Below are 134994 nucleotides of genomic sequence, written 5' to 3'. Positions count from 1 at the left end.
ACAACCCGTCATTAATGTTTTATAAAGAAAAGAGGCCGGCTATAAGAATCAGCCCAGCGGCGATAACATCAGCGGAGGGAGAAGGACGCGGGGTATGGACGCGAGGATGCATCACAAAACCGGACCCATCAAGAATCTTTTTTTTTTTTTTTGTGTGTGATTGGATGCCAGGGTGGAACGTGAAGGCTGACGCAGTGAAGATGTTTGATTTTCTTTGAGGTTGATGTAGAGCCAGGATGGAGGAATCTGGAGACACCGTTGCCGTGGTGGGCATCGGATGCAACTTCCCGGGTGGTAAGTTTTTGTTTTTTTTTTAATCAGAACATTAGCTTCAATGTCTATATTTATATATATATATCCATTCCTTTAAAAAGCTTAAATTTTGTTCATTAATTATTAGCTGTAAATTTATATAAGTCCAGTTGCACTGGCTACCAGCAGCTGCCAGGATCAAGCACAAGGCCCTGACCCTGGCATTCAAAACCACCTCAGGAACAGGTCCAGCATATCTGACCGAATTGATAAGTCCTTATGTTCCCGGCAGAGAGCTGCGTTCCTCTAATTCAAACCTATTAGCAGTACCTTTTGGTCGCTCTAAGCGATCTCAGGCAAAACTGTTCTCAATTCTACTACCTCAGTGGTGGAACAAACTCCCAGAAGCAACAAGACTAGCATCATCTATCTCAACCTTCAAGAAACAGGTAACAACGTTTCTCTTTCAGGACTTTTTACTGCGCTGATGCCCCAGATCAGGTTGGCAGCAAGTTAGGCTACGCAGTGTGTGTGTGTGTGTGTGTGTGTGTGTACGTTTGTGTGTCTCTGTCCAAAAAAAAAAACCCTCACTAACCCAAGCTTACTGTTCTGTATATTTCCTGTGCATCGTGTATTTGCAAGTGTATTTGCAGTCCCTATGTCCTCTATTGTAAGTCGCTTTGGATAAAAGCGTCCGCCAAATGCAATGTAATGTAATGTAATGTAATATAAGTCAACATGTAGTTATAAACAATTGTATTTGTTGAATTTTATATTAGATGAGTATATTAACAGGCATACGGTTTAGATTTTAAATTCAGAATTGTGGCTTGAAAACAGGAGAGGGGCTTGAGAACTTCTGGAAGGTTCTAGTGAACGGGAGGAACTGTTCAGTGCCCATCCCTAAAGAGAGGTTTGATGTCGCCAACTGGTACGATCCTGACGACAGCAAGGCGGGCAAATCCCGGACGGCCAGGGCCGCGCTCATCGAAGGGTACATTCAGCTTCTTCGGCACACGTTCCTCACCCAGCCTGAAAATAGTTCTGGACTACATCTTGATCTCGATCTGCTTCCAGCTTCAACATGTTTGATCACAAATTCTTCGGCATCAGTGACAGCGAGGTAGAGCAGATGGATCCGCAGCAGAAGCAGCTGCTGCAGTGCGTCTACAGGGCGCTGGAAGACGCCGGGGTTCCCATGGAAAGGGCCAGCGGGACGAGGACGGGGGTTTTCTTTGGTAAGACGGGAAAGTGATGCAGACCTCCATTTATTCCTGAGCTGATTCCGAACGTATTTTGCAAATTTGCACTCGTTGGGTTTTCTTTGTGACGTTAATGTCAAAGCATCCGTTAAACCCCGCAGGCCTGATGAACAGAGATTACGAGACCAACGCCGCGCACGTGCACCCGAGCGTGATCAACCACTGGACCGGTACCGGGCTCGCCATGAGCATCGCCGCCAACAGAGTCAGCTACGTCTTCAACTTCACCGGGCCCTCGCTGTCCATAGACTCGGCGTGCTCCTCGTCCCTCGTAGCTCTTCACTTGGCCTGCCAGTCCATCAGGCAAGGTCTGTGAATGGTTTCTTTGCGGTCAAATGATATCAGATCATTGATTCCCACTAAAAAGCAAGGTGATATTTTAAGTAAGTATATTCATATGTTGTCTTCATCTCATCAGGAGATTGCGATATGGCTGTATGTGGAGGAGTCAACTGCATCATCGAGCCCAGGGTGTTTGTAGCCCTGAGCAAGGCAAAGATGATCTCTCCCGACGGCACCAGCAAGCCCTTCTCCGGTAGAGCCGACGGCTACGGGAGAGGCGAGGGCTGCGGGGTCGTTCTTCTGAAGCCACTGGCCAAAGTGAGTCACGCAGAATACATGTCTTACATCAACCGAGGAAAGATTTTGATCCAAAATGGTTTGGTCGGTAAACTGCGGGACACGCAAAACGTGACATGCGGACAGATAGCGGTACTACTTTGTATGCTAGTCTGCATCCATTTGCCCTGCAACGTAACCAGAGGGTTCCAGACCACCTGGTCCAGCTCTATCAGGGGATTCCCGAGGAGGTCCCAGGCGAGCCCCGACACAGTGCCTCCAGCACACCCTGGGCGTTCACTGGTGCCTCCAGTGCCTGGAACATCTCACCAGTCTCCGCTTTATCAGATCCATTTTGCCCCATGGAATCTAACATGCATTACAATGTGATTTACTGTCATCTGCTACAAAACAGGCAGTGCAGGACCACGACCACATCTGGGGCGTCATCAGCAAAACAGGCGTGAACCAAGACGGGAACTCGGTCACTCCGATCACCAGGCCCTCCATGAGTCAACAAGAGGAGCTGCTGCGAAGGATGTACTCGGATTGTGACCTCGCAGCTCTGCAGTACATCGAAGCACACGGGACCGGAACCCCGGTCGGAGACCCGACAGAAGCAGCGAGCATCTCCAACGTCATCGCTAAGGCCAGACCTCCAGGGTCGGAGCCGCTCTGGATCGGCTCAGTGAAGAGCAATATCGGGCACACGGAATCGGCAGCGGGAGTGGCCGGACTTATTAAGGTGCTACTTATGATGAAGCACGAGACCATTGTGCCCTCGGTTTTCTTCTCCGAGGAGACGGCCAGCGTAGATACCGGAGCGCTCAACATCAAAGTTCCCAAGGAAGCGGAAAAGTGGGAAACATCTGCTACAAGAATGGCAGGAGTGAATAATTTTGGCTTTGGGGGTACAAATGCCCACGCTATCGTCAAACAGCACAAACAATCGGTCCCTTCACAAAAGAATGGGACAAGGCTGAGAAAGTATTTTGTCCTCTCTGCTAATTCACCAGACTCGCTAACTTGGATGATGGAGGACACTCTTAGACAGCTGGATGAGAAGAAAGTGGATCTAGACTCTCTGTTGTACACGTCAGCATGCAGGAGGAGCCATTTAAAGCACAAATACAGAAGGGCGATCGTTGTCTCGTCCATAGATGATCTCAAAGAGAGTCTACGCGCCGGTATTAGCAAAAGCGTTACCCCGTCCTTATCGGATCTAAGATTAGCGTTTGTCTTTTGTGGCAACGGGGTTGCTTATCGCGGCATGGGAAAACAGCTCCTAAAACACGAGCCTGTATTCAGAGATAAGATAAAAGAGATTACGCAACATTTCCAAAGCCTGTGTGCGCTGGACATCTTGGAGACACTTGAGAGCGAGGTTGAGAGTAGTGACTTATCGAGTCCGGATGTTGTCCAACCTCTCATTTTCGCTGTCCAAGTTGGCGTGACCACCCTTCTCACACGATGGGGCGTCAAACCGGACGCACTGCTAGGACACTCGGTCGGTGAGGTCGCTGCCGCTCACTGCTCCGGTCTTTTGAGTCTTGAGGATGCTGTTAAAGTCATCTATCATCGTAGTCTTCTCCAGAACAGAGTCACAGGAGGGAAGATGCTTGTGATTAGCAATATGTCTGTGACAGAGGTAACTGCGCTTGTCTCTCATTACTCTGGTAGGATTTGCATCGCTGCCTTCAACAGTCCACAGTCGTGCACTCTCTCAGGTGATGCAGATGCCATAAAGAGCTTCCACGCTAAGCTGAGCAGCGCAGCCGACAGTCGGGATTTGTTCATTCGCATACTCGACGTACCCGCCGCGTATCACAGCCATATGATGGATCCGATACTGCCAGAAATCAAGGAGGCGATTGGCTCCTTGCGTGTCAATGACCTCGACAGTGAATTATTCTCAACGGTGACGGGCAAGGAGGTGCAGCGGGGAGATTTCTGCACAGGTGAATATTGGGCTCGAAACATTCGCGAGCCGGTCGCTTTTGAGCAAGCGGTGAGGTCGGCGACCAAAGGAAAGAAGACGGTGTTTGTGGAGATTGGGCCAAGAAGAGCCCTGCAGAGAAATATCTTGGAATCCCTGGGTAATGACACTCCTGTACTTGCTTCCCTGCAGCCAGAGAAAGACTGTGAGACAATCGCGTCGGCTGTTTCCAAGCTGTTCGAACTGGGTGTGCAGGTAGACTGGGGCGCCTTCTACTCGGGCTGCGAGACAGCGCCGCTGCCTTTCCCGAAATACCGCTTCGATTGCACGGACAGGGATGTTATCATTGGAGCGGCGCAGAAAAACGCATCCGGCGCTCACCCCGTCCTGTGTCGGAAAGGATGCGAGAGCTACGTTTTCAACTGTGATCTGAAGTCTGATTCCTCTTTCTACCTCAAACAGCACAAGCATAACGACGTCCCCATCGTCCCCGGGGCCTTCTACGCAGAGCTGGGCCTGGCCGTGGTCATGCTCAGCGCCGAACCCAAAGTTCCCCTCAACACCCTCCGGCTGACTGTCAATTTCCACAGTCCTTTCGTTTTAACAAAGAATTTGCCGGAAATGAAAGTGAAAATGGAGCAAACGGAGAAGGGAAATAGTTTTACGGTGTTCTCCTCATCTGCGACGTATGCTTCGGGCAGTGTGGTTTCAAATAAAGCGAGGTGGGTCGAGGAGCAACACATCTCGCTAACTTCGGTCTCCAAGAGGTGCACATCTGTGGTTACTTATCAGGAATTTTATGGATATCTCTCTCAAGGAGGCTTCCAATATGGAGATGTCTTCCAGAACAAGGGGGATGTGCATTACGGGCAAGATCTAAAAGAAGCTTTTGCGGTTGTCAAAGTTCCACAGGAATTGCGGTCTCAGTTGCACGATTACTACATTCATCCTGTCATGCTGGATTTTCTGATGCAGCTTCTCCCGGTCACAGTGGAGCACATTTTTGCTGGTAGACCAGGATTTCCATCCAAAATTGGAAGTTTGACAGTGGTGGAGCCCTTGCAAGATGAGATGATTGTCTATCTGAGAGCAACTGACGTGGCCACCGATCACTTCGAGGTCTGTGGATGCTTTGCAGATAAGGAAGGCAGAGTGTTGGTTGAGGTTAAGAATGTGGTTATCAAGTATCTTGGCAGTCATTCGCAAGTAGTCGAGGAGTACTTCTACCACAACGCTTTCGATGTCATCCCTGAGGCGATCACACGTGATCCACCTCCGCGGGCTTTGGTCTTCGGTGACCGTATAGGGATCGCAAAGGGCCTGCGACAACACTTGGATGCAAGATCGAGGTACATTTCCTACACACGAGCAAAAGATATCTTGAGTCACGGGTTCCCCTCTCTCTTGGAAAATCTCAAAATCACAGACGTGGAGAAAAACTTTGATGAGATCTTGTTCTTGTGGGGCAAAGAAAACCTCACTTCACTGGCCGCTGATGTCGTGTTACAGAATCTAGCAAACTGCTGCGAGATTTTCCGCCAAATTGTACTGGAGCTCAAGCGAATAAACTTCCCGAACGCCGTCAGAGCGGTAACGTACCGCTCGTCCGACATCACAATAGACCACGTAAATCCAGGTTTTGTTGTCGCAGGCATGACGAGATCGTTCGCCGCAGAGATACCGGATCTTTCCTTTCAGCTGATCGATGTCGGGAGCGTCTCTGCCGAAGACATTGCGGCTCTTACTGAGGTCCTGAGGTCGTATCCCTGCAGCCTCCATCCGGAATTGGTGGTAAAAGACGGACTCATTCGGAAACCGTCCATCGTGCACACCCCACCCGAAGTTTCCTGCGACTCGAAGAGCGGGTTTACCTCCTCCGCGTCGAAACACTGCATCCTTCAAACGGCAGACGCGTACGAGATGATCCATTTGAGCGCCGTTCCGGCTGATGAAGAAGAGGCCCAGCCAATCGGCGACACGTCCGTTGAGATTCAGCCCAATCGGATCTGCGTCCATTCATCCGATTACTTCCCCGTCAGCGCCTCACACATGAAGTTCCATCAGACTCTGTATTGGAACAGACACTCGTCACAGACCCACAGAGTCCTGAGTCTTGATGTCAACGGCACTGTAACGGCCATTGGAAAAGATGTCAAGAAATTTAAAGTGGGAGACCACGTGGCCTCCTGTTACCCCATGGAAGCAGCCAGTAGGATCAGAGTCCCGGAGGACGTGTGTTACAGCACCAAGCGCTTCCCGTTTCTTCAGAAAACACCTTGCGTCTCGTACTTTGCGCTGGCATGGGAGATCCTCTGTCGAATTTTGCCGAGACCCAAACATCACCTCGGGATCGAATCGTCCTCTTCCGAATCTGCTCTGACAAAAGTCTTGGCGCTGACGTCTTGCAAATCGGGCTGGACCGTGACTGTTGGAACACAGCACAGTGGGTCTTTCAGGGATGTCAGTCAATTTGAGGCATTTCTTGTCTTGCCTCCGTTCGATGAGCCCTTGATTTCCAAGATCTGCGACCTTCCTGGGATTCAATATGTTGTCGTCATCTGCGATTCTCATTCGCAGACGTTTCTCTGGGACATGCCCCAAAATATAAAGGAAGGGGTTCATCTGCAGACAGTTAGCCTGCCTGTCATTTTGCAAAAGGGATCACTGCTCGGACAAACCCCACGGATTCATCACTGGCTCAAATCCTTGAAACTCAGCCCGAAATTTACCCTTGAAAGTTTGACCTTTCAGACATCGGAGAAGGATTTCCGTCCAGAGAAATCGGAATCGTACTTCACTTCAAAAAAACTAGCCGTGGTAGTTTTGGAAAAAGGTTTTAGCTCGACATCCTCTGACATTCCACCGCTGACAAGGAAAAGGACGCTTTTCCGCAAGAAGGCTCTGTACATCGTAGCCGGTGGTCTCTCCGGATTGGGCTTTGAAACGGTCAAATTCATCTCACAGAAAGGGGGCGAGTACATCGTCGTACTCTCCAGAAGCAAGCCAACGGCAGAGGTGCAAAGGGACATCCGCAATATAGAGAGACAATGCGGGAACAGCATCGTTACCATGGAGTGTGACGTTTCCGTGTCCGAGCAAGTGCACCGAGTCATCGGCGCGGTGGCTCTGAAATTCCCCGCGTGTCCAATTAGAGGTGTGTTTCACAGTGCGGTTGTCCTGCACGACGGCCTCATCGAAACCCTGGACAGATCTCTCTACGAGAAAGTTCTCAGCCCCAAAGTGAAAGGTGTGCTTAATTTGCACCACGCAACTCAGAGCTGTCCGTTAGATTACTTTGTTTGCTACTCCTCCATCTCAGCCTTCCTAGGAAATGCATCCCAGACAAACTATGCAGCGGCGAACACTTTCCTTGACCTGTTCTGTCAGTACAGGCGCACACTGGGGCTTCCGGGTCAGTCCATTAACTGGGGGGCTCTGAACCTCGGTCTGCTTTTGAACAAAGACCATTTCCAGAGATTTTTGGAGGCCAAAGGAATGATGGTGTTGAATGTTGGCGAAGTTCACAAGAGCCTGGAGCAGTGTTTGCTGCTCAACCGACCCCAGCAGGCTATTTGCAGGTTTCATTTCAGGAACATCAGGCACAACATCCTCTCGCAGAACGCGGCTTTAACCATGCGTTTAACTGCGCTGGTAGAGGAAGCATTCCAGAAGTCCAAAGACACGGATTCTCAAACACAAGAAAATGACAACGTCCCACCAAGAGACTACGTTGTTTCGCTCATTCGTGAAACTATCGGGATCGACAAAGGCGAACTGAAAGACGACTCCCTTCTTTCATCCTTGGGCGTTGACTCCATGCAGGCAATGACCCTGCAAAATGTCATCTTCCAGGAAAGAGGTGTCAATGTGCCTTTGGTGAAACTGTTGGATCCCAACGCCACGCTGAGCACGGTTGTGGCGATCCTGAGCGACGACGGCAGCGGAAACGGGCGTGTTAGCGACGACAAAGAGTCTCCATCGGAATTACAGAGCAGTGATTCAACCAGACTGTAAAAGTAGAAACGTAAATAAAATGGAAAGCTAGTGAGGGCAAGTGCAAGACAACTATTACTTGATTTTTATTGCATATTTTTACAATTTCTCTGTTTCCTTTGTCTTGGATTATTTGTGTATACTGTAATTTTATTGACCGTTACAAATTATTACATTGCAAAGGAATGTTAATTTCTGTATCTTTATTACAGTTTTATGCCTTTTTTTTCCCCCCATTCGCTTGATTAGGACATGGGTGAGCATTGAGAACCCCAACACAACACAGCAATGTGTAAAAAGACGATTTATTTTAAGTTTGATGCATTTTTTTTATTCATGCTAAATAAATTTGTTTATGTTTACGATGTTTTGCCCTTGCCTTATCTCGTGGCACTTTCACATGCATGTCAGTCACCCATATGTCCTGCAGCTCAGGCTTCAGACTCATCGGTACTGCCTCGTTGTCAAATTCACAATTACAACTGAAAGAGGAGGGTGATACCTACATCTCATACATTTTGTTCACCGCAAGAAAAGGCACATAAATTGAAAACTTATCATTGCTGGTATGTCTTCTTCTGCTTTCCCTTTAGGCTGCTCCCATCAGGGGGCGCCACAGCCAATCAGCTGCCTCTATCTAACCCACTCTTCTCACACCATCTACCCTCCTGTCCTCGTCCCCTCCGTCCATAAACCCCTCTGGTCTTCCTCCAGACCTCCTCCCTGGAAGCTCCAATCTCAGCATCCTTCTACCCCGACATTCACCATCCCTCCTCTTCCCACATCCAAACCAATCCCAGCCTGACTCGATCTCCAGAACATCCAGCATGTACCCTTGTGATACCTTGCCTGCACCCGTTTGCCCTCCTCCTTCCCTTGAATGTTCATACCTGCTTCCCATTCAAGAAGTGTATATGCTGTGAAGGCCTTGGCGGGTGTCACTTTGTCCCGGAAGTATCCCTGAGGGTATTCCTGCTCTGCACCCCTGGTTCAAACCCCTCTGGCTCTTGCTATGTTTCTGTCGGGGTCGGGTGTGCAAGGTGTTGATTGCCATTTATTGGGACTTTTTTTTTACGTCTAAAAGCCTTTTCTGTGTTTTTGATTAAATCCCGCTGAGCTCCACAGCAGTCCCTTGTGGTACGTTTGGGTTCAACCCTCATTGTCAAGTTGGCCTTTTGGACAAGCAAGGACAGTCTGGAAGTGAACTGGCTGTTCTGGGATAGCCGTAAGTGCCATCATTGCTAGGTTCAATTATATAATATATCATATATAATATACATTTATGATATAAATGTAAACAATTTTTGAGTAGCTTTGCCTCTTCATGACACAATAAAGCGAGTGTTCTGTTTCTGAACTTTTGAATGGTTTATTTACAAGTGTTATTTTGTATGACAGAATTCTTGTTGATCTGGACATAATTCACTGCAGTAAAAGTTAAATGGGAGTACATGGTATCAGCAACTACACATTACCAGATTGGCTCTATGAATCCATGTGAAAAACAATCCTCTCGTTTTCCCGACGTATCAAGAACAACCAAAAGTTGTCCGATCAACACTGTGGAGGTGAACTTATAAAAGAACTGTCAGGCACAGATTGACTGAAAACCGACGTTTTCACAAAGCACATTTGTTCTCTGTTTTTTTTTTATTTCAATTATTCATTATTTCTTCCAAACGCTGCCAAGGTGCACAGCGTACTGCTGGGGTCTAAGATTCTAACCAAAGGCACATTGACACCCGTCTCTTGGAAAATCCTGTTCTGCAGGGTCATGGCGAGCATGGAGTCTATACCCAGCCCGCTCAGGCTGAAGTCGTCCTCCAACTCGTCGACGCTCACATTGCTCACCTCGCTCACAATTTTTCTCACGCGGTCACCTGCTGGTTCCAAATGTCGATCTTGGGGGTCCATACTTGTATGGTCTTTAAGCTTCGTTTCAACCAAATTTGACAGTCGTTCTCTGAGCGCAGCGTTCTGCGAGAGCACGTGAAAGTTAAGATTCCTGAAGTTGAACTTGCAGACGGCTTGCTGAGGTCTGTTCACGAGAAGGCAACTCATCAGAGCTTCATGAAACTCGCACACGTCCATTATCATCATTCCTTTGGTCTCTAGGAACTTCTGGAAATGTATTTTGTTGAGCAGGAGTCCGAGGTTCAGAGGACCCCAATTGATGGACTGCCCAGCGAGCCCCAGATGTCTCCGGTAGTGACAGAACGCGTCGAGGAAGGAATTGGCTGCCGCGTAGTTACACTGAGATGCGTTGCCAATGAACGAAGAGATGGATGAATAGCACACAAAGAAATCTAGTGTTTTGTTGACTGTTGCATAGTGAAGATTTAGAGCCCCGCCTACTTTGGGCTGCAGAACTTTTCGGAAAAGGGACTCGTCCAGGGTTTCGACCATCGCGTCATGTAGGACCGCAGCGCTATGAAACACCCCTTTAATCGGACAAGAGACAAACGTTTGTTCGGTCTTCGCGATCGCCCGCACGACCTCCTTTGACACGGACACGTCGCACTTGATGTGCATGATAGTGATCCCATACGTCTTCTGGAGGACTTCCATTTCACATCGCGTCTTGTTTGTCAGAGCGCGCCTGGATAGCGTCACGACGTAACCTCCGCCATTATGGCCGATGAATTTAACCGTTTCAAGGCCCAGACCCGAGAGACCTCCGGTCACAATGTAAACACAGTGTTTTCTAAAGAGCTGCCTCTGCGTGGTACGAAGAGGAACATCAGACACTGGACAACTGGATTCTCTGTGTTGTAAAACCACTTGCTCTACTGCCATTGAGCTAAAGTAGGACTCCACAAGCTGACCACTCTGGGTTTCGGCTGAGATTTGAAACGTGTTTTTTTTCAGAGGCAGGGATTCTTTGTCGAAACTTAGAGACGTCAGCCAATCGAAGACGTTTCTGCTTCGGGCCTTGAGGTTGGCTCTTTGCAGCACGGAAGCAACGTCAAGTTTGTGGATATGCACGTGTTCGCTCTCGAACGCGAATATATTTGCAGGGATCGAAGCAGCCATGTGAGAGCTGTACAGAAATATAACGTGAACGTCACGGCCAGGATTGTCATGTATTTTCTGCCAGGTGTGGTCGAATGGGGGCAGGAAAACAAGAGCGTGAGATGGACACCCATTAAGAGGTTCTCTCAAATGAGGTAAACAGGACACATTCCATCCCGACTTGTTTGCCGTCAGAGCCAAAACGTTGATCAGGACAGAGGCCGGGTCTGAGGCGATAATGGTTAACTTCTTCATTTGTTTTTCCACAGACAGCATCCGCTGCAGAATCACCCACGCCAACAGGAAATAAGACACGCACGGGTTTTCCTCCAGGAACGGAAGACGTCCGGTGTTATAGCACACGGCATCAGGTATTATTACCTTCGCTGTGGCAGCTACCGGATAACATGACGCAACATGGTCTCCCGCTTTTAGATTTTTAACACCTTTTCCAACGGCTGTCACCATGCCGCTAAAATCTAAAGCCAGAACCTGGTGTTTTTGTGAGGCGTGCTCATTCCAGTACAACGCTCTGCCGGATTTCAAGTGCGCTAGAGTTACGGGGAAGTAATCAGACGAATGCACGCACACGTTGGTGAGCCGGACTTCAACTGAATTCTCCGGAACAATAGTTTCTCTTTTGTCACTCGGGGCGGCGGACAAGCTTGCGAATCTATATGCATCAGCAGTCTGCAGGACAAAGCCCGTCTGGATCGAGTGAACATCGGCCTTAAGCGAAACTGTAACCGTTCTGGGTGTCTGTGCTATTCTTGTGGTTGATGCCTGCCCGTCGCTAACTGTGACTTCGTGCCGTTTGCAATCGTTTATAACGCGAACCGTAGTCTCGATGTCTTGACTGCTCATAGATTCGACGTCAATCAGCTGAAAGGAAAGTTCCACGATCTCTGCCGCACAAGCCCTGGTCATACCCGACAGCACAAAACCAGGACTGATATAGTCCACGGTGGTTCCGGTCGATTTATAGGTTATGACATGAACGGTACAAGGTATTTTCCTGTCTTTCAGAGCCAAAACGACCTGTCGCAATAGTTCACAGTGAGAGACCAAGCAGTCCAGGACCCTCTCGGAGGATAAGTGACTGAGGTCCTCTACGCCCCAAAGGTAAATTACGTCGCTCAAATTTGTATGGAGTGATTTTCTGACCGCATCTTGAAGTTCGTCTGATTTCCAGTTTCGCTTGTGTGGCATAGTGGTTGACGCCGGGTGCAAGTACGGGCCAAGAGATTCAGCAATGCCGATTTCGTCGGCGAAAACTAAAGCTTTTAATTTCCCGTGAGATCTTTCCATGGCGGTGATCGGGATTCTCTCGTTGTGAAAGAACGTCGAACAAGGAACATTTGAGCTACTGTCCAAAAATTTGATCCTCACCCCCTTCATTTCCACCAACACTTTCCCCTCCGCGGTGCAAAAGCACCCGCAAACATCGAGGAAGTCAAGGGTTTCTTGAGTGGCACGCAAGTACATGACCATTTCCTCTTGGAGGGGTCCTGAAATGGTGACACTGCCTACAGCTGAGGGGAGTCCCTGTTTAACCGATAGGTGTCCAAAACCTACCACTGCAGTCATTTGAAGGAAATAGTCCAGTATTACAGGGTGGATGAAGTAGTCATGACTCGTTTTAATGATTTCTGCGGGTAGACGAATTGAGCTCACAGCTTCTCTCAACTCATCCCCAAAATAAACATCATCAAGATGTCTATAAATTTCCTCGTACTCAAATCCCGCCTGAGAAAGAATGGAATAAATCTTATTCGGGCTCATAACCAGTTTGCACCTTTGGTAGACTGAATGGAGATGAATGGTGGGCTCCTCAAACAGCACCGGACCCTCGATACAGCGGTAAGTGCCAGAAGCATGTGTGGCAACAGAAGAATATATTCTAAATGCGCCTCCGTTTTCTGCGTTCTCCAGGGTCAGTGTCAAACGGTGAGAGTTTGAGTTGAGCGTTAACAGACTCTGAAAAGTGACACTGAGCTGGGGCGAGGGTGCGGCTTTCCTGGACTTCAAATGGGCCGTCACTGAGGCGTACGCGAGCTCCACATAGAACGCACCGGGCACGACGGGAACGCCATTGATTTTATGCTTCCAAAGGTAAGGAACGGACTCCAAGGAGATGTGACATGTGTAGTCTTTGATACTCTGCTCTATTTTAGAGGTGGACAGGCGGGGAAAAAATAATGAATGATCTCCGTTTCTGAGGTTTTCACAAAACAAGGGCTTCTTCGTATTGTCAAAATGATAGACTGGGAATGCCGTCGGACGTGTCTTGAATCCCTCGTAAATGTGGTGCCAGAGCACATCGATGCCTAGTTCGAATAAATTCGCCACCGCAGACAGGATTGTTTTGTGCTCCTCCTCTGGCAGAACAGAGGACAGAGCTATAACTCCGTTCCCCAACGTTTCTAATATATTCCTTCGGAGAGATCTCCGAGGTCCTATCTCCACAAACACCAAGCTTCTCTTCGCTCGGTTGTCTTCGGCAACAGCTCGCAGAGTCTTTTCAAATAAAACCGGTTTTCTGACGTTCATTGACCAGTATCTGCCTGTGGTGAAGTCACCCGTCAAATGCCTGCCTCCGGTTACTGTCGAATATAGGTCACACTTCAAGTCGTGGACGGCTAAACAACCGATGCATCTATCGATTTCATCTATGATAGGATCCATCAAATGGCTATGGTAAGCTGCCGGGACGTCTAAAATATGGAGAAAAACATTTTTATCTGTAAACATCATCTTCAGCGTTTCACGGACAGCATCAATAGCATCTGCGTCCCCTGACAGAGTACATGACAGCGGGCTGTTAAACGCAGCAACACAAACTTTCCCGGAGAAGTTCTGAACAACTGCTAGTATCTTCTCCACAGTCACACCGCCGACCACAAGCATTTTCCCCACCGTGACCTTACTGTGAAGAGAACTACGGAGGTACACAACTTTAACGGCATCCTCCAGAGACAGAAGGCCCGAGCAGTGAGCGGCAGCTACCTCCCCTAGGGAGTGTCCGAGAACAGCTTCTGGTCTGACACCCCAGTGTCTCAGAAGGGTGGCTAGACCCGTCTGGATTGCAAAAAGAAGAGGCTGGACGACATCTGGCCGGTTGAGCTCATCGCTATCAAGGTCGTCGGCAAGCCATTTACAGATGCTGGTGCTTTTGTGATTTTGAAAGGCATTCTCAATTTCTCTTACCTTGTTTCTAAAAATAGGGACCTCTCTGAAGAGCTTCTTGCACATCCCCCTGTACGAGACACCATTCCCACTGAACACAAAAATCACCCTCGTGTTTGGTTTTGTTGCTTCGGGCCTCGTTTTCAACACAGAAGCCAACCGATGCTGTAAATCTGAGATGGATGACGTCAAGACCGCCTTCCGGTATCTGTGTCTATTGTGGCTCCGGCCACAAGCTGAGGTGTATGACAGCGAATGTAAGTCGACGGTTTCATCCCTGCAGAGTCTTTGTTGAGTGTCTCTGATGGAGAGGACCAGTGATTTCTCCGATGCTGCCGAGATCACAAAGAAATTTGGAAAACCTTTTGGGGTACGCGTTGGAAATGCAGTCGGTCTGTACTCTCGTACAATCGCATGCGCGTTCGTGCCTCCGAACCCGAAGTTGTTGATCCCGGCTATCCTGTTTAGCGACCCGTTTGTCCGCCACTTTGCAGCTCTGGTAGGAATAGCTAATCTCAAGGTTTTTAAATCCACACTCGAACTGTCTTGCGAAAAGAAAACCGAAGGAACAAGGGTTTCGTGCTTCATCATTAACAGTACCTTGATGAGTCCCGCAACTCCCGCTGCAGATTCTGTGTGTCCAATGTTGCCCTTCACCGAGCCAATCCAGAGCGCTTCCGACCCTGGCGGTTTGGCTTTGGCGACGACATTTGAGAGGCTCTCTGCTTCCGTCAGGTCACCGACGGGAGTCCCCGTCCCATGTGCCTCGATGTACTGCACACTCGCTATATCCTGCTTAGAGTAGATTCTTCGTAAAAGCTCCTCTTGTTGGACGATTGAGGGCCTGGTGATTGGAGTCACCGAGTGTCCGTCTTGGTTCACAGCTGTTTTGCTGATGACACCCCAGATTTTATTGCAGTCCCGTATGGCCTTGGAAAAGGAATGAACATCATAAGCAAGCCAGCTATATAACCCACAGGACTGTCTCAGAAAATTAGAATATTGTGATAGAATTCTTTTTCTTCTGTAATGCAATTAAAAAAACAAATATTACTTTTTCATGATATTCTAATTTTTTGAAATAGAATTTTTGAGTTTTCTTAAGATGTAAGCCATAATCAGCAATATCAAAATAATAAAAGGCTTGCAATATTTCAGTTGATTTGTAATGAATCCAGAATATATGCCTTTTTTTTTTGGAATTGCATTACAGAAGATAGAAGAACTTAATCCCAAAATTCTAATTTTCTGAGACAGTCCTGTATGTATGTACTCGGTGGCCTACCGGGAATGTAAAAAAAAATAACCATCTCACATTTTTAAGTGGTTTCAGAAGAACGACCCCGCAGCCTTCGCCTCTGCCATAACCATTCGCACTTTTTGCAAAGGGTTTGCTGATCCCGTCGGGCGAAATCATTTTCGCTTTACTGAGAGCAACAAACAGTCTGGGCTCTATGATACTGTTGACTCCTCCACATAGAGCCATCTCACAGTCTCCTAGTGGGGAAACGGGTCACTAAGCGAGGAACAACATGCAATAAAAACCTCAAAGAACCACTTACCTTGCTTTATAGCCTGACAGGCCAAATGTAGAGCCACCAAGGACGAGGAACACGCACTGTCAATAGCCAATGACGGGCCGGTAAAATTGAAGGTGAAGGAAATCCTGTTTGCAGCCATGCTCATGGCCGTCCCGGTGCCGTTGTAGTGCGTTATTGTGGGAGGGTTGTTATTGCGGAGCGTTTCATAATCCCTGTTCATAAGACCTGCAGCAACATGATTGAGGTGGAATAAATTTAAGTTTTAAACAAACAAACCAAAAAATTTGGAAGTACAAACACAAGCTCACCAATGTAAACTCCGGTTCTGCTTCCACTGACTGAATCCATGGCGATGCCGCCATCTTCCAGCGCTCTGTAGGTGCACTGCAGGAGAATCTTCTGTTGAGGATCCATGAAGTCAGCCTCCATTTCAGTAATGCCAAAAAACTTATGATCAAACTCATTGAACCTAGAACACACATATATATAAAGCAGATAATTGTCAATATTCCGGGTCATACATTGTGATGCTAAATTCCTTATACATACACGTCAACGAGGGAAGCTTTGGTTGTCTGCGTCTTCCCGGGTTGGCTTTCATCGGGGTCAAACCAAAACGCGGTGTCAAACCTCTCTCCTGGAATATCCACCGCACAAATTTTCCCCTCTAGCAGAACTTTCCAGAAATGGTCCAACCCTTCGCCTGGAGAAAAAAAAAAAAAAAAATCAACCACAACACTGATCATTTTCCTTTTTATGCAGAAAATAATATTTTCTGCTCAGAAGAACATCCATACAGACCTCCAGGGAAGTTGCATCCAATGCCAACGACAGCGATGCCGTCGTCCACATCCTCCATTGTTCTTTAAGTTATGCTGGCTTTGACTTTAATTCCCAAAAACAAATATAATACATACCATCTCCATTTCTAATTGGAGTCTGGGAGCCAGTCGATGTTCTCACGCTAACTCAACCCCGTCGCTGTAGCTCCACAACCCTTTATAAACCGAGGGAGGCCTCAGGTACAAAAAAAAAAAAAAAAAAAAAAAAGGAAATGAGGATACTACAATGCCCCGGTCTGTCACCGTTCCTCTGCTGAACACAGTAATTACAGGCTTGATAATTAAAATGGATCAGCTGAAGGGCTTTTTGGAGATTGACACTCATCAGAGTTGGAGGTCTTCACAGCAAACTGTGGTCACATTTGTCCTGAGAAGAAATCCTCTTCCTCAATGCAAAGTACAAGACTGCAATAGCTCAGCATTTTATTTTGAAATTATCACATTTAAAATAGCAATTCTGAAACCCCTCCAAACATCTAATAGCTCAAATGTGTCTAGTCTTAATTCTTCCTTCCTAATCTCTAACAACATAAATCACAGTTGAGGTTTGCATGCATGTATGTGTGTGCACAGAATAAGCCGTTGCATTAAGTAGAGTAACACAACTGACTAGGAGTAGCCTTTATTTGAGCTCTTTGAAGGATTTAAAACAAAGGAACAAACAGAAGCTCACAATATGTACAAACTTCCCCCGTCCCAGGTGAGCTGTAAGCAGGGCGTCTCACTGACCGAAGGACAGGAAAACACACCATTGAGCACTCAAATAAATAAGAACCAAATAAAACGGAGAGTGAGAGGTGAACGTGGCTAAAAATAAAGCATTCAGACGACATTTCTAACATGAACGAAGTGGTACATTTTCGATTGAGGTACTTTCAGTTAATACGATGTCCACTGGTAATTTGATGGTCGGTGGATGGCGAAATAAAACCTCCGCTCACCTGGTCTACACTCATCATGATGCAAGCCAAATCTAATCCTATCAAGAACCCTGCTCCGAGACAACGTAAAAAAACCCTAGTTTGTAAAAAGCACCAGGTCCCTCGGCGTCACAGACAGGACCATTTGCCCCGGAACATGACGACGGCGTACAATTCAAACATTCAAGTGCTTGGTGTGAAATCCGAAGGTAGATTTAAAAAGCAAAACGAGTACGAGGGAGAAAAGAATCATTTCATGATCGATGTCACATTGATAAAAGGGATAGAAATGAAATACAAGGCCTGACAAAGGCCAGTGCTTGATTGCACAGCTTAATATATATATACACACATGAAATAAAAGTCTAAAAATGCCCACTGAGGAATCTAGTGGTCCAGCGATTTGCCCTCCAGCACCATTTGGATCTCTCTGGCGTCCAGAGTTTCATAGGTCAGCAGGGCGTCGGCTAACTTCTTGTGCTCCTTGCTGTAGGTCTTCAGGATATTCTTTGCACGGTCATATGAGTCCTGAACAGAGGAGGGGGGAAAAAAAAAAAAAAAGGACTCAGAAAAGACCTAAACAATAAACTGGATCTCCGCGTTGCAGCTTTACCTTCAGTAAAGCTCGGACTTCCTGTTCGATAGCAGCTTGTGTCTCGGGGCTCTGCTTGGTGACGTCTCCGTAGGTCATCACGCCGAGCTGTAACAGAACGGTGGTGTCCTGACATTTCATCCAGTGAACAAAAAAAACAAATAAAATCCTATTCTATCTTCTGGAGAAACCCTCCGAACCACGAACACAGCTACAGTATTGGTGTTCATTAACGTGTTCATAAGAAAAGCTGTACCTTGTTGCTCATCCCAAATCTGGTGACCATCATTTTAGCTATTTTTGTTGCTCCGTCAAAGTCACTGGATGCTCCTGAAACGTTAAACCAAAGCACAATAGCAATAAAGATTTGCAGTTAGAATTGAATATTTTATTTACTCACATACAGCAACGGTTACAGCCTCAAAATGACAATGTGCCCACAAACACAGCAGAATGTTGGACTGCAAATGTTTGCTTAACATGAGGAACTTTTGTATCGATCCCCATAGGGGAAATTCGGTTGCCACAGCAACGCAATAACAACAATAAATATGAATATAAATAAGACGCCGTTGAAAGGACCAAGACAACAACAAAGATAAAAAAAAAAAAAAAGCCATCTTGAAATCACGATCAGACGACTGAGGTCGAATTTGAAAAAGCGCGACGCCAAAACCCCCACCTGTCGTGATGTATTCGTTTCCGAAGATGAGCTCCTCCGCCACCCGCCCCCCCATGCTGACGTCCATCTGTGCCAGCAGCTGCGCTCTGGTCTCGCTCCAGCGGTCGTTCTCGGGAAGCATGGACACCTGGAGGAGTGAGACGGCTTGCGTGTGAGATGCCCGGCGGGCTGGAAAGGGGTCCGGTTTCGCCGCGGGGCCGTGAGCACTCACGTGGCCGAGGGTCGGTCCTCTAGGCATGATGGTGGCCTTATTGATGGGCATGGCGTCTTTGGTGTAGTAGGCGACGATGGCGTGGCCGGATTCGTGATACGCCGTGATGGTCTTGTTCTTCCGGTCGATTTCCACGCTCTTCCGCTCGGGGCCTGACACGACAAGGACGACTCGGGTTAAAATCTTTGCTCTTTCGATGACGCCGTCCCCGCCCCTCCAGGAAGGCTCGCTCACCCATGAGGATCTTGTCCTTGGCGAACTCCAGATCCTTCATTGTGACCATTTCTTTCCCATCCACCGCTGCCTTCAAGGCGGCCTGGTTGACCACATTCTCCAGCTCCGCTCCCGAAAAGCCAACGGTGCCCCGGGCAATGATCTCAGCGTCGACAGCTTAGACAGACAGATAATGGTGAATGCCTTTATTATTTGCAATAAAAGGTGACTAGTGTTGCACAGACAGTGGTGCATTGAGTTCATGAACAAGGCTTGACTTTATCTAACCGCTCCTGACCAGGTGACTGGGTTTTTTCCAACAACATCAAATGAGGTTGTGTTTTCTTGACAATTGGGAAAAAAAAAAAAGAAAACCAGTCTCTTTTCACTTCCTTGCCTGGACTTAAAATGTCCATTTTATTATGTGCACTTTTAGATTAAATAACTTTGTGTATCATCTAGGACAGTGGTCCCCAACCTTTTTATCGTCACGGCCCGGTCAACGCTCGCCAATTTTACCGCGGACTGGGAGGGGGGGAGGGGGGGGTGTACACGTAGATTGTTTATATTGCGACTATAATAATAAACGTGACTGCAACTTTATCAGCAGCTTCCTCGTAACATTGCGCCAACAACATAACATGAGTGTAATGAAGGCTTGGTTGCCTCATTGCCGCATATTATGCAGAGCGCCTTGTTCTGTGGGAATCACCTGTTACGATAAATCCACATTGGTCTTGGTATTGTCTGTTAAAATCTTTCTTTTTCTTGGAAGTTACAGGCTCTTCTTCTGTCTCTTCACTAGACCTTTTCCCCTTGGAAAAGCAACTTTCCGTCTGACGTCTGCTTTTTACTCATTTCTCTAGCTTGTGGGTTACGTTTTTGGGCCTCGAGTGACCGAGATGTAACCGAGATTCCGGCCATTTTTCAAAATAAAGATTGTTCAGACTCAGATAATGAATCCAACGGAATAATTGATTATTTCTTGGGTGGCCCGGCACCAAATGATTCACGAATCGGAACCGGTCCGCGATCCGGGGTTGGGGACCGCTGATCTAGGATATTACTTTTTCTTTCAAACACGTGCAACCATTTTTTCAACATTGTTGTCAAAATTTTTCTTTACATAATCCTGTACAACAAGAATCCCAGTACCATTGGCTATATTAACTTAAATACATTTCTATTACCTCATGTAAAGTCATGTTTTTATACGTGCAACATCACTCTTCACTTTTAAATTTACGAGCCATCTGGCGCAAGAAATTAGATGAATGAAGTTTAATCTTATTATTTCACGCCTGCAGATCCACCCACACCTATGAATGACGCCTTTTCTGGACTCACCAGAATCCACCTTGATCTTGGACAGGTACCAGTTGAGGATTTCGGTGCGTCCCTTCACATCTGGCCGAGGAACCGTGACCTGCATGTCGAACCTCCCTGGTCGAACCAGAGCGCTGAAGAGGGAAGAAGTTAGGAGGTGAGCTTTCCCTCAGAGGAACGGTGTCACACTTTTATCAATAACTGTTATTGCAGTAGATAACAAGCAACATTATGGGAGGAAAATGATCCTGGTTCTGTTGTACAATCACTCCTAGGAGTGATATTCAGATACATCTGACTTTAACAACTCAAGTATGACATTAAATCAGAGCAGACTACTTCAGAGATGCAAATGATCATCTGGCCTAAAACACGGTAGACAATCCAGCTCTTCTATTTTTCCATACAAAGAAGCAGCATTGACATCCTAGTCATTATAAAATAAGACGTACTTGTCTAGCGCCTCAGCAAAGTTTGTAGCGCCAATAACAATGACTCCCTCGTTCGGTTTGAACCTGGAAGAAGACCGAATGGGTTACTGATGGCTCACGGGGGGAAATAAAGTGCTTTTTTAAGTGGTGACTCTAGACACCGACCCGTCCATTTCAGCCAGCAGCTGGTTAATGGTTTGTCTGGAGTAAGGATGCATCGGAGACTCGATTCTCTTCCCGCCGACGCTGTCCAGTTCGTCGATGAAGATGACGCAAGGGGCGTTAGCTTTTGCCTCCTCTGCAGGGCGTAGAAGAGAGCCGGTCAGACTTTACTGAAAAACGCTTTGTGCTCATCGTGTGGCGGATCACTTATTCCTCAACATCCGGCAAACTCACTGAAGAGATTCCTGATGCGACTGGCACCTACGCCGACAAACATCTCATCAAACTCCGATCCGGAGGCGTAGTAGAAAGGCACGTCGGCCTCTCCGGCCACAGCTCGGGCCAGCAAAGTTTTCCCTGTGCCCGGGGGGCCGACCAAGAGGATGCCTGGCGGGATAACACCATTATATCATCAGCACAAATGAGCAGTTAAAGCTGAGAATGTGGAAGAGATTTTTCTAAAAACAAAAAAAAAAAACAACAACCTTTGGGCAACTTTCCGCCGAGCACCGTAAACTTCTGGGGGTTCTTCAGAAATTCAACCACGTCTTGTAATTCACTCTTTGCTTCCTCCACCCCTTTTACGTGGTCAAACGTGACATTCTTCATCTGGATGGGGTCGACGGCCGAGTCCAGGCCCGATGTGGTGCGGAACCTGACTGTGGAATGACAACAACAAGATTTACTTTTAGCACATACGAAGAAATACTTTATACTGTGAGCAAACATCTTGACTAGTTACACATCAGGCACACTTATTAGATGTATTCTAGTTAATGGGAGGCTATGGGTTCATAAGCAATTGTAGGAAAGAGAGAAAACTGAAACAAACCAGCGTCAGAAAAGGAGCCTTTACCCGAGAGAAATGGGGTTCTTGACAAACCATATATGCCAACAAGTAGGAGGATCAGTAAGATCAGCCTGGTTCTCCTCAATGAATCTGTAAATGCCGAGAGATGGAGAAAGTGAGTCAATGACTTTGCCCAACACAACAAGTATAAACATTCACCGGGTGCCTTGAGTAGAATGGTAACGCTGAAGTGGAGGACGCTAGTCACGCTCACCTTGGGTTTTCTGTGTGAAAGCCTGAGACCTCATGAAGCCTTCAGAGAAGCCGGTCTTAAAAGCCTCCTGCTGGTTCTCCGAAAGGTTCCTGTGTTTGACGATTTGGTCCAACGACTGCATCTCTGGTCCTTTTTCTCTCATTAGCAGTCCCTGCAGGGACGGGGGACAGGTTCAGCACCACCGCCTCAGAAACCAGACTCTTTTGACCATCTTTAGAAATCAACTCTGAATTAGACAGAACGTTACTGCTCCAGCTGTGCCGCAGGGGGTGCTGACCTTCATAAATGCTGGTGTGTAGGATTCAGATTCAACTGGTCCATTAGAACTGGACTCCGTCCTTCTAGTCTTCGATTTTAGCGTCTTGAAACCTCGACTCTGAATGCAAACTTAAGGCACAAGCATGGAAATCCTGTTAGCGTTAGAATACGAACCGCTCATTTTTAGCAGATCTGTCACAGACAGAAATTATGGTTGGGAAAACATAATATTATAAGTTTCTTACCAGGCAACAATGGAAGCGTAGAGCTAACCTCTTTTAGAGGGTTGTGGTATTCTCTACGGAAGATGGGCGAGCCAAAAACGCCCAACCTTCTTTGTGAAAAGCCTGTAAGGAGGAAAAAAAAAGACATACATTACATCCTGGCAAGAAAAAGAGGGAAATATTACAAATGTTAAAAATCTCGGAAACTAGTTTTAATAAATTAAGCTAAGACTCTGTCTCTTGACCAAAACAGACTGGATCACCTGTCAGCACTGAGACATTACTCACCATGCTTGTTGTGAAAAAAGCTGTCCGCAGACACGTGACTTGTCCTCCATACTTGAGAAACAGCGGGCGGTTCTTCTTGTCCAACTACGGGCAACAACCTGCTGACCAGCTCATCCAGTTGACTCACCCGGATATCTGACAGACCCAAGTCCCGAAGACTCACGCTGGGCTGAAAACACGTATGAGCAACTTGTCAATTCAACAATATGCCAACATGCCTTCAATAATGGAAGATGGACATACACATGGTTATCCCTTGACATGGGTTGATGGCCAAATTGTTACTTGTGGCCCAAAATTGGTGCATCTACATTTGTGTTGTGCTGTCATTGAGAACACAGTGAGCCACAGAGAGCATTACTCTGCTGTCAGCAGAAATGTCCAGGTCGGTGTTACTTTCCTCTGTTCCAGATGGAGAACAAGGGCTGCGTCCATGCTGTCCACCTCACCTCTTTCAAAAAGGACCGTTGCTCCGGGCTGAAGTCTTTGTGGAGGGTCTGGACTGAAGCCGTAGCCGTGTTCTTCAAGGAGTGCAGGGCGTTCATCAGCTGGCTCAGGGGCACAATCATCTGCGAGGGGAGGAATTGTCAATTAAGACCATAACAGGGTGCAGATTTGTTTTCTCACTCATTTACCACCATCAACTCTCAGGCACAGATTACAATAGCTATTTGCAGCCTGTGAGCGCACACAGGCTGCGCCTCCCTAGGAGGCCAGCTGCAGTTATGTCAGTGTCCGGCTCAATGTCGATCTGTGATGTAGGCTCGGTCCACACTTACGTCACATGTGTGATTTATGTAACCGAAATAAGGGCTTAAAAAAACTGCCATTCGACTTCTATTACACATAATTCACCTGTGAAAAAACATCTGATGTAATCATACAGTACGGAATCGACCGGTTCATTTTAATAGCTGAGTGTAACGTGGCAAAATGTCAAGGCTAACATTAGCCGGACGGGGCTGTGTTTCATGACATGGATAATTCTGACAAGATAACAGATAAAAGAAGATTATTACTGCCGTTAGTTGTAATCACAGTAACCCCAAGATGGGTGGGGGTCGTTGAAAGGGTGAGAAGAACTAATGCTAGCTGAGGTTAGCTTGATTAACGCGATACGGTCAGCTTACCTGTTGTGGTTGAAACGATGTCGATAGTGAAAACATGGTTGAAAAAGGAAGTAAAAATACACTTTGAGGAGTAAATGGGAGAGGACTGATCCTCTACTTCACATAAATGAAGGCGTAGCTCCGGATCGGCGTCCTTTTGTTTACCCTCTTACACAACTTTGAACAGCTTAGCTAACAGCGCTAAATGGATCCTCCGGCATCTAAGGTCAAATGAACTACAAAATGACATCACATCGAATACTACCGGGTACGGTCCTGCTAGAAAAATGAATCTTGCGCGAATTCCTTTATTTTCTTAGTGATTTTTTTCCCCGAAATACCGGCCACGAAAAACGAAAACATTTATGACAGTAACTGATTTCTCCAACTCATTCTCCAACTTATACTCTTGTAGTCTCAGTTAGTTTGGTCCAAAGCATTCATACAGTTTAACGCATGAAAGCAGACAACAGTTATTTTTTATTTATCAAATAGTCTGTTTTCAACTAAATAGTGTATTCCTTGTGTGACGTTCGCGTAGATCGTCTATTTTGCATACTGTTGCTGTATGTCAACATACATTAGGCTACTTTGTGTGGGTTTCTGTCTATCTTAATTCATCATGAAATGTATCGAGTTTTAAAACGATCCTTTATTTTTTGTTTAGGTGTTCTATTAAGAAGATATAAAGAGGTCATATATAATTTGTTTTGGCTTTTGAGTGGTTTCATTTTTTTGTTTTTTGTTTGTTTGTTTGCTTTTTTTGCTTTTGAGTGTTTTTTCTTTTGCTTTTTTGCTTTTCGGTGTTTTTTTTTCTTTTTTTCTTTTCTTTTTGCTTTTGCTTTTGAGTGATTTCAGCTATGGACTGGCCATGAGTGGCTCCTGCTGTGCCTGAATAAAAATCACATAATTATAACAGTAGCTTCACAAATTTTCGTACATTTCAAAGAATATCAAAAAAGTTAAAAAGTAGCATCGACTACAACCTCTTTATCGCGGTTTGAATGGCCTTGGTATTCTTTCTGGAACGGCAATATCTTGGACAGCTAAAATCTGTCACAGGACCCCGGGAAAAGAGAGTGCAATTCAAAATTTCAAAACAAACTCCAGTCAGTTCGTTTCACAATGCTTGTGTTTACTTGAAGCTAGCTGGCTGTTAGCTTTCTTTCCGAAGCGGTTTATAAAATGGACGCTGAAGTAAAGATCAAATCTTGTAAAATCAACAAATCCTCGGACGCCCCAAAAGCGCCTTCCATTGAGGATTTCGTGGTTTTGAAGCCCATCAGCCGTGGTGCTTTTGGCAAAGTTTACCTCGCACGGAAGAAATGCAACGCCAGATTGTATGCTATCAAGGTAAGTCCCAGCGAAGCCTTACAACCGGGGAGGTTGCGAGCTTATCGTCTGTTTATTTTTCTGTCCAGGTCATGAATAAGGCGGACATGGGTGATAAAAACCTGTCGGGGCAAATGAAAGCAGAGAGAGACGCGCTGGCTTTGAGCAAAAGTCCGTTCGTAGTCCACTTGTTTTACTCCCTCCAGTCCGCCACCAAGATCTATCTGGTAACACTGAGACACAGAAACCATTCCGAGCACATCTGCAGCAGCTTCCTCACCCAGCTGTGCTCTGTTGCTTCCAGGTGATGGAGTACCTCATCGGAGGAGATGTGAAGTCTCTACTACACATTTATGGATATTTCGACCAGGACATGTCAGTCAAATACATCTCAGAGGTGGCACTGGCTTTGGATTACCTGCACCGTCATGGGATCATCCATAGGTACTTTTGTTGGAGATGGAACTGCGTGAAATGTGCCACCTTTAGTTTTCCCCCTTCAGGGGTATCCACCATCCTCCATCTAACCCTCTCCTCTCACACCAACTACCTTCCTGTCCTCTTTCCCTCCATCCATAAACCGTCTCTCTGGTCTTCCTTAAGTCGTCCTGTCTGGCAACTCCAACCTCAGCATCCTTTTACCCAGATCTTCACCATCCGTCCATGTTCTAACCGTCTCAGTGCAGCCTCTCAGACTTGGAATGAAATACTTTGATGCAAACAACCTTGAGAAAATAACTTTAATTTGTAATATAGCTATTTCAACCAAATACCCCTCTGTATCATTCATTTGAAAGTCAGTATATTTGAATCATAACCATGTCATATCACAGAAACTATCATGTTCATGATACTTTATGATTTTATGTTTAAAGATAATTCCTGGTGAGTTTTTTTTTCTATTCAACACAGCGCATGAACCTTTATGATTTACCTGACTTTTCTCTTTTAAGGGACCTGAAGCCAGACAATATGCTCATATCAAACGAAGGACACATCAAACTAACAGACTTCGGCCTGTCCAAGGTCAAGCTTGACAGAGGTAACACATTAGCTTTAGGATGAGGATACAGGCACCTCCGGTGGTTTTTAGCATTTTTCTTTATCCCTGTGGTCTCCATCAGAACTGAGTCTTATGGATATCCTCACTACCCCATCACTGGCTAAACCTCAGAAGGATTACTTCCGCACCCCGGGTCAAGTCCTGTCCTTAATCAGCTCAATCGGATTTGTGAGTTACTTTTTAAAAAAAGTTAAGATTATTGTTCAGAACTGTTGGATAAACCCCTGTCCTTCTGGGTTTGCAGAACACACCAGTAGAAGGCAGACGTCACTGCAGCGCCTCCACAGTGTGCAGCCCCATGTCCTGTGGCAAAATCAAACCCAGGAACAACTCTCTCGGCTCTCCCGTGGTAATGAAGAAGGATCAGCTGTGCTCCCCGGCCCCGTGCCCTTGGAAAATGGGTGAGTGTTCGTCTACCTTATTTGTCTTTATTTAAGTAAAGACTTTTTAAATGTCACATTTGTTTTCACTGTAGGACCAAACAGCAGATACTTTAGTCCACATGACTTGGAGAAAAACCTGACTCCCACGCTACTTAAGATCAGGAGAAGGTTCGAGACATTGAGCGCGGGCAGCACCACCGACACCGAGATTGGAATCAGCCCTCTCTGGGAGTGTGACGAGGTCAGTCATCGGACACCTTCAACTGCTAACATTAAATTAAATTCATATTTCGGCATAGTACACATTTGATTTTTAGTTCAGATGTAACTATTACGCATCAATATCATCATAGCTATCAGGAAACCTTTATGGACTCTCGGTTTAACCTTTGTGTCAAAGCCCTCAGCTGTGCGCACTGTATAAAGAAATGTTCCTACCTTATCGGAAAGTTCAACGGCGATTCCCACGTCGTGAAGCCAAGCGATAGTGCATAGACACAATCAAATCACTGATGGCCGCTGCTTTGCTTTGTCGCTGATCTGAAAAGCTTTGGAGCAGGATAGTTGTTAAAAGAAAATAATGGAGAACCCGAGGTCTGACTCAGCGTTCCATCAAGTGTTCAACATATAGGTTTTTGTAAAACAAGAGTTCAGGTTGTCCTTCGCTATCACAACAACTTTCCCTGTTCTCTTCTCTTCAGAAGGAAAATGAACACGCTCATGAACAGCCTGAGAGAAAACCCTCTGAGTCCAGAGACCCCGAGCAGGACCGTGCACCCACAAACCCAAATGCCCCCGGACTCAGTCTGTCCAAACAGTCCGAGAGGAGGCCTCGAACTCAGTCCACCTCAGCCCCAGATCATTTGTGCTTGTCGCTGAGGGATGAGCAAGAGGCGGCGGCGCCCGTGGCTGGGAAAAGAACCTATTCCGATGTAGAGGGAAGTCCCGAGCATTTGGAGAGTCACGCTAAGAAGAACACCTCGCACTACAAACGATGTTTTGCGGTTCCAGATGAGGTCTCCAGGTCTCGCACCGGCCTCACAGGGACATTTTCCTCCATCCAAATAGGGGACCTCGGGGGAGTAGATCAGGGTCGAGCCCGGGGTCCTTCAGGTCCCATCGCTGTGGCTAAAAGCCTCCTCTGTGAACTGGAAGAGCCAGCAGAGGAGGTCTTTAACGCCAAAGCTAAATATTTGTCCCGTACGAGCCTCGGGTCTCCCGCCGCAGGGAGCAGCGACATCTGCAGAAGTTTGAGTTTGGAGTCCGATGGCTCGATCCAGGAAATGTCTCCCAACCGGCAGCCATCTCTGAGGAGGGATTCCGCCTCCTCAGAGGAGCCAGGGGAGAACGAACGCTCCACACTGGCGGAACCGCTGCCTCTGACTCTGGATCGGAGCGGAGCGTCCTCCTTTCTCAATCCGACGCAGTCCCCGTTGCTGCTCAAGCCGAAGAACGTCGTGGTCTTCCGCAGCTACTGCAGCTCCATCGATCGCTCCAGCATGTCGGGGGTGTCTCAGCTCAGCATTGGCTCCGTGGAGGCCATGGACGTGTCCGCGTCGGCCTCCTGTCAGTCCGTGTCCACCGCAGCGACGCCGGTGCAGAAAAGAACCAGCAAATCCAGCTCTGATTTTCAGGTAGACGCATCCCTCCACCTCTCACATCACACAGTTGTACAGAGGACAAAACTCTGCGTGGGGAGGGGGAAATAACACGTCACCACCATCAGATAAAATCTCTGAACCTCTGCTTCTCTGCTCCTGTTTCCGTCAGACCCCTCAGCCCATGTCCACCTCGCACACCCCCTTCAGGACCCCCAAGACTGCCCGGCGAGGGGGGCTTCCCGCCGAATGCGCCCCTATCCTAGGAACACCTGATTATTTGGCTCCGGAGCTCCTACTCGGGAAACCGCACGGTAAGAGGATGCCCGCTCATCGTCACTCTGGAAACATTTGTCTGTGTTTCTCCTGAGAGGGGGGCTTTTGTGACGGACTTTTCTTTAAGTTTCAGGGAGTTCTCATTGCGGTAAGTTCTGTGATGCCATGCTTGCAAAAAAAAAAAAAAAAAAAAGCTTGCATGTTCCTCACACAGCCTGCTAATTTGCTCAGAGAAATTAGCCGACCCCCCTACACTCCCCAACCCCGCTGTGTGTGTTTGCCCTCCTAAATTCTTGGTGACTAAACTGTGGGTTTGATCATCCGCGGGGGGGTGGGGGGTGGCAGTGTGTGTGTGGATAACGCTGTATATTTAAAAAAGTTGGTTTCTGGGCTGGAAGGAAAAAGGGATTCTCTTAGACAAATATGTAAAGGGCATTGTTTTGTTTTTTTTGTCCATTTTACAACTGGCAGCCGCCACCAACCTGGACGTTGACACTGCCGTGTCAGCAGACCAGAGGCAACGTCTTCTGCCGGCTGTAAAGTGCCATGTTTCCATCCATGAACAGCTGATTTTTTTATTTTTTTTTCCATTTAAATTATTTACACCCCTAATTAACCATAAGGAGGTCCCAGCACTTTTGTTCCCTCCTGCAGGGACTCACACTGGTGTCGAGATGACATCTGCATTCAGATCTTATCGATCCAAGAGAGGTTTTCTTGTAAAGTTATCCTAGAAGCCCCCCCTTTTCATGAAAAATGTGATTTACACTCAAAAATAATGATTTCTAAACTTGAATTTCTTACCCATCAGTAATTAATGCTCCCTAGATGCTAATCACTGCTCACTGAGGTCCCTCTGTGGCGTACAAAGCCCTAAAGGCTCCGTCCCGTGCACGGACGCGGCCCCTGCTTTGCCGCCGCAGAACAAGTAGTGCACACTTACAGGAATCTCTGGTGGCGACGGCGGAGGCTGTCCTGCTGTCCTGGCCTCTAACTGTCCTCTGCCTCCTCGTCCAGACTGCATGGTGGACTGGTGGGCGCTGGGCGTTTGTCTCTTCGAGTTCCTTACAGGTGTCCCGCCTTTCAACGACGAGACGCCCCAGCTGGTCTTCCAGAACATTCTCAACCGAGGTGGGTGCCGCTCTCCGCCGCGGTCTGAAATGAAGTACCAGCTAACGTCGGGTTACAAAACAGAACCGCTTGTTCCGTCTCCTCGCCGCCGACACGGCAGACATCCCGTGGCCTGAGGGGGAAGAGGAACTGTCCGAGAATTCCAGGAGCACCATTGAGATCCTCCTGACAATGGACAAAACCAAACGGGCTGGATTCAAGGGTGAGGATTTATTCTTAATAATACATGATATAGAAGTGTACAAGTTCAGTTCAAGACAGTGGTGAGACCAGCGATGATGTATGGACTAGAAACTGTTACAATGACCAAAAGACAGCAGGCAGAACGAGAGGTTGCAGAGATGAAGATGTTGAGGTTCTCTTTGGGAGTGACCAGGATGGATAGGATCAGGAATGAGTCTTATCAGAGGAACAGCACATGTTAGATGTTTTGGAGAGAAGGTCAGAGAAGCCAGACTGAGATGGTTCGGTCATGTACAGAGGAGGGATAGAGAATATATTGGTAGACGGATGCTGGAATTGGAGCTGCCAGGCAAGAGGTCTCGAGGAAGACCAAAGAGAAGGTTTATGGACGTAGTGAGAGAGGATATGAAGGTAGTTAGTGTGAGAGAGGAGGATACAGAGAATAGGGTTAGATGGAGAAAGTTGACTCGCTGTGGCGACCCCTCATGGGAAAAGCCGAAAGGAGAAGAAGAAGATAGAGGTAGTTCAGTTTGATGTTCTGGAGATGACGGTCAGAGTGAGATGGTTCGGACATGGACAGAGGAGGGCTGGTGAAGATCTTGGGAGAAGGATGCTGAGGTGGGAGGAGGTCTAGAGGAAGACCAGAGAGGTTTTTAGACGGAGGGAAAGACAGGAAGAGGGCTAGATAGAGGCAGACGACAGGCTGTATGTCGCTATGGAGATGCAATCCATAGAGCAGCGTGATCTGACGGATATCAGGGTGAACCCGGCCTCTCGTCCAATCACAGCTGGGATAGGCTCCAGCCCGACTGTAAAAAACGGTGTAAAAAACGACTGAAACATTTAAACCAAATTTAAAAAAAATAACAAAAAACAAATGGGTTACAAAAGAATTCACCAAATTGATTTTTTTTTTCATCATGGAAACACCTGTGGTTCTGCAATGGAATCATTAATAAAGTGCAAACCTCCTCATGCAGGCTGAGTGTACCTTGTTGGAAATGATTGTGTTAATCCCTCCACCTGAACCCTCACCAGAGCTGAAGGTGCAGCCGCTGCTGGAGGGCCTGGACTGGGACAACTTGCAGAATCAGCCCATGCCGTTCATCCCTCAGCCAGAGGACGAGACGGACACCTCCTACTTTGAGGCGAGAAACAACGCTCAGCACATCGCCGTGTCCGGTTTCAGCCTGTAGCCTGACTCCGCTGAGGAAACCGGTCCGTCACTGCTAATTGACAAGAAACGGCTGAAATGACCGATCTGCAGTCAAATGCACTCTTGCGCTGTTTAATAGATGGTCACCAACGTCTTTTACGGATTGCTGCACTTCACATCTTTTATCAGAGGATTACTGCTTCCCCTCTAATAGGCGGTTGTTATGGGATGTCCAAGACAACCGTACGTCACACTTCCTGTTTACTGTAAATGCCAGTCATTGTTTCAATGCTGCTCTATGAATTGCATCTCCAATGGATCAGACACTACGAGGGAGGCAGTGTAAAAAAATACATATAATATATTAACAGGTATTTAATATATAGCTTAATATGTCATTTTAGTTCTTCGACGTGTTTGTTCATCCCCTTTGGTTTTACCACATCTCCCGTCTCCACGACGACTTTGTCTTTAGATTTCACCAAGCTTCTCAGTGTGAAATGTTTAAAAAGAAGGAAAATGCAAATAAAATGTTGTGGCTGCGTAGAAAACTTGCCCTTTCTTTGTGTTCGTAATCACCTTCATCTAAAGTGTGTGTGTGTGTGTGTAAAACAGGTGCAGCTCAGTGTGATTTGTGAAAGTTTTATTTGAGGCTTGGATTATGACAAGCAGAACGCCGCTCTATCCACAGGCAGAGGGAGTGAGACAGCCTTTGTACAATTCAGTAGAAAGGTAAACTATTCTCTTTAAATTTTCATTAAAACATAATGGCTCTGGAAAGGTTCCTGCTGTCACTGATGCAAACCTTCGCAAATATGATTATCTCTTATTAATACACCGCAATGCAATTAAAATATTGCATTAATCGTCTGTGCTGTACAGTCAAAGTATACAACGTGTGGAGGCCTTGCTTCGATCTTTTGGCGCAACACCTCGGGATCGGACAAGGTAAAAACACGATTATACATAAACAGAACAGGCACCACGTGGCCGTGGTGATATCTGAGCAGAAACCGTCGGGGTAGGATTCTAATTGCGGTTTGGTCCTGAACAGGTACAGAGGGTGAAAAACAAAACACGATGCCACGAGTGTACCTTTTTTTTTTTTTTTTTTGAGGCACTTTTCTATTTCTGAAGCGGAGAACGGAGGAGACGCCTGGGCCGCAGGACGTTAAAAATCTGACACACAAGACTTAGCAGATACTTTAAATATAAATCTCATGTATGGAGCTACCACTTTGGCTAGAGGTGCCTAAATATAATTCTTGCATGAAGCAATAAATATTAACTTATTCTCAGAATTAAAGAATCACATACACACACAGACAATGTAATGTTACATTCAATTCTCCCTTCTAAACTACAGCTATTACAGCATTATAGCTTAGCAGCATCGACTGGGCAACTAGAGAGGAGTTAACATCGCATCGAGTCCAAAACCACATCTTTGTGTGCGGCCCGGTCCTATAAATCACGGAAATTAGGGAAAAGACGCGTTTTTCTTTTTCATCATTTTTCCCCTCGACGTTAAAACCCTTTCTCGGGGGTGCAAAAAAGTTTCCAGATCAACGGCGCCGTCGTCAAAAAAGTTTCTTTTTTTTTTGTTAAAATTCTTTTCGATTCTCCCATCCACGGTACTACACACTCGATACGTCTCACTTATTACTCGAAGGAGCCTTTTTCATAGTGCAAAAGCAAATTACTGGGTCTAAGCAGTGGGGAGGTCTGGCCGCCAGCGACCCCCGTCCAGGACAGTGGGAGCGGTCTCAGTTGATCCGTCTGTAGAAACCAAAAAAACAGGGTACATTTTAAAATACGGATACTCTGCACATCGAGTTCAGGTGTGTGTGTGTGTGAGTCACACCTTCTTCTCCTCTGCATGTACACATGGATGAGCCACTTCGCCACGAACGGCCATATGACGGCGAAGGCCAAGCCAGCGGGTGAAATGTCGAAAGGCCACCAAGAGGGTTTCTGGAGGGTTAAGAAGAGTCCATAAAGGCAGCCGTTGCTGTGAAACCGCAGCTCGCATTCTTTACATTTGTCTCACCTGACTTCTCCTCTTCACCGGAGATGAAGGATAAACAGGAGACAGAGCCGCTGACTTTGCCTGGAGGAGCGAGAAAACACCGGAGCCACTGTAAATAAAGTGTACAGCCGGTGACAGGTTGCAAAAGGAGGGTAGACTGCCGGTACCTGGGTGGCGGTGAGGGCCTCCAAGGTGTGCAGCCTCTCCAGGACGCTCTGCATATCGTCCTGCAGTCTGCTCAGCGCCACGATGATCTGCTCGTTCAGACTGACCTCCTCTCCCCAGTGCCCCCCGTCCCCATCCCCATCTCCATCTCTATCTCTGTCCCCGCCACTCTTCTGGGGCACCGGCGCTCTGGAACCCTCTCCCGGAGCCGAGGGGCCTGAAAAAAGGTATAATAGACAGGGTAAATAAGCTTCCAGCTGCTTCCGGGTCTCTATCTCGGACGTACCTCTGCCACCTCCTCTGCTCAGGGCTCCATCGGGCTTCTCCACGTTTATCGCCTGCCTCCGTGAGGCGGCCCCGCTGCTGTCTCCGTCCTCCCCTCCGCACCGGACGGCCTGCGGACACTCTTCCCCGAGGCCGTCCTCCCCCTCCTCGTCCAGGCCGTCCAGCGAGCCGTTCAGCTCGGAGCGCTGGGCGAAATCCAAAAATGAATCGACACACAACAGACAGATGTGTCCCTCCGCCCGTGAGGCTCCTTACCTCCTCCTGGCCGAACTGATCCACAGAGTCACAGTAGACTTCGCTGTCCGAGTCGCTGGCGAGGTGAGTGGGACCCGACGTATCCACGGTGGTATCTGTGGCGGGAAGTTACAGTATAACTTCTGCAGCCATGACAGGGTGAAAACGGCTTGCGCGGAAATGTGTTCAGTTCCCGGAGTCTTGGAATGAGGCAGAGCAGATTACCTGCTCATGGGGTTCAGAGTTGCGCTAGCGTGTGTGTGTGTGTGTGTGTGGGGGCCTTTGCTTTACACCCATCTAAAAAGCAGCACACCACTGGAGAAGATCATTTCTGACCAGAACCCATCATTTAATAATATATCAATATTGATATGGGCAGATGGTCGGCTCTGACATCTGCGCCCTTCGTCTCATCAGAATTGGAAATACTTGAGAAATAGAAATGAATAAAGAGAATAAAAAATGACTCTAAAACTCAAACTAAGAGTAAGATACACCCAGACATCAGCAGGTGTGTTCTTAGCTGATCCGGTTGAACATGAAGTTAGAATAAAAAACAAAAAGTCGGTTTGTTGCCCGTGTGCGAGGGGGAATCTGAGGTCAGCGTCCAGCGTCTGCTAAGACAGTCATCACACGGCCACTGGCGTGTTCAGATTTGTCTTAAAAAGGTCAAAATGAACTTGAAATTAACTCCCGTAGCGCTGATCTGCTGTTTCAAGTTTCAGCTTTTATAATCATATTGACATCGTGTTTGACAATAAAACAGGGAAGGTTCTCTTATTCCACATCTGACAGCGCTGGCTTAAATATCATTATCAACAGCTGATGGACGAAACTGATCTGTGCACACATGGATGGACGTCGCTGTCATGGCAACCGGAGGCCGTGACGGGACCCGTCTTCTACACTCACGCACGGAGAAGATGCGTGGACCTTTCCTACCTGGGTGGTGGCCGTTGAGCAGAGGCTCCTGGGAATAAGTGCCATTGGTCAGATGTGAGAGGCCGTTGGAGACGGCGCCGTTGGACAGGTGTCTCCTGGACGAAGCTTTCTTCTTGGGATGCTCAGACGTCTGTTTCTTCTCTGAGTGAAGAGCAAGTAAAGAGTTGTTCTTCTGTTTTTCAGCCTTCATCACATCCCATTGTAATATTTCAGTTACCTTTTTTGACCTCCCTCTCTTCCTCCTCCTCCTCCTCCTCCTCTTCCTCTTCCTCCTCCTCCTCCTCCTCCTCCAAAGGTTCCTCATCCAACCGTTCCCTGATCTCCTTAGGTTTGAGCGAGGCGGACGGCGGCTCCAGGGTGCCGTTCATCTCCATGGTCCTAACAATGCTCTTGGCGATGCTCTTGGACTGCACCGAGTTCAGCTTGGTGCCGAACCCTGGGGAGCAACGCCCGACTCGCTTTCAGATGGGAGATATTTCAAACACACTCGGGTTCTCCTTTGAGGGCTACGTCTTTAACGCTGCTCGAGTGACCAGATCCAAACTCTGAAGCACTGGAGCCCAAAGGTTTAGCTAAAATATTCTGATGTTCTACTTGACTAAAGGGTGGGAAACGTCACGTAGGACTCAGATTTATATAAAGACCATGGAGGGGAAGTGAATGCTACGTTCTCTCATAGCAGCTGGTCAGATGTTCACACTGGGTGGACATCCTTATAACCTTGGTCCCGCTCTGTTTTACTCTTCATCATGCTTTAAAGCATTTGGGCCTCGGCTCCTCTGAGCCTCCATCGACTTCTGCTCCACGGGGGATTAGGGACGTGGATTTAGGAGAACGAGGCCGCGTTCAGAAGAAAAACGTGTCGATTTTCTGTGATGCCTTACTCCTCCATACAGCTTCAACACAAACATGGCGGAGCAGCGTCATCCTCAGTGCCCTGCAGAGATGCTCTGCCGCAACTCCACATGATGGTCGGGCTTTTCTGTCCAGATTAAACAACGATTCAACCTTTTGTTTTGGAAGGACGTGACGTTCAGGGCTCACGCAGGGTCTTCTGAACACAGCCGCGCTGAGAGGCCGGGGAGACATTATTTCTATTTCACATGTAAACGTGGATTTGTCTGGAAGTGGGGGAATTATTTTTGCATGGCTACTTTGCAAGCAAGGGAGATCACCGAGTGCCTCGGACAGCCTAAAAAGCGCCACAAAGCACTGCACCCACACAGCGAGTACTTGCCTTCCAGTTGTCTAGCAAACTGTGTCAAACGTGCTGAGTGTGTGACAGAAGGCGACATATTCCCAGCGTTAGGTTCAGCCGTCAGTGGACGTTCACAAAAAGGTGAGGCGGCGGAAGCTCCGCCCACTGAGGCACGGCTCACCTGTGCTCAGGTCCGAGATCTGGGTGATCTTCTTCTTCTCCTCCACCAGCTCGTAGAATGGCCCGAGGACCCGAAGGAGCTCCTCCACCTCGTCCGTGATGGGCATGCCCTCCAGGATCTACACGCATACACACACACACAAACACAAAGATACTTTAGTTTTCAATATGACATCAATGTTATGACTTCCATAATGGAGGAAACCCACCAACTTCATCTCATCAACGTAAGCACCCATTGCTTCTTCCTTTGTCATGTTTCCCAGAGACTTCCAGGAATCCCTGAATAATCACAACACAGAGCAAGCAGGTTATTTCATATGTTTTGTGATGTGAATAAACAGTGACGCCGATCGGACTGGAATCAAACACCCCTTCTTCTGCTTCAGGATGGTTTATTTCAGGTCGGCATGCTCTTGTAAGCAGCTGTGGGGCCAAATGCTAAGAGAAACCGCTAACTTGCTACGCCCTGACAACCTTGCAAACTCCCGTCCGGCATCACAGCCGGATCATTGGTCATGCTGCTGTCCAGCAGGTCAAAGGTCACGATTGCGGCCATGGGGTGCTTTGTCCACAGCGGCCTGAGGACAGCCTGACCGGTAACAACAAGTCCAGAGATCACCGAGCACAAGCCACGGCAGCGGCGCAGACAGAAGAAAGTGGGCAAAAAGCAACGTGTTATGCAAGGTGTTACAGAGTGCACTGGGATACGGAGCTCGCTGGACTCGCAAACCCTCTCTGCTCCGGCCTGGATAATCAGCTCTCATCTAGTAGTTGCACAATCCTCCAAAGTTTGTTCTCTTTCAGCTGCAAGTTTACCTGAAAATGACTGTAAACTGCTGTTTAGCGTTTGCTAACGCCAGCGTTCTGAACGCTCCTTGTTCTCCAGACCGTTTGCAAACAGACCCCGAGCTCAGAGATGCCGGCGGGTACAATAAAAAAAAAAAAACAGACCAAATGAAGAAAGATAACATCTGGTCATGTGTGGAGAACCATGTCAGGTTACACCATTGCCCACTTTTTATCATCTCATATGTTCTTACAGCTAATATTCACCATTATATCTTCATTTGAAAGCATTACTATCAAGTTGAAAGGCAAAATCTACATTTCCATGTGCACACCTGGGCGGAAAATATATTTCAGACTATCACATTTTCCTCATGTCGTTGTTACCATTTCGCTTTTCCAACTGCGTCCCAGAAGCCGGGCCGCGGGATGTTGCATGACCCAACGGTGGCCTGTTTGTAGTAGCTGTAGAACTTTAGCATCATGTCATTGGAGGGCTGGAAAGGACCTGGAGGGGGAAACGATGGGCGTCACTCACCAAAAAAAAGAAATGAAAAACAAACAAAAGAGGCAAGATGAAGGTAGTTGAACGGCCCTTGATCCTGCTTAGGAAACACACATATTTGTGCAGGTAAAACAATAAGAGCAAATAAGTAAACAATGACATCTAGTTCTGGTGCACAGGTAGAAATGTTAGATGTTTAAGCGAATGATTGTCACAGATAAAAAACAAAGGTCTTGAAGTGAGAATTATTAAACGCTCATTTCCAGTCTCAGGTCTTCTGACACCTTCACCAGTTTTATTTCTATCTCCAGGAAACCACCTGCCAACTCTCTTGGGGACCAGGCCTGCTGAGTGTGGAAGCAGGTACTTATTCGGAAGTTAACGCAATCCTGCGTGATTTCACCCAGGACAAACCTGCAAGCCTAGGTTCTACTACTTGAAGGCAGGCATCTAGCAGTGGATGTGCAAGCTGCAGAGGGGTCTGCTGATCTGCACGTTGCAGGCAAAGTAGATTAGGCTTGTTAAATCAAACAAGATCCAGTGCAGACTAAGCCTTGCCGTTGCAAAGAAAGCCGTGCTGCTACGGGCCTGCGCGGCTGGGACTCACCGTCCGGAGGCAAACTCCGAATCACTTTGACGGCGGCGTCGAACCGGAGCTGGGTCAGGCCAGCTTCTTCCTCCGCGACCGCCCTCTGCCCCTCCATGGCGCTCCTTCCGGAAAAAAACAACGCCTACACACGGGCGGGGAAACAACAACAAGACGCTGAGAACAAAAAAAACAAGTCTTCGCAATCGGGAAGAGTGCGGAGGATCTGCAGGGACGGGGCTGCCAGCTGGAGACAGGCTCAACTTGTTTTCACCGAGCTAACAGTCATGGAAGTAATCCGGGGGGAGGAGGAGGAGAAGGAGGAGCTCGGAGAAAGCGCACACGACACGGTCATTCCCCTAACTTGTCAAAAGCGACATTAACCCCCCTTAAAACCAGTCGATGGAAATGACGAGCGTGTCACTTACGGTTAAAGCCGCCCGTCTATCTGTTCGTAAGAAGGCGACCTGCCTCCTCCGACCCTCGACCGGACGCCATGAAACAGGGTTGCCCAATAGTGACCGCCCACCCGCGGCTTGCGGAAGTAATGATGCGGTTACTTTTTCCCCAACGGCGATTTACTGTATCAACCCTGAATAAATGACCACCTGTTGCCGGTCTACCACGAAAATGTAGCCCATGGAACAAAAAAACAACTTTCTTTATTAATTTGCTGCTTGTTCTGAGAATCTATGTTCAACGTTTGACACGAAAGTACTACATTACCCACAATCTCTAGCGGAAACAACGACATATCTGATTGGTGAAACGGACCGTTAGCTTGCCAGCTTAGCTAAATATTTACTGATACCAACGAAACAATTTAACCCACAAATATGATAAATATTTTTTTATCCTTTGCACACAATTTGAATATGTAGACTACGATGATAAAATGATTCATTTTTTGACATTCTCAAGTTTCTTTCAAAATAAAAACAAGAGCGTTCAAAGGGATTTTAAGTCGCAATGCATTCTAGGATAAATTTTTCATCTCGCGGTGTTTTCCGGGATTTGTAGTTCTTCCTGTATCCGGCACAAGCCTTTGTTATTGAAGCGGCCTGTTCGCTGTGAATCAACTCATTCCAGGTTAACATGCCTCTACGTATGAATGGTAATAAAACGGTAGTGATCAAATAACTTTTAGGAGGCAGTACCTAGAGATAAAGGCCATTGTCTGAAATAACAATAAAAATAACGCTAGCAGCAACAACAACAACAATAACAACAACAATGATAGTAATAATAATAGTGATGTATCTTGGGAGTAGTAGCTTTCAAAAAGTAGTTTATAATATACTCAACATTGGCTGCTGGAAAAACTACGTATCCCAGAAAGCTTTTTCCGTTCTGCAGATGAGACATTAGAGGAAGCTAAGAGATGTCACTCTGTCTTTTCTTTTAGAACACAAAAGCTGCTGTTAAAAAAGGCCAGAGCTGAAAAGTTTCGGTTGGACCTTACTTGGAATAAAATTAAGTGTCTAGAAAATAATGCGGGTTCGGTTGAATCGTTTAAAAAAAAAAGCCCATTAGATTTCAGCCTGCAATTTCTTAGCTCGCACAAAGTTTGACAGCATTGTCCATGCGTGACTTTCTCAACCTAATTTTCAGGGGTCAAGTCAACGTGCCAGAAATGCAATCCATCTTGGACTTAAGCCTCCCTTTGACATGACAGTGGAAACATTATTTGGAACAGTTACTTCTGTCATTTGATGGAGTTTTCTCAGTTGACTTGGGCAATCAAGGTACCTCCTCGCCCCAGTTGGGGACAGTGTTACAGGGCAGGTCTATACTCTGACAGTTTTTTTTTTCCAATTGCAAGGAGCTTCTAAATTCTAGCTAAATAAAATCAAAAACTACACAACTCATTCAATCAAAATGAAAGTGTTTCAGGATAGAATAGCGCTGACTTTTGGCTCTCTCATGTCGCAGGTTCCCGGGGGGGGGGTGGTGGGGGGGGGGGTTGATTGCCTTGATCCACCGCAGCACTGTTGTGTTTTTTTTTCTTTTATCCGTAGTAAAGCAATAATTGTATCATATCAGTTATTAGCATGTAACTGTCAGCACTACTGGTATCAGATATAATAGATCACAAGATGCAACTCCGCTGATCCAAAAGGGGGTAAATTCCAGAGTTGTTGCAGCCAAAGGCAGAGTGCCGGAATCAGGTTGGACAAACAACAAATATATACAGAAACATTTTTAACCCTAACCCCAACCCTAACCCTACCCTAACACCCCTCTGCCTCCATCACACTCTTCTTTTTTTCTCTCTCTCACATTTCTTGCCCTGACGGGTCGAGAGAGAAGGCCGCCCACATTGAGCTGGCCAAGGTCTCCGCACGGTGAAAGGCGGCGCCTCTTTGTCGTCATCTCAAAGTAATTGCTCGTGGAGGGGAATGTTCGGTCTCTGTAAATTATTTTAAAGAGTGGTCCAGACCTGGAAAGTATCGTCAGACAAGCACACTTAACTAAAACTTGACTTGACGTGTCATATAATAATCATAATCATAACAATAATAGTACAAATAATAATAATAATGTAGCGTTTTTGTCATGGAAAACATGACTACAGCTACAGCCACGCCACACAAACCTGCAATACAACTAACTGTTCCCGTTCAATTCAAGGTAACAAACCCCAGAATTCCTTGCACCCCAAACCACACCCACAAAATTCCCAGTTTCACCCAAAATCAAACAGAAAACAAGCAACAACATAAACCCTAAAATTCCTGACTGGCTACAATAATAATAATGATAATAATAATAATAATAATAATGATGATAATAATAGCATAAATAGTAATAATAATAATGATAATAACATAATAATGATAACAATGATAACAATGACAACAATGATAATAATGATAATAATGATAATAATGATAATAATGATAATAATGATAATAATGATAATAATAACATCAATAATAATAATAGTAATAATAATAATAATAATGATAATGATAATGATAATGATACTAGTGATAATAATAATAATAATAATAGTAATAATAATGATGATAATGATAATTCCGCCCTTCAGCCGAAGGGAATATGCAAATCTTTGTAGTTTTTAAGACCTTTAAATACTTTATAGCCCTAACTTTGACACTTTACATTTTATTTTTATTTCTTATTCTCCATCCTTCCTACGATTATCTATTATCGTTATGTTTTACTTGAAACTCAGGCACAACAATTTCCTTCAGGATAAATAAAGTTTTTCTTATTCTTATAATAATAATAATAATAATAATAATAATAATAATAATAATAATACGGTAATGGATTATTATTTTGTTTTTCTTTGTTATCTATCTGGCTTCACAGACAGCAAAATAAGAATTCCATTATAAAGGGAATCTGACAATAAACACTTTGAATCTTGAGTAATTGGTCTTCGCTTTTCGAGAGGGAGTGATCGCCTACACCCACATAGACGATCTCGGCGCGGGAGGGCAGGGAATCCCACAATAGCAGTCGAGGGTGGGTTGGAGGGGAGGCTGATCCGGGCGGCCGCCTCACTCACCGGGAAGTCGGAGGGAAGCGAGACGCGAGTGTCCGCGGAGGGATGTAAGATGGCAGAGCTACAAATGTTGCTAGAGGAAGAAATCCCGGCCGGCAAGAGGGCGCTGGTGGAGAGCTACCAGAACCTCACCAGGGTGGCGGACTACTGTGAGAACAACTATGTCCAGGTAAGCTAGCCCCCCCCCCCCCCCCCCCCCCCGGCGACCCCCGGTTCCCCTCCGCTCTCCGGCCGCCCTTTGTCGGCGCTGTCCGGGAATGGGGACGGGAAAGGCGGATAAAGAGAGAGGGAGTCACGGGAAGCTCCTCCGCCCGCCCGGGCTCCCACCCGCTTTACTTTCCTGTGCGCTGTACTTCCGAGGACACACACACACACACACACACACACACACACACACACACACACACACTGCGTGTAACCGTGTGTTTACACGGAGGGTGTGTCCGCCCGACCGCTCTCCGTCCCCGGGGCTGATAAGGAGCCCCGCTCGGCCTCAAATCACGGGTTCCGGAGCTTTTATCTCGTCTACGGGCCTCCGGGAAACTTTGCGCCGCTCCTTCCAGTCCCCGGAGCAGCTGTGGATATTACGGCACCGCCGCAGGTCATTGAACGCACCTTTGGAAGAGCAGGGGCGCACATTGTGTTTCCTATGGGAGGTCGCAACACTGCAGGAGGGGTAACAGTGTAATAGGGGGAGATCAGTGCAGGTGTAACACTTTAATATGGATTGTATAACAGTTAGGTTAACATAGATGGTGTAACAATTTATATTTCATTGTATTCTTATTCTTCCTCCTTCCTACTATTATCTATTACTGTTATGTTTTTGCTTGAAACTCTGGGACAACAATTTCCATCGGGATAAATAAAGTTGTTCTCATTCTCTCATTCTCATTCTCAATGAGGGTAACAGTAAGGGTGTAGCAGTTAGTTAGTAACAGTGAGTGTAACACAGAGGGTGTAATATATAGGGTGTAACAATTTAACATAGATGGTGTTACAAATAATATGTAATTTTAATATAGATGGCGTAACATTGAGTGCAACGTAGAGGGTGTATCAGTGTAACACTGAGTGAGTGTAACAGTCAGTGTAACAGTGGATGTGTAAGTGTGACAGTGAGTGTATTAGTGAGCACAACACAGTCAGTGTAATACAGACAGTGAGCATAACAGAGTGAGCGTTACGAGTGGAACGCAGTGAGTGTTACGGTGAGTGAGGTACAGTGGGTGCAACAGATTTACAGTGAGTGTGAAAGAGTGTAGCAGTCAGTATAACATGGTCACTGTAACAGTGAGCGTAACTCAGTCTGTAATAATGAATGTTAAATACAGTGTTACACAGTGGGTGTAACACTGTGAGTATAATAGTGACTGTAGCACAGTGTATGTACTACTCTCTGTAAGGTAGTGAATGTAACATGGCTGGTGTCACAGTGAGTGTAACTCCCTGCTGTCCCCGGAGCAGCTTTCAATCACACTTGAAGACGTTATAATGAATGATAGTGAGTGGGTCTCCAGTGGATATCTGGTAGAAGCAGTCAGGAGGGTGTGCAGGGCTGCTGCAGTTGGAGGCAGGAATGTAAAGCCATTGTTAAGTTGGTCAATAAAGGTTGGGGGGGTATTGATTTTTTTTTCCTCCGCAAACTTATCCATGGGAACAGTGGCTGCTGGGATCTCATCTGGCTTAAATACAGCGGCACATCTGTCTCCCGCTTCCAAGTCAAATCTGCCGGTCCGCTGTCCGCGCAGGCTGCGAGATCACACGTTTCAGGTTTACTCACTGCAAGATTACAGGGGATTGTTGTCATTCTGAAACTTAGCAACCAGAAGGAAAGAAGGGAAGAAGGAAAGTATGATCACAGATGGTTTTGCACGGCAACAGCGAAGCACTGGGAAACAGACGCGGCACATTTTGCGAGCGTCAGTGATGAGAAGAGTGTTCGTAGGAGAGTATCAGCTCCTGAGGGTGTGTCCATCACAGCTGCGCTCCCCCAGGACTCCCTGTAATTTTGTTTTCTTCCCAGTCCTCGATGATTTGGCATGGCCAGGCACGGCTCCTCGGATTTGAGCCAATTATAGCCCACACAGAAACGCTGGGACTCTGGTCCCTTCGGAGAGGCCGACGGCGCTCACGCTCCCCTCCTCGCTCAGGTTCACCGCAGTTATTTGGACAAGACACCAGGCTGAAAAGTAGAACCCAGCTGATACCCGACTTTGGCGGCATCGCCAATATTTGGTCGAAACAAATCAAAATAACAGTCTCCATAACAGCATTTTCATTACACGTCGATCTCAGATACATTATTTCTTCAAGTCGCAAATGTAAATAAAGTGAAGGTCAAACGTGGGATAACACACGCGTTCAAAGGTCAAATTGTGATGTAATGTGAGCCTGAACTTTTGGACCACATTGTATTTCAGTTTGCTCACGACCAACCTTGAAAGTCAACACAAGATCGGCATCTTCTGTCTGTTGTTATTCCAAAATGGAGGGGCTTGGCATCAGCCGTCCTGGCAGGTCCAACCACAAATCAGCATCTGAACGGTATGAGGGGTGTTGTGGCGCACGAGGTAAAACGATTGTCTTTGGAACTGAAGATTCTGTATCAGATTCACGGCTCCTTCTAGTGTGTTGAAGTGTTGTTGAGCAAGACAGCGAACCTGATGGACGGCAGCCGACCGCTTATGGTTCATCCACTATGGGTTGATTGCATAGAACAAATTTCCTTACAAGGGATTAATAAGGGGTTAAATTATTATTATCCAAGCTGATCCCGTCATTCATTGATTCACAACTATGGAGTTGGGATTGAATATTCTGTCGTCTGGTAATAGACGTTCTGGTAACACTTCCTGAAACACCTCTCGGTTCCTTCTGGCTGGTTTCAGGTCCGGTTCACGTTTGTATTATTACCTTCAGAGGGGAGATGGACAGAGTGGTATGTGTGGAAAAAAACAACCATACACATCCGATATTTTTTGTTTGAGCGCCGTTATTTATATTTTCTTAAACCAACTCTGATGAGGCATGAAGATGCCTGGAAGACTCAAACTTATTCAAAGTCATTTGTTCATGTTTGGCTTACCTGGTGCTGGGTTTATTTGGACTACATGTCACCTCCGTCTGCTTCTTCTCATTTGAATTCATGTGTTCACGATGTGCTTCTGATTTGTTCGTTTGTCTTTGGCAGTTGTTAGCTGTCAGAAAAGTGCACATCTGATCACTTTGACATCCAAAAACTAACTAAGAGGAGACACCCGGACTCCAAATTAATGTCTGTAAGGGACAGTTAAGCCTGAAATAAGCACAGAAAATCATTTCCTCATTCACCCTTGGTGCTATTTATCCATCTGGGTTTCTATTTATCCATCTCGAGTGTTTATCGTGGGCAGTTTCACGGGGGAACTATTTTCTTTTAACCAAACTACACCCACAGCTGTCTGCACGGCCCGTCCACACCACGAGAAACCAAGCAGGCCGTGGTTTCTGGGAAGGAACGCTGTTGTTGAGTGTTTGTTTTTTGGCGCTTCGACCGTCATGAGTCAGATGGCGTCTCATTCTATTGTATTTCTGAGCAGGCTTTTTTCTTTGGAGAGTGGGGGTGTTACTCTCTGAAAATGTGTTTTGTGTCACATGAAGCTATAAATCAAGCAAACAGCATGTTTTCATGACTGGGACCTTCTTCTCGCTAAAAGAGTTCCTAGACATTTAGGGTTCCATTGGGGAGCCCAGAGACCTCCTGCCAAACAGGCAGACATCAACATTTTGGGATTTTTGAGTGAACATTCTCTTTAGATAAATCAACTAATCCATAAAGTCCCATGGAAGGGTTTATGTGAACCAAATATTAGGTGTGTTTGCGGCGTTCTCAAGCATACAACTCATACCCATTCTAGCTATTTGCACTACATGTAATAAACAAAGACGACCTCAAGAGACATCTAGATGTTATTGGAATATAATGAATTGAATGTAATCAGATTACACCGGAGAAAATCGAATGACTTTGTTTATCCCGTGCTCAGCGCCGGTGTGACTCCGCTGCATCCCACCTCGTTTCAAAGCAGGCTTTTTAAGCTCCTCTGCATGTTGTGAACTCCGTGTGAAGCAAATATCACACTCAACAGTGCACTTTTCATAAGCCCTCGCTGTCTGCTGCAGATAGTCTTCCTGCCTCTGCTGGAAACACAGTCACTCACACACACACACACACACATGCATGCAGCCGTACTGTGCACGAATCGACATGCCTCAGCTTGACACAGCTCATGATTTCAGCGCTCCACCTTCACATTTCCATACTGTGATCTCAGAGTGGAGTGGCTCTGCAGGGCCGAGCAGATGGCAAACCTGAATTTTAGCAAAAAGGCGGGTCACCGCCCCGATCCCTCCACATGATTGTGACGTTTGCGCTCGTCCAGAAGTGTGTGTGTGTGTGTGTGTGTGTGTGTGTGTGTTTGCTTTATGACACTGACAGGAGTTATGTTTCCTGTTGCCCTGCTGACACCAGAGACTCGGAATGTCTCCTCCGTGTCAGGAAGCAAAAAAACAAAACAAACTCACCTCTTGCAAATGTAAGATGACTGGAGAGGATTTGGTGTTTTTTTCTCCACGTAATGTCCTGTCAGCTCATTCAAAGTTCTCTCTTGGGAACATGACCGACAGAAGTCCCTGTTCACCTCTGGCCTGGCTTCTCGCTTGATTTGTCCGTGTGTTCATTTTCACATCGCGATCGAGGGAATACATGAAAACCAGCCACATTGAAGGAATTCAACTTCTATTTGGGATATTTGAAAATCAATAAATAAAATGATAAGACGGCACAGTGGTGCAGGAGTTAGCATTTCTGTTCCACAGCAAGAGCGACCTTTCTGTGTGGAGTCTTCATGTTCTCCCACGTCTGCGAAGAGTTCCTATGAGTTCTCTGGGTTCCTCCCAGTGACAGCTAGGATAGATGATGAATGAATGAATGAAGTAAAACAATGTCTCAAGTTAGGCGTTTTTTTTCTCTCTGATTGCACAAGTTCACACCAGTTTCCTTGTGAAGGTAAAGAAACTTTACCTGCCATTTCTAGCGACATACCTTGTATGTTGCCATGCAAGAAGCACAGAGCTGCATCAGTGCCTCAGAAACTACCATACCTTCTCTCCTGATAGACCGTTCTCTGTGCACTGAAGTGTGCTGGTGCTACATTATGGTGCTGGAATTCTGGAAAGAAAACACGTGGTTTATTTAATTACACTAAAACTGAACACTCGAAATGACAGTGGGGCCTGTAATCTGGAATTCCTGCCTGAAAGTCGGCATCGAGTAACAGGGGGGCGAGGAGGGAGTTGGAAAAATGGACGAGAGATGTTATTTGGCAAAGCGAAGCCGTGCGCCGGGACATTTGACTCAGACGATTTGTGTGTGTGTGTGTGTGTTTTGTATGACGGCATAGATGTGCAGAATGTGGAGTTGTGAATTGCAGCCCATCGTGTCATAAAGTGCGGAGGGACCATCTGGGACGCCCTCCTCCCGTTTCACCATGGGATACCTGCTCTGGCCTCCTGGGATACGGTCAGCGTGGAGGAGCTATTTCTTCATTACTCAAATGATTGGTGGGGTAGAAGGGATGGCAAAAACCTTAATGTTGAAAATAAGAAAAAAAAACATTCTGTCTCTCAGGGTTAGCCTGAGACCTCATTTTCTGTCCTTGCCTGACTCTGTGTGTGTGTGTGTGTGTGTGTGTGTGTGTGTGTGTGTGTGTGTGCCTTGGCCTGTTTTTTTCTCCCAGCCTGGGGAGGCCTAGCAGCCTACCAGCCAGGCCCATTCATCCTTTTTCTACCACGTGTGCCTCCGACCCCACACCGCTCCGGGCTGCTGGCACACATCATTGCTTTTTTTTTTGTATCACAATCTCCACCAGTCGTCTCCTCACAGTCATGGAGTAGAAGGTACCCCAGCTGTGGTGGTAGACCCACGGCACCAGGCAGGGGAGCACCTTTGGGGATTGTCTGGCTTGTGTTCGTATGAGCAGAAGTGTGTCGCTTCAGGTACACAGCAGTGACTTTCCTCTAAAGTTGCCCAGAAAGGTTAATGAGTTCCTCCATGTGCAGAGCTGCCCTTTGTGATTCTTTGCTGACACACTGAAGGGATGCTTAATTGCGCTCTGGCACTTCCTTAAGGTCTACCTGACCTTGAGGACTTTCAAGCAGCCTCCATCTGCACTAGCAGAGGAGCACGGATGATAGATTCGCCCGTCTAACTCGAGAGTTTTCAAAGAGCCACGATTGGAACCGCAGGAAACACTCAGCTTGACTCCCTTCAGCAAGTGTCAGATGGTTGATTGAGTCGCTTCTCAGTGTCGTGAAAATACATATCCTACTCCCAAAGAGGAAGAGGTTGACGATCACAGGAGATCGATACAACGAAATGGTCAACGAAATGGTTGAGCAACCTCAAGAGGCTATCCGGCATTTTTAAGGACCTTCCCTTCCCATAAAGTCATCCGAGCTCTATTATAGGCCTTCTTCTTTACATTTTTCAAGTGGAAAGGAGGCCCGACTTGAAACCTGGTCATTTGCCTCCTGTTTTCTGTCTCCCCTTTCCTCAGAATGTAGTGAGTTATTAAGAAGTTGAGGTAATTGCAAACAAGTGCTGATGTAGACGTTTCACTGTCGGAGGAAAGGGTTTTCCTCCCGGTGTTTTCTGGTGGATGAGCTATGCCGTAATGACACGCTAAGTGAAAACACGTTTGGCATGTCGAAACCAGAGCAATGGGTTTCGTGGCCACAGATGTGTAAAATAACACCGGCTGGAATATCGGCCAACTCCTCGGGGCCACGACCAAACCGTTATCAAGAACCATAAGGGTGAGATGAAGACTACAGTTTGTAGATAAGTGATTTTGTCTCCATGGCTAGTTTCTTTAATTTCTTGGTTGACAGCCCCAATAGACAGGATGATGATTGGCTTTGACTTCCAAATCTGTTCGTACCGTCCCGCGATCCAAAGCCGGAGCAGAGAGACGGTCTTAGCCGGGCAACGGCTCTGCTAGCGGAGCCTAAGTGGTGTCTTTGGTGTTATCGCGTATTCATCAGCTGCACCTTCCTCTTAATGAGCTGCAGGATGCAGACAGCCACGTCGATACCGCGGCGTGTCGAGCGCCGGCTTCAAGCCCGGTCCCGTCTCACTTCCCCCTCCTGCCCTGCAATCAGTAGATGATGCATCATACAGCGTTAACGTCCTCCTGGGGTGCATTACACTTTCTTCTGGTTTAGCCCGTCTCACCGTATCTCGGAGGAGATTCTCAGCCGCTATCCGTCTCAGATTTCCTGAACAGAAAAATAAATCCCCGTCCCATTGCCGTTGGGTTGTTTGTTTTTTTTTTTTTGTTCCTCCATGAAAAGCCCCTACATGCAGCCCCCCCCCCGACGCTCCGAGTCCAAGCCCGAGCTCCTCAACAGCCCTCCAAGGTTTTAAGATGCACAATGTGGAGAAAATTCCAAACATTCCTGAGATTGTCCTTATTTCTTGTTTTGTTCCCAGGGCATTCCCTCCGAGGGTAAGTGGGGGCGCATAAAAAGCCAGTCTGCTCGTCAGCTGTGGCGTGTTACTCCAGGGAGGTGTTGCACAATGGAAACACCGCGCTATGTTGTTTCGAGCTGCAAATGTTGATACATGTCTGAATGTCGGACGCCCCACAGTCAGTCCTGTCATAGAACGCCGCAGATGAAGTCAGGAGGAGTACATGTTCGGTCCAGTACTACGGCTTAAACTTCTGGGTGGAGGGGCAGCTACTCTGACCCCTGAAGAATTTCAGTCCTCAGGGAGGAAATCACGGGCCTTCCTTCCTACCGTCCCAAAGCAGTCAGTTGGCCCCACAATGAGGAAGTTATAACAAGAGTTTACTGCAGATGCACTCAATGAACAAGTATCCATGTTGTTTTTTCAAGACTCATAAATATTTGGTCAGAAGCATTTTGGTTTAGAGTAAATGCAGTGTCACAGTCGAACAAGACATTTTTATATTTTTAGAATAGTTATTTGTGTACTATTTTAGGGGACGTGGAGTGATAGTATCCTTGGGAAAACTGTCAAACGCAGCTTTCTCACTGTACGAATTGTTTTTGCAGTTCCTAGAACCTTTTCAGGAATGAGAGGAACCAGAGGAACCAGGGAACATGGACCAAGGTTCCTACAACCTTGGTTCCAAGGTTGTAGGTTCCAAGGTTCCTACAACCATATTAGCTCAGCCTCCGAGACAGGGTCTTTTTAAAGTTCTGTAAGAACTTGTATGACATTGCTGCTTGGTGGAACTCAAAAGCCACACCCATTACTAGATACTTCTTCCATAAGTCCAGAGTTCGCACATGTCGAAGCGGTGCAGGGAGAAGATAAAAACAAACATGAACGCTGTATCTGCTTCCACCCGCATGACGTCCGTGGCGTCTTCCTCTTATTCTTATTCTTCTTTGGTGGTTTGTTTTTGAATGTGGAGCTTAAAGGGCACATCGCAGATGCTTGTGTGGCACCGATCCCTACCGTGGTCCCTCACTGCCAGTGGGAATGCAACACTAAAAGGTTCCCCTGGAAGAGGCTACTTCCTGGAATGGAATTCAAGCTGGACACTTCTTAGAGCTGTGCTACGTGTGACCTTGTTGAATCAAGATGGAATCTGTGAATACTTCTAAATGTTTGGTTCGATGCCCCATGTTGGACGGCTAGTTTGAGTCATCACTCAAATCTCTGAACAACTGGGGTGACAAGTCAAGTGCTATTTGACGTCTGATTTCTTGATTTCTAGCTGTGCGGTACTGATGTATGACCGTGCCCTTGCGTACACGGCATACCGTTGAATTATTTGAGATGTACCAAACTTTGGCAGCGGTTGTTGTTGGACAGGATCGGCGACAGCGTGTGATGGAAGTCTTTTTTTTTTTCGTTTGTTTTTCCCAGCATACCTGCATCTGCCGCTCCCCCTTTTTTTTTTTGTTCCCGCTCACATGGGATGTCTGCCTACCTGCAGTTATTTTCAAATGTGGCCTCAATGGCTCTGCGTTCCTGCTGCATTATTTGATTTTCAGCTCCCAGCCACAGGTTTTATCGTGAGCACTCGCAGTGCGCATTCCTTTTGTACTCGCCTTTTTATAAATCCTGCTGAGGTGCTGACAGACTGTCTACCCCTACCTGGATATTCTCTTGTCTCTTTCACTTCGTCATTACTCAGCTCAGAAATATGAGATAAAGTGCCCGGGGAGTGCTGAAGCTCTCCTGGAGATCACCTCATCCCCCCCCCCCATATCTCCTGCCATGGCAAAGTAAACCCCAGCGCTGTGTTTATCTTTTATGCACTGAACAATCACCACTTCGTTTTTTTTCCCCCAAATGTGTCAGCGCCGTTTTTTTTCTTTTTCTTTTTTAATATCTATTCAATCCGTCCCTGTGTATTGTTAGCTTATGTAGAATTTTCGGATGACCAGCTTTTGATGAAAGGATGAGGTAACTATCTGTGGTCTGTAAGTAGAGCGGGTGGCTCTAAGAAGCCCTGCGGTAAAGCAATCAGCCGTCACATCTGTCCTCCACCGACGCCCACCGCTGACCTCGTATCAGCTCCGGTGGCTTTCCATCAGTTCATCATGAGAGACGGCAACGCAGTGCAAATCTTGCTAATGTGCAGACTTTAGCCCCTGATTTCGAGGGAGAATTACAATGGCGGGATTAATGTGAGGTGAAATATTTAATTTGGTGTGTCCTTATACATGAATGAATGGCCTGCTATATCTTTTTTGGACAAACCATTCCAAGCACTTCTTTGTTTGATTGTCAATGTTCTCTAATACACGGAGATGAAGATGTGGAGGTTTCTCCTCGGGAGTGAAGAGGATGGAGTCCATCAGAGGGGCAGCACGTCATAGTTGTTCTGGGGATAAAGTCAGACTGATATGGTTTGGACATGGACAGAGGAGGGATGGTGGAGATCTGGGTAGAAGGGTGCTCAGGTTGGAGCTGCCAGACAGGAGGTCTAGAGGAAGACCAGAGAGGAGGTTTATGGATGGAGGGGAAGAGGACAGGAAGTTAGTTTGCATGAGAGGAAACTCAAATTTAAGCTGATTTCACAGATTTCCGTTGGATTGTCTCGACGGTAAAAAACACAAAATCACCTTTGTTACCGGGTGATGATGTAAAATCAAAGCTGGCTGTTCTGCAACACTGGAATGGAGTGATTGGCTGCCGAAAATGAATGGGATGTCACAATTACAGGGATGAAATGGATCAGACGTGTGGTGTGGAGCTCATCATCGCTATCACACCAACAGCGATGCAAACATCACATGCTCTAGAAGCGTGGGCGAGGGTGAAGTAGTATTCGTATCACCTGGGAGTATACGTTCTCAGCTAGAAGTACATATGGCTTTAACTACCTGAGAGCAGTATTTCAAGGCCGAGTGGCGTTTCTTAGCCAGAAGTCTTTGTTGCTACTATCTGCAAAGGCAATGGACACGAACAATATGGTAAATAAAAAAAAAAATTGTCAACGTCGTGACTTTGGTCAAAGGTCAAATTCTTCTAATCTGTTCTTGGAGGTGCAGCGGTGGTAGGATTTCTATTTCTATTCATTTTTATGCTCTGATGTTTGTCTTTACAAGAAGTATGACTGCATAAACAGATAGTTGGAAGTACCTGATAGCTGATGTCCTGATTCCCATTTTTGTCTTTTTTTTTGTGAATCGCTGAGTTTTGTGATTCCCCTGGAATCAGCGAAGACCCGATCAATATCCTATTTGAAGGGAATTCAAGTGTGCTGAGACGACTTGGATCCCTACAGGAAGTGAACACACATCTACCGCCCAGAGTTTGACAACGACGATCTAAATTATAGCCCGCACACCTCAGCTTCTCCATTCCTCTGAGAAACACGGCGTATATTGATTTGATATTTGCAATGACCTCACCGGCTGCCAATAAATGGCACCTAACGGCCCATTACATGCATTTCATGGAGGACCACATTTACGGATAGCAACTACACAGCATCGTGTCGCGCCTCTTTGAATTAACCACAGTTGAAATTAAATTTGAACGCCACAGTCCGGACGGGATAAACAATGCCTGGCTGTCATTGCGGCATCGAGGCCAGCTATCGTGCACACGCAGCATATGTTATATGTAATCTCTCTGAAATCTTCTGTCCTTGCTCGGCCAAAACTGTCGTGTTTTGTAATTATAAGAGTGATTTAAAGAGCGCTTTCCGTGTGTTTTTGCAAGGCTGCTCCTGCATCGGGGCATGTTGCACTTTGCGGCATCAGTACGAGCCGCGCGTGTGTGTGTGTGTGTGTGTGTGTGTGTGTGTGTGTGTGTGTGTGTGTGTGTGTGTGTGTGCGCGTGCACATGAATGACTGCGCTTTCAACAGATGGCCTATTGCTCTGAGCCCTCTGGAGGAATCTCTCCTCTTGCCCGAGGCTTGTTATCGCTCAACACATCTGCTACTCTGATTCCCGCTAAAAGAAACTACAGTGGAGCACTCGTCACCTCCTAGGCCAGCCTGGCCACCAATCACTGCCGCTCTCTAGGTCGGGAGCTTTCCAGCTGTACGGATTGCTTCTGGATTAGTTCTGCGCCGCCTCCGCCTCCGCCACCGCCGGGATTCAGTAATGAGACAGGCAGTTACGTAGCTGTTTTCATTTCGACTCACCGACCGGCCTCGCATCCAACCATGCGACCCACTCGTCCTTTACTTTTAAAGTGACTCAAAAACATTCAGAGTGTTAGCTGGACATCTGCCACCCCACGCAACCCCCGACTACATGAACGCATGATTGCATGGAGTCCCACTAAATATTAGCAATTTCATACTTAGTTTTTATCAGGAATTCTCTCACAATGAGAAGAAATGACTCACTAAAAGGTAGTAGAACAGTGGGGTTGCTCCTTGTTTCCCTGCCGTTGCAGGCCATCGTGGTGGATCATCTAATTCTGCAGTCTGGATCTCCAGATGGGGCCAGAGTGTAAACTATGTTTTCTGACATCATCACAATGGTTGACTTTTTATGTAGACCCACGCACAGTTTAATTGTTTTTGCACTGATATGTTGATTCTGAAGCACGTGTCCACACCAATGGCTAGCTTCTTTTCGCAAGTAGCCAGTTGCCAAGTCGCTCACGGCGACCTGCTTTATACGTACTTTCAAACTACGAGTACTTGTCATGCTGTGTGTTCAGAGCTTGTATTACTGCAGGATGTCTTCCATTATCTCAAAGCCTTCCAGAGAGTGTTATGCTGTTATGTAGAGGGTGTGTGTGTGTGTTGGTTGTTGTATCGACCTGAATCCACCACCAACTTGTCTTGCTTATGAGGCTGCAGGATGGACACAAATCTTATGCTATATTAAAAGTTATCGTCTTCTAATTCTGCTCTATCCTTCCTCTTTGCCCAGGCCCAGGACAAGAGGAAAGCTCTGGAGGAGACCAAAGCCTACACCACCCAGTCCCTGGCCAGCGTGGCCTACCAGATAAATGCCTTAGCCAACAACGTGCTGCAGCTGCTGGATATCCAGGCTTCGCAGCTGCGGCGCATGGAGTCGTCGATCAACCACATCTCTCAGGTCAGGACCGCATCAACACACTGCGACCGCAGACCGTACAGCTGTGAGGGACGGTCCGCTCCCCCAACTCCCCCCCCCCACATCCTCCCACATGGCCCACTTCTCCTCTCGCTTTCACACAGACGCCGTTATTTTCAGCCACAGTGCGAGGCCTTCACGGTTCCTCTTGTTGCTTCATTGGCCTCCGCCGAGTGCGTCTGACAGGCCGTGTTTGACGGGATGACTGCTGGTTTGTTTTACAGTGTCTTCGGACACGCTAACACAACACGACAATAACCCGCATTAAGTAAACACAGCAATACCAGCAGGGCCGCACCCTCCAGTGTGTGTGCATGTGTGTGTGTCTAATGACTGAGATTTAAACTTTGAGATTTGCAGTTTTACAAGATGGAGCGACAGTCACGCTTTTAGACTCATAGCATCCATTCATGTTAATATTATCAATAATAATAATGGTAAATACTTCCTCATTAGTATCTTAGCATTTAGCACATTCCCAGTATGCTAGGAAACCTGATTACAATGAGCATCAATGTTGTATTTGGAAGCATGAAGAACTGGTACCTGTATGATATTTCAAATCTAATATCTGCCACGTTAATCTGGTACATCCAGATTTCAGTGGCGTGAAACATTTGGCCGTATGGTAGTTTCTTCGAATATTTTGGCGTGCGCACTTGTTAGTGCTTCTGCATCACAGCAAAAAACTACCTGGTTGGATTCCCACAGGAGGCCCTTCTGTGTGGAGTTTCCATGTTCTTGCCGTGTCTCTGTGGAGTTCCTCCAGGTTCTCCGGGTTCCTCCCTCTGTCCAAACACATGCAAGAGGTCCACTGGGGAACAAAAATCATCTCAACAAAAGAAGGAGAGAGGGAATGGTTGCATGTCTCTGTGTGATCATTCATAAAGCAATTTGATTTCATATGCGTATACTGTTTGTATGTGTGCATAAATATATGCGTACATTACTTTTGTTTTTTTAAAGCACAGCATTTCAGACGCACCACTGCGTCTCCTCCAAAGCTAAAGGCCTCTCTCGGCCACAGGCAGGTAAATCCAGCCGCTAATCTAATGAAGGCATTAAGAGCTCAGACAAATCAAACAAAGAGCCGCGGCCCATGTGGGCAGATTAGAAATGGGAGGAATTCACCAAACCTGTGAGGCGCTTATGATTGAACTCCAGCATTAAAACAAAGTGCTGGAAAAATCAAAAAGTAGTTTGTTTCTTGGATTTGGACTCCCTTTTCACTTGAAATGTTGCAGAATGGAAGGCGTTCCTGGCGTTCCCGTGGCCGTTATCTGTGTTTTCACTCCGACAAAGCTGTGTAAAGAGCGGCAGGAATTCTACTGGGATGTACTGAAGGTCAGGTTTTCAGGCTAATGGAGGGAGAGGACTATCAGGGCTGGTAGAAACGGGAGGAAGTAGACGACGAGAGATTTAAAATTAAAAAAAAAAAGCATTTTTACCATCTTTCAGGGGGTTTTGAGTCGACATCTTCACAAATAGCATTCTGCCGATGCCACGTCTCTATGACAACCCCCCTGGCCCTGGAAAAGCATATAAAACAGAGTTAGGCACGGTGCTTAAGATCCTGGAGGAAAGCCTCGGCCGTACGGTAAACCCCGGGCTCAGCCCGCATTGTTTGATTCGTGTCTCTATTGCGAGCACTCGTCGCTGCCTCCTCCTCGGTTCATGGGAAACTCCATACTTCCTTTGCTATATTTAAACCCTCTCTTGTAGACTGAGGCGGTCAGTGAGCCCCACGCAGGGGCTCCATCTTTTTTTTTTTTTTTTAACAACAAACGTGGAAAAAAAAGTCCCACAAGCAAGAAAAATTATGAATGATTTAGCAGTTTCGGTTGTCGGTGAGGAAACATGCGAACTCCCGCTCCCGTACGGAAAAGGACTGGATAAAACCGCATGAATGTGATTAACATTTCAATCGATGTGTGTGTGTATGAGTGTGTGTGATACGGCTAGTTTCCTTCCTCCCACCCACAGTGACAGCAGATTCAGACCCGCTGAAGGGCCCGACCCTGGACGTCGCGCAGGTGGAAACAGCTGCAGCTGAATATTTATCAGGTTTCAACAGGAACCCGTCCCTGTCGGTGGAAGTTCAGCAAAACACTGTTTTAACCGTCGCTTTATAAAGTGCTTAGTGCATGAATTGCTTGATTAAATTTACATCTTAAAAGCTGAATAAATGAATGCATATGCAGGGAAATGGATGAATAAATAAATAAAATTAAAAACAATGACCAAGTTAGGGCTGCTGGCCAAAGCTGACCAGTCGCATCTTTAGAAATAGCAAGCGTTGCAAATTCATTTTTTATATTTATTTTAAACTCTGAAGAAATAAATCATGTCCGTCATGTGGAGTTTCACATTTCTGCAGATGAATAAGCGAAATAACGCCATCCACCATCCAAGCCAAATTTCTCCCCAACTTTGCAGCTCAAAGCCGCTCGAATAATTGACGCTCCCCACCGTCGTTTCAAACTTCCACCCCGAATCTCCGTCCCAAGGGCTGATGGGAGAACAGAGGAGCTCGCAGGGTTTCCACCTTGTGCTGTGTGTGAAGTGGCTGTTAAGAGGCTGCGAACAGGGAGCGCTTTGTCTGCCTGGCGGAAGAAAACTTCTTACATTGAACCTCTGTGTGATACCCCGAATGGAGAGAAAAGAGAAGGGAAGTGTGTGTGTGTGTGTCTGTGTGTGTGTGTGTGTGTGTGTGTGTGTGTGTGTCTTAGAGGCTTGTGTGCGCATAGTGCATGCTCACGGTGCAGCTTCCGTGTCCTGGCATTTTCACCTGACACAGATCCGAACCCACTTTACAGCGCTATTGCCCAAAGTTTGACCGGAACAGCATGAATGTGTTTTTAAAGAAAACGAAGGAACGCTGGAACGCTCAAACTGGAAATTTCGGCAAGAAAGTTGCCTGTGGCAGCAGCCGTTCCTTAACCCGAGCCTCGACAGATGACACTTTTCATTTTCAAGGTACCTAAAAGGGAACATGAACTGCAAACGCTGGCCCAGCCAAGAGTTTGAACCAGGATGTCTATTTTAGCGTGTGTGTTTTTGTAGCATTTGGCACCTTGTTGTAAAAGCAGAGGCCCTTCCTCTATTTGTAGGAAGTGAAACTCACCAGCGGGATGATGGATTCGACACTGCCTCATCAGTCCATATGAAAACTCTAAAAAAAAACAAGAAAATACACACAGAAACGCGGTGCTTTCATCCCTGCTTGGCCTCACCATAATCAAAGCTGTGAAGGCAACACAGAAAACTAGTAAGAAGACCTTGAGTCTCCAGGTGTTGAATCCCTGACAAGCCAGGGATCACGTCATTTACGGGCTAAATCACCTTATTTTTTAAAAGTCCACCGGCCTCGTCGAACCCGGCTATCAGTGTCCGGCATAGTGACGAAGCAGCCGAAGGTAGGGCTGGATTCAGAGAGCGCACACACTCCTCCGGCCCTGACGACCGTGAGATTCCCCGGGATGCTGTCACAACAGTTTAACAGCGTCATCTGATGGTGAGTGGGCCGGACGCTGTGGCTCGGCTCGAATTTGTGATCTCAGCCTGGCACGCAGGCCACCGCTCTCCCTCCACGTTCTGTTACCGGATATGCAGTTGTAGTTGCATGCCAGTGGGATTCGGAGTGTGTGTGTGTGCGTGCAGCGCTAGCCTTTTAACCTCTTGTTGGAGAGCCGTTGCACGCTTCCACGCAGGAAATGAAGAGTTACAGGCCCTTTTGGATATATGTTTCCTGCGGATCCCGGAATATGAGGCCCCTCTCCAGCCTCCCCTGGTGGTCTCTGTCACTGTTAAATAACACATCATTAATTTGTATGCAACTTTTTGCAAATGGGGGTCCTCTTCTGCTCCCCTTCTCTTCGGGGAGGCGGGAAGGGGTATCAGCCATAGGGGAAAAGAAAATGTACGAAAAACAAATAGGCCATAGCCACTTTTTGACGCTGATTATGTATATCACTAAATCCGCTTGATTTAAAAATTCTGAGAATGAGACAAAACCTCCTTAATATACAGTGGATTCCAAGACAAGGTAGGAACCCCAGAAGAAGGGTCTTGAGACCAATATCAAGTTCTACAAAAGCATCCTGAACCGTACCTCGACTCCTAGCCGGTATCGGCTTTTAACTAGGGTTGAAACAGTGATGTGGGCCTCATCGTGCTGCTCTCACTTTTTGATATATATATATGTATATATTTTTTTACTGGAAATAGGAAAGGCAAACACTCAAAGGATTTTCTTAATCCAGTGCTCAACCTCCTCCTCTAGCTACATCACACCACAAGTGTTCTTAAACATACCAAAAGAATGCAGTTTTTGACGTATGTTGGACACGAACCGTCCAAGATGGGCGCTCTGCGCCGCGCGATCGACCCCTCGTTTGGCTCTTAACCGCAGATGGAAGTGCTGACATGCTCTAAGTCTTACTAAAAGCTCAGAGAAACACCAAAAAAGCCCGAATGAGCAGCCTTTGGACAACAGCTTGGCCCCGGAGATGATGGTCTTCAGATGTGCTGGCAGTCGTCACTCCTGGGAGAATGAGTGTACAGTCGAGGAGGAATTTACTTTGCCTCGACAGCCGTTCGGGCTCAGAGAGCGGAGTCTGGAGTGTTTGACTGCGCCGCTTTGACATGCTATATGAAGCATACCAAGCAGATGATAACAAAAGTTCTGGTGCCGAGAGTGGACAAAAAAATTCGAAAACTGCAATGCGGCCCTTCGTGAACTCTCACAATCAACGGGAGGTGTTTGACTTGGGCAAAGGCAGACAGAGAAAGATGGTCGAGCGTTCTCCAATCCCATACCAGACCGTGTGTCTACGGCGGTTCCTACAAGTCTTCAAGTCACTACCTTGTTGAATAACAATGGACAAAAAATGCTAATTAGCATAAGTCGCCGAAAACTAAACTAGTTACTTCGTGTCCTAGAATCTGAATCTTTCCCCAAAAGCGTACAACGGAAGCAAAGGGAAGAATCTCATCGCACAGGGATTGCGCGGCCTACGAGAAGAAAGACTTCGACTCCACTCCAACGTTATCCGCGGTGTCTTTCGGGCGTTTGACAAGCCCTTTTTTTATTTAAAGCTCCAAAAGAGGAGCGTGTACAGCACGGCTCCCCGGGGAGCTGGTGTCAGGAAATGTAGCCGAGAGAAAGGGAGCGCGGCGTAGTTATGAGCACCCTTCAGTACTAACAGCACTTATTCACAAAATAGCTGTCAGAGGAAACAGAGTAACACAAATTGTTTGAATCCACTCTCAGGGAGTGCTTATGTAATGGCGTAAGAGTCAAACTGCAGAGCATTTCACGTTGAAGCTGGAAACACAAGCCCATGCTCCAGTGATGTGGTTCCTCGTGCTTTTGTTTCCCCGTGGTCCCGTTTGTATGAACACCGGTGCAGTTCAAACCAGTTCAAGTGGACCCTTTAACATCGTGCAAACATTACCACTTCCCCTCATTTGGTGCTTTTAGATTACGTGAATAAACCTGTGCTTTTCTTTTCAGTGTCAGTTGTATTGCCGTTCACATTTTACTGGCTTTGCCCAGATTGTATTCTATAGATACATACATACTTACATACAAAACATACTTATAGGCCCACTTCCTAGATATGACAAAAATGTCATTCTGCATAGCAAAGTGTATTATTTGAGAAGTAGAGTAGCCAGTTACACAGAATGTACATTGGCTTCCTGTTTGGGGACTGCAGATTTCTCCTGCTTGCTACATTGATTTTGATATCTGCAGTCATTTTCAGGTCTTCATTGTGTTCATTCAACCCGTTTTTCCCCCCCTGTAAACTCGCCATTGAGGTTCTAAAGAGCCCGGAGAGACGTCCCATTCACACTTTTTATCCCTTTTGTTATCCCGACGGAACATAGGTTGGCTAATTCGTGGTCGGTCGTGAAGACATGGCGGTCTTATCTCCATGCTCCTCCCTTGTAGTCCTGGTTTATGATACCCCTCGCCGGCGAAGCAATCGGTTCAGTAAGTGCTTCTCGGCGCTGGAGTGCGTGTGGTATCTAAAAGAAGCAGGGAAAGAAAAAAAAGCTCCGCCAGTTCGCTAAAACGTATTTTAAAGTCTTATAATCATCCGGAGTCTGACTCTGTCATTAAACATTGGCGGGTTTGTCGTGTCTGGCCGGGCCTCACATGTACGCAGATCGCCCATGCAGGGTGTTTGTACAGTAGTAGGCTGTTCTCCCATGTGGTGCGTAAGCCTGCAGCTCAGCCCTACAACGTCTACTGTGCATGCCAAGCAGCAGTCTTTTTTTTCTTTGTTTGTCCATGCATTTGTGCATAGCAGGCATTTTATTGAGAATATTGTCCCACGGAGAGTCTGCCAAAGCGCTGAACGGGCTGTTTTACTGTTTCTTTTTTCCTCTCCCTCATGTGCTGAAGTGAAACCGGCTGTCGTAATTCCATATCAAAGTCTTAGGACGCGTTCTGTCTGCCTTCACTTCGCTTTTCCAAATAGAGTGTGCTTGTGTCTGTGTGTGTGTGGCTGGTTTGTTAGCTTTGCACAATGCTTTGAAAATTCCATTTGCGGCTTCATGATTATCCCTGTCACTTTACAAATATATTTATGTCTGCCTCCTGATGCTGCGTGGACAGATCTTGGTCATCCGTGACGTCTTTCCCCCCGACCTACCCTTCAAAGTCATGAAATATTATGTGATAACAAGTTTGCAGCGTTTGAGCGACACATCTGGCGGTTCTTTGCGTTGTTTATGACTGCTAATGATCTAAAACCAATCTGTGATTGCTTTCTCCTAGAATATTCATGCAGGAGGCCCTTCGGGAGTTTTCCGTGAGGTGTTTGCATGTTCTCCCAACACCTGTATGGATGCTCATCAGCCCCCATCACACACACTGTCCAAAAGCATATTTATCAAACAGTATGTTAAGACCCACATCTGGTCGAATATCAGCTCGGATTGACTCCAAGCAAACAAATACCAGACGCTGCATGTACTCCTTCGTGAGCGATTAGTACATGTTTGGTTTTAGAATATCCTTAAAATAAAAAAAAAAATAAAAAATGAAAAGCTTTTGAAATGCGTTGCTTTTTCAAAACAAAAACATTGAAAGTTAGGTTTACTGTCCTTGGAAATGAACATTTCTGGTTCGAACCCCAGTTTCTCCTAACCTGCCAAAGTGTTGTTGAGCAAGACACTAACCCTGACCTGCTCCCCTGGCGCTGCTCCTTAGCTGCCTTCTGCTCCTGGTGCATCCATGAGGGGTTAAACGAAGTGCTCAAATTTCACTGACGTGCTCGGTGTATAACTGTAAGTGACAATAGAGGCATTTCTAATGTGGGAACAAGCTTATCAAGTCCCAAGAACAATGAAAATGATCCTTCAAAACAAGATAAACAGCATCATTTTATTTTTCCCATATGGCCCTTTGGGGAGTCCAAGGGATCATAGATGCTCAACCTTAAATGCCTGTACCGATTGGACAGAGCCTTCTGACCGTGTCTGCTATCATTTCCTGTTTCATCCTGTACATTCTCGTGCGGCGAGCTAAACCTAGCAAACGGAGCTCTATCACCGTAAGGCAGTGGGCGTCGCGCTCAAGAGTGACCAGCGATCGGACCAGAGCAGAACCAGGAAGAACCAGGTTGCTGCACAGATCGCTATTGTCGCTCTCTTGTGGTCTGAAGGTGAACGTCAGAGATGAACTTGGACCTCTGGACTGCCCTCTTGTAGGTGTGTTGCTTAACAATGGGGATGTAAATCATGCATGGGAGCTATGTGGGTAGCGGCGTACTCGCTCATGTACGTAGCCTGAGCCTACGTGAGCCTTCGGACAACCCAGGGGACGGCAATGAGGCATTTAAAATAACCAAATCTCTGCATGTCAGGAGGGAAGAAAAAAAAAGACTATCTGAGTGAAAGACTCGTAGATCGCAACTATTTTGGCCGTTGTTGCTAGTGACAACACAACATGAGCCTCTCATCGTGGTAACCGCCACACTGACTCACTTCCATCCCCAAAATGGGAAGAAATCATACCGTTCCAGATGATCACGATTGTATTTTTATCCCCCCGTCTGGCTTGGGTGTGTGGCTGACGATAATAGCCCTGGCAGCGGGGCCGGTGTATGACCTAGATCCTCAGACTACTCATGTAGGTGTGTGACTCCTGTGGCTGGGCGTGGAAAGAACCGGGCGGTGTCGAGATGAGTGGGGCAGGAACTAAGAAATTGGAGGGAAGGAAGAGGTTTGGAAAATGGACGTGGTGAATAAACATGGGTGACAAGAGGAGGCCCTTGAATCCTAAAAGCGTGGAGACGGCGGGGAAGTTAAACACGAGAGTGTTCAAGGAAAATATTCGTCTTTGTGACAGTCGTCGAGAACATAGAGAACATGAGTCACACATTTAAAGCTGTCTGTTTCATCCTTGTCACACTTTCTCCTCTCGAGGTCCTCCTTCCCCTTTTCTATAAAAGTTAGAGATTTCGGAATGTAGAAATTAAAACAACGCTATCGTCACTGTTTCTTATTCTGAAACCGACCGATGGATTTATCGGTCAGCAACAGGTCAGAAGATTATGGGCTGTGAATCCCCCAACGGCCTCTTTTTAGACACAATTTACCCCGTTTCCTCATGTTGTGAATGCATCATTTTTTTTTTTACAACAATATATTGTGACACAGTCTATTTTTATCAGAGTATTCATGTCTCGGGACATTTCTATTGTTTTGTGTAACAAAACAAACATATGTCATATTTCTATGTCTATGTGTGTTATTACCAACTTTATGGACTATATATGTATATATATTGTACATTACATAAGCAAGGTCAAATCATAATGCATCTTAGTAGACCGTTTATGTTTTCTGTTAGATCCATTTGATGAGCCTTCGATAATGTGGGCTAGCTAAGTGCTCTGTTGCAACCGCAAGCCCCGCTCAACTTTTGCCAAAGAGTTTTAAATTAACTATGCCGTCAACACTTGTGCAGATATGCTGGCCCTGTATTCTTCGTTGCAAAGGAAGGAGGTGAACTCACCATGAGGCTTGCTCATTTCCCCCATTTTTGCAGCCAGCAACTTAGTTGCAATGCATATTGTTCTCCGATAACCCAAGTCAGGATGTAATCTTTAACCAGCAAGCTGCTTTTAATCATTTCCAGTTGAACTTGCTTCCGATTTCATTTTACAACAATATATGATGCCCATAACTTTACTTGTTGTTGCTTAGGAGATGTAAAGTTAGTAATAGCTCTGTTGGATCACTAACGGGTTCCACTCCTCCTTCCCCTTTGTATTCTGTCGCCATCAATGGTCCCCAAAAATGGAGGTTATAAAGTTTCTAACAATTCCTGTAGTTCTTAGATGATCACGATGAGGTACTTGGACATTGTCTCCTTGCAGGGGAGCCCATCTGTAACTCAGTTCGTGCACTCCGGCTTGTCCCTGCACATGAAGCTGTCCAAAAAGCTCTAAGATGTTCTGTCTGTTGAATACTCTTTTAATCTATGACATCCAGCTGCCAATTTTCTCATGCACTTGGAAATAAATCTTTGTGCAATGCCTCGACGCCCCCAATAATCTAAATTTCGCTAAATCCCCTCGACACTCGGTTAGATCAGGATCTACGGCCGAGAGCGAGAGGTCAGTGCAGCTCCAGATTTCTGTGGCATGAAAGGAATTCTCTGTTTGCGCCGGCCGACGACTCCCTCCTTCGACCTTGAGAGACCATCATTCTGCTCATCTGCCTTTCAGCAGACATTGCAGCCTTTCATTCCTCTCAGGAAAAGGCAGCTGCTTCCCGGCTCCTGATTATGGGACGTTGGTTTCAAAGACGCGGGGATGAACGGGCAGTCCATATCGTTGGCTTGCCGCGAGTTATTTGTCAATTATCAGATGATGAATTAATGATGTTTAACAACAAACCTTCCATCCTTTCTCTGATCGACTCTCCAATGAAATGTCTTTGTTTTGAGTTTCCAGTCAGTAGAAAACAAGCAATCACAAGAAAATCACCCCAGACTAAAGCGATCTATGCGCAGTACAGCAAGAAGGTTTGATTTCCACGGGAGACCTTTCTTTGTGGAGTTTGCATGTTCTGCGTGGGGTTCTTCTGGATTCTCAGGTTTCCTCCCACAGTTTAAAAACGTGCAGGAGGTTCATCTGAGCCTGAATTGTCCAGATATTTGAATGCGAAAGTGAATGGTTGTACGTCTCTGTCGTCCCTGCCCCTGCAGACGGTGGACATCCACAAGGAGAAGGTGGCCAGACGAGAGATCGGAATCCTGACCACCAACAAGAACACGTCGCGGACCCACAAGATCATCGCGCCGGCCAACATGGAGAGGCCGGTTAGGTACATCAGGAAACCCATCGATTACACGGTGCTGGATGACGTGGGTCACGGGGTCAAGGTGAGAGCGTCCATCCCAGATGTTTCTCGATCTTCTCCACACTCAGCCTAAAACCTCTCCAGTTTTTTCTTCTGCTTGGTGATTATCCTCCGCTCTTTTTTTCTGATCCCGCTCTGACTGTTCCCGGCTCACCGTCGCTCCCCTGTGCCTTCCTCTTCTTATCTTCTGAAAGCTCCCCTCCTGACCCCCTGAAGGAAGACACCGCTGTGTGGGTTGGTGGGAAACAGGTTGGGGGTGGAGATGAACTTGAAAGCGGTTACGTCACGTGTTCTGAGCATGAAAATAACCGGCGGAAGTGCCGTTTGTGGAGAGTGTCTTTTGGAAGGCGCGCGTGATAAAGTTCTGAATTTTTCTTTAAAACCTCGGAGGAACGATCTCCACCCCAGTGGTGAAAGCCAGTAGGACACGTTTAAGGGGTCACTGGGTCATTTTAACGCTGATGGCAGTGACATAATTTCCCCCATGGCTTAAGGGTATCTTCAGCGTCCCCTTTGAGCCTCCCATCAATCGGCCAATCGTGTCCAGCAGCCACATTGATTGGATTAGATCGGCTGTCGCTTTTTCGGTTTTCACTGGGATTCACGAGGCCGGATAAAAAACTGCTGCGCTTCTTTGTCGTGTGAGGATTTATGTCGAACCCCCTCGTCAGGCATCCCTATCTCCCAACGCCATGTTCTTAAACACGGTCGCCGCGGCTACAAGCTGTTTCATGTCGCATCCAACAGACGGCGTGTGAATGTTGTACCTCGAGGGGGAAGCGGCGAACCTCTAATTGCTGTGATGTTTCTGCATCCAGCTCCGATTACATCCCCGATAAACCAGCTCCACGATGGGGGGGTTCATCATTCATCATAGATGTACTTTACGGTCTCCATCTGGAGCTGACGTGAAAACGCATGTAGAAGAACACCGGGAAATTCGATATCAGAAAGCTGACCGTGCACCGATGATCAGGGTCAGGTCGGCATCACCGCCCCGGCGAGTTAGATTTTTAGGAGATCCATGTGAAGCGTGTGTGAGCATTGTGGACGTCGGTGTTTGGTAAAACCCTGCACACATGGAAAAAATGCTTAATGTGTATGATTTTGTTCAAATAAAGTTCGGCATTTCGAGCTAAACTTCTGCTCAGACTCACCCAGAGTGCCTTTTATGAGGCGCTAATGGTGAGCGTCAAGGGCATAAAAAAAATTAGAGGCTGTTTGAATTTTAAAATTCCAATATTGACAATTGTAACCACCTTAAAGGGCTCAGCTTACAGTATATGGTGCTTTTCACCCATTCACACGATGGAGCTGGAGCTGCTAACCACACCGTCGGGAGCAGCTCGGGGCTCGATGTCTCGCCCGAGGACACCTGGGCATACAGACACGGTTCTGCAGCGCTGAAATACTCCATCATGATGCGCCAGAGCTGCTCCCCGAGTGCGTCTGACGCGTCTATTTTAGGAACATCACGTATCACTTAGACTAATCCCTGTGGATTTGCTCCTTTAACAGTCCTTATGAATTCTGAAAATCAGTAATGAAGCTGATGGGGAGCCAACACACACACACACACACATTTGGTCCACGTCTCTCAGCCTTTTCTCATGTTTTCATGTCACAGCCTGCAGAAGCGATCAATAGCCAACATCAGTTCTCCCTATAAATCTATGTAGTCCGCCTGCAGTTGAATGGAACTTCCACAGCTACTTGTTGTTAACCGCGAAACATCTGCACCTCCAAAATATTTTGATCTTCCTAAACAGCTTGTCTGAGGGCCCTGTGTCGTTTGCAGCAGAAGTCCATGTACACCATCTCACATCTGAAGGAATCATTCAGGGAATTATTGCCAAAATTCTATTGTCCGAAAAAATGTGATGCTGTTTTACAGCAGCTTTGCATTTGGGGATTATTTTCAATTTTACAACAATATTTGTAAGGTCAGGGACATGCATTTGAATTTCTAGTAGAATGCTTAAAGATACACACTTCAGTGGACCACTATGGATTTGAAAGGTTTCTATGTACTGCAACTGTTTATCGATCGCACTAAGAGTTAGCTGATAAAGAGCCGTTTGTAAAAAGTTGATGAATTCCTCTCGGTGAACCGTCACATTACCCTGTGATGGAAATAAAAATGAGATTTATTCTTCCAGTCAGCTGATCCTTAATCTTAATCTTGTCACCGGGGCTTTTAGGAATCCCGGGACACTGGCGGTGCCAGGTGTTGTTTTTGGGGTTAGCTTGGACTCACGTGTTGCGGCGTCAGGTGTGCATTCACAAAGGTGTCTTTACTCAGTATAAATGTACGCGGAAATGCTCTGTATCTGCCGTCAGATGTTTGGTCTTCGGGGCAAATCTGTGCACTGACACGAAACAGACGCTTTATTCCAAGCAGAATAAATAGGCATTTAAAACGACCAGCGCAACGTTATTAGCATGCAAACTGAACACTGTCGGTCGGAGGTTGTAATACAGGTAACACTTGGAATACAGGCAGGAGCCAGGTTTGATGCGAAAGTCACTCATTTCTAGCTCGACGCCACAGGCTTTCTTTTTTCCTCCACGACAACCCACGACATTCTCCCTATGACTTAAGAACCGGGGAGTGCCGCTCAAAAACCCCACCGCGCCAAAGCACTCCCATGTTCTCACCCCAGCCAGACACGCTAAGCCTTTTTGGACCTGGCGCTGGCCTTAATCTGAACCTTTCTGTCCGCGGCTGAATTTGGCCGTCGCCTCCAAGCGAGGGGGCGAACAAGAGATACGGCCTCAGCCCGGGAAGATAAGGGAGCCGTGAGCGTGACCCAGATTGCCGATGGAATCTCGTCCGCCTCCGATAACCCGAGAGCGAACGTGCAATTTACTATTCACAGCACTCGTGGTGTTCTCTTTTCAAAAGAGCCAGCGATGGCTTTCACGCCGGCGTGGTGGCTTGGTGGCCCCCCGTTGGTCGTCCCGCTCCCTCTCCCCCCCGCTGAGGCCGCCGGGGACGCTGCATTATAGATGAGACACTTGACTCTGCAGTTGTCAAACTGCAGATCAGCCACGCCGCTGCTCCGCGCTCCCTTCTACATCGGGCCAATTAGCGTCCTGTTACGCTGCCATTATAGTACTAATAGCACGTGGTGATATGTAGCCTGTCTCAGAAGAGCAACAAAAGCGTAGATGGTGTGAAAAAAATTTGCATTTTCCGTTAGAAACCTGAGGGGGAGGTGGGTTTGTGATCCAGTTGACATTAAGATCGCTGAGATTTCCCTCCCAGACCGGCTCCGGGGCTGCCGGGGCGCGGCGGGGTTTCACTCAGAGGAATAACAACCGCGGGCCGGCGTCATTCTTCGGCGGAAAGGTCCTGCTGAAAGCTCACCCTGCCGTAATTTGTGCTTTGACTTCCACCTATCCGTTATAGGCATAGCCATTTTTGACATGTCTCTTTCTGTCTCTCTTTTTCCTCCCTCTCCCCCGCCCACACTAAGTGGCTAAAAGCCAAGGTAAGTCTGGATTGTCACATGACCCATTTTGCCACCATACATTATTTATAGATCCTTACCGCTCCCTTTCCACTATATGTATGATTGTTGTTGTTGTCGTCCCCCGTGTGTTTGCCCTGTTAATTCAACCTATAGTCCCCGTTTAGAAATGAACACGCCGCTCCGTAACCCCCACCACCCCGTCATTCCCCTTCACCTGCTGTATCCATACACCTCTCCGATACTTATACAGTAAAACCTTGACTTGAGAGTTGAACAGGTTCTATGACCAAGCTCCGAACTCAATTTAGACGTATATCAAATTAGATTCCCCTTTAAAATCAATTGAAATGCTGTTAATCCGTCCCAGCCCATAGCTTACTGGCTACACCTTCAATGCTACAATGTGTTGCTAAATGTAACATGCGCACTCCGCTTCACTTTATGTCTAAATCCCATGTATGGACGGAGTGAAGCCGCTCCTCTTTTTAAAACCATCAAAACGTCCCCGACAGGCTTCGAAACAGACTCTTCCGATGCCTCGTCCGTTCGCATTCCTGCCATCCGCTGCACCGAATCCCCGTAAATGTCTCCCGCCTTCTCACAGACGAAGTTCTGCGTCACCGTATCTCACCGACAACAACTTCTCCATCTCTGCACGGACGAGTCCAAGACACGCCCACGTGTTTTTCCATGATTTTCTCTGGTCTGCCTAGCAGCGGATAGTGCGTCCCACTGTCTTTAAATGTCACTTCACGGAATTGTGTGTCAAACACTCATCCCGCTCACTCCCAACTCAGATCTGAGCTTCAATCAGAAAGCTAAACATCCACCGAGCCACGACTCAGATCTCAGAGAACCCCTAAGCTGATGCACTTGCAAGTCAAGGTTCCACTGTAGGCCTCCCAGATGGTAAATCGCTGAATGGTATTTTCTTTAAAACCACAATTATCCGAAATTTTTCTGGGATTTAGATGACTCGGGTCATCACTTTTAGTTTTTGTCGAAATCCTTTTATGGTGTTTTGCAAGAAGCCTAGCAGGAAACACCCAGCGCTCCGGGGCTGCTGCATAACCCTGCAGGTATCGCCATCGCTGCGTTGGACGTGTGTCATCTGGGCGGCCTGTTTCCTTGTAACTTAACAACATGAATTTATGCAGACCTTGAAGGCCGGCATGTCTGACGAACGTAAACTTCATGCTTCTGACAACAGCAGCACGGAAACAACCAGGCCATCAGAGGAGGAACGCTGTCGAGGACCAATCCGCCCACGCAGAAACCGCCGAGCCCCCCCATGTCAGGGCGGGGCACACTCGGGTAAGGCGTTTTCGGTCACCGTGCAAAGATATTTATTATTTTATTTATTATTCATGCTCCCCGTGATCCCCTCCGCCGTACCAGACTGCCGGGATTTACTCCCCGCTTTGGAAATACTTTTGATTTAACGCTGTCGTCTTTCCCTCACCGATCCTTCGGAAGACGCAACACGCCGTACAAAACCCTGGAGCCGGTGAAGCCGCCCACCGTTCCCAACGACTACATGACCAGCCCCGCCAGGCTGGGCAGCCAGCACAGCCAGCCGCACAGCCCCGGGCGCACCGCCTCGCTCAACCAGAGGCAGCGCACACACAGGTAGGCTCTTACCCACATCAGCCGTGTGTGACGGAATGCGGTGGAAACAGCGGAGGGGTTTTTCGGTCAGCGCGACGGGACCGCCTCGTGTTTCTTGTCCGAGGCGCCCGAAAAATTAATATCCGTAAAAGCCTCCGGCGTAGAGTGGGGTTGTCAAAAAAGGCCCCGCGTCACTGGTGACATCGAAACACCGGGGGGGGGGGGGAGGAGGCGTCACATCCAAATAGAGAGTTTGAGTTATGGGTGAGTGAAGTTGCTTCATTAGCTAAAAAGCCCGTTATTGCTGAGTCTGATTTTCATAAGTGTTTTATTCGCCAGGACTTCTTCTTCTTGCTCCTTATTTCTATGCAAAGTTTCCTCAAGTTTTTTTCTTCACTGTGTCAATATAAACCAATTTGGAGTGTCATGGTGGAGCAGAGGTCAGCTCTTCCTCCTCACAGCTTGAAAGTCCCTGGTTGGATTCCCGCCGGAGGCCTTCCTGAGTGGAATTTCCTTGTTCTCCCCGTGTCTGCGTGAGGTTCCTCGGGGTTCCTCCCACGGTCCAAACACATGCAGGAGGTTCATCGGTGGCCCTGCAATGTCCAGATGTGTGGATGAGAGGGTGAAAGGCTGGATTTTTCAATGAACCCCGCCTCTCGTCCAGTCACAGGTGCGATCGGCTCCAGTACCCCCGAGATCCTGAGTGCAGGATGGGCAGTGAAGATAATGAATGTAAAAATGATGAATGGATGAGCGGCACTCAGGGCTCATGTGGGAACAGTGACGTCTGTCTCCTGTCACTGAAAGCACCGGAGATCTTCTGGTTATTGGATATCACAGCATCAGATATGCTTTCAGGCTGTCCTGATGTGGTTTTGAATGATGTCCTTAGGGTCGAGCCGCGCGGCAGCTTCTGCTTCTCGGCTTCTCTCGGTGGATCGGATTTCATTTCGTTCTGGGAAAAATGGTCCAGTGAGCTGTCCGATCCGGAAGGTGGGAGCTGCCCGTTTAGCTTTGCTAGCACCTCAGGTCTTCTCACTTGGATCATAGGACGGCTTCCACTGCGCAGATACATGTCCTGTTCCAGCAATTCATCAGTGTCATTTGAAGTTCTTTAAATCACAGACAGATATTCTCAGATTAAGCTCTCCAAAGAGTGGTACTCCCACACAAAACCCATTGCATGCACAATTCTATCACATCATAGTTTGTGACATTTAAAACATGCCCTAAAAATAAAATTAAAACTGTATGGGGTTTTCCCACAACCTCAAACAGTCCCAGGATGGTTGGAAAGACAGGGGTTTCCGTACCAGCGTACCGACTGTGCAGCCACGTGTGGTTGGACGAAGGTGGTGCATCCCGCAACCAACCCCGAAGACCACCACTTGTTATGTATTTATTCATTTCCTCAGAAAAGCCACATATCCCGGGCTGCAAGGATCACTCAGAGCGTGATCTCTACATAGGGACATTTTGTCCAACAGTGTTTGGAATGGGATCTGGACCTGATTGTAACCAGAACGTTATGGACTGTTGCATATTATGGACTAATCTCGCTGGAGCTTCAGCTGTGGCCCTCGATGTCACCGGGAGCACGCCGCAGCTGCACGCCGGTCGACGTTTTCAGTGGGACGTTGAAGAGCCAGAGCCGAATTTCTCATATTAAGCGGACATAAAACAAGGAAAGCTCAGGGTTTATCTGCTCTCCAACACTATCTCCCATCTCCAAGGGCATTCTTCTGCTGGTAAACAAAGGCAGATGCATGGCCCAGAGCTCCACTGGAGTTGGGAAAATACTAAACAGGATATTCCCAAAATGCTGACCCTGTCCGGGGGGACTGGGGGGGCTGTCGGACCAATTCACCCGGCGCTACTGGGGCCACATTAAGTGGGCCATGTTGTAGAAACCAGAGGCTGCAGGGATGGGAAGGTGGAGGACGCTCTGCTGGCAGTGTGTCCTGGTGACCATCTCAACACATATAGCATGTGCAAAGTGAGAAGTTGAGAATTTTATGTTCATCTGGAGCTTCAGAGGTTCAGGAAAGTCTTCTCTAATTATCTCCTTCCTGCCAGGTCCTTATAACCTTGAAGGCGGGGGGGGGGGGGGGGGGGGGGGGGGGGGGGGGGGGGCACTGCTTCTCCGCTTCCACACATCTCCGTTATCTTGGGATCGTGCAAATGCGGCACAGAACATCTCAAGAACATCTGAGTTGATGGCGATGAAGAGGAGCCTCATTGTCCTCGCAGCATTGGTTTGGTTGGAGAAAATTTCCTGTGATTCCCTGTGTGGTTACAGCCCTAACTATCAGGGATGGATGGATGGAGGAATGAATGAACAGATGAAAGTAAGGATGAAAATTCACATAAAAATGTATAATTCATATGAGGAAAACATGAGCATGAAGATGGTTGATGAGTGAGTGATTGGAACGGGTGACTGGTCTAGACCAGAATGGAAGATACCAAACACGGGGACGGGGGTTCAAGGAACATACTGGGTGGCTTTTTTTAGGGAGTCTGGAGGTGAAACGGTGAGGGCAAAGGTCAGGTTGAGGTGGCATGTGTGTGTGTGTGTGTGTGTGTGTGTATGGGGGGAGCTTGAAAAGAAGGGATGAAAGAGATGGTAGAAAGAGCGGGGGGATCAAGGCCTGCTACCCCAGGGCTCAGAGATCAATAGCCCTGCCCAAGCCTCCAACACACACACACCCGACACACACACACCTCCAACACACACACACCTCCGACACACACATCGGCTATCGGCTTTCCTGCAAGCGTGTGTGTGTGTGTTGGAAGGTTTTGATGGTGTTGGAGGGTCTGGTTAGCGCCTTGCATGTCAGCGCTGCCTGCATCATTGTGTGAATGGGATCCAGTGTGAAGGATTTCATAAGAGAGACCTTTCGCTTTTGTGAGGACGTGTTTCATCCGTGCACTAATGCGATTCAGTGACATGTGACAATATTTCATTCATTCATTCTGTACCGCTGATCCTGCACTCAGTTATGTAATATATACTCTCGTTTCCACATATCGTCCTCGTCTATCAAGTGTCACGAGCTTTTTCAATGACTCCAATATAGACCTGAATTATTTATTCTAAAATTCCTTTTTCAATGGAGTCACAGTCGTTGTCCTTTAATTAAAATCTCCCTGCAATGACAGCCTCTCCGGTCTACTGCTGTGCATTTCCTTGGTTGCCATCTGAGTGTGTCACCGCTGCTGGATCCACCAGCAGAGAAGGCGTCCGAGTGACGGACATTTGTAGGACGTGGAATGAGATCGGCGCAGTCCGAGTAGGTCGACCTCTAAAACTGCGTCCTTCTCTGTCTCCCCTCCGACAGTGGCAGCAGCGGGGGCAGCGGCAGCCGAGAAAACAGCGGCAGCAGCGGCATCGGCATTCCCATCGCAGTGCCTACACCCTCCATACCCAACACTGGACCAGGTGAGCGTCCCGTCACGCCATGTTGTTACTTTGCCAATACATGGGACCAGGACATTGTTTCTACTAGCAGGTCACTTATATGGACTATAAATCCTCCCAGAGCTATTGGCAGTGCTTGGAAAATCTGCAGCCTGTGATTGGCTGATAGGTGGCGTTCCCCCTTGGAAAGACATTCAGCAGAGCCATTCTCTTTTACTAATTTGTCTTCAACTAAACGCAAGCTCTAATATAGTCATTCATACGACTTTCAGGAGGCTAAGCGTGTAGCAGCTCCCCGCCTCAGACAGACTCAGCAATGACTCTGAACTGTGAGACAAGAGTTGAAACCGGACGCGAGGCGTCGCCACATCCGAAATTTCATTAACGTAGACTCACGTCTCCATGGAAACGGTTACACCCCCATTTTTCTGCTGTGGTCACCCAACGGGGGCTTTTACAATGACAGCTAGTCATCAGGGGGAACTTCCAAGATGCTTTTTTTTTCTGGCTCTTTCTTCCTCCTCTTCTGAGGTTTGAAGACGTTTTGGAGCGCTGGAAGTTAGAGCCTGAGGCCCGCAAGGGAAGGGGACTAAGGCTACGGTTGCATCATACAATCTACACATTAACCCGTGGCCTGTATTAAGTCAGCTAATTATATTTCATGCTATCTGATCAGATGTTCTATAGATTCACATTCGTCGTCGTCAGATGGTTTTGTGCCGAGGTTTGTAGATCCTACGATAGCTGTCAATCAGATGTAACTAAAATGCATCGCGCAATATTTAGAAAGGTGTAAATGGGAGTGTATTACTGTCGTGGAGCGGGGCTATGCTACATAAAGCTTATGTTTCTCAGCCGCGGATTATGCAGGCCCATTGTGTTCTAAGCACAGCTGAATCTCTATCCCACTGTGTAAATAGGCCAAGCTGCGCCGGGTCCTGCTGCTTTATCACAGACAAGCAAGACCCACATAACACCGTGCACGAGCGACGTCAAGCGCCGCCCGCCGCCCAAAAACGTCTGCGTTCGCCCTGTGCTGAAACCTAGATTGTTTTTTGTTTGTTTTTTTTTGAGGGGGGGGGTTGCGTAGCAGCTGCTTTGTGGCGTCGGGCTAACTGCAGCTCTCACTGAGAGCTTGTTACCATAGAAACAGCCAATTCACTCTCGGACCGGAGAAACGCGGCGCCCCCCCCCCGGTACCTCCCGCCGCGGACGGGTTCCTGAACGAGGTGACAGAAGCGCGAGTGCGTCGGAGGCGAGGTTAAAGGTCAACTAATGTAAACACTCCTTTCAGTCCCGTCCATGTCGGCTCCTCCGGGGGCCCCGCCTCCTCCCCCACTCCCCCCACCGCCTCCGGGGCCCGGCCCTCCGGGGGCACCTCCAGCTCCACCACCACCTCCACCCATAGGTGAGACTTCTTGGCGTCCACCGCCACAGGACGCCGACGGACACCGGTCACCTCTCCACCGGCCTCTGTGCGCGTGTGTCTGCGGTTGTGTTTGCACACACTGCAAGCTAGAGGCTTATGAGATCACACCGAGATCATACCGTGGTTTGGCGGAGATAATTATTCTGTGTGTGTGATGCAAAGCAGTAAGTGCAAAAACAGGAAACAAAACAACCACAAAAGCCCAGGCTACGGCTGCAGATGAGGCCACAGCTCGTTTTCTGCTCAACAGGAAAAAGGTCCATTGATTAGAGCTGAGAAAACGAGTAAAGATGGAGATTTGACCTTCAGGCACGAGCTCAGGGTCAGAGGTCGTCAGCCTCTGCTGGTGACCGTTTGTCCGTCTTGCAGTGTGTGTGTGTGTGTGTGTGTGTTGAAATGGATTCAGTGGAACCCTTGATCTTCCTTGGTGGTGGTGCTGGTGGTGGTGGTGGTGAAGATGTTTCCAGGAAAGACCTCTCACAGCTCCGCGTTCTCAGCAAAGTTCTGCTCTTGTCCTCCCCGAAAGTAACCCCTTTCATTCAGCTTCAATGAAACGTGTGTCAGTAAGTGAATAATACGTTTTTATGAAATGTTTATCTGTCGCCGGGGCGTTTCCCGCGCTCTGTCCAAATTGAATCCACAATGCGGAAGCGGCTGGTGTTCTCTGACGGAGCTGTGAGGCTTCTCTTCTTCTCAGATTCTCTAAAAGTGCGCCGGGTGAGTATATTCTGCATTCAGCCCCACCGAGGGGAGCTCAAGTGGACCGTCGCCGTCGCCGTGGTGATGATCGATACTCAATCCGAAAGCCATATGATGAAATTCAAAGTCATCAAAAGTGATCTTCTACTACCTCAACCCTGCGTATAAAAAAACATCTAGACATGACAGTGTAGATGTTCCCTCATGTTCATGTGTTCCTCCGGCGCCACCCAGCCTTTTCTGAGGGACCAGCCCCTCCACAGAGACGCTCCGTTATCTGCAAATGGAAACAGGAAATGCTCCGGCAGAACAAAAAGGAATTTGTCTTTTAACTCTCTTCTGTCTCTCTGATGACACGACCTTGCGGGTGTGTCTGATTCACATGAGCTCATGCAATGATATTAAGTAATTTCCAGTTTATTCTCCCGGTTGTGTCTGTCGTCTGGCTCTCCGAGGAGCGGCTAGTAGACGCTGCTAAAAACTGGTGTGGACATCCATTGTGTGTGTGTGTTTGTGTGTGTGGAAATACAGCTATAAGCTACAGCTGAAATGACTGCATGGAGGAATTCTACATCAAAACCCACGAGTATTTTTCTTCCCACCCCTCCCAAGAAGAGCACTTTGCAGTAAAGAAAGCGGTTTGTCCTGAGTGTGAAACCCGTCCAAGGGACTCGGCCCTGCAGCTGTTAGCATCTTCCCATCAAACATTGTTTATTTCTTGCCAAAGTGATCACACGGCACCCACAGATCTACAGCCATGGATCTCCAGGGTCGGCTCCTACGCTCGTGTCTGTTTTTCTTTCCCGCTCATTGAACACCTCCCCGCACTTCTGCCTCCTCCTCATCTGCCGGTCCTGCAGTCGCTTCCCTCGCTGATCACTGTGCTGGTTGATTGCATCTTTTTTTTAAAAAGGGAACTAATCGGTGTTAGAATATCCTTTACAGTGACGATGCCCCCCCCCGTTTGATTCTCTGCTATCCTGTCTAACCCTCCTCCTCTCTTGCCCCCTCCCCTCTGTCTTTGGGTGTTTCTAGCGGTGGCCCCCGGGCCTGGTCTGGGTCCTGCTCCAATGTCCCAGTTTGGAACCATCTCGCGGCAAATTTCGCGGCACAACCCTTCCAACTCCTCTGTCTCTATGGTTTCGGCCACGGGCACCTACCGCCGGGCGCCGTCGGTCACCTCCCAGTTCTCCCTGCAGCAGCAGCAGCAGCAACTGCAGCAGCAGCAGCAGCAGCAGCAGCAGCAGCAGCAGCAGCAGCAGCAGCCTCACGTTAACGGGGGCACTCCTGGTTACAACCAAAACTCAAGTAAGGCCCTTCTGTCTCCAGTCCAAGCCACTGACACTGAGCCCCCACCACCCCCACCCCCCCACCACCACCACCGCCATCACCACACACCAACCCACCTCTGCGTCTAAAACACACACTTTCACAAACGGAAGCTAGCTTTCGTTGCTACACGATACACGCACTTGCTTCTTGAAGGTCAGAACTATTGACTCTTCCCCTCCGAAGGTGTCGGCTCCAGCTTTTCATGTGGACACTGTCCTCCAGGAGGGATGGTGGAGATGATGGATATGGAATACAAATGAGATGTCAGATATGTGGCTTAAAAGAAGCACATACTGATGGCAGGAATGCAAAACCTCCTATTTGAACAAAACCCTTTTTTCAGGAAAGGAAAAACACGTTTCATTTGATTATAGTATGGTCTTTGTTAAAGATATTCAAGAATATTCTATTGTTCGCAGACTATATTTCTATGTTATAATTTAAAAATACATAGCACATATTTTTACCACTTACAATGCAGATAAGTATTTTTTTCCTATTTTTTTCTGCTTCATTGTGCACATGGGAATTCTGTCATGTGACATTTATGTCAAAAGAAAGGGCGGGATTATCTTGCAGATAGACTGAAAATGTGGAGCCATCCCATTTCTCACCATTCAATGCAAAAACCCAAAATCAAAAAAATTGCAAATAGGAGGTTTTGCATCCCGGCCATCGATATATACCTACAGTGGAACCTTGACTTACGATTGCATCAGCTCAGGAGTTCTCTGAGGGATGAGTGTTTGACGCCCATGTGGCCGCCATTGTCCGTGAAATGGCGTTTAAAGACATTGGAACAGCCACCCGCAGCTTGGTAGCCCAGAGAAACTCATGGAAAACATGGGGTGAGGAGTGCGTGTTGTGAACTCGCCTATGAAGAGATGGAGAAGTTGTTGGTGAGATACGGCGACAGAGAGCGTCATCTGTGAGAAGGCAGGAGACATTTACAGGCATTTGGTTCAGCGAAGGCAGGAATGTCGACGGACGAGGCGTCGGAAGAGTCGTTTGACGGTTTTAGAAAGAGGAGAGGTTTCACTCCGTCCATAAATGGAGTTTAGATATAAATTGTAGAAAAATGTGCGCGTTACATTAAGCATAGCATTGTAGCATTAAGTATGTAGCCAGTAAGGGAATGAATTAATGGCGTTTGAATTGATTTTACTGGAAAATCAAATTTGATGTATGAGACAATTGAGTTACGTTATTTATTTACAATATATATTATATATTTACATATTTATTTACATTCTCTACATTACTTTCTCTCTCTCTGCATTATTTTATTCTATTTAATACAGTATTACTTATTTATAAATTACATTTTTCCTCAAAAAACTATCCAAACCCTGGGCTGGAGGGGATTAATGGCATTTCAATTGATTTAAATGTTGAATTTAATTTGATATATTGGCAAATGTGATTATGAGCTCAGTCACAGAACCTGTTGAACTCCTAAGTCAAGGTTTTACTTTGTGTGTGTGTGCATGTGTGTGTGTGTGTGTGTGTGTGTGTGTGTGTGTATCTGGGACCTCCTCCGGCTGTGGGTGATTTCGCTCCATTGGGAAAGTGCTCTTTCAGCCTCAGCCGACACACACACACACACACACACACACACACACACACACACACACACACACACACACAGTGGACTAGCTGCAGTAAGCAGTGCCCCCTCATGGCCACCCGTGGTGGGCAGCGCCTGTCAGAAGTCAAACCTAATCCCGGTGTTATCCTCCACTCCCAGTGATCCAGACACCACGTGACCTCCTCTGGACGTTTCTCAATGATCCGTGGAGACACAGTGTTAATGGTTTGCAAACATCTAACGATAGGAAGGATTCATATTCAGGTTCTAAACAACATTTTGCAAGAATATGATTGACATGATGAAGCACTCCCGCTTTCTGTGTTGCACATCATTGAAATTCAAGCTCACGTTCTTGCTTCGTGTGTGTTTCTGTTTAGGGGGTTTTAGTGTTTCTGTATGTTGCTGGTGACTGACGGGCTCTCTCTCTTTTTTTTCTTTCTCTCCGTTGCTCTCTTGTCTTCCGCTGGCTTCCAGTGTCTATCGCTCCTCCTCCCCCCCCCATGCCCCAGCTGACTCCACAGATACCTCTGACTGGCTTTGTGGCCAGGATGCAGGAGAGCAGTAAGTGTAGAAGCCCAGTCATACTTTCCTCTTTACTTGTGCCAACCTCTCCTACTAGTATGCAGTGTGTGTGTGTGTGTGTGTTCGTCCTTCCCGTCCATTTTTTTTCTTTTTCAGAATAACCCTCTCACATATCGCAGTGCTCTCCATGCACAGATGTATTTCTGCAGAAGTAACACGGGTGCGGGAGGGATCCAGACGTGGCATCTCCAGCAGCGTTTATGTTAAAATTCATTCAAAAAGGAGATGTTTAATCCTGGCGTCACTGTTGGTGTGATTCCACTTCCCGTTCAGAGGCTGGATCAACTGCAGTTTGAAGTGACGCTGCAGAGCTGAGGCGATGTTAGAGTGAGCGCAGAAGGTTGGAGGGTTTTGTGCTGCGCCCTGCTGGTGGGAACTGGAGAGAACTGGGTTCTAAAACCTGCAGGCTCATGGAAGTGTAGCTTGATGGGAGCTTCCTCCTGCAGCAGTGCTGGACATGCCCTCCAGCACGGTCCAAATTTTATCTCCATGGCGCCACAGTTATTATCTACAGAGATGGCGGTCCTCTTATGTGTTGAGCTCAGAATGGTGACTTCTGTTTTGTTGGAAATGGTCAACATCCACATTTGTGAAGTGAACATTCATGGAGTGCTCCGTAATTACCGTGAGGAAGCATATGTAGGGTAAAAAGTCCAACTACAGAAGCTTGTGGAACACAACTTATTTTGGTGCACACAGAGGATACATCTTCTTGAGTGTACAAGTTGGGATCTTCCAGAAGGCTAAAAGTTCAGTGCACCCTGTTAGCATAACCTCCAGTCCTCCATTGAGCAGCACACTTTGGGGCGGCATCTTCGCCGAGCGGAGTCAACCTCAGGTCCATTACGGTCGCACGTGACCGTCACTCCTTTACCGCTCTGCAGCCTTCTTACCTGCCGAGACGCATGAATCTACGCTCGACCCCGGAGTTTCACAGACACGTCCGTCATTACGGTGAATGCATGAATGGGGTTCCTTAGAGTTCTCCATGATTGATAGTCTGTCTCTGCATGTCTCAAAAGTAACCGCATGACTCCGTCGCCACCTCAATCCCCTTAACGTCAATCCTTGGCCTTTTGAAAACAACTTCTGGGACGATGACGTTCTCTGTTCACCCTTTGCCAGTTGCAGATACTCCCACTCCTCCTCCTCCTCCGCCTCCGGACGACTTGCCCATGTTTGATGACTCTCCTCCCCCTCCGCCACCTCCGCCCGTGGATTACGAGGAGGAGGATGCGGCTGTTGTGCACTACAATGACCCCTACGCTGATGAGGATCCACAGTGGGCACCCAAGAACTACATCGAGAAAGGTACGCACGGACGAACCATCTCAGAACTCAGACCCTAGATGTTTTGGACGCCAGCATCTCCGACAAGAATGAGGTGGCGCATCCCAACAGGGCGTTAGCGGCAGAGGACAAACCGGTATGGCTGAGATTTGCGCGTCAATGAGCTCGGCCATAGGCAGGTCAGTTGCTTTCTGGTCGTGCAGTTCAGCAACTGTTGATTGGCAAAAGCTAAGAAAAATCTGGCCACGACTAGGAGAGAAGGACCTGCGCCACCAAGTCAAGTTAGATGTTATCAATGTAGCGCCAAATCACAATACTGTGTTCATGTAGAGCAGGTCTGGACCAGGCAGATGATCTACAGAAACCCGACATCCGCTCCAGGAGCAAGCACTCGGAGACAGCGGCTGGGAATCACTGCCTTTTACCAGGCAGGAACCTCGGTCGGTTACCAGCTCAGTGTGGGCGGCCTTCTGCCTCCATCAGTTGGGGTAGAAAGAGAGAGGGGAAGGAACTCAAATTAATAACTGCTACAAGGTTCTGGTGATGCAGTGGCCAACTGCATAGGGCACTAATGGTGAGATGGTGCAGTGGATAAAGCCACGCCCAATGGGAACCTGGAACACCAGAGAGCCTCTGGAGAAGACCCGAGGTTACTGTCATGCACCGATGAAGGGACCGGAGTGCAGATGCGATAGAATGTAAGCCGATGTTAGCATCACAAGGGGCTAGCCTAGCTGTATCTATGAGCTTTCTCAAAAAGGTCTGCAGTCTGTTCTTAAGTGAAGGGTGTTCGCCCCGAGGATTGATATGAAAAGACTCGTCCGTCCTGTTTTCTCTCAGAATCCGATAGCTCTGCAACGCTAACACCCCGATGTGCCTTTTTCAGTGGTGGCCATCTACGACTACGCCAAGGACAAGGACGACGAACTAACGTTCATGGAGGGGGCGATCATCTACGTTATTAAGAAAAACGACGACGGCTGGTTCGAAGGCGTCAGCGGCGGCGTCACCGGCCTCTTCCCCGGCAACTACGTGGAGAGCATCATACACTATGCAGACTGAAGGGCCCTCGCCGTGTCTATTTATTCAGTCCGGTCGTATCCACGGAGACGCCGACCGCCGCTGTCGGACTCCGGCGACGCGTAGACGTAACGTATGATCTCCTTTTGTTACGGCAGAATGTTTGTTTCCCTTACCGATTGCAAATAAAATGAAAAGTAATATCTATTTAGTTTATTTTGGTGTTATACGGGCGGCGGGGGGGAATTTACAGAATATGTAAAAAAAAAAAAAAAAACATTTCAGTTACTAATTGGATCGCGCCGGCTCACAGGGGCGACGGAGGGCAAAGACGATGGGCTTTGGACCCCAAACAAACAGGGCCACGTTCCAACAGGGCCACGCCAAGGGGTTTCGCGGCCGTGGTTTGTCGTGGTTTTTCTGGTGAAAGTCACCCGCAGTAACTTCGGCTAGCGATGCCCTCCGCTCCGTTCGGCTCATCGCCAACAAACCCAAAGGTGGAAATTGGCCGCCGGTTAATTTATAAAACCGTGTCTGGTATATTAATTACATAATTATCCCTAAAGATCAGTCTCGCCATTAAAGCATGCAATTTTTTTTTTTTTTTTAAATATGTTGTATTCATTTTGTTTAATTTTCTATTATTCTGTTTTTAGACTGAATCAGATTTCAGGCTCTCCCGCGGTCTCATTTTTCAACACATTTATTTTGAAAAAGATACAAAAAAAAAAAAAGATATATTCCGATCAGTGGTTGTATTTTCAGGTGCGTTTTTGATCTGAGGAAAAAGACATTCCATCTTTGGCTTTTTTTTTTTTTTTTTTTTAAATAAATTTACTAATCCACGTCAGGTCCCGGGGATCCATCTCGCCCGGCCGGAAGATGTCCGGCTGGGAGGGTGATCACCGCGGCACAGCCACTAATTCAGAGTTTAAAAACAGACCAACAACAACAACTAATACCTCTTTGAATCTCAAAGCAACAACGACCTGCACCGGTGCGGCGGGACGGGTTCGAGCACGGAGATCCTCCGGGCTACGCAGGCGCCCATCACTCAAGAATCAGAACACGAGTAATAACGTTCACTCAGGTGTAGGATTAGCGTTTGTCGGATTCTCTTGTCGGCCCTTAACACCGAACGACGTGACCTGTCCTTTCCTCACTCCTTGGTGCGAGTCTAATCTGCATTGCTCACCGTTCACCGTTTCAGACATTGCCTTGATATTTGCCAGATTTACTTTAGCACATCCAACACACACACACACACACCCTCTGGAGAAATTCCTTTGGAATTAAATATTGAAATCTGCCCTTCATTTCTATGTAAAATATGTTGATTGAGATATTAATGTACAGTCTTTTATAATAAACAGTTCTATGTACGACAGCCGCTGCGTGTGGTCGCTTGGGATTCAAACACAACCACGGCTTTGAATAAAAAAAACAGTGATTTATTGAGTGAAGTCGTAGATGTTTAAGGCCGAGGCTGTTACAGGGCACTTTGCTCGACACGCGACTTTGGCCTTTGGGAGGTGGACGGATGATGGAAGGCTTTACGCACGCACACACACACACACACACAGACACACACACACACAAAAAAACTTCCAAGTGATTTTGGAATTACAGATTGTGCAGCCCCGTCCGCCTGGGCTGCAGATACAGTACCATAAGTTAGCATTCAAGTATCGGGTGCCCTCCACATAATCACACGTTTCCCTGCAGGAACTACCAAATATTTGCACTCTAAACTGTATTTCCGCACCTCATTGCCATTATTTGGAAATCACCTTTAAGGAACATAAACCCTGCAGGGCTTCCGACCCACCTCCCTCACACTCATCTTCAATTTGAGAGTAATATTTTAGCGAGTGAGGTTGGACGATGATCATCTGCAAACTTGGAGTTTGGTTATGAGTAAACATTCATATAAATAAGACCGCCTCCCCCACTACCCTAAACTGTCTCAGTTGCTACGGGCAACCCCATATTGCAATTCACAAGACACACCATCCAGCCATTGCAGACATTCACACTAAATAACAGCTTTGAGAAAAGCCCTGCGTTATGATGGCTATGGAAGGAGGGCCCACAGGGCTGAGAAGGTTCAATCAAGGTGTCCTGAATGAGGTGGCCAGAAGATGATCTGCTGCTCTCCTTGCAGAGAATCCAGCATGCTTTTAAGTTTTCAGTAAAATCAGCACGGGAGGGTTCCTCCAAGCCCGAGTCCCCACCACCGTCGTCCCTCCCGGCCCGCTCGGGGCGCGGCAGGGCCGGGAGGCTCGTGTTTCCACAGGTAGCTGCCGGACGCGAAGCCCCGCCGGGACGCGGCTCACTTGTCTCTGGTGAGCACGATCTCCGTGAGCCTGATGAGGGCGTCTCTCTCGGCCGACGGCCGGAGCAGGCTGATCTGCCTGATGGCTTCCTGGCAGTAACGCTGGGCCAGGAAGTTGGTCTGCTGCACGCCGTCACTCTGGAAAGGAACGCAGAGGTCGCCGGATGTTACGGCATGAGGGCCGATTTTAAAAACCTCACTGTGTCGCGCGTTATTTCACGGGCATCACCTGGAGGACATACTGCCAGGCCTGATGCACGTCTCCTTTGGAGCTGAAGCGCCTCATAATCATGGCGTGGAGCTCTGGAAACTGAAATGTGGAGTTTGCCGTGATATAAATTTCCATTAAACGTGACCTGCTTTGAAAAAAAAACGCCAAACCCCACCTGCTGACACGCGAACAGAACAGGTCCAGTGGCCAGTCCCAGCTTGAGGTCCGCAGCCGCAGGCTTTCCCAGTTGACTGGCGCCGCTCGTAAAGTCCAGGACGTCGTCGACCAGCTGCGAGACATTGGCGAGCGGATCCCATCAGACCCCCGGAGGAGAGTCAGCGGTTTCCTGAGTCCAGATTCTGCGCCACAAACATCTGCGACGCCGGGACCGGAGCTTACCTGAAACGCAATGCCGACGTTCCTCCCGTACTGGTAGGCTATCTCGTGAACTTCGGGATCAGAGGAGACCAGGATGGACACCTTCAGGAGAAAAAAAAAAAAAAAAACGGGGAATAGTCAAGAAAAATCCCCCCCCCCGCATGGGCTTAGAAATGGAGTCCTATCTCCAGCTGGGTTCTGATTGTGCGAAGACAGAACGTACATACTGCTTTACAACTGTTAGCAATGAGACTGGCGGTCTTCTTGAAGGTTTTCTCCAGGTAATGTTTGAATCGTTCGTTTTCGTTCTCCTTGGAGCCCAGCTGCATGAACTCACCTGGGAGCACAGGGGAGTTGGTAAGTACGGGGGGGGGGGGGGGGGGGGGGGGTGAGGAAAAACAAAAAAAATCTGGCAAACTTGCATGATCAGATCTCCTTCCCGCTTACCTCGGACCAGGTCTTCGATCACCTGAGACAACACTTTGACCACCGTGTTGTTGCCGATGCGGGCCAGAGCCAAGGAGGCGGCGGAGAGGATGAAATCTCCGGCCAGGATGGCCTGCAGGACACGGGGAAAAAGGAGAAGCGGGTGAGGACGGGACAGCCGGGGGTCGGGAGAGAGAAGAACGACCGACGGCGGCCTCCCACCTTTTTCTCGCCCCACACCTCGTTGATGGTCCTCTTCCCTCGCCGTTTGTCCGAGCCGTCGATCACGTCGTCGTGCACCAGACTGGCCGTGTGGATCATCTCGGAGATCATGGCGATGGCCCTCTGGCCCGGCAGCAGGTCTCTGCGTGAACACGTGACAGGAAGTCGTAAAACCTTCCGGGATCCGAATCTCCGAGCGGCTGAACATTGATCGCGGGCGTGATTCTTATCACGGAACCAAATGAGTCACACTGCCGTTCTCCTTGTCCTCCTGCTCTTACCCGGCTCGGTTGGTGTGGATGTTGAGGGCCCGGGCCATCAGGACCACGATCATGGGCCTGATGGCTTTGCCCTTGCCGTCGAAGTAGTAGTGACACAGATTCTTCAGCTCCTCTTTGGAGACAAACAGCTCCTGTGAAGGACAACCGGAGGTTTGTTCACCGATCGAAAAACCTGCGTGAGATGGCGACATTTACGCAGCGGAGAGGAAGGACCGCAATTCTTTGAAGGGCGTGTTCTTCTTCTGAAAGATTTAAAGAGGAAGGCAAGCCTTGCCGGTTACAACACAACTCTGGGTAACTCTGATCAGAAAATAAGAACTATATTTGCTATAATTTCTGGACTATAAGCTGCTACTTTTTTCAGCTTAAACAATGATGCGGCTAATTTATGGATTTTTTTCGGCGGCTAACGAGCCTCGTGCCGCAAAAAACATTTAGCCACGTCACATCATACAAATGAAATTACCGTGAAATTCTGATGCTGTTCAATTCAGACACTGAAAAAGACACTTTTCATGGTTTTTACTTTGCAGGAGGAAGACGAAGAGAGCGGTCAGCTGCAGTAGGATAAGGTGGGAACAGAAAATGGATGAATGGGTTTTCCCTCGTGTTATTTATTAATCATCTTTTTCATCAGCCATGTTACAGGCACTGTTTGGGGGGGAAAAAAGCATTTCCAGTATTTTTCTGGTAAATGTTATTGTATTTATTAAATTAACAGTTCAAAAAAATGTTTGTGTAAATATCTCATGGACAACTGCAGCAAATAGACAACTGTGGCCTATACACACACACACACACACTTGTTTATTTCTGGCTGATGCGGCTTATCTTCAGGTGCGCTCAATTGTCCAGTAAATATGGTATAAAAGGAGGCGGCACAGCGGCACAGTGGTTAGCATTTCCGCCTCCCAGCCGGAAGGTCCCTAGTTGGATTCCCACAGGAGGCCTTTCAGTGTCCAGCCTCCATGTTCTCCCCGTGTCTGTGTGGGGTTCCTCACGGTTCCTCCAACAGTCAAAAAAACATTCAGGAGGTTCACTGGAGACCCTAAGCTGCCCAGATATGTGAATGTATGCGGCGCTCTGATTTTTACAGGGCAAACAGCTGACATAGGATCCACCCTGTGTGCAGGGTGAGCGGTGTGGAGAGTAAATGAACATTTAAAGCGCTCACAGACAGAATTCACAACAAGTTGTTTTGAAACAAAGAGGAAAATACATTTACCTTTTTGATGTCGTCATATAAACTGGTTAAATCCTTCTGCGCGAGTGTGAAGGGATCCTTTGGTTTGGCGTCGCTATGCACGTCCCTGCACGCCTGCGCCGTCAGACACGGCGACCTGGACGCGAGGAGGAGGAGCGTGGGAAGACTGGACATTAAATGCCGCACACGTGTAAAACGTGGCCGTGACGCATTATATCTTCATGGTACGACATACCAGCAGACACGTTCAAACACAACATAAGTACTGGAGAGGAGGCGAGCCGTGTCACGACTCACCTGTTGAGAGACGGCAGGTTGGAACTGGACCAGGTTCTTAGAGGAAACCATGCAGATCGAAACGCCTAGAGAACAAGGAGAGGGTGAAAAGAAGCAAGTTAGTAGTTTTAAGATGATTGAGCACCTTCTCACATTCACAACACGGTTATTAGCGGTTGTTTTATTCAGCAGTCAGCTTTAAAAGGTCAGGTGAATTAACAAAAAAAAAAAATATCTGAAGCCACTGTTTGGCCTTCAGGTCATCTAAGGTCACAGGTTTTATCTGGGCCAGAAAACTTCTTTTGATAATGATGTGATCTTTGCAGAAACATGGCGTTTTCAAAATGATGCGACAACTGGAAGGCATGAAAACTTATTCCCTGGACGACAAAATAAAAATAATGTTCTAAATAAATTTGACAAGGAATCAATTGCCACGCTGCAAACTATGTATCTGACTCTCCACATACCCCCCAAGGCAAAAGAGACCCACTTCAAAATTATGAATGACATCCACCCATCTAAGGAATTATTGAGGGTACCCTTTAATATTGAAGAAAATATTTGTACCTTTTGTGAGGACAACATTGAAACCACAGACTATATATTTTTCTCATGCGAAGAAGTACAGGGATTTGGGGCGAAAACTCAAAAATGGGTTAAAGACAAATATCCATCGACACCAGTTTCCTTCTCAAGAGATGATATAACATTTTGTTTATTTTTAAGCAACAAAAGAGATGAACTATGTGTCAATGCTATTTTAGGCCTGGCCAAGTTCTTCAATCACAAAAACAGAAAGCAAAAGTGTTCTCCCAATTTTACGAAATGAACGATTTTGAATTCTACAAAAAAATCCTTAAAACTTATGGAAAAATCCAAAAAATATACAGTTTGATGTCTGAGATTCCTTGTGAACCACCAAGTTAAATACATATTACATTCCCCTTATATATTTGATTTTTGTCTTACTTACCTTACTATTTATCTGTTTTCCTTTATTTTCTTTTTCTTCGAGCATTAAACATTTGTCTCTAACCTTTAATACTTTTAACTTGTATAGTTAAGTGATTACTTATAGAACGAATGTCCTTATGTCCTCTGCTTCCTCATCCCCGGTTGATTCATTGACATTCGATTCTACCTTGCCATGTATATTTGGACATAGGAAAATCTGTTTATACTATTTATGTTCATTAAAATAAAAAAAAAAATTAATACAAAAAATACAAGACAACTGGAAGGCATTCCCATGTGGAATTATGGGATGTCACGGCAGCTGCTTGGACATGAGACTTGTCTGCAGCAGGTCCTGACCTTCCTGCAGGAAGCCCACCATTCATTCGCTCTTCACTCCTAACGAAGCGGATAAACTCCGGAAAAATGACAGTTAAATCGCGGCACTTTGCGGCGGGTGAAGCCGACCGGTGGCCGGCGGTCCGTCCGGCACCGCGGCGGAACCGTGCGGACCGATCCCGCAATGACCTTCCGGTCGTACTCACCTGGGTCCCGGGCGCGGAGCTCCGGGCCGGCCGCAACGCCGAGGACCCGGGCCGAGCCGCGGCGCCGCCGCCGGACTGCCACGCCGCTTCGAACACGCCTCCGCCCGGACAGCTCGATCTCCACCGCCGACATTGCCGCCACCAGTGACCCGCCATATTCCGTTCCGCCCTCACATAAGCATGGCATAGCGAGGGTTATGTAGGAGGGACGGAACCGGAAGTCACGTTCCGTCCCCAGGAAGTGACGCCACGTTTGGTAGTGCGAACAGGAAGTTCAATGAGGCGAACTAATTTTTTTTAAAAACAAAAGTTGATTTTTTTTTTTAAATATCATACTCAAAAACAGAATGCAAAAGTGTTCCCCCAATTTAATATTCTTTATAAACGATTTTGAATTATATAAAAAATCATTTAAACTCGTGGAAAAATCCGAAAACCAAAAAATATACCGTTTGATGTATGAGATTCCTTGTGAACCACCAAGTTAAATACATATTATTTTCCCCTTGCAATTTATTGATTTATTTTTTCCCCAATTAATTTATTTTCTTTTATTTTCTTTTTCTTCTAGTACTAAATATTTGTCACAAACCTTTGATACTGTTAACTCGTACAGTTAAGTGATTACACACAGAACGAATGTACTTATGTCCTTTGCCGTTGATTCATTGACATTCGATTCTCCCTTGCCATTTTTGTTTGTACATATGTATATCTGTTCATACTATTTATGTTGATAAAAACAGAAATAAATTAAAAAAATAAATAAATAAAAAGAACAATTAAAATATCGCATTGTAATAGGGGTAGGCCATTATTTTGGCTGGCGGGCCATATTTCTATTTTAATTTTGATACCTACCAACCAGGTATCATGTTTAACAGGACAAAATTAAATTGCAATTCAAATATCTATTTTTTTTTTTTTTGGCATTTTATTTCAACTTTAAAATCATGAATGATCATATCAATGTACTGACATTATTTTGTATGTAATCATCCATAAATGATTAAACAAAAAGGAAAAAGGAATTTCTCAATTCAACAATGATTTAAAATACTTATTGAAATATTCAAAGAAAGTAGTTTGTCTGCATTATAATATAGTAATATAAACTGTCTTCCAGCGCTTCCATCTTTGCTATTATCAGTTGCTCTGTGGCTCATTTTTTTATTTTTAACCGTATTACTAGCAAGCTCAGTTTGGAGCTTCATAATGTCTCTGCCGTTCTTATAAATCTGCCTGAAAAAGAAAATGATACAGCAATTATTTTTCATATTTTGTCACAGTGGTGGTTCAGATTTCACATCACCTGCTCAAATGATAATGAAAGTAATAGTAATCACACATCGATCTGTTACGAGAAGCTAAAATTAGCACCACTTAAAATCAAGCCTTCAAAAGCTAATATTAATCAGTAATTAATATTAATATTAGTCAGTAAATCAGAGGGTTGCCGTCTCGATCTCCGGCTCCCGTCTGTATGCAGACATTTTTTGGGACAAGACTAAACCCCCAGTTGCTCCCAATGGCCTGGTCAGCGCCTTAAATGGCAGCTCTGCCGCCATGGGTGTGTGTGAGTGTGTGTGTGACAGGTTGAATGGCATGCGGTGGAAAGCACTCGGAAACTGCGAGGTGTGCAAACGCTCCAAATTAAGTGGGGACTCTTTACACAGTGAAAGGCCAGAGGAGACGAATGCATGGAGTGAAAGAAGACATGAAGTGAGCTCAGTGTGTCTGTGACCCCTGAATCTAACAGGAGAAGGAGAACAAGAGCTTTTCATGCAGGTTTTTCTGTTTGCATCTGGATTTCTGGAAACAGAAAAGCTCCAGACTGCAGAGTTTGCATCAGCGGATTCAAGTGTAACAGAGGTGTTGTCTCTGGAATCTTTATACTTACACTGGCCTTTTAAAGTTAGAGAGTTATGAATGTCACTTTTTAGAGCTGTGTTGAGTCAGTGAATCAATTAAATACACATGACAAAATATATCACAGACTCTTCTCATTTTACATTTGCACACATCCTTAGCTCAATGGAAACCTCCTCAAAGTATCTGCGGAATAGAGCGCATTTCAAAACTGCATTTCAGAAGTCAATATGGTATTTGTGCAGGTTTTTCTGTCTTAGTCAACAAAACTTTAAGCATAAGGGTTGTTTAGTCAGCATGAAAAGAAAACAATTATACGGCCGCGCAGTTCAGTTTGCATGATGCATGGCGCACACTATCCGGGGATGATCCTGACAAAAAGAAAAGGCAAATGTATTAATCATACGACATTTTGCTCGGTTGGGGCTGAGCAGGGAAGATGCGTAAGATTTATCACAAACCTTCATTGCACAGGGTTAAACATAGTTTTTACCTTTTCCAATGCCACAGAAAAACATCCATCATGTTTTAACCAGAGTGCCTTTTCAAGTTGCATCCACGAGATGGCGCTGCTTCACATGTCCTCCTATTTACCTTTTGTTACACAACAAACTGCAGAGGAGGCAGGCCAGCGCTGCAGGTCCCTCAGCACTGGATGGGTTTGTGGATGACTTGTCCTTTCAAGCCAAAACAAATTTTGAATAAACTTTTGTAACCCCTTCATCCCTCAGTCTATAATTTATTACTAAAGTATCCATATTGATAGATTGATATCTCAAAACAATGAAGATCTTCATATCTCTATATATCCGTGTCATATTTATGTTTATAGTCATATTAATACATTTTGCACCTGAGCAATGCTACCTCCCCAAATTACACTGGAATAATTTATATTAAACTCAGATTATAGTCTTCTCTGTTTTCCTTGTCCAAAGAGCTGGTTGCTGCTCAACCTGTGCGCTGCAATGACAATACAAACTCTTTGAAAGGAAAGAAAATACACTAGATTCCCTTTAAGATAATAATTTATCTGTTTTTCACATGCGTATTAAACACTAACAACAGTATGCTCTGCATGTTTTTATTTTAACAGTGTTCTATAAGTAACTTACATCTGAAAACGTTTGATACCAGCAACAACGTACGCTTTTATGAAACAATAGGAATGGCTTTTATGGTATTTACACGCAAACATGACCCCGTGCTCTAAAATCAAGAAGGTCAACGGCCTTGACGTCTCTTGGTTTGAAATGTTTTTTCAACACAAAGGTGAAAGTGAAGCAGATCTTCTTTCCTTGTCGTCTGGAAATCCAGATTGTATTCATGCATTCATTCATCACACGGCCCCTGGTCTTGGATGCTTGGCCAGCAATGGATGTCCGGCGGCGTTTGGGAGCTGCAGCCAGTCAATTCCTTGATGTTCTCCAGTGCTTGGAGAACCTGTCTTCTTCTTCGTCTTCTTCGTCTTCTTCGTCTTCTTCGTCTTCTTCGTCTTCTTCGTCTTCTTCTTCTTCTTCTTCTTCTTCTTCTCCTTTCCAGAACATACCTCCACCTCTAGATTTTCCTCAACCTGTTCTCTGCTCTCACTACAGATCACAATGTCATCTACAAACATAATGGTCCATGGAGATTCATGTCAAACCTCATCTGTCAGCCTGTCCATCACCTCTGCACAAGAAGTGGCTCAGAGCTGATCCCTGATAGAGTCCCACCTCTACCTTGAACTTCTCTGTTACCCCCACAGCACACCGCACCATTGTCTCACAGCGAGCATACATGTCCTGCACCAGTCTAACATACTTCTCTGCCACGCCAGATTTCCTCATACAGTACCAGAGCTTCTCTCTTGGCAACCTGTCATATGCTTTTTCTAGGTCTACAAAAACACAATGCAGCTCCCTCTGGCCTTCTCTGTACTTTTCTATTAGCATTCTCAATGCAAATACTGCATCCATAGTACTCATTCCAGGTATGAAGTCACACTGCTGTTCACAAATGCTGACTTCTGCTCTCAGTCCAGTTTCCACTACTCTTTCCCATAACTTCATTGTATAGCTCATCAACTTTATCCCTCTATAGTTGCCGCAATTCTGCACATCTCCCTTATTCTTAAAAATGGGCACCATCACACTTTGTCTCCATTCTTCAGGCATCTTCACACTCTCTAAGATCCTGTTGAATAATCAAGTCAGAAATTCTACCGCTGACTCTCCTACACACTTCCACACCTCCACAGGTATATCATCAGGACCAACTGCTTTTCCACTCTCCATCCTCTTCAATGCCTTCCTCACTTCCCTTTTACTAATCTCTGCTACTAATCTCTGCATGCCAGGTTGTTCTGCTGGACATTTGGTTTGGCAATTACAAGTTTGATAGGGTGAGCTCCCGACTCCCGGCAAAGTGCAGAGGTGCTGGTCCTCTTGCCGCAACCGGGCCACTCCATGAAGGTACCTTTACATCTTGAAACTCTTGGACAAAGGACTCTCCATGAGTCAGGAGGACAGATCATCGAAATTATCTCATCTTGTTTTCAGCCTTGAGCAGAGGGTAGGAAATGGCCGTCAGTTTTGCAGAGGCAGCGATCTGTTAACCACAGGGTTACCACGGCCTAAACCATAACCAGCTGTATCATTTGATCATTGGGTATCTCAGAGTTTTAGTGCCTTTCGGATTCTGTTGGACTTTGTTTCTGTTTGTACACAATTTTTGGGTTCATAGCCGCTCTCGGGCTAATGGTCACTACGCTTCTTCTGCATGGCAAGCATCAGCTCTGACATTAAGTTTCCTCCTTCACCTCCTCCTCCATGCAGGGATGGTGTTGTTCTCTTCGGCGGAGCGGGCGGCACCTTCTTTATCGACCCAGAGGTCCTCACCATTGTTCTTGGTGTCGTGCTGGGAGCTGCTGGAGGCGGCGGAGGTGGAAGAGGTGCTCTGGCACTTGTGAACATGGCCTGAGGTGGAGACGGTGGTGGTGGTAGTGAATCCAGAGGTGGAGGTGGAGGCAGTGCAGAATTGTCCGTGGTCCGAAAACTGGGTGGCGGTGGCGGTGGGAAAAAGTTTGCTGGTGGAGGAGGTGGAAGTGAACCACAGCCAGAAATTGGAGGAGGAGGTGGAAGGAAATCTGGTGGATCCTCCACATTATCATCAACAGGCGGGGGTGGAGGAGGGAGGTTATGGAGGGCCGGTGGAGGTGGGAAGTCTGTTGGTAGATCCCGGGATGGGATGGGTTTGGGAAGTCTGGCAGTTGCTTTGGCTGACGGAGGAGGAGGTGGCGGGGGGAAGCTTGAGTCTGGAGGTGGTGGTGGAAACATGTCAGTCAACGGTGGCGGCGGAGGTGGGAGGGCATCATTTCCGATGTCCTGAGAAAGGAAAAAATACAAACGATTACATTTCAACATCCAGAGATGGCTGACCCTTTTAGATGTCATCCGGTTGTCGTTGGTGTCGGCTCTTTTCTGACCGCCCCAGTCACCGATTCACCCGGCTAGAAGCACGGCCAAAAATCGGACCCAAAGAGGTTATCCAAATAAAAGCAGAAGAAAGGCTGGATGCTGGTACTGTTTGGAGATCTGCTGCAGCTGTGGCCAGTGAGGAAGGGCCTGCGGCGCATGGCTCCGGACCTTTTTTTGATCTTTTTTTTTATTTTTTTTGTCAGGAGCGGAAATCAGCTGCAGGCAAGACATGAGTCACATCCATCACTTTGGCCCCACGGTTTTATCACGCTGATAGAAAATACAAGTTCAAATAGGAAGTACAATCACTGCGTGGCGGTGGTAAAAGGGTTGTTAGCAAAGTTTACTCTTTCAGTGACCAATATCTGCACGGCATGGCAGGATCTACAAGTTGTGCGGTGGGGATTTCAGTGGCTGTGTAAGCTACATTGGGTGGCCGCGAACAGGGAAGTCTTGGCTTCCCCCACCCTGGATAAGGGCTTGAAAATACTCGGACGGACAAACATTAATCAGCTGCATCCCAAGAATTAAAGGTTTTTACCCTGGAAACCGGTCTGGATGTGGGCTTTGGAGCGTGGCCATTGGCCTGGTTGGTGGATCCGGCTACAGAAATAAAAACAACAACAATGAACAGCGGTGAAAGGCTCGGGCCGGTGTCACCACGCATTTTGCAATCGCACGATGGAATTGTGTGAACTGCGTTACCATTTGTAGGTGCCGCAGACGGTGACGAAGTGCTGCGGATGGTCCACGCAGAGCTGACCGCAGCTTTCTCTTTTGCAGCTTGGTAGTTTTTATACAGCAAAGCGCCGTACTGCAGGGGCAAACAGCGCATCATGTCTTTTAAGGAATTATATCACACTGATAAATGCATTTGAAAACAATTCCCCTTCTCGCCCCATGTGGGCAGCATTGGATCTCCTTCAGCTCCAGGGTTCTGTGCAGGATTCCTGTTGATATATACGTTACCTTTGCGATCCTAATTCCAGTGACCCACAGATTCATTGTCCGGGCATCGTCACAGCACAGGTACTTGATGTACTGGGAATCCTTTTGGATCTGAGGATGCTGAGGAGGCCAGAAAATAAATAGATAAATCATCGGTTTTGGTTAAAAAACACACACACACACACACACACACACACACACACACACACACACGTACGCACGCAGGCAAGTGCAATACTATGTTGAATGCACCCTGAGAACACTTAAAGTGTGGCTGATGCCAAATCAGATGGGTCACAGGTCACTTTGCCAACGCTGCAGTTACTCAGTTATGACATCACCACTTTGTTGACAAGCTGAGATGTGAAATGCTGCTAAACGCAGGTGTGTAATTTGCGTTGTTGTTGTTGTGGTTGTGAGTCGTTCTGTGTTGTTCTGGCTCAACTGCTGAGGGAGGGAAACGTACAAGCAACTGTAGCTTCACAGAAATATGTCAGTCCACTACCAGGGCAAATTGTTCCACTCCTCTCTTCCCCTCGTCCTCTCCACATTTTAGCTTCTTCTTCTTTTGCTTCCTCCGTCGAACCCTCTCCTCTCACGCGACTAACTTCTCTTTCTTTTCCCTCTATTCATTAACCTCCTCTGGTCTTTCTCCTGATCTCCTTGCTGGCAGGTCCGACCTCAGCGACCTTGTTCCGCTGTCCATCTTCACCTCTGCACAGACAGGCTTCCCTTCATAGTACCTCATTTCCCAGACCCAAACTAATGGCTTCTCAGTTTTTACTTTGCAAGCATGAATGTGAGCGAGGGTTTAGGAGTTTGTTCTGGATGCTGCTTCGAGCTGGCGTGTTCACATTTTGCAGCTCGTGAATATCAGTCAGCCTCCAAATCCCGTTCCATCTCCGAGCTGAGCCGAGATCGGCCGTTTTGCAGCTGAAAACCATCTTATCCACGTATTCGTACACCAGAAAGCGGGAAAAGGCAACTCTGAGTGAACGTCACCGTGCAACTGACGGTTCATCAGCAGCTCTTTCCGGCTCAAACCTCGGAAACTCTCGATCACGACGAGATGAATCTGTTTCTATGAGCTATTTTCACTTTGACACTCAGCATCTGGCCTGCCGGTATCTGCTGACCCGACCGATTCCCGGATGTGATTGAAGCGAGAAAAAGAAAGTGGACTTTCACATCCTCTGTTTAAAAACCCATCTGATTTCTGCTTTTGTGGCATCCGTCAGCATTTTGGTCCGTTAACGGCGTGGTCCGTCTCAGGCCATCGGAAGGAAACGACTCTTTTAACGACATATTCTACACTTATCTATTACTTTTAAGGGAATATTACCGAGCCTTTAAAATGCCACCGTGTTCATTTGTCACTTTTATCACTTTGAAATGAATTCAATAAACTTGTCAACTTTCCTCCTGTGGCTCATACTGTTAACGGCGTTTCACATTTTTAATAAAGTAAACAGGCCCAAAGCTGAGCTTTAAATCACTCACCGTTTGGATTTAATAGCTTACACACCCTGCGATTCAGCATTCAATACCCTCCATGTGGCGACAGGGTTATTATAGCCATTCATTTTAAATGTGTTTGCATTATATTTAATCTTGAGTTCTCCTTTGGAATTTTATTCCAGTAGTAATGAGTTTTTAAAACTTGGCCTGCAAGCTCAGTCGCCAACAAAAGAGCGCTTCCGTCGGGTCTCCGCAGCCGAGATTTTGCCGGTGCTTCCACAAACAAGGCTGATGAATTAAATCCGCTTTATGTGTAGTATCAGTAGGTGTCAGATATTTTTCTAATCACGTTCACTCTCTGGTAGCTGTATCTTGTTAACCAATGACCAAAATTAGACATCCAGATCAGTGTGAAGATTGTTAGTTTTGGGGAAGTGAGAGTTTCGGTGTCTAATAACGCTCCTGGTGGGTGGTGTGCAATTTTGTTGGAGTCTTACCTTCAGAATGAAGCAGTAGTCGCTCGGCGCCTTGTATTTACTCTTAAAGTCTTTGGCGTAATAAACGTTCATGTTGTCGAACTGAACGAAGCAGACAAGGTCACGGGACGACTGCGAAGAAGCAGAGAATGTGCGTTACACGTTGTTTTCCTGATCGCAACAAATCCGACATCAGAAATTCACCAACTTCTTTGGAATGGGCCACAAAATGTGAGAGGAAGAGTGCGGTGGAGACGGCGCAGAATTGAGTTGTTTGGAAGAGTGCAAGATGGCTGAATTCAAGATGGCGGTGCGTGTAGGTGCAGCGACCCCTCGCCCTCCCGCACATGAGGTGATTTACCATCGCTCTTTGCGTATTTTGGGCTGTTTGCCATCGGATTTGAGATCTGCTGAAAATCTACCGAAGCCGGTCTCACGACACGATGGATAGCTCACAAATCGAGACAATCAAAGAGCTACTGCTCCGCCGACCCGCAGCCACCTCATACTTGAATGCATCCTCTCCCCATGCAAGGCAGCAGGCCCAGGCAACATCCCTGGTTGGGTGGTGAAGGACTATGCAGGGGAACTTAAGGACGTCTACACGGACACCTTTAACACCTCCCTGAGGCAAGCAGCCATCCCGTCATGCCTCAAATCCACCGTCATCGTACCCGTGCAACAGAAACCTGCATGATCCAGTTACAATGCCTATCGCCCGTAGCGCTGACCCCCATCATCATGAAGTGCTTTGAACGCCTAGTCATGGCACACATCAGATCCGTCCTCCCACCTGCCGTAGACCCTACCAGTTACCGATCACATGGTGAAGTGGACGACACAACTCTGGTGGGTCTCATCACCAAGGACGACGAGAGGTCGACCTTCTAAACACGTGGCGCAGAGACAACAACCTCTCGCTGAACGTCGGCAAGACCAAGGAGATTGTTGTCGACTCCCGGAGGAGCCACACCAAGCACTCCCAACTGACCATCAATGGCGCCGTTGTGGAGAGTGTGAGCAGCTCCAAATTCCTGGAGGTGCACATCCGTGAGATCTTTCCTGGACCACCAACACCACATCACTTGCGAAGAAGGCACAACGGCGCCTTTACTTCCTTCGCAAACTCAAGCAAGTGAAAGCCCCCACGCCCGTCATACACACCTTCTACTAAGGCGCCATCAAGAAAGACATACACACCGCCCGCCTCGGCCGTAAAGCCTCCTCGATATGCCTGTCTGGCCTGTATGGCCTTCAGCAAGAAGGTATCGGAGCCTCCGGGCCGCTCCACCAGACTCACCAACAGCTTTATACGCCAGGCTGTCAGGATGCTGAACTCTCTTTCCAACATCCGGCTCCCTATATTCTGCCCCTTCCCAAGATGCTGAACCCCCCACCCTACTGGCCCCCCACGCCCCGAATGCCGATCTCTCCTCCCAGTCTGCATTGGACAGTCTGCATTTCGGTAACACATCGAAACATTGTCACTTTCTTATTTATTTTTGCACCAGTGCTACTTTGTACTGAAAACCATTATGCTGCTATTGTCCATACACAATCATGTTGCTTCCTACTGACTTTTGCACTAAACTGTACAAAAAAAAAAAAAATTCTGCCGCTACTCAAATATCTGTCTAAATCTGTGTGCACTTTATGCTCACCGTTGGATTGTGAGAAACGTCTTCTCAATTCCTCTGCATGTCCAGCACATACGGAGAAATTGACCATAAAGTTGACTTTGACATTGACTTTGAGAAGTAGCGCAGCGATCACCTCACAATGTAACTTCAGCCAGCCGGGATCGGCATCCGTATTTGTATGAGCAGTGACGCTGCAAACACCTCTCGGGTATAGTTTCATAATCAGAACTAGTAAACAGAAATCCTGAAACAGGACACCCTTCTCCTTTGATTCCTCCAGAGCTGCACCCATCCATTGATTAGTTTCTAACAATGAACACATGACCAACACTTTTCTTTTCTTGGGAATACCCACATCCTTTTGTTTACAGCTCCTCGAATTTGAAAATGAATGTAATAATTGTGGTATTCCAGTCCCCCCCACTTGCGTAGCCTGGCTTGGAATATTTCGGAGCCACCCACAGGAGGCCAACCTCCCACTTTAAAACCATCTGATATGGAACCAGTCTGTTTGCTAAAGGTGGGGGGTTGTACGCTCTGGCTACACTTCGTGGTGCAATGTAGGGTTTGTAACACTGAGACTACAACTCCCAACTTTGTAGTTCCAGGCAAAGAGACCAACAGAACATGTATGTCTAACATACTCGGGTCCAACTGTGAAGCGGGTTACAGATCGACTGTCGTGTGTTTATCGTCTCGTCTTTTTCCTCAAGTAACGCGCTTTTGACTGCTGACCTTTCCCTTCCCTTTGGGCACATAGTAAATTCCTGAGGCTCTCAGCTGGAAGTGTCGCTGCTTCCATGACTTCTTGCCATCTTCTTTGAGGTGAAGCACCCCCTCCAGATCAGGGACAATGACGGATGTCCCACCGAAGTTCTCCTGGGGGTTTTGGAGGGGGAATGAAAGCGGTCAATAAGATGATATTTGATCTTTCACTCGTATATGCCATTTAATTTCAGGGTAAATGTTTGTTTTTGGATGTCCTCACCTGTATTAGGATCTCTTTGTCTTTGTCATTGATGGCTTTCAGAGCAGATTTACTCTTTCTCCAGAGATAAAAGTTCTGCAGGAAGGGGGAAATAAAACAAGTTTTGCTGATATATTTTCCACTTTCAGTTCAATTGAAAGTCCTTGAATTTAAACCATATTTAAGGAAGTCGTCCATCCAAATATAGCCTGTCTCTGTCTCTGTCTCTGCCGGACATTTTTCCACATTTAGAACGATAATAATGATATCAACAACAATTAAAAAAATGTCTTATTATTTCATCTTATTCTTATTTTTTATTGCTGTTTTCATTTTTTTTCATTTCGTTTTTTCATTAAATGTGAGGCTGTTTAACAGTGTTGCATTTTACCAATATTTTTGCACCTAAATATAATATAATAATAATAAAAATATATTATGATAATTAATAATTATTATAATATAATATAATTATCATTATTATTATTATTATTATTATTATTATTATTATTATTATTATTATTATTAATAATAATAATAATAATAATAATAATAATAATAATAAGACACATTTGGTTTAAAAATAGTGTCATTTCTTGAAATTCCTATTAACTCAGAGGTACTGGTTTAGAAATGATAGTCTTAGCCTGATCGCTAATTCCATTTTTATAGCTTTTGAAAGAGTGGGAAACTCTTCTGATAAGAACCACTTGTATGACGTGGATCTCCCTGTCATGAGGACATCTGGGAGCCGTGATGGAGTTCTTCAGAACTAGCGTGTCTCGCTGAATTTTCCCACAACACTTATTTGTCTCCGCAGGAAGACAGTATCCATTTAATACGTGGAGATTGAAAGGGGTCACCAAGCATGTTAACTTCTCCCTGTCTGTTGCCCGAAGCTGTTGCACCTGATATATTACAGTGAAGACATAAATGTACAGTCATGCTGCTCAGAGGAAACATCCCATAATTCAGACAACAATTCAGCAGTGAAAATAGCCAGATGGCGCCCAACTGAAACGTGGCGGAGATAAATCGGCTCAGACGAAGGCCAAGAATAATACAACGGCGAGTGATGAAATTTGGAGACGCTCAGTGTTTGTTTGGAGGCGCTGGGCTGACGGGGGCAGGGTTTGCCCGAGGACACACCTGTGGCATTTTGAAGACCTCGTACTTCTCGGGCCGCTCTTGAAAGACAATCTGATTCTCGGTGTCCCTTGTCCACGCCAGGAGCGACTCCACTAGGTTCTCGTGATCCTCGAATGCCCGCTCTGTCGGCGAAAAGCAAATCTGGAGATTAGCTAAGCAGGTGTGGAAGAACCCAGATCTTCCACTCTTTGCCCACGGGCTCTTTTCAACACCAACACAATATTCAGATCTAACAAATGTTAAATCGGTGTAGGACCACCACCCCCCATCCCCCACCCCCCACCTCCCGCACCCCTTGAGAAAATATCAGTTTTACCCCAGTTGCTACCCAACGACGCATACATTAGCCGGACGAACCGCACACTCGACCCACCCCCATACCGGAAACTCTGCACACTCTGTTAGAACTGAAGAAGCTTCTTGGATGAGAAGTGAAACATCTGCAAGAAAACCAGAAGTACAGCTGCCAAAGTGAGATTCTACTACGGTAGACCCTGAACCAGATGGCCAAGAACCTTGACAGGCACAGCTTGGACCAGGTGAGCATTTAAATCATTTTTTTAAGGAGCATGTTCACTTCAATGCTGTCATTTTGTTATTATCAGCACCTTTCAGTATGACTAAAGGTGAAAATCACAGGGGGTTAACCGCAACATATTTCCATCACCTTGGAAACAACTTGATGCTGCATGTGTTGCACCGTAGAGACACCCTCTGCAGCTGCCTGTCAGTCACAGCCCCTCCCAAACACAACAAAATACAAAACACAAATTGATAACAACAAAAAAAAAAGCAAGAGTTGAAACTAGATTAACAAGTTGTCAAGGTGTTTCCTGATGTGGCCACTCCAAGGTGTGAAGGGATGGCTTTTAAGCGTGCACACATTTTTAGGCCCTGTTGTGCTAAGTTAAATGCAAAGTGATGCATGAACAGAGAAGGGCTCATATCATCTCACAGGAAGGGGCCAGTTTCTAGATTTCCCAGAGACCAAAGGGGACACGAGGTGTCTGAACTTCTTCTCAGTCACTGATCAAAAAGTCCTAATTTCTAATTTTTCTCCAAACAAATGGCTTTGAAAACGTATCTATAGTTCAGTTTGCGTAGCGATTTATCTTAAACCTTTACTGCGCCGCCCTTCAGCCTAGCAGCATAGGAGATAACCCTCGCTATGCGGCCCTGTTGGGTTTAGACCAATAAACTTTTGCAGTGGAGGCTGTAAAGGTGTTTCAACGTTCCATAAGGGAGGTCATTTCAGTTGCACAAGGAGAGCGGCGGTTTTATCACGGCGTATCGTAAAGCCCTGAGCTCACAGGTGGGTGTGGAGATCTAGGATCTCACCAGACAGAAGGGGAGGCAAACAGGCAGCAGGATTTAACCGTGAAACAGGATTGAGTGATCATCTCATTTTTATGCCTCACATGTAGCGTAGAAGCAAACCAACTGTTTGATGACCAAATAACGATAATGGGTGCTTCAGGAGTGTATTCACATGTCAAAGCCAGGATGGAAACTTTGGGACTTTGACTGAAAATACTGAAAGCGGAATCTGAGACGCGCTTGCTCGTGGTACGCGCTTCGCTGCTCGCGAAAGGTTCGGAAATGTGCTCGAAACAGGCGCGCGGAAGTTCATTCAGTCACCAAACATTTACGCCAGCTGCTCCGGCTCCGAGCTCTAAACAACAATAGGGTGATTGTCAGTCCCAAAAGGGGCGATTTAGGGAATACAAACCTCTCTGTTTGCTGGAAGGGGTTTAATTGGCTCCAAACCCCCGCACCCACCACCACCCCAAAACAAAAAAACAAAAAAACCTGTTAAAGGCCCTTTCAACCTCCTCCTCTTCCTCCTCCCGTCCGCCACCCACACGCTCGGCGCTGCAGATCCCTCTTATGTGCGACGTTCGGCTGCATGTACCCGCTCCCGGCAGAGGCAGGGGTGGACGTTTGACTAAATTGCTACCAGTGTTTCAGGGTATGGCTTGACTATTATGATTAGGTATGGAGTTGTTAAGGGTAGGAGAACGCTTTGAACTGCACAAACCACATGGTGTGTGTGTGTGGTGAGCACATGGCTGAACTTTTCACAGCGAGCGTTTGTTTGAAGGCGGCGCCGCTGCTGAGCTCTGTGGGTGTTTTGCCGGGTACGGGGAGGTTTGCAGGCATTTATCAGGGTTTGCAATGAGATGTTTTCCACCGCAGAGGTGTCACACCGCTGACACTCGCATATGACGCCGTGACCCACTCAACCCCGTGGGGATGAGTCAACTGATCTGTACATGAAAATACCCGGCGTGTACTTTAAATAGCACTCACGCAGGCGGCGGAGCTGAAGGGTCATGGAGTAGATAGAGGAAAGATGTAGTACCTCTTTTTGTGGGGGTGGGGAGGGGTGCGGGGGCTGCAGACGGCTCAGACACAGACCAATGACCAAAAAACAGAATGAGCAAAGCTGAACAATGAAGTGCTTCATGTCTATAAATGGATTTCTGGGCAGCAGCCATCTTTGGAGGTACCTGTAAGGTCTCTGCATGGCTGATTGCAACTTCAACCTATGACAGAAGCCGTTGGAAGGTGAATGGTTGCGTGTCTTTATATGTGACTGACCGGGCCTTTTGGCCAATCACAGCAGGCACAGCTTCCGGCCCCCCGCGACCCTGAGTGAAGGATTAGCAGAACAGCGGTATGAATGAAAGGTATTAGTTAGAGTACTGATGTCCACTACCCTTCCTGTCACCAACCAATTATTGATAACCACCAAAGCAACAAGAACACGGACTCTCCCCCTCTTGGATTTGTGACTCTGAGGTAAGATGGGGCCAGACTCGGATCCGAAGATAAAATCAGAAGGAGCCGACATAACTTTGAGGACTCTCAAGGAGGAGCTCAAAGTTGCTCCCGGTGGTATGCTTAGCTACCTTGCACGGCAGCTCTGCCACCATCGGCGTGTGAACGGCTGAATGCCATCCAGCGTGAAACGCTGGTGATTAAAGCGGCACACGAGTTGAGGAGATACTTCGGACTTTAGATTCTTGCCGCAACACGAGCAGGAAGCTTCCTCCGAAAAAAAATCGACGCTTTAAAAAGGAGTCCAGAAGGGAGTCCAAAAAACCAACGCTTCGCACCGGGCCATCTCACTGAAAACAAAACCGTGCGGCGCACCGGTGGCCGGCCCGCCAACGTAAATCAAACAGAATCCTGTTTCAATGCGGGCGCATGTATTTGCTGATTCAGAACCTTCCATGTGCTGTTTACTGTTGTTTCTGCATAGAGGCAGGGGGCTGCGGCCAACAAACACACAGCAACGGCCGGTCACCCTATACATGGGGCTTATGAAAAGACCGAATTGTTTACGAATGAAAACCATCCCCGACTTTCGCGGAACCTTGTTGCTGTTTTACTGAAATGTGCTCGGCGCCTCGGCTGAAACAACCCGGGGCCGAGGGTGGAACGAAGAAAAGAAAACGTACGGCCGGATCCGTCTTTAAACAGTGTAAGAAAATGTCAAAGTATCGAAAGACACATTATTGGTTTTGCTAACCTCTTGGAAACCGACGTGTCCCTGCTAAGCAGCTGAATATAATATTAGTTAAATAGGATTTCTAGGCAAAACAATATTGACTTACCTTTTATTGCCAGTTAAAGTTAATGACTTTACCACCATTAAAACAGTTTCAGGGTGGAGTAAAAAAAAAAAAAAAAGAAAACTACGCCTGTGATATATACGGTTGTTTTTATTAAAAATATAAATTCTCCTCACACGTCGTCGTAATCAGAGGAGGTCGCCGGGAAACAGGTAAAACAGATGGCGGCATCTTCCCAGCGGCTCAAGGAAATATAGCTGAGGCGGCTCAGACGGGCCGCTGAGATCACCAAGCTTCTATTTCCGCATGACGGGAAGGATGACTGACAACGTCCGATACAGTCTATTGAACCCACCTGTCTTGACCGTGTGTGTGTGTGTGTGTGTGTGTGTGTGTGTGTGTGTGAAAGAGACGGAGGGGGAGGGATGGATGGAGTGTGATGAGAAAAAGGGGAAGGGGTGAGGAGGAGGAGGGTGATGAATGAAAGGCAGATCAACGTTTCATTGTGGGCCCGCCGCCGTACGGCCGCCTGCAAGCCAATAAAAGCAGAGTCCATCATCCGGGTGAAATATCCCACCCTGCGTCGGAGCGTCTTCGGCAGCTGCCACCGCTGGGTTTCTCCGGCTTTGCCTCGCTCCCTCGCTTCTAGACCAACTTTTTTTTTCCGAGAAGTTGCCCATAAGTGAAGCCGTCAGAGGCTACTTTTGAAATGGGGATCCACCCACAAGTAGTACAAGTTCTTACAAGTACACAACTGTACCTTCAATAGCTGCGTGAACCCTTTTAGCACAACACAAGTACTACTTTTCTTTTACGACTACTCAGCCAGGGCCTGGGAGTCTGAAAATGCAGCTTGACATTTCCTTTCTTGGGAGTAGCAATGGTGGACAGACAGACGGGTCAAACACTTTTGGCACGCTATTTATACCCTGCCTTGGGTTTTGGTTTATATAAATTGGAGGCTAACTAGCTGACTTGCTAGCATGCTAGCTCCTGGGTGGCCTCAAAAAGCTCAAAAACGATCACCTGGAAGTGACCGCAGAGTCATTTGTCGTTGGACCGTCAACTCACCGAGCTGCAGGTCAGCGTTGATCTCACACAGACTCCAGTCCACGTTGCCGTCGCAGTGAGTTTTCTCGAACAGGTTGTCCAGAACCTCCCTGACGCTCTGCCTCTCGTCCACCATGATGGTCTTGGAGCTGCCGTTGTTCATCAGCACCTTCACCACCAGCTGCGAGAGAGAGATGCAGCCATTCCACCCTTGAATCACTACCTCAACGTTTTATCGAAAAAAGTATCATGGTGTTGTCAGGCTTAGCTTAGCCTAGCTTATGGAATTAAGTGAGACGTAGACAGTGCAGTTGCGGCATCTCCTTCGTCTCAAACAGATCCAGGTCTTTTTCTTATCCTCTCTTCTTGTCCTTATCTACAACTCAAAGAGGTCCATCAGCGAGGCTTTCATGTCAACTAATTCATTATAATGTGAAACCGTGGAATCACGCACTTCATCTCATGGCTTAGTTGGACCTGAGGTCATCTTAGCAAGAGCAGGTTTTATTAAACCATAAAGAACAGCCTGCTAAGCTCGGGCCTGACAGCCCCGTCTGTATTTTTAGCACACACACACACACACACACACACACACACACATAAACACACACACACTTTTTTCCCTTTATGGTTGTCTTTGGATTTAAGATGACAACCAGAACAGTGCCTCATCACATGCATGTAAGCGTGAGGCCTGTAATGGACATCTCAGCGTGGTTGTGTGAATATATCTGGCCCGACACGGCGGCCATCTTTCTTTTCGATAGTGGCCTTTTGATTGATGTGAACGGGGCCTTTTTTTTTTTTTAATATGGCAGAAAACTGTTGTTTACCTTTTTCACTTTGGCCTCCTTGAGCTTCTCGAGAGCGAGCTTGATTTTGTCCGCCTTCATCTGAGCCTCGATTTCCTCCTGAAATGTCAGGAGAGAGGAAAGGTTGAAATCTATTTGAACCCGATCTCGCTGTGTTACAGATGGTATCGTGTGGTATGTGTCTGCACACTGGGAGTAAACCTTCTCCCATCACACACCCGGTGTGTGTCTGCATGTAAACGGCATCTTTTGATTAAAAACCTTGACAGGTCTCGCGTTGGACATGATTTACTCCATTTTGTTTCCCATCATGCTTTGCACCACATGTTGTCTTGCTAGGTTTGCAACTTTGCATCGGTGCTGCTTTTCCCCCCCTCACTGGTAGAACTTCCAGTAGTCCCAAGAACCTTTTCAGGGGCGAGACGGTTTCCCGGCGCGTTCGGACCACAGGGGACCCGGGAACCTTGGACCTCGGCTCCCACAACCATCTTCCTACACCTCCAACTCCAGCTCCTACTCTGAAGCGGGGTATTTTTGTGGTCGTAGTTCCTACCTCAACTGCTTGTGAGAATGCAGAACTAAAAGTTTCCCCAAGAGGAGGCTACTTCCTGGAAATAAGCCGTAGCTGGACGCTGAACTGCGTTCTTAAAGGTTTTGTGTCCGAAAGCACTCCTGCTGTGTTACCGGCGCACAAGTGAATACGGCGCATTAGGATTTATATTTCATCAGAGTAGAAAAATTGAAATTGAAAAAAAAGCGGTTCCCCCGTGAAGGATTTCTTCCACAGAGGAATAAAAAGACTCATGCAGCGTAATTGAAAAATAGTCGGAGCCCTTGCGATCGTCCCGTCATCCCGCTGCTTGTGTGGCGGATAGTTTCATTTCCACAAAGAAATTAAAATTGAGAAGCGCCATTCAATCTATGGAGACACCGTTTGGATGGATGGGCTTCTTCTTTCCTCGGGGAATCTGACGCTCTCCTCTGGTAGGACTCAGTCTACAGCACAGCTTTAATGAACTTTCTCCAACAATGATGCATTCTCTGCTCAGCACAGCTGGTGTTTCCACCTCAGAAGGATGAGGTATGAGGCCCTGCTAAAGCAATAAGCTCCCGTCTGGCTTCCAGTCCTTCTCCCCCCTAACCTCTACTATTGATCCTGCATGTCTCCCGCCTCGTAGTTCTGCACGTTTGAGCCATTCCAGACCTCGAGGCCGGACACCAGTCGGTGGAAGCGAGTAACCGATGCCTCCGTCCGTTCTTCCGTCATCTCAACCACGTAGCAAGCGCGGTAACACTCCATCCGGTTCGCAGATGTGAAAAGGAGCTTGAGAGAAATGTGGACTCTGGGAGCTGGTTTCCGAGGGTTCTGCTGGAGAGCACCAGGGGGTACAAACGTCATGAACATGGGACCCCGGAGCAGCGGTCCCCGGACTGCTGTCGGCCCAGCTTCTATTGTAGCTTCTAGTGAAACTCAAGCAGGGGTGAAAAGTCAAAGTAAAGAAATTGTACAATTTCAAAACAGTTCTCAGTAGCAGGAGATCAGGGAAACCAGCAAGAAGAAGCAATCGGAGGCTCAGCTGGTGGGGCGAGCGTCTGTCCAATTGGAACATTGGCGGTTTGATTCCCCGCCTGCCCTATTTGCATGCAAAGTGGCCTTAAGCCACATTCTGAGCACCAAGTTGCAGCCTGATCACTGCCATGTCTGCGAACGCCTCGTGTGGGGCGCTGCTTTGAGACAGCGAGGTGTGAAAGCACTATAGAAGTGGAGAACATTTCTAATGGCTTCCACTGGCATCTTCAAGGATGTGACAGTGGATATATTTTCATATTTCTGCTGGGGATATATGGCTGTATGTCTCTATATGCCCTGTGAATGATAGGGGAAGACTTGTATGTCTCCAGGTGTAGCCCTGTGATGGGTCAACAATGAACCCCATCTCTCGCCCAATGACAGCTGGGATAGGATAGAGTGCAGGACAGACGGAAAGGATAATGAATGAATATATCTTGATATATTCAAGTGATATATTGTATTGCGGGGAATCATCATGCCCCAATAAGGCACAGAAGCACTGAAGAGTGGGCATTATGGTATTCTTGGTTGTGTGAAGGCTGCGGATGTCCTACCATGGAGGGCTTTGCAGACTGAGGAGGTGGAGGTGGAGAAGCCGGTGAAGGCGAAGGGATGCTAATGGTGCCGGTACTGCTGGCTGGCGATATTGGCGAAACAGTGGGCGGGGTTTGTGCTGCGTCCGGGTCCCTGGGTGGAGGCGGGAGGTTGGGCTGAGATGGAGACGGGACCTTCAGACCCTGGATTTCTGCTGCGAGTTTCTCCTCGGTTGCATTGAGGTCAGCCACCAGATCAGCCATGAGCGTGTCCAAGTCATTGTCCTCCAGGGTGTTGAGGGACTCTGGAGTTGGAGAACAAGGACATGTGTCATCATTGCAGGTTTATAATTATTATCAACATCTAATCTGTTATATATATATTTTATTTCTTCGTCGGGAGTGTTTGGTTTGGAAACAGCTGGAAGCGAAGGCTGCAGAATGAGTGGAGGTAGGAACATCCCGAGTGGACTTGACCCATCTCGAGTTAATGTGGTTTACTGAGCTTCTTCTGTGGTTCGTGCGGACAGTCTCACCAACTGAATCCTGGGAGCGATGGGGCTGCATCCATGTCTGCTCCCTGGATTTTCCTATTCATCTTGAAATGATTAATCCTGCACTCAAGGTGGACGGCTATTTGTGGATCTCGTAAGGATTCACTGCACCCTGCCCTCGGAGCTGACCTGGTCCCACAAAATGGCCTGCATTATCTTGGACCAGACCAACGTAGAGTGATTTGTCTTGAATAGAAGGTCACCGATTTGGTGTGGCGGGCATTCGTAATTCAAGAATCAATAATAAACCATTTTTCTTGACTTTCTCTGCAAAAACAAACTACTTCCCTATCCACTGAGTTACGCCTGTTAAAGGCTTAAGCATACAAGTCATCTCAACCTTGCACAATTTGACCAGGGGCCGGGTGCACATTCAGCCATTGCGTATTCAGTGTAGTGTTTTTTCACACACACACACACACACACACACACACACACACACACACACACACACACAACGCAGTTGAGTCACCATTCAGGTCGGTGAAGCCAATGGAGAAATCAACTTCTTCGTGGGTCCTGGGGAGGGAGGCGGGAGGCGTGGTTTCCTGTCCGAGGCTCTGTCGGAAGGAATGGAACAAGGCGGTGTGTTTACAGGTGTATGAATACCATATCTGTTGAGCCACCGGCGCGCTGGGTTGCACATTCTGAGCATAAACCGATGCCGTTATGCAAGAGAGCGCAGCGTTTACGTCTCTGCTGCTACATCTGCTCTGAGGCACGGCCGCCGCCGGCCCTTTGCGTGTAGCATGGAGCCCTCAGGCTGATTGAAAATGGCTGCTGGCTGGAAAACAACATCAAAGTGACCAGCGGGGATGAAAAAGTACAATCTCTAGCCGCCTCGTGCCTTTTGCCTTTTACCCCCTCCTCGGAAAGAGGGTTATTTAGTGTCGGGCCTGTTGTGCTTGCCAGTCTGGACCGCCTCGCTGATTGATGGTGCTTTTTAGTGACTTTGTTGGCTAAGAATGGAAGTCGAAGACATCTCTGGGTTTTATTTGATGTCGACTTAAGCCGATGAAAGGCTGGCTTTAAGAAGAAAAGAGAAGAGACGCCTAAATAAGAAATCTCACCAGTAATTCCCTGGACCGATGACTGACTGGAAATAAAGGGTTAATGCTGACAGCTTTGGTTCCTATCACGGGATTGATATTGGTGTTAAAGTCCAAAACTCTAAAGGTATCTGAGGTCACTTAAGACTTCCGGGTTCGGCCCGGCGTTGGCGGATCGAGGGGCTCACCTGGGTCATGAGATCTATCTCCCCCAGGAGGTCACTGAAGGCGGCATCGATGTCGTCCATCTGGAGGAAGCAGAAAAAACAGGTCTTAGAGAACTGATCCACGACCGCGATTGGGCGAAAGAAGGCTCCTTTCCTGATTCCGAATGACCCAGTCGTGTGGTGGAACTGGAATATCTGAAGTTCTAGTAGGCAGGGCAAGATGTTTGTGACTCAGTACACATAAAACTACGGATCCTGGATGTGTAGAATCTATGCATTCCCATTTATGGCTCTATCTGGGAAGGTTCAATGTCCCGCTAACGCTGGTACTAATTTTGCACCTGATAAAGGACCGACTTTGAATATGGGCAGATGCCGGTCGGAGGCGTCAGCTCTCTGAAAACTCTCTCTCAGGAAGAAAAACCTTGCACGTGTGTAGAAGGTGTTTTCCGAAACCGATTCTGGAATCATTGTCGTCTATAAGCGTCCTGCAAGGATTGTCGTCGGGCTGACGGATACAGATATAAACAGTTCGGCTTCAGTGCAGAACAAATCCAATAGCATGTAGGAAAATGAGCGTTAAACGAAGGCTCCCCTCAGATTTACCACCAGAGGCTACGAGTGTTTTAATGGTCCGATATTCCAAACAAATCACAGGCCTGCTTTGGGCAGTGGAATGGCAGCTGGTGTCTGGGGTTACATTGCCGCTTCGATGGGTTTTAATTGAATAAATGTGATCGACCAAAAGCGGCTCGGTAACCTTTTGGCTCCGGTGACCAAGCAGATACAGATTCGTATTCCAACGGATCGAATGTCTCTGCTGAACTGAGCCCTTCTATTCATCTTCGGAATGATATCGTTTTTTTTCATCGGTTGGTTATGAAACGGTGCAGCTATGAGCCAGGTGGGGATGAAACCTGTCAGGACAGGTCAGCTCAGAGACGACACTCCGCCTTCCCCGTGTTTGCTGAACGCCAATCCAGTGCCTCTAGTATGGTAATTATACTTTAATAGTTAGAACGGAGGAAATGTCCGACTGCTTTAGATCCATGTTCAACGTTGCGAGCTGAACATACAAGTCCAGGGTTCTCCGGGTCGGGGGTTTACTGGGTCTTGAGCAAACATTACAGTGGATCCAGGGTCACGGCCCGCTCCTTTTCACAGCTCCTCTTTCGCCCCAAAGCCTGACCAACGCAACACTTTCTGCATTTTATTGGCATTTTATATAAACCTCATACATCTTTGTGTGTGTGTGTGTGTGTGTGTTCTTCTATATATATCTTACGGCCTATGAACGCAACCCCTTTTCCAATATTCCACTTCAAAGCAGCAGCTGCAAAGAAATGTTTTTATCGAGCAGCCGTCCGCCCGGGGCCGGGGCCGGCTCTCCTCCCCGAGGAGACGGCACCGACTGATGGCGTTCCAGGCCGAGAGCTTTGCGCGTTTGGACGTTGCCATCATGTTCTTGTTTAGAAGGCGTCCCACAGATGGTCTCCATGCACGCTTGGAAAGACTCGGGATATGCGGAGCGATCCCGGTGCGAACGGGCGCGGTTGCCCGGGAGACGATGATGCGTTTTAAATTCCCCCGAGGGGTCGGGCGCGGCGGTGCCGGGGCGGCCTCCTTCCAAACACCCAGTTCAGCCCCCAAAAGGAAGTGGTAAGAGGCTGGTTTCCTGTGTTGCAATCCATATCGGAAATGAAGACACAAACAGCTAACTGTCTACCATGCCTGCATTAGCCTGCGTTTGGAAGGTAAACTTGAGACTAGTCACTGGTTGTTTGGTGTTCAACAAACTGAACTAAGCTCTTAACAAATTATCAACACAATTAATTTGCAAATTTGGTTATTGCATTCATCACTATGCTTATTTTTGCACCATGTTGATGGTTGACATTGGATATCACATGAGACAAACGCAACCACAAGATACTTTCTCAGAATGCGTATGTGTCTGTGTGTGTGTGTGTGTGTGTGTGTGTGTGTGTGTGTGTGTGTGTGTGTGTGTGTGTTTTAAAAATGTTTGGCTGCAATTAAAGGAGCAGACTGTGAAAAGTTGAAATCCCTGCTAACGCAAAAGAATGCATGTTCCCCCGACCCTCTGTGCAAATCCACCTTCTGAGGAATTCTTTCCATCCTGCACGTTCAGCACCGCCTCCTTTCCTGATTGTGTGTGTGCGTGTGTGTGTTTTTCTGTCATGACTTGTAACACACACACACACACACACAATTCGACAGCGTTGGTGAAAAATGCAAATGTTGAGGGGCAGGGCACTGACAGATTTCCAAACCCGCTGCGATGCAATTTTAAAAACAAACCCCATCGCACTTCCTCCGTCCACAGGAAAGAAATCAGGCTAAAAGTGAGGCCTGCGGGCGTCTTTGGCATTCCTGCGGACCGAAGCTGCCGCCCAAAGATCATGAATATGCATGTCTCCTCCAGAATCTTCCACATTAAGGCCAATGGAAACCATACAAAGGGAGGCCATATTGTTTTACAGGGTAACGTAAAGAGCCTCAGATGGTGGGATGCGTTCGGGTGCTCTCAACCGTGACGGAAAAATGCAAATCGGTTTTTCCCTGCGGGAGCGGAGCCGCCTTTAATTGACGACAAGATCCGACTCCGCGTTTATCCACGTCTTCGGGTTTTGACAACAGTAACGCATCGGACCGTGAGGCCCAAGTCGTGGGATCGGGTTCTCTACCTCCGCGGCGTCCGAGTACAACAGAAACCACCTGTCAATTAAGCAACAACCCACACACACACACACACACACACACACCCTTTACGGATAATTCGGACCACGTTTTGGGAGATTTGATATCCAAACATTTCTGCCATCACCCGCAGAACTGACAGCGGCGTTTCCAAACTGCCCCGGCAGCACTATCACTTTCGTGTGGTTGTAAAAAGCGGTGACACACACACACACACACACCGTCCTATCAGCGAGGACCCTCGTCTGGACCGAGAAGAACGCCTGGTTTCTGTCAAGGAATCTGATCTCCTCCGGAAGTGCCAATCAAAGAGGTGACACCCTTTGAGGACTCTGAAAGCAATCTGGTGTATCTGTAAGCTGGACCTTCTAGAAATTAGATGTTTGGAAACAAAATCATCTTCCCGAATGGTCCTGCGTCGACACGCGCACTCGCAGGCGTGTTACAAGGTGTTACTCACCTTTTCCGGTGTCTAGATGTCTCCTCACGTCCCAGGTTGTGTCCAGAAAAAAAAAAAAAAAAACACCCAGCTTCATGAACTCAATTCCACCTCATAACGTTTCCTCACGCAGGCGTCGTCTCATGTGAGCAGATCTGTTTCTGCACATCGACAAGACATCTGGCAGTCAGTTTTTTTTTTTTTTTTTTCCTGTTCAATGCGGAAGTTCAGGTCCAGACCTGTCGCAGCATTCTTGAGAAGAGATCGGCGTTTTCACAACAGTCTAGTCCGGGCGGCTCCGGGCCGACAGCGGCCCCTCTGAGCGAGAGGACGGTCAGGAGACGGTGTTTGACATTTTGAGCGGTGAGGAAGTCCGGAAGGTGTGACAAGGCGGTCGGAGAACGAGGAAGCAGAGGGTCGCCGTTGATGATTAACCCGACCCGGGTCCTTCGGTCGTTGACGCCGGCCGAGCCCAGTGCTTGAAGGCGTAGCCCCGTCTCCACGGAGACACACTCGCCCGTGTCCACCTCCAGGGTTTCATCTGAGAGCAGGTATAAAACCTCCAGATACCCCTGAGGTGCAGAAAAATCACTGACCCGGAGGGGAACAGAGGAGGCCTTATCTCACCAAGTTTACAGACATACATCCATTCTTACACAAGTCATATAGAGTTATATCAAACCATTCACTCTTTCATTTAGAGACAGACGGTCAAAGACAGCTTTATTTCCAATTTCTCCACATGTATCAGACATACAGGGGAATGGACAAGATGATTCTCACTACAAAATAATAATCATAGAGTGCACGTTAACAGTAAAGTGCGCAATAAACAAATAATGAACATTAAACTATAAAGTATAAGGTGCACGCAAATACAATGCACTGGTTCTGAGGTGGAAGGGTGACAGAGATGTGACAGCATAAGACCTGAAATGTATAAATGTATGTAATCTGAATTTGAGTATAGAGAGTAACAGCAGAGTTTTCTGTGCAGTTTAGTGCAAAAAACAGTAAGTAAAACAACACAATGGCAGGTGAGAAATAAAGTGGGTTTAAAGGCATAAAAAAGGCATTATATAGAATAGAATATATGAGGGATTTTACCGTAACCATGCAAAAATAGCGATAGTGCAAAGTGCAAAATAGTGAGATATAAAGTATTGTCAGAGTCCATTGTTTTTGTGGTTGCCGGGGGAATCTTGACGTTGACGTTGTTGGTGAGTGTGGTGGAGCGAGCAGGAGGCTCCGGTACCTTCTCCCCGAGGGCAGGAGGCCGGACGGAGTGTGTGCGGGCGGCTGGCGTGGCTCACAATGGAGGAAGCTTTGCATGGGGCACCAATGATCCTTCCAGCTGCGCTCAGCTTTTCTGTCGTATTGGACGCATTCGACAGCCTCGAAGGCATCCAAGAGCCTTTCACGATGTGAAATTTATGGTCCGAGTGTTCAGGGTACAGACGGCACACTCCGGTTTCCTGCCTCTCTGAGGAAGTTGACAAACATATGGCTGACAAAGGCTGCTGCAGAACATGAGCGGCCTGTACCTTGGAGCTGGGCTCATATTTTAAGATTTTCATGGTCACAGATTAAAAACTGAAAGTTGGTGGGGAATTTAGGAGTTTTACTGGAGTCGCCGCGTCATCTCCCGTCATCTAAGGTAGAAGGTCTGATCGGTCTTTCCTCGTCTTGGTCTTACGACAGTATCAAATGGGATTGATATTATCGCAAGTCTTTCAGTCTTCATGGTGACGGAACGCAACCGACAACCAATAGATGAGCTTCGACGAAACCAGAAACAGGAAACCCGGCTGACAAACAATCCCCGGAGCGGTAGAGGCCGAATTAACGGGAAGGGCAAAGGACGTCCCGATCGACGCCTTGGACGTGTCACCACAGAATGGAGAAAGAAAGGCAATGGAGTGAAATAGCAGAGGCTCTGCAATGGAAACAGTGCATGTTGGGAAAAATAGATGAAAGAATCCAGTTGTAGTCTTGTAAATAGCGACTCTGTAAGACTCACAGTCTGCAAAATCTCAATCTGAGACTCCGAACTCTAAAAGCGAAGGGGGAAAAGTGAACCAGAGAAAAACAAAGTCATGACGGAATCACATGATCTCACGTCGCTAACACCAGAGGCGCTACGAGCTACATGCTAATAGCCGTCGTGATGGAATAATAACTGTGATATTCACAAAAGAAAGAGCCTGGTAGGGTTCCGGTGAGGAACCGCAGCCGGGGGAGCCGTTCCCTCGGCGTGCACGACCCGCCCGCGTCCACGTCGCGACCTTTTTCGGCTTTCGGTTTGAAATGACCTCACGATGAAACAACGAAGCGAAGAACTGTACGCCAGAGTGAAAGCGTAACAGTCCGGGGCCCCGTATCGGCCCCAGATACCTCTCCAACCCCACCAGATACCCCTCCGCCCCGGGAGATCCTGGCAACGAGGCCCAGAGAAGGAGCCAGTCCAAGAACCAGCTGGGGGTTTTTCTGCATTCCTGCCTCGCCGGAGGTCCGACGGACAAAAGTCGGACTTCTGTCGGCTCCGACTGCAAAGGGAGGGGGGGTCGGTGTTGACAAGGCCGAGCGTCGTGAAGGACACGGGGTGGACGGGGGAGAACCGGCAGCTGTCTCAACATGCAGGGTTTGCTAAACAAAAGGAAGAAGAGGAAGAAAAAAAAAAAAGTTTTTTTTTTTTTTCTGGAGTTGAGATGTCCACGGGTCAGAGGGGGGGGGGGGAAGTGAAGGAACCTGCGTGGAGAACACACCTCCACCACCGAGGTGTCCCACGGTGATCCAGCAGAGAGACCGGGGGGAATGCTCAGCCTCCCGGGGGGGAAGGGGTTAATCCGCGGTGGAAACCCGATGCTAATGAAGCCTCAGGAATGCCTCAGACCTTCAGTGTGGAGCTGGAGACCTCAGAGCGGCGGAGAGGCTGCGGAGATGCGGGCGGCCGAGGGTTGTGCGCTCCACTGACGGCCAGGAGAAGACCATCGCTTCAGTCCCAGAACCCGGAGAAGACCCCCTCTCCCCCCCCTCCATGGACTTTATGCACTTTTAAAAATTTGGAAGCGACCTTCTTCTCTCGCAGGAGGAGGACTTTCCGCCGACCCATGCAAGATGCGGGTCTCCTCGGAGCTGCTGCTGCTCCTCACCCTGGCGCTCCTGCTGGACGCCGAGCGCGCCGCCGCCGACGCCCGGCCGTCGGAGCCGCGGGCCGGGGGCAGGACCTCCAGGCCGCCGCGGCAGTTTAACCCGGCACGGCAGGTCAGGGACCCGCAGCCGGGGGCCCCGCCGGCCAGGGGCTGCCCCGCCGCGGGGTGCACCGGCCCCGGGGAGCCCCTCCAGCTCGCCAACGACACCCGGGAGTGCAGGGGGATCGAGTGCAGGCTCCCGGTCCGGATCCGGCCCCGCACCCGGGCCCGGGCCTGCGGGGCGGAGGGCTGTCCCCCCGGGTCGGAGGAGGCGCCTCTCCCCGCCGCAGAGCTCCTCCAGCCGGTCCGCCTGTCCGACAGAGCCGCTCAGTTCCTGGGAGACTTCCCGGAGTTGGGATATCCTTCCGCCGACGCCGCAGGAGCGCCTTTAGGAGTCCAGCTGACGTGTGACATCAAGCCAGGTCAGTTCCCATCATCTTCATCACCTTCATCCACCATCTCCAGCATTCCCTGCAGACCATGAAGCGACCTCAGGGTTGGCTACCCTGAGCTGAAAACATTTCCAACTCCCAGACTGAGAGCAAACCTCAGCGGAGATGTTCGGAGGGCTTTTGTTGACCCTCCGTCTGAGAGGGTCGGGAGTCGACGGTGCAGAAAATCAGAGCGCTTTTGATGTTCCTCCAAAAACACCCCAGAAGGTCTCGGCTCCCGCTCTCGAATTCCTCGGCCGACGTCCGAACTCGGCATTTCCTTTAATTTATTTTATTTGAACGAAGCCGAAAGTCCGGTCGTCGAACATTGAGAAGGGTCTTCACGCCGCTCCCTTTGTCGTTCGCGATGTCTTCGCCAGGGGAGAACGAGGTCCCGTCGGAGGACGCGCTCATCCTGCATCTCCAGCTGGCCAAGGGGCAGGAGAAGCTGGTGGAGGCCCTGCGAGCCCAGCAGATGGTCATACGAGATCTGCAGCAGAAGCTGGTGGACCAGCAGGAGGCGCTTCTGTCCCAGCAGCGGCAGATCTTGGAGCAGCAGCGGCGCATGTACGAGCAGATGGACGTGGTGAAGTCTCAGTACGGCCTCCTCTCGGACACGGTGAAGCAGGTCTCCTTCCAGGGCCTGCAGGGCGAGCTGCAGACCTACTTTGAGAGCCACCTGGCCGGCCTCCAGAGCCAGGCCCGCAGCCACCTGCAGAAGTCCTACGCCGTCCACAAGATGGACCTGGACGCCAAGGTTATGGACGTGGTCGGGGAGGCCCACCTCCCCCAGCCTCTGCTGGCCTGCTCCCCCGCCTGCGGGCCCGAGGAGTTCTGCGACTTCCAGGCGGACCCTCCCCGGTGTTCCAGGTGCACCATGTGTCCTCCGGGCTTCTTTTTGATCTCACAGTGCTCTCCCACCGCAGACAGGATGTGTCAGGTACTCCGCCGTCAAACACACTCCCGCATGTCGGGAAGTCGGTCGTTTAAGCTCCGCTCCGAAGCAGAGCTCCAAAAGCAGGCCGCTCCGTCAGCGGTGCAGACGATGAAAGAACCGACGCACCTAGAGTCTTGCGTGGGCTTCCATCGCAGAGGGGAGAAAATTCCTTTTTTTTACGGTTTGGTTGAGGTCGCTCGTGCTCTGCTTGTTCTTTCACAGGACAGAGATGAATGTCTGGAGATCCCGGATGTGTGCGGTGAACGTGTGAAGTGCCTGAACACCCCAGGTTTGTCCAACACGCGTCCTCGCTCCTTCAACTTGTGGATGATCCCGCATTGGGTTCAATGGCAGGCTGACAACCAAACCTTCTCCTCCAAGGTGGCTTCAGGTGTTTGGGCGTGTCCGAGAGGGAAGCTCTGCTCGGTCTCTGCGGTCACGGCTATTTCTTCAACCTGGAGCTTCAGGAGTGCACGGCGTGTTCGGGCTGCGACGGCGAGCCCGTCACCGCTCCGTGCACGGCCGTCGGCGACTCGGTCTGCGGGCTGCCCTCGGAGACCAGGCTGTCGCAGTCGTGGGGGGCGAATGTCGTAGTCCCGCCTGCCAGGAGCTCCGGCAGCCATATTTCTTCTGGACTCCAGCTGAACATACGGGGCAAGAAGAGCAGCGACCTTCTGTCCAACGAGGCAGGGCAGGTGGTCTTCTTGCAACACGGCCTGGTGTGGTTGGATCACAACTTCGCAGTGAAGCACAACTGCAGGAACTTCCTCCGGGTTGGGATACGCCTTAACGGAAGCCAGGAGGAGGAGGGTCAGGACCTCAGCGGCGTGCGGATCGAGCAGCCGGACGGGAAGTACCTCCAGGGTGTCAGCGTCGGCGCCGGGGTGGAGGTGGAGCCCAACCACACCGTCAGTTTGCTGCTGAAGAGTCCGAATCAGCACTGCAATCAGAGCAAGGATCTCCACGTGTACGACGTCGCCGGGCCGTCTTTCAGCTTGCTGTGGTTGTCCCACGACACCGGCGCCGTCGCCATGACGGCTCAGATGTCCCTGCTGGCGCACTACCAGACCAGCTACCGGCCGACGTTCCGCGTGACCTCGGTGTCCGACCCTTACATGATCAGCCTGACCCATGACAACCGGGGGGTGCGCTTCACGGAGCGTGGCGTGGTTAAGTTCGTCCTGCAGCAGGCTCTTTACTCCATGGGCCACACCTGCGTCCAGGAGGGGTTCTCCTTGATCGCCTACACGAACCGCAACGGCACCGGCCAGGAGACGATGCAGGCCTACAAGACCGGAGTCAACTACAGGGACACGTCGATCACCCTGTCCGGTGCCGTGAGCGTCGGTGGCGGAGACACGCTCGGCTTCGAGGTCACGTCTCCGTCCCAGTGCAACATCCGCTACTTCGGCGACGGCACGGGGATCAGCATGTTGAGTCTGATCTGGATTCCCTCCGCGCTGTCCTCCGCCCTGACCGCCACCGTCGCCCGGACCGGCCTCCCCTCCGGAGCCGTCAGGAACAAACCCTTGTTCTTCCGGCAGCTCTCTCCGGACTCGCCCCAGGTGCGCCTGGCTCGCTCCGGCGAGCCTCACGGGCGCAAGAACATCGTATTCCACGAAACGGGGACGGCGAACGTGGCCCTCAGTTTGAAGTTGATCCACTCCTGCAGCATCGTGAAGCTGACTCTGCACCAGGCGGAGGGTCCGGGGCAGCGAGGGCCAGTTGGCCCCGTGGCCCAGCAGGCCTCCGGACACATGCCGGAGGGGAGCGAGTGGGCCGGCGTCGGGCTGAGGGCCTCCTTCCAGGTCCGGAACGGCACCGCCGTCTTCGTTACCTTGGACTGCGTCCGCGGACGGGTCAACCAGATCGCGCAGGAGGCCGGCACTAGCATCTCCATCCTCTGGGTCGCAGCGTGACCTCAGAGGAGGCCGCGTGGACTTTTCTCATCCACACATTGTAATGAAGTTTTGCACATTGAATTGCAGAGCAGATTCAACAGTTTACCAAATTGTAATTAAGTGCAGAAGGTACAAGTACTCATCTGTACCACGTAGTACTGTTCATGTTGTTATTTTGAGGAATTTACGTTGTATTCGAAATGAAAACTACAAGTACTACCGTTACTACGAGTACTTCGGCTGGTTGAGCAGTGACCAATTCTTTGTGTGTGTGTGTGTGTGCATGTGTGTGTGTGTGTGTGTGTGTGTCTCCAGTGCCTATGCAGTTGGTTCCTTCGGGTTGTGTTACCGTTTCTCTTATTCATGTATTCATCATTTTAATGATAATAACGATTCTTTATAAAAAAAAAAAAAAAAGGTGTTTTCATCCCATAGGTCCATCCCATAATACTCTCATATCAACAGGTGAATACCAAGTGCACCAGGCAAAACCCTGTCTTTGTGTTTTCTAAATGTATCCTTCGGATTCTGTATTCAACAAATTTATTTTTTATTTCAGCATCAGGCATTTAAATTATGTAAAGGGTCGCCTGAAGATGCTACACCCTAATGCTATGTACTGAATGTTCAATAAAGGGGAGTTATATAGTAGATGTTTCGGAGTCTCCATGTTCTAACCGTGTCTGCATGGGGTTCCTCTGGGATCCTGAGTGCAGATAATGCATGAAAGAATGAATGTCTTGGAATTTATATGTATTTGCCTTTTACAAAATAGCCGCTGTATTTCCATTCCAGAATGAGTCTTCTACTTCTTCATTCACCTATCACCTGCCTCCATCTAACCTTCTTCTCTCCATCTAACTTCCTGTCCTCCTCCCCTCCATCCATAAACCTCCTATCTAGCCTTCCCCTAAACCTCCTCCAACCTCAGCATCCTTCTACCCAGATCCACGTCTAAACCATCTCAGTGTGACTTTACCTCTCAAACATATGTGCTGTCTCTCTGATGTGTGTGTGTTTGTGGTTAAGGTTTTTATGAAAGACCTTTTCAGCTGAGCTAAAGTCAAAGTCACTGGACGTACAGAGGAATGGAGAAGATGTTTCTCACAATCCCGCGGTGGCATGAAATCAACAAAATAATAATGATAATAATAATAACAGAGTGTAAATTAGCAGCAAAGTGCACTGTTACATAAAACAGTAACCTTTGAACTTTTGTGTTTTTTTTTTGTGTTCTGTTTAGTGCAAAGTAAGCATATAGAAAAGTGAATATATTATTAATGAATAATATGATAATAAAGTGCGCATCTGGCATGTTTATCACCTGCCTGCATGCAGTCGCCGTGCCAGGAAACGATGGTGAACAACAAGACGGGTTCAAGCATAGGCTTCGGCTAGTTGGGAAAGCAAATAGTTAGCGTTTGGCCGGTGAGGCGTCCCATGATGCACCTCTCTCAGGTTCTCACTTCCCGTCCCGTCAGATTCTTGTCTCTTCATCAGTGCACGATAGTAACCTCATATCTTCTCCAATCTCTCATTTCTTTTATGAATATCAAAGCTGTTATTCCATCATGGCAGCTATCGGCTAATAACACTTAGCATGACTGGAATTAGCGGTAGCATTTTTCCCTCCCAACCTTCACACCCCCTCTGTCTCGATCACACTTTTTCTAACCCAACCGGTCGAGGCAGAAGGCGGCCGTCGTCAAGGTGTTTCCGAATTTCAGAATTCTGTGCGATCTGACACGACTTGACTTGACACGGGTCAAAAATTGTATTGATCCCGTGGCGTTTATGGACAATCAGTGCTTATTTATCATGCACAGTTATTCTTTGCTCCGGCTGAAATCTCCATGTTCTTTTGTACCATTTGCAAGCTCCCATTTGATGCAGAAAGTAAAAGTTCAGACGTAAAATACCGTCAGTTAATGAGCTCTTTTGTTGTTTTCCACAGGACTCGCATTGCTCGTCCAGAACATTCGCCGTGACCAAGTTGTTGGACGCTAACCGTACCCTTACGGCGATGAATATTCACCAACACGTTAGCGATCATTTTGTCGACTCCGTGCTCGCAAACATTCCTGCCGAGATGTACCGCGACCTCCAGCGAGACCTTCTGTCAAATAGCTTAACGGGCGCAATTATTTAATAGTGAATTTACCTTTCATAGCTATCATCATTTCATAGCGTATAGTGATTATTTTCCCAGTTACAGGGCAAAAGTTTAACAGTCAGACGTTACTCATTCCATTTAATCTCAAACATGCTGAACCCATTTGAAAGCAAACGCGGAGGAAGGTGCCAGAAGTGCAGATAAAATACCTGGAAAATCATCGCGTACGCTGGACTTTGTGTTTCTCTCCATCGGTCTTAATCATGTTTAAATGATTCCTCCATACGCCACCTTTAGAATAACCGCTCCTCAGTCTAAACATAACAATGGGGCAATGGAGGAGGGGATGGGGGGGGCGGTTGTGAGAAACAATCAAATGTTCCTGTCGCTCGCCCGAATTGAAAACAGGTGTTCGAGCGGCGCTCCAGATGTCTGACGCTCACAGCGAGAAAAAAGCAGGGCCGAAAACAAGGAGGGGAAACAGAGAGCAAAGAGAAAAACTCATTTTTTCTGAAACGTATAATCAAAATTATCTGTCCTGCGGTGCCAGAGGTTCCTCTCGAGAGCCATGAAGCTGAGAAGAACCGCCAGCGAATGCACCGGTTCCTCCGGCTCTTACGGAACGTGCTCGGACTCTCCGGCTCTGCTTCCGTTAGCGTCGTTCAAGCGGAGCTACAACGGGCCATCCGAAACCCGATGCGGACCGGATCCAGAATCCGGGATCACGGTATCGCCGGCGGATAAAACCATACGTGGGGCGCAGCGGTAGTTTCAAGTCTTTCTCACCATCCCTGCAGCACTTTCTGCTGTGATTTCAGTTTCCTAAATATCAGAAGATCAACTCATGCTGTCACAGCTTGTTGCTAAAAAGGCCACTGGTGACTGGCATTCACTTGATGGTCCACTGGATCTTCAGCATTGCCTATATCATTTTGGTATCTCAATGTTTTGACATAATGTGCAAGTAGGTCGTAACGGGGGGAGAAAAGAGTATTTGGGCGATACTGAAAGGTGAGGTGGAGAAGTTGGAGGTGATAGCAGTGGTGTTGTCTGGTTTGGAGACACTGAGGAGAAGACAGGAGGCAGAGATGACATGTGGAGGTTACTGTTTGGGAGCGAGGAAGATGGAGAGGGTCAGGAAGGAGTCCATCAGATGGACAGCAGATGTTTGATGATCTGGGTAGAAGGATGCTGGGGTTGGAGCTGCCAAGCAGGGGGGTCTTGGGGAAGAACCTAGAAAAACAGGCCATTCACTTCCACAGATCCTGCTATCGTAAGGCAATGTCACAGTCTCAATCCGCATCGTTCGCTTCCTGGTACTTGACATTTTGCTGCTCTTCTGTTGAAGATGCATGAACGAAAGCTCTCAGTGTTTCATGAGCAGTTTGTCCACCAGGGGTTTTAGGACTCGTTGCCAATGAGTCAGTATGAATCTTTGCAGTGTCCAACATTTCCAGTAAATGTAGTCTTGATTGAATTTAGAGGAAAAGGTCTGGTGAGATGTCTAATTTCATTTCCACAGTTACTTCAACAACATCAATGAGAATTTCACACCCAGAATGTACAATTTTAGTCGATTCAAAGTGAACGCTTGAGACCGTGGAAGGTAGTGCTCAGTCGCCCCGGAGCAGGAGTACCCGGGCATCTGCAGCAAAGCAGAGGAGCATCCTTCGTCACCGCCGTGCATCTGTTTCCATGTTTATTTGTCCTCTGAGTTCACATAAACATTAGACAGCCCGTCAGCACGTCATTGGAACGCAGCAGAATTCCGACCGCACAGGAGGTCCGGGCGGGCGACGAACCTTCTCCCCTCGCAGGTTCGTACCCCCCCTCAGAGTGCACCCTTGCACCGGCGTCACATTAGCAGGTATCCGCTGCGGTGATTTGTGTCCGGGGGGCCAAACCAGCCCCTCCCGACCCAAAAGCCGGCCCCGTCTGCTCAGATGTTGACTTAAAAAGGACAAAGCCGAGAGAGAGCGGGAGGCTCGCTTTAATCAGAAGCGGATGTTGCCGTACGAGCCAAGAGTTCCCGTCTGCAGGGATATGTTTGGGGCTTGCGGTCGGCGTCCTCACGGCGGCACGCAGCAGCACACGGCTAACGGAAGATTTACACGTCGTGAAAAAAAAGGGATCGGGACTTTCTCTCCAGCTCGTTTGCGTCTTCCCAAGATGAACGGATCCCGGGCTGCAGTTGCTCTGGACATTTCTGTCAGCGCTCCAGCGTCGTAGCTGACGGCCGCCGGTTAGCAGCTGTTTGCATTTGCAGCTGTTGAAAAAAGCCGCTTCCCGGGGATGTTCACGACACACGTGTCCCTCATTTTACCGTGGAAGTGGTCGCATTCTGTTCCGATGAAGTCCTCGACCGCGAGCCAATGGTTTTACCGCAGTATCTACGTTTGCGACGTGTAGATGTTTGCAGATGACACTGTGATGTGCGGTGGGAGCGGGGAGCAGGTGGAGGTGCGAGGGGAGGAATGAAGGTTGGCTGCAGGAAGACAGAAGACGTGGACGGAAGAGGGATGGAGAAGATCTGGGTGGAAGGATGCTGAGGTTGGAGCTGCCGTGCAGCCGGTCTCGAGCAGGGGTCTCAGACTCGCGGCCTTCATAACAAATATTTTGTGGCCCCCTGCCTGATATCAAATCTTTGCGTTTGTGCGGCCCTCTCACATGCATCTGGGGGTTTTATACAGTGGGTTTAACAAAAAAAAGGACAAGGAATTTTTTGCATTTTTTGCTTCAAAATTTGAAAATAAAATGATTTTTTGATGAAAAAACGTCTATTGACATCATTCAAATGATTTTTTTTTTCTTTACTTATTTCTATAAAAACCACAAAAACAAGAGCAAAGAAAAAACAGCCAAAATTAAAAAGATCGATTTTATCACCAGAATAGCCTTGTAAACATTATACCTCCTCTTATACATGCTACCAATCAATTTTCTAATAAATTCTAGTGGGAAATTTTCCCACAGTGACATGATTTTCTCTTAAGTCAACAATATTTTAGGGGTGTAATTTCATCAATTCTTTTTTAATATTGATTTTTGATATGAATTCGTATCTTTTTATTGGAACAATTCATTCCATATAAAGATTTTTAGAATTTACCTGCTCACCTCCTTTACATGAAAACAAAGGAAAATTTTGTACTTGGTGTTACTTCTGGGTAATGATTTTACTGCTCCGGCTCCCTTCACATCAAATTAGGCCGTTTGTGGCCCCCGGACCAAAATGGGTTTGAGACCCGGAGCTTCTGCGTTGCCATCAACCTTTTCACAGCATCTTCTTCTCGACTGTCCCGTTCTAGCTGGAAGCACATCTCCAAACCTTCACCCCCAAATGTCCAGGTCCTCGTAGCGTGCCGTGCCAGTTTGGTGACATAAGGCTTGTTATGAGATTTACGGTAAACCCCCAGACCATATATCACCTTAATTTCCCTCAATCTGCTTGGCTTGTCCCATGAATTACTTTACAGTTCTCAAAGAAGACCTTTTACCAAACTGCGTCTGTATGTTTTCCAGATGGGCGGACTCCATGCCAGCGCGCCGCATTCGCTTGGGAACGGTACGACCTGCGGGCCGGGTCCAAAATATGAGGCCACATCATTGGGCTGGTGGGATTCCAGATGACGTTTGGCCCCGGGCTTCGGCGAACGGGAGAGCCGAGGTGTTTTCGCTACGCTCTTTTTCCATCTTATATTTTCCTTTTTAGCAAGTGACAGATTCTTTTCCGTTCAAACAAGCGGGAGCCCAAAGCGCCTGGAAGCAGCGCGGCGGGCGTTCGAGATCAGTGCAACCTTCACAACCGCCGCAAAAACTTTGCATCCGGACGGCGCCGCGGACATTTAACTCTCCGTCATTTCATTTTCTTCCACCCTTCCTTTCTTTTTGTCATCCACCCATCTGCTCTGGCGTTCCTCTTCTCATTAGAGAGCTCGCCGGCGCGTGAGGAAATGGGCTGGCGGGTCAGCAGTCACACACACTGGCCCGGAGCGGGGTTCGCACTTTGATCGGCCCGAGGCCCTCCGTGCACGACGGGAGTACGTGCACGGAGGGGGTGCACAGACAGACACCCCCCCCGCCCCCCCCCCCCCCCCCCACCGCCCTTGGCAAGGGCTCCGCACCCCCCCCAACCCCTCTCCCCTCCGGGGCTCGGGTACTTTCCCCTGATCACCAGGAATGTGGCATTTCATTTTCATGTTCTTTAGCCGGCCTTAATCATTTCTGCGTAGCCGGCCTCCTCCCTCAGCCTCGCTCCCCCCCGGGGGGCCGGGAACCACGGCGCTGCTGTCTGCCGGAGATACAGGCCAGGCCTGAAGAGGAGGCCCTTCACAGGGTGCTCCGGATAGCTGCTATCTATGCTAGTAAAAATAGTACAATGATAGGTGAATAAAACAATATGAAATGTAAAAAAAAAAAAAAAAAAAAAAAATAGACACAAAAACAAAATGTAAAAAAAAGTTATCTGGAAATAATAATAATGATGCTAAAATAAAATGCATTTTATGATGGAAACGATAACATGTAATAAAATGATATTGACAATAATAAAAGTTAAATTAAATACAAGTATGATATTGATATTAACAGCACAATGATAATAGTGATAATAATAATAATAATAGTTACAGCAACAAAAAAATAGTAATAAACAATAATAATGATGATTGTAAAATAATGATAAACGTAATAATAGTGATGATAATGACTTGATAATTAATTGTGAATTTCTCCCTCGCGTAAACACTGGGTTTGTGCTGAACACACAACATCTGGAGACGCGGCTTCGTCCCTGGAGCTTCTCCTGCTGTCAGCCAAGCATGTGGCCTCCTGTCAGAGGTGAGCGGACCTCCGCGGGTCGGCTGGGCGTCCGGCAGGAACCCGACACCAGCAGATGACCCGGCAGACACCGGGCGGTGGCAGAGGTCGGGAAGGTCACGGCTCAGAAAATCCAAAGTGACATGTGGCCTGTCTTAAACACCTCACACACACACACACACACACACACACACACAAGGATTTTGAGGCCATCTTCAAGACAAGCTGCTTGTTAAACCTTTCCCAATTCTTAATATCAGATTTAGCATGATGTTCTTTGTGGACGATGCAGAGGTTCACATCACTGCCTCCCTGCAAGAAGGTCCCAAATTTGCGTCCAACAGGGGCTTTTCTGGAGTCTACATGTTCCCTACTTGATATATATGTGATTCTCTCTGAATATTTACCATTTGACATGTGAATGAGAGGTTGACAGGTGGTGTGTCTCCATCCGTGATCCTCTGACCGGTCCAGAGTGAATGAATGAATGAATGAATGAATGTTGGAGTTGAAAGGAGTTGACTCTCTGCTGTGTGTTTGGACAGCGAGGCCTCTCCGGCGTGCAGGACAAGAAGGTCTGGTGCCGTGATGGACTCCACATGGCCGGGGGTCCACCGGTGAGCAGATCATCATCATCGAGGCGATAAACTGCTCATCTGGGAACGTCTCGGGTCCAGGGGCGGACGGAACGCTGAGCTGAGTCATGAGGACGTTTCTCTTATTGGTCTTTGGGTTATTTTCTTGAGATCGGCGGAGATAAAACCGCTGAGATGCTGCTGAAGATGTATCTCCAACCAGCAGAGGCCTCACTCAAAGGTCAAAACATTAATCTGTAACCTACTTTGAAGCACGGCTTGACGCCCTCTTCACACCCACGGCCCACAGACACTCACAGCAAATAGAAGCCCATTTGCGCTGAAGGAGCTCAGAATGTTCTGAACGCCTGCCGCTTCGAAGGCACTTCTATCTCCACCTCTTCACGTCCCACGGAGAGACAGCCAACGGTTTCCGCGTTCGTGTGAACGGACCGGACGGAGGGTGAGGGAACGACCCGATGGGACGGCCGGGCCCGTCCCGGAACGACCCGGAGATGCCACCAAGGTATGAAGATGTCTCTAGAATTATAAATGAGAGGGTGAATTATTGTTTGTCTCTGAAAGATGTCGATACTTCTTTTCCCTTCAGGGGTCGCCACAGCAAATCAACCTTTCCCATCTAACCCTATTCTCTGTATCCTCCTCTCTCACACCAACTACCTTTATATCCTTTCTCCCTACGTCCATAAATCTTCTCTTTGGTCTTCCTCGAGACCTCCTGCCTGGCGGCTCCAATTCCAGCATCCGTCTCCCAATATAGTGACTCTCCCTCCTCTGTACATGACCCACAACCATCTCAGTCTGGCTTCTCTGACCTTCTCTCCAAAACATCCAACATGTGCTTTCCCTCTGCTGGACTCCTTCCTGATCCTATCCATCCCAAAGAGAACCTCAACATCTTCACCTCTGCGACCTCCAGTTTTGCCCCCTGTCTTTTGGTCATAGATGTGAATGTCAATATGTCAAGTGTGAATATTTCACCATGTCTTTAACCCTCCATCATACGATCCTGACTGCAGGATAGATAAGAGATGGATGGATGGAAGGATGGGTGGATGGGTGGATGGATGGATCGATGAATGTATGTATGTATGAATGAATGGATGGATGAATGAATGAATGGACAAATGAATGAATGGATGGATGGATGGATGGACAGACAGACAAACAAATGAATGAATGGATGTATGGATGGATGAATGGATGATTTGATGTATGTATGTATGGATGAATGAATGAATGAATGGCTGAATAAATGGCTGAATGAATGAATGGATGAACAAATGAACGGATGGATGGATGATTGAATGAATGAATGATTGAATGGATGGATGGATGAATGAATGAATCAAAGAATGAATGAATGGATGGACAAATGCATGAATGGATAGTGGGTGGATGGATGGATGGATGGATGGATGAATGAATGAATGAATGAATGAATGTATGAATGTATGAATGAACAAACAAATGAACGGATGGATGGATGGATGAATGAATGAATGAATGATTGAATGGATGGATGGATGAATGAATGAATGAATCAAAGAATGAATGAATGGATGGACAAATGCACGAATGGATAGTGGGTGGATGGATGGATGGATGGATGAATGAATGAATGAATGAATGAATGAATGAATGAATGTATGAATGTATGAATGAACAAACAAATGAACGGATGGATGGATGGATGGATTGACGGACGGACGGACGGATGGATGAACAAACGAACGAATGAATGGATGGATGGATGGATGGATGGATGGATGGATGGATGGATGGATGGATGGATTATGGATGGATGGATGGATGGATGGATGGATGGATGGATGGATGGATGGATTATGGATGGATGGATGGATGGATGGATGACTTCACCATGCATCCATTCTGTTTTCTGTGAACAAGTTGCCATTTCACTGACCTGTAAGTAATCTAAGTCTTTAATTTGATTTTTTGGCAAGAAAAGCGAGACTTGGCTTTCCGCTTTAGTTCTTCTCTCTTTTGTTTTGTTTTTGTTTTTTTTTTCCTGCAAAGAATTTCCTATTGTGAACGGGAACAAATGAAAGACCGAAGCACGGCGGCCGGACGGCGAAAGCAGAGGGTCGATAAGGAGCTTAAGAGCTCCGTGACACCGAGAAGGCTTCAGATCAGAGGGCTCCTCCTCTCGCTCGTCCCTCCGAGCGCCGCGTCTGACGTTACATTTAATTACTGCCATCATACCAAACACAGCAGATGATTAAAGGAGGCTAAAGGTTCCCCGAAGTATCAGCTGACAAGATAATCAGAGCAGATAGATCTGGGATTCAGCACGGGAACACTACACTTTGAGGAAAAAAAAAAAAAGCACTGTAGTTTATTAAATTCATGAAAACTGTGTCCATATAAAAGGAAAAATCCTATTTAAAACAAACAGCTACAGTATGTAGGTCTCAATAGTTCCTTTCACTACATATTTTTCAGAAGTTTGAGTTCCACGGGACTACAGCCAATCTCCCTGGATGCGGCGGCGAGAGGAAAATCGATGTCGAACCGAAGAGACGAATAATACCGACGGTAACCCAAGAGCAGAGAACGACCTCCGGAGAAAGGTCGATGTCAGATCGATGTCAGATCACACCGCCGCTGAAAGCTAATCCTTAAAAAAGTCAGAGTGGAATTTGCCACCGTGCATATTGACAAGCAACAAAGCCTCTGGGAGAAGATCTTTGAGACAGATGAGACAAATTTGGAGCTTTCGGGCGAGGAACGTCCACTCCGTGCTCACTGACGGAAACATGAAGCGTACTAAGAAAAGCACACAGTCCCAGCGTGGAACATGGAAGAGCCTCGGTTCACGTCCTGAGGCTGCTTTGCTGCATCCAGCGAGGTCTTCTGGAGAGAAATGTGCTACCTGGTATCGGAAGGCACAGTCTCAGTTGCGGCTCGTGGGTCTTCCGACAGGACGAGGACCCGAGAACCACACAAACACTGGACGATTGTGAAGTGGCCTTCTATGATCCCGGATCGAGGTCCAAGAAACATCTGTGGAGAAAGCTGACCCATGCCGCCTGGAGAAGGTGTCCTTCAAACCTGAGCAGCGAGAGCAGCGTGAGCGCTGTACTTATGTATTACAAATCGTGCGTTTGCGGTGATTGCCTCAAAAAGTTGCACAACAAAATATCAACTTCAGGGTACCATCAACTTTGTGCAGGGTGGTTTCATTTTTTTACTTTTTTTTTTTTTTTTTTAATTATTCTGTTTCAAAACAATTCAAAAGCAACATCTAATTTTCATGGATTCACTTTTAGTCATTTTTTATTTATTATTCATTTTGTCAGTTGCCAATGTGGTATTGAAGGTTATTTGTTCGTTCGAGACGTACCGACAATTTTACTAACAGCGTAAAATGTCCTCTTTTGCACGTGCGGCCTTGACTGACTAGTGGTTAGATAACAGAGGAAGTGAACAGTTATCAAAACCGCGGCTCCATTTCCCACCTTTGTGCCGAGACCTGCTCTGGAGACGCGGAACTGGCGATTTCAGCCAGGAAGTGTCCTGGACTCCGTCACGTAAACACGCGTGTCAGCAGGTGACGGAGCCGCCAAAGACACCGCATCATATCTGACGGATAAGATGAGGGTTTTATTTTTTTTCTCTTGAACACCTGGATGTCAGCTGATCACTTGCACTCCAGATGTTTCATCATAACAATATCGCACATTCATTAACCCTTTGCGTTCCTCTACTGAGCAATTAGGTTGACACATTGTCTCATTGTGTTGTGTGTGTGTGTGTGTGTGCGTGATTGTGTGTGTGTGTGTGTGTGTGTGTGAGGGGGGGGGGAGATGAGGTAAACCATCTGGAAACCTCCGGTGGAATTTGGTCTTTTTTTCTTGTTTAATTTGGAAGTCAAATAATACAACAATCAGACATTTCCAAGCAGAACAGAAAAACAAACACGACAACTCACGGACACCACGGTGGAAAGTCCAGCAGGAGCGCTGAAATGTTAGGAAGCAGTGCCATCTAGAGAGAAGATGCCCTGATTTCCGCACATATTTAGAACATGAATATATTTCTCAGGGAAAATAGCATTACCAATAATCCAAATTTGGATTTTGCAATGAGATTATCATCAGCTGGCGGATCAGAGCTTCTAATCCTGCATAGCTGAAGGTCACTAGGTGGCGTCGGTACGTTCCTCCTCTCATTCCAGAATTCTTCAGCTCCAATAGACTCTGAGTGAGTGAGTTGACGGGAGGCCGTCGGGTTGTTGCTGTTTTATTGTGCGTGTCGTTTGTGTGTGTGTGTGTGTGTGTGTGTCAGGTCTCTCCAGGCTTGACTCCTCTCCCAGACAATGCTGTCTCCTGGAGGAGCCTCCAGGTGGAGGTGGATGGCTGAGAACATCCCGAGTGCACTCATGAAAAGAAGCGTGGAGTTTCCACCCACTTTTTATTTTTATTTGACAATATTTATTCGGATTTCTCCAGGAATAACACACAGATCAGGACAGACGTACGTCAAAGAGAAGCCAGCAGAGCGCTTTGCGGAGCAGAAGGTTCAAAAGTGCACGTGGGTCGGATTGGCTTTCCCTTATTTTAAAAAATCCATTTCCTTTTTGTAACATTTTTATATATTTTTTTTTTAAAGGGGCGGCAACGCGTCCAACTGGGTTTTCCCCCCCGGCCTCTGCTCTGTTGCTATGGCAACATACCGTCACACAAACCGAACGACAACTGGGTAGCCGAGGCGTCTTTGGGGAGGGGGGGCACGCGGCGGCGGCGGCTGCTAGAGGGCGAAGCCGAAGAGATAGAAGAAGAAGAAGAAGGTTATACAGGTGCATAGCGAAGAAGCTTCCAGAGAGACATGCTGAGGGGCTACACACACACACGCACACACACACACTCACACTCACACACACATAGATACCCTACATATTCGGAGCGGCGACAGTCTTCGAGCGGAAAAAAGAGAGAGAGAGGACAGAGGAAGCGTGGCGAGGAACACGAGGCAAGGCGGCGTGGGCATGCTGCAGCACACAGAGTCCTTATGGGAAGCCCAAAACACACACACACACACACCCACACACACACACACACACACACGCACACACACACACAGGAGGTCACACGTAAAGGCCAGAGCGACGGCGCACCAATCCACGGGCGGAGCTACACACCGCAGCAAACACCAAAGCTAATTACAGGAGCTACATGTACTGTATATATGAATATATATATGTGTGTATATAGACAGAGAGAGATATAAATAGATATGTATATATATATATATAGGACACAAGCTGGACAGGCAAGGCGTTGCATGCACATGCAAAGGAAGCACGTCTAGCAGCAGCAGATGGAGGGACGGACGCCCGGCTCTCTGGGTTTACCCCGTTACCCCGTTGTCGCCGTGACCAATCGGTGTTTGTGTCGCGGCGCCGCCGCCTTCTTGGACCTCCTGTCCAAGAAGGCATCATGGCCCTTCCAGCTGGAGCCTCCGCTCGGGCTACGTTCGCTTTGCACGTCGATGGACGGCTGTCGGACAGCGTGCATGCCATTAGCTTCACGCGGACACACTAAAGTGCACAACCCCCTCCCGCCACCGCCACCGTACACACACACACACGCACACACACACACCATCGGAGGGGAACTAGACAATACCGTAAGAGTTTCACGAAAGGCAACACAGCTACAAAACACGCCGAGTTACACAGGAGGCAAACACTGTCACAGTTCACTCGTTCACAGAGAAGACGGAGCGCCTCGGGGGCTGTGCGTGTTCACATCCGGGGGGAGCTGAGCCTCTGAGAGACACTCTCTATCACACACACACACACACACACACACACACACACACACACACACACACACACACTTTAAGGTGGAACCTCTCCTGTTCTTTAAAGCCAGTCCCCGAAACATTTAAAATAGAGGATGAGTTCCGACACACACACACACACACACACACACACACACACACACACACACACACACACACACATATACACACGCACACACACCCAGCATAAAAGCCTTCTAGACTAAATTGAATGAAAATACAATATTATATAGAGAAAATATGACTTACTTTACCTCACAAATAGTCTCTGGTTATACGTCTTATATACATGTATGTATACACAAAGATATGTACGTCTTCAAATGCTATTTACAGTCTACCATCCCAAGCGATTGTACACTGGCCGGCCGTGAGGAGCAAAGTTGTGCTTTTCTAACTTATTGGAATGAAAGACGCTACCGAACCCCCGCCCTCGGGGGGTGCCGGGGGTTCGAATCCCGTTGACAAACCCGTCTTCTTCTAGTTAACTGCTGCGCGCTCGGTGCCGAAACGTGATAATCGTTAACACAATCGGCCCCACGGGTTCTTTCGATTTTTTTTTTTTTCGGGGTAAATAGATTGGACCCACGGTTCCGTATTGCTAGTGAATGAACGGATGGAGGTATGGCCAGATGGGGAGGGGGGGGGGGGCTGCTCTCTGCCCCTGGGGTGAGTTAGTGCAAATGATGCCAGGTATAGCTGCAAATCTGATTTTTCCCCAAACTCAGACCAATAACACCTCGGTCCAGGTCTCCCGGCCCCTCATCCTCACTGCGGTTATATTCGTTAAGATTTTCCATCCTGCCGTGTGTGTGTGCGTGCGTGTGTGTGTTTGATTTACGTTCAATAAAGGCTCTTTTAAAGGCTCTTCAGTGTCACCCCTCCCTCCCCCAAACCCCAGCCCCAAAATAAAAATAGTAATCTTAAAATGCACGATAGTTCCAAAAGCAAAGTGCATAAAGGTGTTTGTGTGAGCACCACACACACTGACACACACACACACACACACACACATCGGACCCTGCGTGACGTCTGCACACATCAGGGCCGAAACTTAAATCAAATATAAAAAGGGGGTCTCACTATACGATATTTCTGGCTCCTCTGTATATTTCCATCCTATATTTCCTCAAACAAACGACAGTCGAATGATGACCGATTTAAACGAAGAAGAAAAGGCGAACGCAGAGAAAAAGGCCAAACTCTGGGCTGAAACACTGCCCTCGCAGGCTAAACCCATACCCGCACCTCATTACAGACAGTATCCATCCATCCATTCATCCATCCATTCATCCATCCATCCATCCATCCTTGCACTCTCTCATTCATTTGTCCAACCCTTCATTCATTATCTGTACTGCTAACTTGCAGGATCAGCGATTATTCACCCTCTCATTCACAAGCCAGAGAGACGTCCGACTATTCACTTGCTCATTTACACCTCTGGATGATTCAGGGTCTCAGAAGCTACGAGGGCTCATCACTGTATGGACTTATTGCATCGCGGGGCCAATTGGCGTTCAGGTGAAACGCGCTCACACTCCAGCCCTGGTTGCGGCGTGTGTGTGTGCGCGCACGCACGATTCCCTGAGTAATCCTGGCGTGCAGGAATGCAACTGCGAATCGAAAGCATGGCCGACGGGACGTGCCGTCTTGTGCCGAAAATCTTAAGGATTATAACCCCCCCCCTGCCCTGACGCCACCGTGCACGAATCCCACCGTCGGATGGCGTGTGGAACACGATCGGCGGATTTGACGATACCGATAAATATGCTTTATGTGGGTAAATACAGTGCGAATCTTAAATTAGCATCACGAGCTGCGTAGCATCCGGAAAATGTATGGAAGGTGACGATGGATGGATTTTTTTTTTTTTGTTGTTTTTTTTTTTTCCTGTGGGAGGGAACCGGAAGTACTCGGAGTACCTTCCCGCGGGCAGTCGTTCGAGCTGAGGTAAGGTGAAGTGCTTTTTTTTTTTTTTTTTTTTCTTTTTGTCCCTTTCTGTTTTCAAAATGTCGGTCACGATAAAAACACGGCCACGTTCGGCGGGTGTACGGGAGGCGGCGGTCGAAAAAAATAGATTTTCCTCGTCGACCTATTGCACAAGCGAACTCGTACCACAAAGAATGTACATGTAAAGTCACGTCACGTGCACTACGTTGGGCTGCGCTACACTACAGGAGAGCAGACAGAAGCACTTCTACATGGCTTTGGACCGAGGCCATCCACAGCAAAGCTACAACACGCCACACACGGATATATCTGAAGATCTTGTTTTTTTTTTCTCAGAAATATTCTCTTAAATATGTGACTTTGGAGGGGAGAAAAAACAGAGAAAAGAAGATGTTTACCGATACATTCACCACAGACAATTCATCCGTCAAGAGGGTGGGGGGGGAAACGCGGGGGTTGGGAGGGGAGTTCGGCGAGGACGAGTCTTATAGATCTTGGCCGAGTCGCTCGATCTCCTCGATGAGAAAGTCGATGTCCTCGAAGGTGGCGGCCGGGTTTGAGATCACCATGCGGAAGAAGTTGACCTTGTCCCCTTGCGGTTGGTAGCTGACCATGGTGGTGCCGTACTCCATCATCCTGGCCTTGATCACCGGGGCAACCTGAAAACAGCCGATACATCGACATAAGTTTGGGACGATGGGTCGATTCCGCGGGGCTGAGAAGGTTCCCGCTAACGTCAAACCCACAGGAAATTTACATTATTATAAAGAAGTAAAGGAAAAAATGTGTAATTAGAAAATAGATAAATATTCTTGTTTTGGCAACTGGACTTGAATTTCTTCACCTCTCATCCGAGAGGCTTCTTCAGTTCCAAAG

At 47.5% G+C, this 134994-nt stretch overlaps 8 protein-coding genes across 24 annotated transcripts in view; 3 read left to right on the top strand and 5 right to left on the bottom strand.

Moving 5' to 3' along the window:
• Positions 1–17188: 17188 nt before the first annotated feature.
• On the bottom strand, positions 17189–24306 carry LOC147231776 (ATP-dependent zinc metalloprotease YME1L1-like). Of its 2 annotated transcripts, none has more exons than XM_086150839.1 (18): positions 24084–24306; positions 23403–23522; positions 22954–23122; positions 22687–22788; positions 22461–22570; positions 22184–22334; positions 21952–22059; positions 21605–21778; positions 21354–21506; positions 21123–21255; positions 20979–21041; positions 20548–20660; positions 19222–19377; positions 18988–19139; positions 18777–18903; positions 18351–18424; positions 18116–18202; positions 17189–18030 (listed from the first exon to the last, which is right to left on the bottom strand). In XM_086150839.1, the coding sequence occupies exons 1-18, from the start codon at positions 24117–24119 to the stop codon at positions 17890–17892; spliced, it is 2169 nt and encodes a 722-aa protein (XP_086006965.1). In that variant the 5' UTR covers positions 24120–24306; the 3' UTR covers positions 17189–17889. The 2 variants fall into 2 exon arrangements, with proteins under 2 accessions (XP_086006965.1, XP_086006966.1); XM_086150840.1 differs by having other exon boundaries at positions 21976–22059.
• Positions 24307–25181: 875 nt separating this feature from the next.
• mastl (microtubule associated serine/threonine kinase-like) lies at positions 25182–31696 on the top strand. The gene is made up of 12 exons (XM_086150850.1): positions 25182–25415; positions 25484–25621; positions 25699–25838; positions 26348–26436; positions 26519–26625; positions 26702–26858; positions 26933–27081; positions 27542–28474; positions 28611–28752; positions 29732–29845; positions 29946–30047; positions 31067–31696. The coding sequence occupies exons 1-12, from the start codon at positions 25248–25250 to the stop codon at positions 31222–31224; spliced, it is 2397 nt and encodes a 798-aa protein (XP_086006976.1). The 5' UTR covers positions 25182–25247; the 3' UTR covers positions 31225–31696.
• Positions 31697–32773: 1077 nt separating this feature from the next.
• Positions 32774–38629, bottom strand: acbd5a (acyl-CoA binding domain containing 5a). 2 transcript variants are annotated; one of them, XM_086150868.1, is made up of 14 exons: positions 38526–38602; positions 38119–38242; positions 37394–37514; positions 36427–36499; positions 36219–36336; positions 36077–36109; positions 35057–35275; positions 34840–34980; positions 33919–34013; positions 33665–33848; positions 33381–33595; positions 33235–33294; positions 33049–33158; positions 32774–32963 (listed from the first exon to the last, which is right to left on the bottom strand). In XM_086150868.1, exons 2-14 carry the CDS (start codon positions 38213–38215, stop codon positions 32951–32953), a joined length of 1479 nt encoding a protein of 492 aa, XP_086006994.1. In that variant the 5' UTR covers positions 38216–38242; positions 38526–38602; the 3' UTR covers positions 32774–32950. The 2 variants fall into 2 exon arrangements, with proteins under 2 accessions (XP_086006994.1, XP_086006995.1); XM_086150869.1 differs by lacking the exon at positions 36077–36109 and having other exon boundaries at positions 38526–38629.
• Positions 38630–41583: 2954 nt separating this feature from the next.
• Positions 41584–81280, top strand: abi1a (abl-interactor 1a). 15 transcript variants are annotated; one of them, XM_086150856.1, is made up of 13 exons: positions 41591–41801; positions 54057–54224; positions 64471–64647; positions 68105–68119; positions 69312–69415; positions 69578–69730; positions 73054–73154; positions 74428–74455; positions 74510–74541; positions 76297–76569; positions 78659–78745; positions 79892–80077; positions 80943–81280. In XM_086150856.1, the coding sequence occupies exons 1-13, from the start codon at positions 41685–41687 to the stop codon at positions 81116–81118; spliced, it is 1617 nt and encodes a 538-aa protein (XP_086006982.1). In that variant the 5' UTR covers positions 41591–41684; the 3' UTR covers positions 81119–81280. The 15 variants fall into 15 exon arrangements, with proteins under 15 accessions (XP_086006987.1, XP_086006982.1, XP_086006978.1 ...); XM_086150852.1 differs by having other exon boundaries at positions 69315–69415; positions 74428–74541; XM_086150851.1 differs by having other exon boundaries at positions 74428–74541.
• A 602-nt stretch (positions 81281–81882) lies between these two features.
• pdss1 (prenyl (decaprenyl) diphosphate synthase, subunit 1) lies at positions 81883–88133 on the bottom strand. Its single transcript, XM_086150870.1, has 11 exons — positions 87912–88133; positions 86431–86495; positions 86155–86269; positions 84930–85060; positions 84649–84790; positions 84448–84559; positions 84228–84337; positions 84022–84102; positions 83798–83911; positions 83641–83721; positions 81883–83549 (listed from the first exon to the last, which is right to left on the bottom strand). Exons 1-11 carry the CDS (start codon positions 88065–88067, stop codon positions 83409–83411), a joined length of 1248 nt encoding a protein of 415 aa, XP_086006996.1. The 5' UTR covers positions 88068–88133; the 3' UTR covers positions 81883–83408.
• A 2717-nt stretch (positions 88134–90850) lies between these two features.
• apbb1ip (amyloid beta (A4) precursor protein-binding, family B, member 1 interacting protein) lies at positions 90851–112511 on the bottom strand. The gene is made up of 14 exons (XM_086150849.1): positions 112371–112511; positions 109214–109273; positions 108449–108536; positions 107444–107727; positions 105338–105415; positions 104526–104685; positions 99877–99998; positions 98749–98823; positions 98496–98639; positions 96142–96252; positions 94208–94306; positions 93944–94052; positions 93780–93841; positions 90851–93145 (listed from the first exon to the last, which is right to left on the bottom strand). The coding sequence occupies exons 2-14, from the start codon at positions 109271–109273 to the stop codon at positions 92516–92518; spliced, it is 2022 nt and encodes a 673-aa protein (XP_086006975.1). The 5' UTR covers positions 112371–112511; the 3' UTR covers positions 90851–92515.
• A 2627-nt stretch (positions 112512–115138) lies between these two features.
• Positions 115139–119460, top strand: nell3 (NELL (neural EGFL like) family member 3). The gene is made up of 4 exons (XM_086150848.1): positions 115139–115962; positions 116352–116911; positions 117131–117197; positions 117290–119460. Exons 1-4 carry the CDS (start codon positions 115467–115469, stop codon positions 118825–118827), a joined length of 2661 nt encoding a protein of 886 aa, XP_086006974.1. The 5' UTR covers positions 115139–115466; the 3' UTR covers positions 118828–119460.
• A 14602-nt stretch (positions 119461–134062) lies between these two features.
• Positions 134063–134994, bottom strand: part of gad2 (glutamate decarboxylase 2) — a 14026-nt gene continuing 13094 nt past the window's right edge. The window contains exon 17 of the mRNA XM_086150847.1: positions 134063–134777. Coding sequence (XP_086006973.1) covers positions 134604–134777 — 174 coding nt within the window. The 3' untranslated portion in view covers positions 134063–134603. The remainder of the gene's footprint in view (positions 134778–134994) is intronic.

This window comes from Fistularia commersonii, chromosome 8 (assembly GCF_037954325.1).
Source record: "Fistularia commersonii isolate RoL2024-O1a breed Wild chromosome 8, RoL_Fcom_v1.0, whole genome shotgun sequence".
NCBI lineage: Eukaryota > Metazoa > Chordata > Actinopteri > Syngnathiformes > Fistulariidae > Fistularia > Fistularia commersonii.
The sequence above is the reverse complement of the archived record's forward strand: the minus strand, read 5'-3'. Positions and strand labels throughout refer to the sequence as shown.

What these genes read in the sequence shown, in the direction of transcription:
- nell3 (XM_086150848.1), top strand. Translation starts at nt 115,467, where the DNA reads ATGCGGGTCTCCTCGGAGCTGCTGCTGCTCCTCACCCTGGCGCTCCTG. An exon ending in CCGCAGACAGGATGTGTCAG is followed by an intron (nt 116,912 to 117,130) that starts GTACTCCGCCGT and finishes GTTCTTTCACAG; the next exon opens with GACAGAGATGAATGTCTGGA. An exon ending in GAAGTGCCTGAACACCCCAG is followed by an intron (nt 117,198 to 117,289) that starts GTTTGTCCAACA and finishes TTCTCCTCCAAG; the next exon opens with GTGGCTTCAGGTGTTTGGGC.
- pdss1 (XM_086150870.1), bottom strand. Translation starts at nt 88,067, where the DNA reads ATGGCGGGTCACTGGTGGCGGCAATGTCGGCGGTGGAGATCGAGCTGT. An exon ending in AGGTGTGGGGCGAGAAAAAG is followed by an intron (nt 84,560 to 84,648) that starts GTGGGAGGCCGC and finishes CGTGTCCTGCAG; the next exon opens with GCCATCCTGGCCGGAGATTT. An exon ending in GATCGAAGACCTGGTCCGAG is followed by an intron (nt 84,338 to 84,447) that starts GTAAGCGGGAAG and finishes CTGTGCTCCCAG; the next exon opens with GTGAGTTCATGCAGCTGGGC.
- abi1a (XM_086150851.1), top strand. Translation starts at nt 41,685, where the DNA reads ATGGCAGAGCTACAAATGTTGCTAGAGGAAGAAATCCCGGCCGGCAAG. An exon ending in CAGAGGCAGCGCACACACAG is followed by an intron (nt 69,731 to 73,053) that starts GTAGGCTCTTAC and finishes CCCCTCCGACAG; the next exon opens with TGGCAGCAGCGGGGGCAGCG. An exon ending in GGCCAGGATGCAGGAGAGCA is followed by an intron (nt 78,746 to 79,891) that starts GTAAGTGTAGAA and finishes ACCCTTTGCCAG; the next exon opens with TTGCAGATACTCCCACTCCT.
- apbb1ip (XM_086150849.1), bottom strand. Translation starts at nt 109,273, where the DNA reads ATGGACGACATCGATGCCGCCTTCAGTGACCTCCTGGGGGAGATAGAT. An exon ending in AGATAGATCTCATGACCCAG is followed by an intron (nt 108,537 to 109,213) that starts GTGAGCCCCTCG and finishes TCCTTCCGACAG; the next exon opens with AGCCTCGGACAGGAAACCAC. An exon ending in TGGCTTCACCGACCTGAATG is followed by an intron (nt 107,728 to 108,448) that starts GTGACTCAACTG and finishes CTCCAACTCCAG; the next exon opens with AGTCCCTCAACACCCTGGAG.
- mastl (XM_086150850.1), top strand. Translation starts at nt 25,248, where the DNA reads ATGGACGCTGAAGTAAAGATCAAATCTTGTAAAATCAACAAATCCTCG. An exon ending in TAATCAGCTCAATCGGATTT is followed by an intron (nt 26,626 to 26,701) that starts GTGAGTTACTTT and finishes CTGGGTTTGCAG; the next exon opens with AACACACCAGTAGAAGGCAG. An exon ending in CCTACTCGGGAAACCGCACG is followed by an intron (nt 28,753 to 29,731) that starts GTAAGAGGATGC and finishes CTCCTCGTCCAG; the next exon opens with ACTGCATGGTGGACTGGTGG.
- LOC147231776 (XM_086150839.1), bottom strand. Translation starts at nt 24,119, where the DNA reads ATGTTTTCACTATCGACATCGTTTCAACCACAACAG. An exon ending in CATCGTTTCAACCACAACAG is followed by an intron (nt 23,523 to 24,083) that starts GTAAGCTGACCG and finishes CTCCCCTCGCAG; the next exon opens with ATGATTGTGCCCCTGAGCCA. An exon ending in TTTGCTGAGGCGCTAGACAA is followed by an intron (nt 20,661 to 20,978) that starts GTACGTCTTATT and finishes TTCCCTCTTCAG; the next exon opens with CGCTCTGGTTCGACCAGGGA.
- acbd5a (XM_086150868.1), bottom strand. Translation starts at nt 38,215, where the DNA reads ATGGAGGGGCAGAGGGCGGTCGCGGAGGAAGAAGCTGGCCTGACCCAG. An exon ending in GCTCAACGGCCACCACCCAG is followed by an intron (nt 34,014 to 34,839) that starts GTAGGAAAGGTC and finishes TTCCCGCCACAG; the next exon opens with ATACCACCGTGGATACGTCG. An exon ending in GAGCAGAGGAGGTGGCAGAG is followed by an intron (nt 33,596 to 33,664) that starts GTACGTCCGAGA and finishes ACCTTTTTTCAG; the next exon opens with GCCCCTCGGCTCCGGGAGAG.